Here is a 144,179-nt window from a genome sequence, read left to right as displayed (position 1 = left end):
GTTTGTAACTCACAGCCGTCAGAAGTAATTTGACTTGATAAGAAGACATGTTATTGATCTATGTTTTAAAAACTTGTTTTTACAAATATTGTATTTAGATTGCCGTATAATATAATGGACAGCAGAATATCTTATTATTAGGTATTTCCTCTCTGATACATTTACAAGATATTATCTTCTGTATCTCACTTAACCACTGTAAATGAGATACGACAATTCATTATTTATTTTTAACCCACATTTACATATATTATGTATAGTAGAATGGCGAAAGCCTGTAAAGAAAAATAGTTCGTTCTTCTGAGTGAGAATCGAACCCACAACTATCACATTTACAGTCAGAAGCTGTTCCACTACTCATAGAAAATATAATATATATTTTTTTTATATATTTTTATTTTAGAACCTAGTGTTTTAGCACTAGGATCTTACCGCTACATATACTTACCAATGTGCGGGATGCAGTGTGAAACTGAAAAATATACTAAATCCCACAAAAAGCACAACGTTTCACTTCTAATACCTAAATTCTTTTACAATGCTATAATTCTTCTTAGTACCTACAGGCTCCGTCGTAAACTTGTACATGTGTGGAGAGAGCTCGCAGGGTCGCCGTCGTAAAGTGTTTTAGCATTGTGATGTCTTACTTAGCTGGCGACTTCAAATATTTTATATTCACGAATGTTCTATAAATACTTTTATAGTATTTTTAAATTATAGACAACAATATAAGGGAAAAACATATTATACGCAGGATGCATATTTTGACTTTAATATAAGATGGACTTTAATATAAGATATTACTTTCACAAGGAAGACAGACAACAAAATTATCCTATAAGTATCCCGTTTTTATCCCTAGAGGTACGGAACCCTAAAAATAATGAAATATAACAATAAGTTTTTATTAAAATCGAACCTACTATCATCTCGTGGAATATTTAAGTCATAGGCCACCGTTGAGCCGGATACAACACATTTGGAATGAAAACAAAGCGCGCGCCGGCGGTGGAGAGCACCATCTTATCACGAATGTCTCTTTATCTGTTTATTTCGCGCGTCAAAATGAATCTTTTGAAGCATAAAGACAAATAAGATATAAAATAAAATAAAAAATATTTTTGTTTTTGTTATTACCTTTTTTTTGAGACTTCTGTAGTGCAATGGTTGTTAGTACCATTTTAAATTCGGGGCATAAAGTATTTGAGTTTCGAGTGGATACTAAGTCCCGTATAGTACTAGTTTTATAGTTTGTTTTATTCGTGACGGTAATCTCAAAAACACCTGCTTGAGATTGATTTATTATATAACGTCACGTGATGCCAGGAAACAGAATATCCATTTATATACACAGCTCGCTAGCGAACTGTAAACTATATTAGAAACGGTCCTCTACTGCACTCCATCTTGTGTACAAGTTGCTAACGTACGGTCGTCACTCCTTGATTGAGTCACTCAGATACTGGTCGTTAGCGAGACAGCGGCAATGTGTCTGAGGTGCCCTCCAGGAGGAGGACAGGTTCGTTACATCGCCATTCGATAGTGCCGTTGATTGTTGTTATTTATATGAAAACCAGCAGTTACCTGCAGCCTGCCATATTATAGTTTATAACTATACTGTGTAAATGGATTATCTAATGCTAAAATATTTTTTCAATTTAAACCAATTAATTGTTCCTAAGATAAACGAGATAAACCAAATAAAATGTTGGATGTCACCCATTGTCGAGTTCTTCAGACACTTCAGAGAGTTGTGTCATCACAACTTTTGGTAGTTCGTTTTCTATAAAATCTTAGTGTTTAAGTAATATCAAGAGAATTGGCTTAAATTTAATACTTTTTATACAAGTAAGAGATAAGTCGTGTTCGTAAAGTTATAGAGCTCGGTCTCGTCATATTTTTCAGGATATCTTTTAGTCTCAGAGTTGACAATAATGCTTCCACGAGCGTCGCTCTTTACTGGCTCTGTATTTAGCTCAATATTTAAATATAGTTTAATTTATAATGCTAGTTGATTATTTTTTGTTAAATGCTAGTTTATTATTTCTTAATATTTTAGTTTCTGCGCTTTGGCACAAAGACTAAGCTGGTCTTGAAAAATTGGTCGGAAAGTGGGCAACGGAGTGTCTTAACTCTAGGTTCCCTCTGCCTGCCCTGTTGTACGCGTGAAGCTGATATTTTTTTGTTAATATACACATATAGGTTAGTCACACATCTAAGTGACACGACACTTTGACCCTCACTTTTTCTCGAATTCGAGAAATTATGTGTTTAATTGGTTACTATCGTATTACGTGGCGGATAATATCACAATATGTACTGAAATGATATAAAATTAAAGGAAATTTATTTTCTAAGTGGTAATGCTAAAGGTAGGTTATAAATAAGTACTAATATTATAAAGTAAATGTATTTGAACGCGCCATCAACAGGAACTACTTGTTTAAATTGAATAATTCTCGATCATGACTTATTACACACGTATCTCACTGCAGTTGTTTAGGAGTTGTTTTTCCCTTATCAGTTGTGTGCACTTAACAGTAACATATACTCTATTAGGTTTAACTTCTCTACACTGCATTTGGAAAGAAAAACAAAATTTAAATTAAAACAAATGTCCATTTACAAGGACGGTGGAACATTCGCTTCCAGCGACATCAATCAAAACCAATTTGCAAGTTGAATATAAAACGTCCCATCTAACTTTTTATGCATAATTCTTATAAAATATTTCATACAGTTGTACAAACTTCCTCGTTATGGGATAAGGATAAGCAGAGGGAACCTAGTGTTAAGACACTGCGTTCCTCACTTTCCGCAGAGTTCTGGAGGAACTCAACGCCGCACTTTGATTCACACCAGAGCGTTGCAAATATACATTTAAATAAATATTTCATTTCCTCGAAGGAGATCGAACCCACAACCAGTCGCTATTACAGTTGTGCCCCTGCGCCACGACTGCCCTTATATCTATATTTATGTATGTAAGTTATTCAAATAATATATTACTAAAATACAAAATGTACCTCCTTTTTTAAAATATAGGGTAAAACCGAGATAGTTGGCTTTTTCAATAAAATATTTTTAACAAAAAAACAAACCGACTTCAAACACTAATTACAGAACGTCAGTACGACTGCAACATTTACGAAATCAAAATCACTCAAGAAATTATGGTAAAAATTAAACTGCATTACAATTTACCTTTTTATGCGTAAATTCGTTCTCCCCCCACCTCCCCTAATCGGACGCCGGTCGTGTCGGGTGGCCGCGGTGGGGGATTATGAACACAGAGTCTACCTGTTTGCGACCGCGCTTTGCATTGTAATGTATACTGTGCTATCTAGTGTTCGGAGATTGACCACAGAAATTGTATGTTTTAAGGTGCACATTTAGCAAGGAAGGCGGAGGGAACCTAGCGCGCGCGAGACAATGTGTGTTAAGTGGTAGAACTTATCTATCATACACATATGAATATATATTTTTTTCTGTAAATTTTAATTACATCTAACGTTTCTGTTAAGAGGATTACTCGTTTTACTTGGAGTGATTTTCATTTTGCCTCGTTATCTCTAACCATAAGGTACTTAATAAAAAAATAAGAATTACCTTCAGGAAGAGTTCCCCCTCGAATACAGCGGGGGAATACAGGGCGGTGCGCGGGGGGCGGAGTGTGCAGGATGCAGGTGAAGCTAAAACGAATGTCTTTATAAAGACCATTATGTCTATGTACCTAATAATTGTGTACTAAATTACAGAACCTGCAGTCTTACAAAGAATATTTGAAACTACCCGCAACGGGATTCGAAGTCACAACCAATAATTGCACTAAATGTTACGGCCAAGTCACTATAAACAAAGACAAAAAAGTAAGTATAAAAAAAGGCAAACTTTTTTCCCAAATTTCTTCCAATTTGTCAACTGTCCGAGATGTCAAATCAAATTATTTTTTATTGTATACACTCTGAAAAGCTTTTCTTTCCCATATAACATTTTCTGCTTCACAGCGTATGGCAAGGACATGCAGAAGAAACCACTAAGTGCTGCGGCACTCCGTCCCCCATGCACCGCCCATGTTATATTCTGATAATTTAAGGAACTCAACGCCGCGCTTTGACTTGTTACTAGAGCAATTAAATAAACACCCAGGAAATTGAAACTCTTGATGGAATGGAATCCGCAACTGTTCGTGCTCACAGTCAGTTGCTGGGCTGCGGTGTGACAGCGTTTTAAGGAGAAAGTTTAATTAATGGAAATTTAATATCTTAAAGCCAATAAAATTCTTTTTAATAAATATTCACATGAATTTTCTATGTTCAGGGCCAGCCATGTTCCAGTCTGTGAAAAAATAACAACACATTTATATATTAATAATTAGAAAACGTAATCCCGCGCTCGTTAAAATAAAAGAATGGACTTGAAACAAGAGTAACATTTTAATTAGTTTAGTTCTGTGATACAACTACGCCATAGAACAAGATTTGGAAAAGTTCCCTATTATATTATTATGTTACTGAAAAGAACTTTTTTCTCCATTTTCTACATCATACCTTCTTCCACATATCATCCTGCACATAGAAGGGTAGGCAGAGAGAACCTGGAACCAGTGTTGAGACTACCGATACATATACGGCTGAATATGCTGTTAAGACACATCGGTTTTCCACACTCCGTTGTATTCTGGAGGCATCTGATCAGGACAATGACAATAAGCACCTTCATTGTTATATTTATATTGAGAAAGCGTATAGCGTCAATCATACGAACACGTTTCCAGTTTGTCTGAACTCCCCACTCTGTGGTCAGTTGAGCAAAGAAACAATATTATAACGCACTAAGTTAGACTACGCTAAGTACAGAGCTTGCAGTAGAAACTACTTTTAGAATGCGAATTAAGCTTTTTTTATTTAAATTATTCAAGTATTTATATATTAGTTTAAGCAAGTGTATACATATATTTCACCAAAAACTCTTTAACTAATGTTAAAGAGTTTTAGGTATATTTTTTGGTAATTAATTACGATAATTCGTAATTTGAAAATTGATTTATTTAAACATCATAGTCGTCATAGTCGTAGGTTTGATGTCCGCATCGGGGGAGTGTTCATTTGTTTTTGATCATCACGTAATTTCCAGTCAATTCCACGGAATTATATATAATAAATAGAAAAGAATAATATAGTGTTGTATTTCATTTTTTGGCTGAAGATAAAAGGAAACGCTCGTATTGTCGATGAACGGATGTGAATACGTAACGGGGTCAGTTACTCTATCTGCACTCAGTGTCTGGAAAATTGGGCGGTGCGTGGTTAGTAGAGGTAGTCTTATTACAAACTAGCGGACGCGCGCAGCTTCGCTTGCGTAATTAGGGGTGAATTCTAATAAACCACGAAACATGTGTTCAATGAAATATTTTTAAGAGTCTAAATTTCAAATTTTATAAAAATCGGTGCCGATTTAACTTTTTTTCCATACAAACTTTGAACCCCTATTTCACCCCTTTAGGGTTAAAATTTTTCAAAATCCTTTCTTAGTGGATGTCCAGATTACGAAAGTAAACATCTGTCCAAATTCCACGTTTCTACGCACAGCGGTTACGGCTGTGCGTGCGTCTTACCTCAGTCAGTGAGGACAAGTCCTTTTATATATATAGATATACGGAGGAAGCGTGAAGTACTATTTATTAGGTCTTTATACAGAAAGTTATTGTTAAGACTTATCGTACTGGTAAATACGTAGAGCTCGGCGTTGAATTCCGCCCTCAAAACGGATGAAAACCGTTCGTCAAATAGAAAACAAAAAGAACAAAATTTCCAAATAACAAAGGGAGGAGCATAACAGGAGCAGTGTCGATAAGCGTCTGTAGCGAATGCTGAACTAGCCCCCGCCGCCGGTCACTTGCGACAAACTAGGAGTACGAGCTCGGAATTACAATGACAGGGTAGCCCTGGCCCTGGCGCTGAGGGCTGGTGAGGGTGTCACATAAAGTTTAGATATTCTTTGTAAGGGTTAATTCTGTTTCTTGTTTGTTGACTTATGTTACGGTTCTGAACTAGTTTGAATATTAGTTTGTTTAAAGGAAAATGCAATAGTTAAATTCACAAAAACTTAAAATTTATGTTTATGGCGTGTGCACTCATTTTGTACGACAGCAAAATAGATTCTATAAGGGATCCATTTTTATCTTTTGATGTACGGAACCCTAAAAATAACAAATTAATAAAATTAAATGATATTTTAACAACTCCACCGTCACACAATATACGATTAACTCATTCAAGTAAGCTTTTCTTCTCATTTAGATTTCCCAATCAAAAGGCTGTAAGGCGTCCCTCTCGTGTTTCGCAAGTCGCGTCCAATGTCCCGTGCACCAATTACCCAGAGCTGCCGGCGAAGCTTTATATGGGAATTGTTTATTACATTACTAGTTAAGTCCCGTGACTCCGTCTATCGAGAACCATCAACACTACGTTTGCGTTTGTGTTTTGATTCTGTTTGCTATTAGAGCTATATAATTGTAATCTTGCATTGTATGTTGTGTGTGTTTTATGTCGTAGAGGGCAGTCGTGGCGCAGGGGTACGAGCGTACAGCTGGTGATAGGTTGTGTGTTCGAGTTTTAATTTACTTGCTCTGGTAACGGGGTAGAGCGCGGCGTTGAGTTCCGCCCCGTAACACAACAATAGAATATGGCGATAGAATATAATTAGAATATGGCGGAAAGTGGAGAACGGGAGAGTCTTAATGAGAAAAGTGTATGTTAACATTAGGTTTCCAGGTTCCCTCTGCCTACCTTGCTATAGGCGGTATACATACGTAAAACTTAAAAAAGAGAGAGATGCAAATTAATTACCTTACCTATGCTTTATTTTGTTTTCTTTTTATTTCATGTTTCACTCAATCATATCAGGCCGTCGCGTCGCCGGCATAGCGGCACAACATCAAACTATAAGCACGATGGTTCGACTTCCACTCATATCATGGGAATTAATTATTTTCATTTCCTCCACTACTCACGTAAAGTCTCGAAAAGTCTCTTGCGGGAAGCGGGGAATGGAGTGTATCAGCACTATATTCCCTTTGCTGTATATTTTTTGAAGGCATAAGTATCCCCCATATTTTGTGAAGCTAACAAAAATAACGAGTAGTATTACATTACTTAAAAACCTAACCTCTTAGACTCACTAGGTTTTAAACTGGTGAAGAAGTAGTAAATGAGGCACTTACTAAGTATCGATTCTTAAGTCTTACTTTAAGTGAATTTAAGCTGCTGATGATTTTGCATTTTGTAGGTCCTCATTTGGTTGATGCTGTTGGGTATTATCCCTTAGGTCCCGTAGCCGTGGCCTGTGACGGTGGAGGAGAAGCACCGAAAGGTTTAAGTAGGAAGTGTGGACGGCCTTCACTTGCCGGTTCTTGAGCCCCACATAATTCGCTCGACTGCCTGTTTAAATGGCGTAGATAGATTACGCATAAATAGGTTTCCTCACAATAAAAAAACGTATCTTACTGGGTTTCGAAATGGGACAACCGACTAGTCTATACTTGCTGGCTTGTGTGCAGACTTGGAGAGGAAAGAACATCATGCATACTAATTAGATCAACTCGTTTGACCGGATGTATCTCCTTTGTGAAGAAAATTGCAAATATAAAATACCTCTTTAGTATTCACTGACGACATTATTTAATGAACCATGTTGCTATAATTGTATATTACGCTTCATATTATTTTATTGTTCATATTGAAATTCAATGATGAAATAATAAAAATTGGCGCAGGGGCACGGGGGTGAGACTGTAACGAGGTGGTTGTGGGTTTGATTACGGACGAATTTATTAATTCGCATCTTTTTCTGTGTTACATATTTATTTAAACTAGTCATCGCCCTTAACTTTAGTTCTCTTCTATCCGTAATATTTGAATAAGGATTTTACAATATCCGCGGTGCAACCACTCGGAGTTGTGAAAGTAGTATCAAATTTAGTCTTAACTCGTGTAATTGAGTTGCATCGAAATACGCGAGTTGTTGAGTTCACTTTCAAATCAAAAGTTTGTAGTGGACCAGTTCTAGATATTATATTATAACTTATTTTATATGGAAAAGGAATTATTTTGTTACAGAATTGCACGATAGACGTATCTACTAACTGCATCCACAGTGGGTGAGGGTTTGAATACTACAATAATTTACTTTGGAAATATTATCATATCCATTATATCCCGCACACAGCAAGAAAGCTGGAGGCATTGCTGATGAGTGGCGGAACTGACCGCTGCGCTTTGCCCCAACACCAGAACGAAGATATGAAAATATACGTTTAAATAAATATGTCCGGGTATATAATAGATTAATTCATAATTATACTATAATGTAATAAGCCTACCTTGGAAAAAAACTAATTATTTTTATTTCATAAATATTTTACAAAATTGAATCCCTAAAAGTTCTAAAGAGTTTATTCTTGAGCTTTTTTATGAAGTCCTGAATACTGAAGTACACTCTCCGTTACGCTGTAAGTGACCTTAGCGAAGTGAACACTGTAAGTGCCTACTTTTATTTGAAATTAAAACTTCAATAGAAAATGTTTAAATTATCTACAATATATCAAAGTAAGGTGTTTACGTGTGAGTGTAAGCGCAACAGGTTGTGGGTTCGATTTACATTTTAGGAATCCAATTTTTTTAGTTCGCTCTGCTCCAAGGTAACCTCTCTTATCAGTAACAATGTGCTATCGGGTCTGTTAATAGAAAGTTAATAACGATTTAATGATCCATAACGCATAAACCTCACAGAGTTGCAATAACAACACAAATACAATGTATAGAATGCGAGAAGCGTCCAGTAGTGCACCTACTCGGGGAGTGTGGGAGTGTAGGGCCCTCGGATAAATTACACAACCACTATAAAGCCTCTCCGGCCTCTCCGGCCTCTCCGGCCTCTCCGGCCTCGATAGAGGGAGCGACGCGATTGTTTAGTTGTTGATAGTTGATCGAGCAATGTATGGATGAATGCCATTCAATGGTGGAATGTATTTAGTATTAAGTATCATTCGACGTGAGTGTAAACAGTTTCTAAATAATATTGCATACCCTGAGGTATAATTCCCTCTGTCTACCCTGGTTATTTGTGGGATACAGCTGGAAGCTATCAATTTGATAAGGTGCTTAGAAAAGTAAAGCCTTAAGAACTCAGCGGAATGTGGGGAGTGGAGTGTCTTAACTCTTAACACTGGCCTACTTCTGTCTATCCTGCTGCATGCGTATCACAAAGTGTGAAGCGGAAGTAGTAGAGTGAAGAGAATTTCCGCCGCCAACTCCACTGCTTCCGCGTTACAGGATGAGGAGCTTAGTGGAGGACTGGGAGTTGTGACCCAAGAATAGACCTGTAGTCCTTCGATATGATGTGTATCACTGTGTAGCACTCACTTTTATTGTCCAAGCTCTTCTCCTAGCTGGTAACCAAATAAAATAATAAAAAATCCGAATCCAACATTTTTCAAACAAGAAAGTTTTCAAAGGCAATTTTTCACAATGTTTCCTTTATCTTTATCTGTGAAGTTTGAAAACAGCAAGTTGATGCTTCACTCGGCATTAGAGATACTTAATATTCCGGAAAAACAAGTAACTCAGCGGAATAACGGAACCTTACTTCAAAATATTCGACGGAAGGAACTATTGCATAAATGTATATATTACTGGTATACTAGCTGCGGGTGGAGTAACTCACTTTATTTATGTTTGTTATACTGTCGACCATATTTGGTCATTTTATTATTTTTTTATTACTTTTTAGGGTTCAGTACGACAAAAAGAAAAGAAAATTATTTTTATGTCCATCTTTCAGTACCATTTATCTCAAGATCGTATGGAAGTATCAGTTTTATAATAAATTAAATTAAAATAATTAATACAAAAAAATATTATAATTTATCGCAATATAGTTTGGCAACAATAGAAAACAAATTTGTAAGGAGTACAAATATTTTATACTAAAATGGACATTCAGTGGAGTTGTGTTCCTCGAGCAATGAACTCGAATGATGTGAAGTGAATAATTAAATATTGTACTCTAAGATGGTGGTCACGCTCACATTATATAATGTTTTATATTAAATGTAATCAATAGTTTACCTTTGCATCTGTCTCGCTAATATGAGGGTAGTGAAGTGAAGACATTCCAGCCTCTAATTTCGTCTCAATTTGTAGTGTTCTCTTTGAGAGGCGGAACCCAACGCCACGTTTTGTCTTACTAAATGACCCTCGAAAATTTGACCGAATAAAAAGTTTCGCGGAATGGACCAACATAAAAAATACTTTATTATTAATATTTCATTTTATTTATTTTACTTTCTGAGATAAGTACACTTAACCAAGCAAACATTTTATATTCATAATATTAGTATGGATACACATATTAAGAGTACTTATATAAATGTACCTGTAGCTCCTCTGGTGCTGCACGGGGTCGTGAGCGGCGGTGATCATCATCAGGTGACCCGAACGCTCGTTTGACTTGACCTTTTTCCATAAAAAAAAAAAAAATAACGATGCTTAGACATAACATTTAAACCTTTCAAATCTCGTTACATTCAATTTGATGCGGTATTTCACATTTCTTTTTCCATTTTTTTAAACATTCAATACAAATGACAAAACGCTGATACATCAACAGCCTCTCGTCGGGGGAGTCAGGGGAGTCAGGGGAGTCAGGGGAGTGAAGTGAACGCGAATTATACGAATTTGTGAAACTGCAATCGGATCGCTTCAATACAACGAGATAACGACTTGTGGAGCGGACTTGTATCTGACGATACGATTTCTGCTATAAAAACTGCTACAAAGAAACTTATATATTTTTTTATTGTACGTTACATCACTACTATAGTGTGTTAGTATGATTTATTATTAAAAAATCGTTAAACATATACAAAGCTTATTCGATGTGGTCTCCGTTGACTGCAATCGTTTAAACGTCGAGACCAGTTATCTATAGCAGCACGCACTCTGTCTATGAGAGCATTGTTCACTGCCACTGTGCCACTCGTATGGTTGTTTTAGGGACTCCAAGTTACCACGGCGTGTAGAGCAAGCCTTACTCACTAAAACTGATCATAAATCATAATCCAGTTGATTAAGATCACGACTAGATGAGGGTCACTCTTCAGCTCTGATGGAGTCCGGAATGTTCGCTTCTATCCAAGATTGAATGTATCTACATCTCGAAATAAAAACTTTTACTTACTTCTATCTCTTTGATCGAATTTTTCGTACGAACACTATGTGGACGGACAGACATTTTTCTGTCACAAATTATGGAGATTTCGTTGTACCTACCAACACCCGGGTTCACAAACATTCAACTAGTACCAAGCGTTCGAGGGATTTTAAAAAATGTATTTGACTAAATACACATTTTATGTAAATTTTAACAAACAAATACAACGTGTTTGCCAAAGCTGTAATACAAAATTATTTAAATCAGTTTACAATCCCCATACAAGTAGTTAGAGGTGTCGCGGCCGCCGTGGTCACTGGTCAATATCGTTTTACGAGTTTGTACCGCGCCAAGAGCCATTACATGACCCGAGTACCCTAGTACCATCTAGCTTATACCTCGACGAGAGGTTCCTCATATCGATTGAATAGCCTTGTAGGGGTTACATTGACCCTCCATATCTATTATTTTTAACTTTACTACGCACGGAGTTGAATTCCGCCGATCAACATGCATTGTTTAATAAACTGGCGGAAATCAGATGTTCTGACAGGCTCCTTCTGCCTATCTAATTACATGAAGGATACAACGTGAAGGTACTTGGCAAGCAATGGACACAGTGCAGTTCGCAGAAGTAGCTTGTCTCGAAGTACGCACAGTTGGCACGGAGTCAACATAATCTTCACTGAGATCTTAGCGCTCGTTTGATCTGGAGGTGGATTCCTCACGTGTTGGAGTATTTTTTTAGGACAAAGTGTTTTCGCAAATAATTTATTTGAGCTTAATTAAGGAAGCTTTTCTTAGGTTCGCTTTATATTGTAATTAGACGTATTAGGTTTCTTAATTTTATGTAGGTACATTTCCTTTTTTTCAGCTCCACGCTGTATACCAGGTACCGATCAGGATAGGCAGAGATAACCTAGAAACCTATTATAAAGACACTCCGTTTCCCAGAAGGACACTCCGTTCTCACTTTTCGCTTCGATTCCCACTCGACGAAATTAAATATTTAATATTTTCGTTTCCTCGCTGTGCGTGTGTTAACGGTTACCTTTACACTGGGTTCCCAGATTGCCTCTTCCTACTGTGCTATTTGCAGGATACAGTGCACACACACAGTGCTTCACACACTTGTGTCACAAGTGTGTGCTCCTAACTCCTCGCCTTGGATGGTACATTCACAAAATGCTTAGACATGTCTTCTCATATATTAAATGTTTAAAATAATCGGTCAAGTGTGAATAAAGTTTTACTACATATGAACAAGAACTACAGATTATTAAAAGTTATATCTAAGTTTGCGTATGTATGCACTCATTTTATATGAAATGAACTAAAATAACAAGTTTTTTTATATTCTTCTATAATATTATAATAAATAAATAATAAAATATAATATATTCATAAATTTTAAATTTACGATACATATTCTTTTGATACATACGCTCCAAAAACAATACCACTTTGACGAAATTGGGTAAAAAAGAGTTATAATTTTCATTGAGAAAAACATTATTTTAATAATACGTATTTCAATGGAGCTTTCATAAATACGGAGATAGTCTTATAAACAATTACAACATAATTACATTAATTTAAGGAAAAGGTAATAATTTTAATTAAGTTTTAATTATGTTTAGAGCGCTCGCACGTGAGACGAGTGCCTCCGATACTTTCATTACCTCGTATTTTCTTAGGATAACGCGATCTATTTATATTTTAGAATGCGGGCTTCACGGGCGGGCGCCCGCTCTCGTTGTTGCCGATATTGAAACAGTAATGCCTCAGATAGAGATATCATATCAGAGATATCATATTTTACTATTATTAATGTTTGTTTCATCCGTGTCCGTTCGTTTGTCGGTTATGCTAAAATGCAATAACTACTACACAAATTTGGATGAAACTTTACAGTAAAATACACATAGGTTACATGAAAACAACCCGTAGCCTATAATTTATGTAAATATTGTATAGAAGAAAGTATTATTATAAATAATAATAGGATAAGCAAGTACTTGTCAACAAAAACGTATAAACCTTACGCAGATAATTCATAAACAGGAAAACGAAGAACCCCCACGTTTTACGATCCACAAAATACAAATGACGAAGCAAGCCGCGTTATAATTTGCGAAGTAATCCAAACGTGTCCTTTAAAATGTATTTTCGAACAGCATTTTAATAAACAAGCGAATAAATCAGGAGTGGCTTACGGAGTTATTAAGGTTCTGGCGGTCACCGATTTATATATTGCCACGAAAAATGTACGGACGCGGGGGAGTGGGGGGAGTGGGGGAGGACTGCGGACGGCCTCTCTGATGCGGAATTGCGGAATTATCTTTTGCACAAATAATGAATAATTACCTCCAGAACGAGGGGGAACGGAAAATATTTGTGAAAGTACAAATATGCGATATAAATCTTCTCCGGAGCTTGAGGGTTTGAGGGTTTCTTTCGTATTGTGTATATTTTATTGGATCAGTAATTTTAATTGGTCAAAGAATATTTATTTATATACTACGAGTACATTAAAGCAGTATAAAACAGTTATTAATTTATTTTCTAATACATATTCAAATTAAAATTTATTAAAAACACAAATTATACAACTTCACGTTTTTTCCATATACAGTTCGATGGGCAGAGGAATTAGAATATTAAAGGCTCTGTTTCCAAATTTTTACCTCATTTTCGAGAAACTGCTTGTTAAGTCTAAAGCTCGATGACGCGGAGTTTGCTTGATGACTCGGTCGTCACTTGGTGTCGATCTCCAGACGCGGATCTACCTAATGTTAGTTCAGACAATTTGCTCACGGACGACCCCCGCCCGAATGAAAAATGAATGTAAAATCGTGTCGCAGGAACAAGTAAAAGAAAAATATAAGATGATTGGAGAAGCTTCAAGTACGTCACAGAGTACCGAGAGTACGTCGGTCGTCGGGAAACAAGTTATAGTTTTTCAATTTGAAATCTCGAATCATTAATATAATGTAAATTATCATTATTTAAGGGATAAGCAGAAGGAACCTAGTATCAAGACAGCTGATGAATGGTTAAACAGCCTTTTGTGTTTTTACTACTTGATTCGTTCGGGGAGGAACCGAACCCACACCCGTAGCGTATAGTCACAGTAGCGCAGTAGTATCTAAGCATGTTCTAAATATTGATAAACCTATTTAGTAAGTAACATTATGTTCTGTTACTTCAAAAACTTTCCCAATTTACATAGAGAAAGATACTAAAACAAAATGGTTGTGACCTCTATTGAAGAAAGTTTTCATTGTTTAATGTTACTATTATGACCTAACAAACTATGTATACAGTGAAAGTTTAAATGTAATTAGAAATATATATTTTTAAATTTAATTCTATTGTTATTTACAGTGTTAATCTTAATTGTAATTTTCAAGACTCTTGTCCAACTCTATGAGGCGATATGAGATATCGATTTTATGTTTATTATCTACGAGCGGGCAACGCCAAAGGTAATAGCTAAACTTATTAAAAGAGCTGATATTCCCTTTAAATAAATTGTACTTTTGTTCCATATATTTATACTAATAAATCCAAAGATATATAATTTTTTAAGTAAATTTGCATAGATATCGAACGGAGTCCGTTCGCCTAATATTTAACTTTCGTAACCAAAGTTGGAACTTTACGTTCAAAGTTAATTAAAAATCGAAATAGTTTCTTATTTGCATTCATTGCTTAAGAAAGTTACTTTTGTTCTTGCATCGTCGTCGTCTCCTCGTTGTGTTGCGACCGAGATGATTTGAGTCGCAATTTTCAAACTTCCACCTGAGCTTCTTTATGACTTCTTAAAACTTCTTGTGTATTTTTCACAAAATTATTCTATTTTGTTTATATTGTGCTCCGCCTCTCAACGCACGCAATAATTCACTTTTCGAGTAGTGATGGTAGTCATAAACATCGTTTTAACTATTTATATCAAGCTATTACAACTTATTTGTTGAAAACTTAAACTTATGAAACATAAAACTCATTTTTTTCTCCTTCTTTAACTTTCAGAGTCAAATAATATATTTATTATCCTGCAAATATGAATCTCAGTTTGTGTACGGGAGTGCTAACTGTGATGGTCCATTTAACTAAGTGAAGGGACACTTTGTTAATTGTTTAAGTGTTTCACGTAAAGAGATCGGAGCCGGGGCGAGAGTAACGACTGCAACGGCTATACCTTAGTAAAATACCTGGATTGAAGATTATTATAAAAATATATTATGGGTATAATTCATGGGACAGAGGATGTCTTGTATTGCACTGTTCCTCACACATCAATTTTCGAAACATTGCGGGTTTAGTAATAGAATATATACATAGTACCTATATAGCAAAAATGTAAGCGAAATTGTACGTTATTTTCGAAGTTAAAGGTATTGATTGCTTACAGATCTTAAACATACCGGAAAATGCATAAGAAATGGTTTATTTACATTTTCTTGCGGGAATATTCCAACTCCAAAATTATGATGTGCGACGGTAGTGTACTACGGTAGCTTCAACTTTAATGTCGTTTTGCATTTCACATTAAAGCTTTACACATTGTGAAATTAAAATTTTATACGAATTTATAATAATAAAATTGGAACTGAATTTATATTAATTATCATATATTTTTTATGTGTTTAGGACTAGGTCCATTCATCACTGTCCGTCCAATTATCATTTGTTCCCCGAGCGAGAATCGAATCCAAGACTCGCATTTACAGTCTGATACTACGCCGCTGCGCCAGTGACGTATTTTTGGTACAGTGACGCCGTGTAGAATACTGTTTTGGCGCTGCACTGTGTTTTCATTCATATAAAAATAAAAAAAAAGCATTATATTCCACTTGACAAACTACTAAAAATGTTGTTTGCTTAAAAACGCAAAAATTCAATGTTTCGAGAGCACGGAATTTGCATATTTCGTTAAAATGGTGAAGTTCCCCAGATTTGTGCACTTACTATGTTGGTAGTTTTCTTTACTAGCAGACGGCCGCCGTCGCGTCGCTGAGATCCTATTACGTGGAGCGAGAAGGTCCTCCTCGCTCTCTGAGAAATAGCATCAGAGCTAATTCTGATAAGTTTTTCATAATTTAATTTTCTTTTTCACACCGAAGAGGATATTTTTTTGTTTGTAAATTATACATATAACATTATAGAATTTTCTATTAAAAATACAAAAGAACCCTTAGTAGAACTCTCTCTATCTTCTCAGATATTGACAGAATAAGTTAACACTAATGAATGGCAGAATCCTACAAAACAACTAGACTTAGAAAGTTGACGTTTAGCATGTAGGTAGACCAGAGTACTAAGACAGGAATAATCGAAATTCCAACGGGAACGGAATAAAATTGATTCTTTCCTTTTTCTTTTTATATTCCACGCAAACAAAATAGGTGATTAAATTAAATCAGCTTCACGATGTATCCCGCACACAGCAGGGTAGGCAGAAGGAACCTAGTGTTGGGACACTCCGTTCCCCACTTTCTGCCGGGCGGAAGTCAACGCCGCGTTTTGCCTCGACACCAGAGCGAAGAAATAAAAATATAAACGTAAATAAATATTTTACTTCCTCGAATGGGGATCAACCCCACAACCGTCGCGTTACAGTCACACCCTTGTGCCGCTGCGTCAACGGAGATAACTAATAAATGATGTTAAATTATGCATAAACAAACCATAAACACCTAATATAGCCAAAGTAACTCTACTTAAAAACGATTTCATTTTATTTGAATAATTCTATTTAAATAAAAAAATGTTGTATCTTTAATTCGTACGCAACGTCAGCAATCACACAAAGAGGCACTTCAAAGAGGGCAATGTAATAGAAAAAGCTGAGGATTTCAGCGATTGACCTCTGTAGGGTCATCTTCTATGCGTGTTCACATATTTTTCTGTTTCGAAACAGATAAAATGTTATTGTAGACCTTTTTGAACTCTAACAAATTGTCTGTACGGTGCTCTTAACGGGTATTGTGTGGAGTGAGGAGAGGAGAGGAGGTTTCGTTAAAATAATGAGTTATTTGCGTAATTATCGCTAATAAGAAGATAATGCACGGTGTTAACTTCCTCTTAACGTGTAAGAGCTTGATATTTTGGCGGTATGTGGAGAATGGAGTGTCTTAACACAAGGTTCTCCTGTCTATCCTGCATTAAATATATTCGGGATACAATGTGAAACTGAAAAACTAACTTACGTAAATACTTGGGATATGCGACCCCGCGGGCCCCGGGACCGCGGCTGTAAACACGCCGGGATTGACGAAGCATCGCTGCTTTTGATAATATTTTCTTCGGCGACGTCGAACGCAAATATTTACCACTCGTACTCTTTATTAAATGTTTCGATTCGCCTCAATTTTTCTCTTGAGTGGCTCAGTCGCTTACAGGTAATTGGTAAATATACAGGGTGTCCCAGGAGCCAACGATAAAACGAAACCAGGTGATAGACCAAGTCGTGACAGTTATGAGAAAAATATAAAAAAAAATCTTTGTCATGTATTTTTCATATTATATTGATTTTAAAAAATATCGCAAAAACCGACACCCTGTGATGGTTTTTCACGTCCCTGGACTACAAATATTACTCTTTCTTCATTTTTTTTTCTGTAATGTAATCATGAGTAACCCTTCTGTGAATTACAGTTTAAGATTAAAACATACCTGCATCAGTTTTCAATAAAATGTGGTGTTTTTGCCAAACATTAAATTCAAAATATTTACTACACCCAACTTTAACCGACTGTACTATAAAAAAAATGTACTACACTGTTTTTGCAAGTAACTTTAAAAGTTGGCGCATTTAATCTGGATTCCGAAATGGTACGACACTTGCTGGATTACTTCTTTGTTGAAGAGAGAAAAATCGAAATACACGATAATCGGGATGACGTTCAGCTTTTTGGTATCTTTTCCGATACATTCTAGCTGCAGCATTTGCGTTACATAACCATTCTCCATGAATGAAATGCATATTGGCAATGTGTCAAAGACCGAGTATATCGCCTGCGAGACCCCGGACTCGAGCACTGTCCTTATAAGTCCTGGGTCATCCCCTAAGTTGGAAAAGTTCAAGTACCTTGGATCCGTCATGCACGAGTCTGGAGGCATCGATCACGATCTCTATAAGACGGATAAGAGTTTGGACGGTATCCTGCGATCACAGACCACACCAGTCACCTCCCTAAACTAAACACTTATCCCAGGCAACGCTTATCCGACTTAGGGGATGACCCAGGACTTATAAGGACAGTGCTCGAGTCCGGGGTCTCGCAGGCGATATACTCGGTCTTTGACACATTGCCAATATGCATTTCATTCATGGAGAATGGTTATGTAACGCAAATGCTGCAGCTAGAATGTATCGGAAAAGATACCAAAAAGCTGAACGTCATCCCGATTATCGTGTATTTCGATTTTTCTCTCTTCAACAAAGAAGTAATCCAGCAAGTGTCGTACCATTTTGGAATCCAGATTAAATGCGCCAACTTTTAAAGTTACTTGCAAAAACAGTGTAGTACATTTTTTTTATAGTACAGTCGGTTAAAGTTGGGTGTAGTAAATATTTTGAATTTAATGTTTGGCAAAAACACCACATTTTATTAAAACCTGATGCAGGTATGTTTAAATCTTAAACTGTAATTCACAGAAGGGTTACTCATGGTTACATTACAGAAAAAAAAATGAAGAAAGAGTAATATTTGTAGTCCAGGGACATGAAAAACCATCACAGGTGTCGGTTTTTGCGATATTTTTTAAAATCAATATAATATGTAAAATACATGACAAAGATTTTTTTTTATATTTTTCTCATAACTGTCACGACTTGGTCTATCACCTGGTTTCGTTTTATCGTTGGCTCCTGGGACACCCTGTATATTTATCAAATTTTGTTTATTATTTATATAATAAAGCTGAATAGCTGCAAGCTGAAGCTGAATTTGTTTGAGAGCGTTAATCTCAGAAAGTGCTGATTCGAATTGTAAACAGCATATGATTGTTAACGTGACGGTTGTGGGTTCGATTCCACAAGGCGCGGTGTTGAATTCCATCTCTCAACATGTTTGTGTTAAGGCTCTCTGTTCCGGAGGTTCCCTCTGCTCATCCTGTTATATACATATATACATATATGCGGAATACAATGCGAAGCTACAAAAATATATATAATATCTTAAACATCTTCAGAGATCACAGATATGGATTTCTATAATATAATGAAAATTTTAACAACTACCATCAATTTTGACTGAAGTCCCAAAATTTCATGATTTATTTACACTTTTTCCCTTATATTGTCTAAATTGAACTATTTAAAAATATATTTCATCCCTTTAAGTTCTTGCCTTAACAATATCCACTTGCGTACTCCTCACAGCCGTCAACTTTTTTAATAATCTCCTTTTTGTCGAGTACCAGGGAAAAAAGTTTAAACCATATACGCAGGAAAGGATAAAGGGAACATGTTACAGAGTTAAGTTCAGGAAAATGAAGTAGGTATATGAATTTGTATTGTATGTATAGAATAACGCGACGGTTGTAAGTTCAATTCCTATTCCGATGAATGAGATATTTAACATTTTCATTTCCTCGAGGCCAGTCGTGGCGCAGAGGCAAAAAAATGTGACTGTAAACCAACTGGTTGTGGGTTCCATTCCCATTGAGGAAATGAAATATTTATTTAAATGTATATTTCGATTTCTTCGCTCTGGTGTCCAGGCGAAGGACGGCGTTGAGGTCTGCCACTCAACGCGCAATGCCTCGAGAATTTGGCGGAAAATGGAGAACGGAGTATTTAAGCACAAGGTTCCCAGTTGCCCCCTGCTTACCCGGCTATGGGCGAGATACAATGTGAAAACAATATATTCTCTATATAATTCCTCTAGGAGCATACGCTTAGCATAAACTTAAACACTAAGTTACAAGAACAAAAGAAAAATCTATTAAATTATTTTATAATACATTCACACGTATGTGCTTCCCAAGTCGCCCTCTCACCTGCTCCTCCTCGCTGCCAGCGTGAAGTAGGACGTTTTCCGTTTGACATTTGTAACTGCACTCTAGGGCACTAGTCTGAGCGAGTGCGAGAGTCTCAGTGTTTAGTGCTCTTTTAGTAGATTTCTACACCATTTCTACTGATTTTATTAATTTGAAACGATTTAACGTTAGTGCTTTTTCTTGAGGTTGTGGAGCTCTGACTGTTACGAGGTATTGTGGGTTTGATTCCCACTCGGTAATATAATCATATTTAACATCATTATTTCTTTGCTATTGAAAGACAACGATATTAAGTTACGCCTGTAAACTAGCAATGTCTGAAAATTGGGCGGAAAGTGTATAACGAACAGCCTCGGCCTAGTTTGACAACCAACACCACATGCGAGTTGCCTTGCACACATCGGAGCCCAATGGACGTCGCCTATGCCCTCGCCGGAGTATATAACAGCATTTACTCCGCAAGCCCCATTGTCCACTCCCTAAAGGTTCTCGGATATACCGACGCGCGAATACCACACTGTAACGACGGCACCCTATATCTGGTCCACACGCAGGAGGAGAAGAGGCAGCTGAAAGACCAGGGATATGGAGCTGGAGCAGGTTCGCGAGTCATGACTATCCATGAGGCCCAGGGGCAGACCTTCGCAGACGTCGTCATCGTCCGAACCGGACGCGCACGGATCCGAGTACATGAGAGCGTCTCTCACGCAGTCGTCGCAGTGACGAGACACACCAACACCTGTGTCTATTACTCTGACGATGGCGGTGACGCAATAGGCAACTTCATCAGCCGAGCGGTGGGCGCTTCATTTACGGAGGTGGTGGAGGCGAACCTAAAAGGGGCAATGTCACAAAGAGACGATAGGGTGATAGAGGCACTGATCCCAAAACTTAAGGAAGGCGTTCTGCATAAGCCAGGCCAAATCTAAAATTCCATATACATATATACATAATAATTATACAAAAGACTATAATAATATATGTTTAAAAAAAAAAAAAATTGTCGGTAGGGGTCTCATCCAACCCCTCTAGTATAAGCTCTAGATATAAGTACAGTTTAAATTGTCCCAAAATTAAGTACGCCACATTAAAAGAACTTTCTTAAAATAAAAAAAGGCACGGGCAACTATGCGCCCGTGGATGTAGTTTTTTTAAAATAAAAAAAAAAGGAGCCTCGCCCTTAGGTCCTCTCTATGTATAGTTATGCAGAATAAAAGAGGAAGCTGCTTTTTATTTATTTATTTTTGTAAAATTTGATTTTTCATATATATTTGATATTTTTATATGCTAATTGACACCAAAGCAAAAGCCCAGCGTTGAGTACCGCTACTCACTACGCAATACCTGGAAATATTCGGCTGAAAGTGGGGAACGGAGTGTCTTAACAATAGATTCCCTTTGCCTGCTAGGTGTGGATTCAGCGTGAAACCGAATTAGTTTGTATACCAACTAGTTTTTAGTTGAAAATAAAACAGTTCAATCAAAGGTGTCTCGCAAATGTTTATTGTTAGAAGAAATTGCGATTGCGGCCTCAACGCGACCACAGGCCCACTATTGGAGGTATTATTATAATGAAATATTGTTAACGCCAGTCAAATGCAATATCTGGAAATGGAGTGTCTTGACATTCGATTACTTTTGTCTATCCTGCTATGCAGGAAAAAACGGGAAGCGAAAGCGTATGTACTCGTACATAGGTTCTTTATGGAGTGTAGAATATCATTAGGAAAGAATTTCCGTAAATTTTTCGTGAACAAGTTACTTTACCTTTATTGATATTAACAATGTAATTACTATTAGTATATTTATCGGATACTGGGTTCCCAGGTTCCCGCTGCGTACCCTGCAGGACACAGCGTGAAGCTGTATTCATAGGGATTAGTCAATTTACCGCAACATCATTTAAACATAATACATATACCAGTCACTCCAACAAAGTAGCGGACTACGTGCCGTGACAATATAGCAAACCCGCAACCGCCGCGTCACGCTCGTTCAGGCGCGTGCCGACTGCAGGACAGTAACGCGTACTGAGTGCGCTTGTGGTTCCAGGGCCACGAGGACGTAGCTCGTGGACAAATATATTGTGGTTACACACACAGCAGAGTAGACAGACGGAAGCTAGCGTCAAGACACTCCGTTCCCCACTTTCCGCAGAAGTTTTGAAGTCCTTGCATGCTGAGTGACGGAATTCGCGTCGCCTTTACAGTCACACTTTATTTGAATAGACTAATTATAAGCACTTTTGAATCGTATTCAAAAATATAAACAAAAAGCTACCAACGGTTCGGAAGGCAGTTTTGCTGAGAAGAGCCGGCAAGAAACTCAACAGTTGCTCTTTTCAAAATCAATGGTACAATCTATTACATTAACTGGCAGCTATTGCATTGCTGCATTACATTCAATAGACATTAATTCTTATATATCTTTATCCAAAAAATATTCTTGACTCATGTTTTAATAACTTATATGCGTATTCACTATAAAAAAGTCCGTTCCTTATAGCGTGTCAACGCGACCAGACAGGAGTACTATCAACAATAAAAATATTTTTTAAAGTCGATTCACAATGTAATTTAGTAGTCCGTTAGCGATTTTAGGATATAAAGAGTAAAGTTCAGGCTTAAGAGAAACGACGAATCGATACTAAACTGGGTTAATCTCTAAACGCCCAGATTTACTGGCGACTGCTTCTAGGAACTCATATTCGATATGGGACATATTTAAACTTGGTGTAAAATACTGTGTGACGTATTCGACGGAAAGTGGGGAACAGAAGTGTCTTGATGTGATCGAAGAGCTTTAACGTTAGGTTCCCAGGTTCTCGTAGCCTATTCTGCTATACGAAGGATATTGCGGAACTAAGAAAAAGTCATCTAGCCTCCTAACCTAGACCTATATTGTAAAAAGGGGATATGAGCCAAAGCTGATAAAAATATGAAATATAAACCGATACCTATATTTTTTTCCATTATGAATTAACAATCAAAGTTTGGAATCATTTCAAATTTGAAGGATTTATAACAGGAAGCTCAAGACATTTTAATTTAGTTTCTCTTTGGGATTTTATATTATTCAGATCGCAAATATTGTCGTATTTAATAGAAAAAAAATGTTTAGTTATAGTTATCTACATGCGCATGGCACACCCGGTTTGTGTAAATTCCGAACCCGCGGGAGTTCGGGGATAAAAAGTAACCTATATGATATGATCTACAATTCCCTCTAGGGCTCAGGCTTCAGCTGTAACGTAGACTAGCCCGGATAAACAGAAAGACAAATAGACGGACAGACAAACATGTCAAAAATGTTTGATTACGTTTTAGTATCGTATAAATAACTATATACACTTGAGAAAGCACGGTTTCTTTGAAATTACAAATACTTATTTTTTTTATATGTTAAAGATATATACCATAGAAATATAGCCTAAAACAATTCAATTACAGAGAGATCCCAGATTAAGTTGATCGAGAACTTTTCCTCGCCCTGCGGTTGTGGAACTAGTTCCATTCGAACGTTAAATCGATTAAGACGCCGACAGCCTGAAGGTCCTCATCCTGCACTTACGTTACGTCAGCTATGTCTTGTTAAGTTTCTGTTGTTTTAGTTTCCTTCCTAGGGCCGTCTTGTTGTGCCAGTTTAGAATATTGGTTTAGTCAGTGAACATAAGAGGAAGTCTCTGACTGTAAACGAGATGGTCGTAGGTTAGATCCCCACTTGGTAAATGATTATATTTAAATTATTTCATCTTCTCCTCTCTAATAGACAAATTCCGTTGCCAGAGGTCCCGAGCAGTACAGGCACGGTTCCAGTTTTCAAGAACTATTCCACGCATTTCGAGAATTCTTTTTTAAACACTTTAATGTTTTTAATAAATTACTAAGAACTCCAGAGATAGACTCTGAGTACTTAACTGCCTTGGCTATAGGTTTAACCAAACCGTTATAGTTATAAGTATAGTGATATTTAGTAGCATTAAGTTAATGTCTTGAAAATTGAACGATGCGTAAGGAACGGAATGTCTTAACGCTAGGTTCCTTCTACCGAACCTGATAAAACATAAAAATTAAACTTTTTAAACAAGTAGGTTATACTTTACATAGTAATTGGAAGAAAAAACATAATGTAACCTAACCTAACTCATAATTTCGTGCACCAGTTCCATACGACGTCGTACAACGCTCACATTTAAGCAGCTTTGGTTGCCTCGTGAATGCTTCAAATTTCCAAGTTGCCGTTTGTATGGAGCGAGCGACCGCGGCTAATACAATCGCACAGGGGTCACAGGGGTCACATAGCTCACAAACGTCCCACATTCTATTCTGTTCGATGTAATGAATGAATCGTTCAACCAAATTTGGATTTAAATTGGACAGTTTTTTTTTATTTGCCGATATACATGAGAATACATTTTATTTATTTTTTGTGACCAGTTTTTCACTTTCTGTCAGTGGCAGGAAACTACTACTAATATTTAATATTTCTCTATATGACTTACGAAGCATAAATATTACAGATACTATATAATTTAAGATTTGAATGCACAGAAAGCGCATTTATGTACATTTACATCTATATTAAAGTTCACTTATCATTGTCCAGGACTTTTTTTACTTACGCTTCATCCCCAGTGGGGTAACCTGAGACAACGGAGTGCAAAATGCAATCTTCTCTCCATATCTCTTACGCCTCGTCCATTCCATCATCCTTCTCGTACGTACAATGTACATTGTGTACCCCCCTATAATGTGTTCTCACGTTTATTACGGTACTTCCATCCAACATAAATACTTTGTTTTCAAAGGTCAACCGAGGTCTCCCTCTGCCAGTCGCATTCTTCTTCCAACACACCTGAGCACGTTCTTTTTCATTCTCACCATGATATCCTCGCTGGTCAGCTTGATGGAGCAAAATACAATGTATAAGGGTCTAGCCGCGTTTTTAACTTTTGATTTTGTTGTATGAAGTTCTTTATCGAAATATTAACATAATGTCATAGTCACTTTATAGATTTAAAAACAACATTTGTATTTAAACCACGTTAAAGCGACGCGATACATTTCGAAAGTAATACAGTAAGTACTAGTAACAAATGATGTGCGTACATAACGTAATATAAACTCGTAATAAGTTCCTGATAGTTTGTTGTTGCGATAAGAACTAAAGTTTCCACGTTCCTCGTGTATAGGATATACATTATTGTAGACGTAGAACAATACGGAACTTTGTTTCATAGAGATACTGCGCGAATCATTTGTATGCAGAAGTGAAGAGAAGAAGAAGTTTCCTGCTTTCCGCCGATTTTTAGAAATAGTGTATTGAGTGGCGGTGCTTAACGCCGCTCTTTGCTTTGTTACCTAAGTGAGAAATGAAAATATTACATATTCCATGTGGTCGAACCTACAACCGCCGCTTACCAGCGGCGCCGCGACCAGATACTTAAAATTAACACCTCTTTGATTAACAATTTTTCCAGTAACATCGTACCGCACGTACTGACCAATTCACTCAAGTATAGACGGACCCCGCTGTCCTATTTCCGGTTGAAACTCCAATCACGAACCCCACTCCCCCCCCCCCCACCACTCATTAATATCAGCAGTCGCCTGCAAATTGCGTTACAACCTATTTGTACACATCGCCCTCGATCCGTCCTAATAGACCAAAACTGTGCTTCTATGGTGCAGTCCCTCATCAAACTGTGAGGTATTTTATATGTTTAACCTTTGGGTGTCGTATCGTACACATAAAATTGGAATTGGGCGTTAATTGTTATAATGTTATAAAGCAACAAGTACCATATTGATTGTGGTCTAACTTCGAGTTATTATACAATTTCGAAAAATAAAATTTAATTTTTAAAGTTTAATTTTTATGTAATTTTTTTTTATTAAAAATATTACATTACTTGTAGAAAGATTGATTGTTCTGAAGAAGAAAGATTGTTTTGAAGCAAAATCATTAATACGAATACACATAGCTTTTAATTTTAGTTAATCTTTCATTTAAACTTTCATTTTTAATTTTTCTATAGATCTTAAGATTAAATAAAACAAATAGTACTTAAAAAATGTTAAGTTTATTATTAAGTAACAAATGTCCGAACCAACAAACCTACGACACCGCAGTGTCACATGAATACATCATCAGCGAAGGCTCTCTCGGCGGACACTCCGGCGCCCTCGTCCTCGAAGGTCACCATCTTGTCCCGTCGCGCCCTCGCACGGTCCCCCAGCGCGTTGATGCCGACCGCCACCAGCTCGCTCACGTCCACTCCTGCGCCGCTCAGGTTGAACTCGCTCAGGCTGCGAGGCACGAAGTACTCCACGCACCTCTCCGCGTGTCCCGCAGAGCGACGCGCCGGCGTGTTCCTCTGGAAACTCTCCTCTCCGTACGCGGTAGACTTTCTCCGTGGCAAGCTGTTAAATTTGGTTGGGTTCGAGCTATCTATCTTGAAGCTCACTTGCGCTCGCTTTTCATGACAGCTGACAGACGGCCCTTCAGCTGTCTCCCTATGTCAGGAGACTACTGCCATCGAGATTTTCTCGTCGCACTTCTCTACACTGTGCACAGCGCGCGTCTTCGAGCTCCCGGTGCAGAGTGCGGTGAAGCCACGTAACGCGCAACTCAAGTCCTCCTGGATCAGATTAAAACACATGGCTACTACAACTATTCCCACTAAAATATATATACAGCACACGCCCACGGCGATGTCCTCCGTCTTCGCCGACACCGTGCTCGCGTATAAACCTGGCTTCAGATTCCCAAAACCTATAGTCGCGAGACTTGAAAAGGAAAAATAACACCCGTCCACAAAGTTCCACCTCTCCGTCGTATGAAACACGAAGGTACCTAAAGCTATATACAGAATGATTAATAGTAAACTAAGTACGATCGGCACTCGCGTGTGGTCCCGGCACGTCCAATGGTAACCGCCACTAAAACTGTCTAAATTTAACGCAGCTTGGAACGGTGTCCGTTTTTGCCGATCACAAAACTCTTTTCTATCACAATCCACGAACTGCTTGCACTCGACGCCCGGCATGTTGTAGCGGCTCAGGCAGTCTTCCTTCGAGTGAAAGTTCCCACTCTTGAGGCGCGCCGGGCACAGCTTCGCGTAGAGAGCGCGGAAGTTCCTTGAGAGCGCCTCCCCGATAGTGGACAGATAGAGCATTATGAGCGGGATGCCGACGCACGCGTACGCTATGGCCACTAGCTTGCCCGTAGACGACTTCGGAGTTACACTTCCATGGCCTGGAATAGAATGTCAATTATACAAATAAATGTTTACAAATGTAAATTAATATTAATTAATATTTTAAATATTAAGGCCAGTCGTGGCACAGGGGCACAGGTGACGAGGTAAACCGCGGCGTTGAGTTCCACCACTCAATGCCTTACGATTTCGGCAGAAAATAGGGAACAGAATATCTTAATACTAAGTTCTCTTTGCCTATCCTGCTGTGTGCGGGATACATCGTGAAGCTGATTTTCATATTTTTAATATAAATTATAATTTTAGATATTCATAAAAAAATATATTTTCTTTTTCTTACTCTGGTAACGAGACAAAGCGCTGCATTGATTTCTGTATCTCAAACACGCAATATCTCTTCCTCTGCCTACCCTGCCAGGGTATGAGTGTGCGAGATATAGAGTGAAGCTAAAAAAAAATTACATTAATATCGAACTAGCTATTCATTTATTCGTCGTTAGTATTTTCTTGCTCTTGTGACGTATAAAACGAAAATTGAAGTACCAATCATTTTAACAGATTTTCTATTTTACATTTACTCTACCGAAAGATTATTTAATTATAAAGGTTGTTGTTTTTTTCTTCTCTGGAAGCACGAACCAGTGTCGTGCGGAAACATTAATATCATAACATTAATTGGGTATTGTAACTACAGAGAAAAAAAATATTCTGAAATGTTGTGTACATTTCATATCATTATAATTTTGGCTCAATTTAAATTTTTTCTTAATTTATTTTTTAATTTTGTTGTGTTTGTGATTATAGTTTAAGAATACATGGTGTTTTCATAAATCAGCATTATTGCTCAGAGGTGGAGGATGTTATTATTCCTCAGGGCAATATATGAATACGTTATTGCGATAAAATGGTAAGTTTGGCAGAAAGTCAAGTAATATTTCACTCTTGGAAGCAAGTCACGTTTTAGAAAACAAGTGTGAATTACTTAACTTTTTGCCGCTACATTGTCACATCAAATATTCAAAACCTCACCGATCGTGGTGATGAGGGTGAGCGCGTACAGGAAGCTGCCAGCGAACGTCCACCGGTAGTCCAGAGCGTCGTACTGTGTGGATATGCTCGGCGCGTCTCCAGACTTCATAGATTTCATCAGAACTTTTTGAAAGTCCATCAGTTCTTTAGCAGCTAATTTAGTCCAGTTTTCTTTGTAAAGTATATTTAGATCCTCAGTTATAGACCAAAGCCGTTCAACCGTTCTAGAACGAAGATCGCCGCTTTGCGTCTGACTCAAGTTCGGCTTTGATGCTGCTACGGACGTTTCTTCCGGTACAGAGTTGCCTTCTATTGCGAGAAACAGGAACCCTCCAATAAGATTGTAGGTAAGAACCAGAAAGCATATCGCCAGGCAAGTGAGAGGGGAGGCGCGTCGCTTGTGAGCGCACCTGCAGCAGAATAGCCTGGTGTCGTCTCGTCGAGATACGAAGCAACAGCTGGACTCTTCAATCAGAGGCGGTTCAGTTTTCCTAAGAGCTCGCTTGGACGGGTCTCTAGCGCCGTCCTCTATCATGTTGATCATTGCCACATACTTTACCGCACCTTGTACTTCTTGTGGTGTCTTTTTTTCTTTGTTCTTTTCAACATTCTAGATTACAGCTCAGGTTCTCGTAAAAGTAGATTTGGGACAATCTGAAACAAAAGATTTTTTTATTAATTTCTTCAATTATTACTTTATTACACATCAATAAGGCCAATTGTTCGACTGTAAACGCGACATGCTGTGAATTCAATTCCCACTCGAGGAAATGAAATATTTAATATTGTAATATCTTCACTCTGATAAATAGACAAACCGCGGTAGTGAGTTCCGCCACTCAACTCTTCCTCCTTTGCCTCCAGAATTCCGAGGAAACTGAGGGACGAGAGCATTTTAAGAGGAACGGAATTTGTTCTATCCATTACTAGGTTGTGAGGTTCCTTCTTCCTATCCTGCTATACTATTAATCATTATTTATTATCATCCTAATTATAGTTATAGGGAGAGATTTTATTAAAATGGACAATATTTGTAATGAACATTGACAAATATGATCGTGGACAAGAACCCCCCTTTGCAACTAGCTTGCTAATAACTTTTTGTCAGCAAGAAGCTTTGTGGTATAACGTAATTAGTTGTAAACTATTTATGCTTATGCTCGTACTAGCGGAGATGTGAAGGTGGGTTCCATTCCCAGTCGTAGAATGAATTACTTTCATTTCCTTTCTTTGGTAACGAAACAAAGGGTTGCGTTTATTTCGCCACGCACGCAGTATCTAGAAAATTAAATGATACGTGGGGAACGGAGTATCTTAACATTAGGTTCCCTCTGCCTCCTCTACTATATACGGGATACAACGTAAAGTCAGATAAATACGGTCACAGAGAAAACATAATAGATATTTAAAAATGTAATGCAATAAAGTAAAAAAAATATTTTGTAAATCAATATATTTATAATAAATATACAGCGGAAACTCAAATTGGAAACCATTGATGCGGAAAGTGATGTCCCCGAGGCCGGCCCCGACTTCAGTACGTACGAGAGTGAATCAAAAGTTACATATAACATGTTATTGTTCTGCATGGATACACCGCTGGCATAAGCGGGAACGAATTATTGCTTTTTTTTCCAGCTTCACGCTTTATTCCGCACGTAGCAGGGTAGGCAGAGGGAGCCTAGTGTTAAGACACTCCGCTCACCGCTTACCGACGAATTCCGCAAATCTGCGCGCATATTTGCATTGTCAAAACATTTGGTGTCGAGTGGTGGAACTCAATGCTGCAGTTTGTTTTTTTTGCGGTTGCTAGCGTTAAAAAATGCTAATCATTTTTGCTTGAGCGGAAATCGAACACAACTATTGCATTTAAATAGTTTGCCGTTGCGCAGCAACTACCTTATATGAGTAATGATAATATCTTTTATTAATAATCTGTCCCGAATATAATAAAGACTGGACTCTCTATATAAAGACAAATCGATGGAACCCTTTTGCACTTCTCAACCGGCTACGGTTTTGATCGTCGTCTAAATAAATGAGTGACGGCGGAGATCCTCAATCAAAGACACTCAAAGTGAATACACAATGAGAGGCGAATGAAGATTTTAATAAGCAGACCGACTGCTGTAAGGTTGTTTAGTATTTATTAAATATTTGATACAATTATTGGGGAGATTTAATATTAAAATGTTGTTTGCGAAGATTTCTTCAATCCTTATTTTATTAGAAGGGTCTTAATAAAGGTGCTTATTACTTAGTGATTCAATCGTGTTTCGTGATTTATATTTTTATTGAATCGAAAATCACTTAATAAGTTACTGAGGCAATAAACATATCTCAAAAATAAATTGCTGTTAAATCACAACTCGTAATTTAACTTCTAGAAAGGCAAAGTTTGCTCTATGAGTATACATATATCTTAACTCATCCCTTTTCCCCGCTCAGGAGGGTAAGCAGAAGAAATCTAGTGTAAAGACACTCAGTTCTCCATGCATCGCTGAATTTTCCCGATATTTCGTGTTGAGTAGTTACCAAAATGAGGAAATTTAAAAAAATACTTCCACGAGTGTTCTCTCTCTGAGCTGTACGCACACCGTTAAGTAACATGTACAACTATGATCAATAAGAGCTTCCAAGTACTTCCCAACGACTCAATCCGATAGCAATGGTTATTGAACCGGGAAAGCAATTAACGCAAACCTGTGGTCACCCCACTGTGAGGGATAGCTGGTAACGAACTTGCGGCGGTGGGGGTTGGTGGTACCTACTGTTGAATTGTTAATTATATTATTATTTAGAATATTGACTTTTCAAACACATTTTTGATGTTTAGTGACAAATCACTCTTTTCTCAGGTGTTTAATTCCCGACGCAAACATGAGGTGTTATAAGTTTGACGTGTCTGTACCATCGTATGTCCCAAACAGACGAAGCTGTTTCGATTAAATATTTTTTGTTTGAAAAATAGCTTGATGATCTAGTGTTTTTAATCATCGTTCAAGAATATCTTATGTTCAGTCATTTGAAGATGATATTAAGCTATTTTATAGTTGATGACGGGATGTAAGTAACTTTCATAGGCTTAGTTTGACTTGTGTATCTGCCTACGGCATGGTAGCTCACAAATGGATAAACCTATTTTCATTTAGTTTTGTTTGTCTAAAAGGTGACTTAATCGAGAGTATTCATAGTTATGATTCAAGAATATATGTTTAGGCATTTAGAGACAAAACCGGGATAATAATATGAACCGGGGAAAAGTCCATATTTTAAATACTATAACGCTTCCCCGAGTAACATTTAAGCGCACAGTACAAATATTTGAATATTGAACGATTTAACTGTATAACATTAAATATTGTTCTCCATTAAGTCCCCGCACACCCGCACACCCGCGCAGCTGTCGCCGGCGGTCGGGTTCGCGAGTGATTCCTTTCTGTTTTTTAAAAAAGTATCGTTTTAATTGACATAAAGAATAAGGCTTAATTACTTTTTTATGTTAATCTGTATTTATACTTATATACTACTATTCTATACTTATAAAGTAGTAGAGTTTGTTTGTTCGAGTTCGGTTTGTTATTAAAAGTTATTTTTTGATGGATAGCTATTTATCGTGAAGGGCCCTTCACGTTAATCGATGTCGACGTAACCCACGGGATTAGGAAGAGTATGTCTTGTGTCATAGGCGACTCGTGACTATTTCCATTTGACCACGCAATACAAGTAGCAGGTAAAAGCTAGTCTAGTTTTATATTTAATGAGATGAGGACCGAATGCTAAGACATCGTGTGTTGATTGGTAGAACCTAAATTTAACTCTAACCTAACCTAAGCTTTGTAATTTTGTAAAAATGTAAGAAGTAGCATAGAGGCGATTTGGAATGTACGGGCACAAGCGTGTAAGCGCTACAGACTGCGGGTTCGATTCCCAGTCGAAGACATGAAATATTTTATGTTTTCATTTCTTCTCTCTGGTGTCGACGCAAAACGCGGCTTTGAGTTTCGCCACTTAAACAGAATCTCTTAACACTGGGCTCCCTTTGCCTATCCTGTTGCATACGGGATTTTGTGTAAATCTGAAAAAAAGCAAGCTTAAAACACTTAAAATCTAAGTTTAGCATATTTAAAAATAGGTCAACTTTTTAAGCTCAGTTGCCGGTCCGAGCGTGTGGACGCGTCATATAATATTGATGAAGTCTTCAAGCAATGTGGGCTACAGAATGCTAATGTACACTCTGGAAACAGAGAGAGAGAGAGATGTAGGCTTGTTCCGGCTTTCAGCGCTTCTATTCAGTAAGGTAGTAGAGGCAGCGCCGTCGGCCAAACAATCAAAGATGAAAAGGTTCCTCGACAGCCAACTCACGATGCTGCTGATTTTTGACTATAAACTTAATGCTACGGTGACGTTGGTATTTTAGTATTAGGTATACTAATTACTACAGGTAATTAGCGGCGTTAAGTTCTGTTCCAATGCCATTTAAAGTAGGGAACAGAGAGTCTATTATTATTAAGGTTAGAGAAGAGACAATATTATTATTAAGGTTTAAATTTCCATTTTTGATTATTTATTAAGATCTCTTCTTCATAAAACAAGTTAAAATGTTATAAAATTCACTTCGAATATACTGAAGCTATAAAGAAAGAGTAATGTAGCAGGACTGAGCCTTGACCAAATAAAAGTAACTCGGAAAATTTAGTAAATGACACATTACCGGAGCTGACTTTGCAAATTATATTACTTTTTGTAGAGGAACGTCTTGTGTACTATTCAAGCACACTCACCACTGAGCATACGCACACATCAAGTTCTTATATGCTTGTTACTACTTATTTTGATGTCAGTAGTCAGTATGTTGTTTTTTAAATATGGAAAAACATTTTAAAAAATATAACTAGTTCCCAGACAGGCAGGTTGATCCGGATGCGAGACAGGGCGAGACGCACAAAGCGAGGTCGCCGCTGTGTGCCTTACTTACCTAACCTAACTAACCTAACCTAACTCATATCAGGATATGAGTTTATTCCCCCATAAAACGCTCCAAAAGAATAACCCACATCTATATATTTACCAATATTAAGAAGCGAAAGAGTTTGTTTGCTGGAACACACTAATCTTAGGAACTATGATTTAAAAAAGGAAACAATTGTTTCGTTGGGAGTTGGGTTCGGTCCCACTTTAGACATTAATGTATGTATTGTTTACAATTCCTAGATTTTTTTTCTGAGTAGTTCTGAGTGTCGATTTATAAGTGTACGGAAATTGTGTCTGTCGCTGTACGCGTTCACACGCGAACTGATGGGACCGTGCGGTGTACACTAGACACTTGGACACTACTTACTCGTATAGTCTCATAACAATATTTTGCAATTACAGACACTCGCGTTCATACTGAGACACTCGATGTGTACGTATGGACACTCGATGTGTAGTGTCGTCGTCTATACAGCCATACGGACGAAGCCGTAGCGAAAGCTAGTAAATCATAACAAACATTTTCTTCACAAGTTTTCGCTGAAAAAGCTGTATTTTTTGTCGAATATTTGAGAATTAGGGCGCAACGATGTCCCCTTTTATTTACTGTCAATCGGTTTCCGGAAGGCGGCCTCCTGTTCTCTTTATAGGCGATTCGCGATTATTACAATTTGAAATTTCTTTGAGGAAAACTTTGTGAAATTTTGTTCGCGAGCGACGGTTTGAGTACTTTTTATTGTACTGCGATAAATCGATGTTGCTTAGCTAAACTCTTAATGGCCATTAATTATGTTTATGTCCATAAATAATAATAATGTTAGTTAGATATTACTGTAATTATAGCTTAATATGTAAGGGAGCAACAAAACAAGGCCGAGTCGGTGACACAACTGATTTTATTAATATACCAAACTACCTACATACAACACGCCCCCCCTTAAAAAAAACAAAATGTAAACAAAACAAAAAAAAAAAATTATAATAAATACAAACTATTTTAAATAAAACTAAAAAAAAACTTCTAACAAAATATTAATAACAATAAAATAACCTTTCTTCCATAAACAATTTTAAATTATTAGAACTGTAAGGAGAGAGTGTTTAACAATTTATATAATAATAATAATAAAAAAAAACAAATAATATGAAAACTATTTCCCGTATTTGCCTTTACGCAAAACGCACGCACGCTTAGGGCGTGTTGGCAATATTGGTTCCTCGGGATTAGGGTTACAAATCGGTGTACTAACTAAGTCAATAGGCTCTGATGTTTTAGAATCAATTAATTGATCTGATAAAGTTTTAGAGGAACTATTAGAGTCACCCACAGTTTCACCGTCCATACTCGTCTGTAACTCAACATCTTCTTGCACTTGGGGCCCTGCAGAATATCGTAAATTCTTTTTAACTGGAAGCAACTGATCAATGTGGCGTTGCCATTCACGACCGTCAGTTGTTTTTACACTGTAAGTACATGGAGTTTTGCGATCAATTACCTTTGCTTGTACCCATTTATCCTGGCGAGGGCTATAATTACGTGCTAAAACAGTGCTTCCAATCTCAGCGTTTCTAATATAACCAGGGCGATGGTGACCAGATCTTTCCTGTAATGATTCTACTCGATCAGCTGGATTAGGCATGAGCACGTCTAATCGTCCACGTAAGCGCCGGCCAATCAGAGCCACTGCCGGAGCAACCCCAGTACTAGCATGTTCAGTATTACGATATTGGAATAAAAATTTATTAATAGCTGTACTTATCTCTTCCCCTTCATGAATCGCCTTTTTCATTGTTCGTTTAACCGATTTAACTGCGTTTTCCGCCGCGCCGTTTCCAGCTGGTCTATAAGGACTTGTGATAGTATGAAAAATTACATTCTTTTTCATGTAATCTGCAAATTGACTAGAGGTAAACGGTGGACCTCCATCGCTGACTATCTGAGACGGTAAGCCAAATCTGGCAAACAACTCCCGTAATTTACATATCGTTGCCTCAGCAGAAGTACTCTTGACCTGTTGAACTTCGATCCATTTACTATGAGCATCAATTGTTACTAAATAATATTTACCTTGAAATTCAGCAAAATCAAGGTGAAGACGCTTCCAAGGTTGTGTGGGAAAAATCCACGGATGTAGTTGACCACGCGGTGGTGCATCTCTCTGCTGACGGCACGCCGAACATTGTCGGGCTATGTTTTCTATTTCATTGTCCAATTGAGGCCAGTAAACATACCCTCTGGCGATTGACTTCATTTTGACTACCCCGAGGTGCCCCTCGTGTAATTCTTTTAAAACCCGCCCCCGGAATTTTTCTGGTATCACAACCCTATGGTTATATAATATGCACCCCATCTCCAGTGCCAAATTGTCTTTACGATGTAAATAAGGTTTCTCTGCGTCCTCAACTTTACCAGGCCAACCCCTGATGAGATAATTAAAAATATTTTTCAAAATAGCATCATGTTGTGTTTCATATGCAACATCCTTAACACTAATAGGAAATGATTCTTCCACATAATTAAGATAGTAAAATGAATCTCCGATTGGTTCCCTGTGCACGTGCGGCAACGGTAATCGTGACAAAGCATCAGCATTACTGTTCTCCTTAGATTTAACAAATTCCATTTCAAAATCGTAAGCTGCTAATTTTACCGCGTATCGTTGTAATCTACTGGCTACTGTTTGAGGAAGACCAGATTTCGAACCAAAAATAAATAAAAGTGGTTTATGATCCGTTTTAATAATAAAATGACGCCCGTACAGATAATGGTGATGCTTCAACACCCCGCTAATGATTGCCAACGCCTCTTTGTCCAACTGGCTGTAGGCGCGCTCCGCTTTATTAAGCGTGCGAGATGCAAAACAAATCGGACGCTCCCCACCGTCTGGGAAACGATGCGCCAATACACTACCGATGCCGTACGAGCTACTATCAACTGATAAAACCAATGGTAACTTAGGATCATAATGTACAAGTACACGGTCACTTAAAATATTTTTCTTAACAGTAAGAAATGCCTCTTGACAATGCTTAGACCAGTTCCAAGCGACATTTTTATTCAGTAACATATATAAAGGTGAAAGAATATCACTACAATTAGCAATAAACTTAGAATAATAATTTACTAGGCCTAAAAAGGAACGTAATTGAGTTATGTCACTTGGAGCTGATGCATCCACAATAGCTTTAACTTTGTCTGGATCGGGATGTAACCCGTGCTTATCGATAACAAATCCAACATAAGTAATGCGATCTTGCATAAATGAACATTTTTCCAATTTAATTCTCAGACCGACATCACGTAGGCGCTCAAATAGCCGTTTTAAATTATTAAGATGATCAGATCTGTTACGGCCGGTCACGGCAATATCATCAAGGTATACCACTACCCCCTTCAAGCCCCTTAGAGTTTCTTCCATAAACTTTTGAAACTTTTCTGGAATACAACTTAAACCAAAAGGTGTGCGCCTGTAAACAAATGTTCCTAAGTGCGTAGTTATCGCCGTACATGCTTGTGAGTCATCGTCAAGTAATAATTGCTGGTAAGCGTTCGTGAGGTCGATCTTAGAAAATTGCTCTCCACCGCTCAACGCTGAAAATAACTCCTCAATTCGTGGCAGTGGGTACGGTTCTTGAAATAATTTTGGATTAATTGTTACCTTGTAATCACCGCAAATACGAATATCACCCGATTTTTTAATAACGGGCACTATGGGTGTCCCGTACTCAGAATAATCAACCTTATATAACGTACCCTCTGCCACCAAGCGGTTCAGCTCTTGTTCCACAGGCTCGCGTAACGCTAAAGGTAAAGATCGAGCTTTAAGGAAAACCGGAGTTTTATCTTTTAATTTTAACGAAATTTGTTTAATACATGTACCTAATCCAGAACTAAACACAGAAGGAAATTCTCGACGTAAATTATCAACCAAAGAAGATTCCCTTAAACTATAAATAATGTCATCAATCTGCACTGTGTTAATATTTAAATGTCTTAACCAAGAACGACCGAGAAGCGGTGGCCCCCCATTTTTAATTACAAATAATTTTAATTTAATAGCTTTATATTTGCCTAATACAACATCAACTAACAGGTAACCTAACGGTTCAATTAAATTTCCAGTGTACGTACGTAGACGAATATTATTTTTATACAAGGTAATATTTTTGAAATGCTTCTCATAACAATCATAATTAATCGTAGATAACTTGCTGCCAGTGTCCAGTTCAAACATTAAAACCTGAGCATTTACTTGCACGCGTACACAATATGGCCGATCATTATGCCCGCACACATTGAGACTGTACAGATCACCGTCGGAACTATTATCGCCATCCAAATAGTTGTGTACTTTAAACTGCGTGCGACCTTTGAATTTATTTCCACTTTGGTTAACACGACACATCGATTTTAAATGCCCTTTTTGCCCGCACTCATCACAAGTATAATTTTTAAAACGACACCAATTAGCGCGATGCGATCGTCCACAACGCCAGCAACCAGGATTCGAAGCCGCTTCAACCGGCCCAGGTGAGCGCGCCGCGCGTGTCCCCGCGTCGCCGCCACGCGACCGCAGGTGCGCGCGCGCCTCCGCCGCTACTCGATGCAATGACTCAGCGCAAATCTGTCCGCTATCGCTCCCGCTCGCGAAGCTAACCTGCGCATGCTTCTCCGCCGCTTCTAACGCCAACGCCAGCTCGACAGCCCTTTTATAAGTAAGGTCCGACTCAGCAAACAGACGAGACCGCATCTCTTCACTTTTCAAGCCAGATACAAATTGATCCCTTAGATTCTCTTCCAGATTAAATCTAAAATTACACGTGCTCGCTAAATGCTTAAGCGCTTGAAGGTAATCGCTGAGTGACTCTGCCTCCCCCTGCCGACGCAAGCGGAACACGTGTCGCTCTGCAATGTCGGACCGCTTCGGCTCGAGATGTTCACCGACTAACCTCACTAACTCCTCGAATGATTTTGCCTCCGGGTTATGAGGTGCACACAAATCACACATTAAGTCATAAGTAGGCTCGCCGACCAATGTTATTAATGTAGCCACTTTTAAACTGTCCTCAATTTTGTTTAATGCCACAAATTGTTCCACGCGTCTTATATATGCCGACCATTTTTTGCTCGATAAATCAAAAGATTCGATTTTTCCGATAGGCATATTTATACACAATAATTATACTCAATAATTATAACTTTTACACTCGTCGCCAGTTAGATATTACTGTAATTATAGCTTAATATGTAAGGGAGCAACAAAACAAGGCCGAGTCGGTGACACAACTGATTTTATTAATATACCAAACTACCTACATACAACAATGTTATATGCCTAAAAGAGAGTATACTCTCTTTACATCTGTTGTTGTAAAACGGATAAGGAACAAGTGTCTATATTAAAATATCTCTTAAAAATAATAAATAACTAAGAAAATATATCTTTAATACTTAATAGTAAGAGCTCGAAACGGAAGCAGACGTGCAGAAGCAGGTAAAAGCATATATTCCTTCCTCGTTAAATAAAGCTTGTCTCAGAAGTCGGAAGCGCGCTGTGAACTGATGGCGTCGCACTTCCCTCTCCTACTACTCTATACTATGTACGAGTATATAAGGAACACAGCTATCAGCTACAGCTACGCTGACACTACGCGATTACACTCCCGACACTCCCCAGACACTGCGTAGACACTTGCCAACCATCGCCCCGACACCGCGCCCGTTATGTTTAAGAACTCTCCGCTTCCACAAAGGTATGCAAATAAAAGTGCGACAGAGCAGTTTCCACAACGTATTTTTAACGTACGAGTAGAATAACAAACATCGAGTTACGAATTCTATGAATATTTTCGCTTTCTGTCGCTGCAAATATATGTAGAGTATGATATTTGTATAAAACATGAAGATTCCTGTGAAAACCTTAAAGTTTGCGTTTACAGAGAATAAATATTACTATCGAAGAGGAATGTGAAATGCGGAGAGAAGAATCATAGCTGCATGTTGTTGTAGTGATGGTAATAAAACATTGTTTAACACTTGATTCTGATTAAATATTAGATGAAACATTTGATAATGTACTACTTACTTAATTTACATACTTTATTATGTATTAATGTAACATGAACAAGAGGAGGCCAGTCGTGGCGCAGAGACACTAGTGTGTGTCTGTAATCGCGACTGGTTGTGGGTTCGATGCTCACTCAAAGAAATGAAATACTTATTTAAATTTATATTTTCATTTCTTCGCTCTGGTGTCTACGCAATGCCGCCCGAATCCGGCGGAAAGTAGGGAACGGAGTGTCTTAACACAAGGGTTTCACTCTATACATTCAATGTGCGGGATACAGCTTGAAGTTGTTTTTTTTTAACATGACATGAAAATATATGACATATTGGTTTATCCGTGAATATGCAAAAATTCTAGTTTTTTTATTAAGGAAACATTTTAGTATATTTTGAATCATAAAAAAAACAAAAAATATTTCAATACCATGACATGAGAGCCACATGCCCAGTTTGATACACCTACCCTTACCCCCCCCCCCCCACCCCACCGCGCGCGACTGTAGCGCCGCGCCGAGAAGTAAAATATATTTATTTTTATTTTATTTTATATATTAATTGGAAAACAGCGTGGAGTGCAGCGGCGGTAGAATATCGAAACAAAAACATTTTCCTTTAAAATGTTATATAATATATTATAAATTGCTATTAATTGGTAGTTTCATTCGCTTGTAAATATTTTATTAACACGTTGCGTAAATAACAAGCTTTCGTTTTAACTTTCCGCCAATTTAATTGTTTCAATAATATTATATGAAGGTCTTCGTGTCCAGTGAGGCAGTGCCTGGTTGTAAACATAGTAATTGTTGGTTCGATCCCCACTCGAGGGAATTATTATAATAAATTATTTTAGCTCTGGATTTCAACGAGGAAAGTGAGCAAAGTACCTTAATACCATGTTTACTAACTTCACGCTCTATCCTGCCCATACAAGAGCATTGTCCGACCGGTTCTTTTATACGGCAGCGAATGTTGGCCAGCACTATCTCGGCACACTCAGGAGCTTCACGTCACGGAAATGTAGATGCTGAGGTGGATGTGCGGCGTAACGCGGTCTGACCGCATACGCAACACATTCATTCGAGGTAGTCTTGGGGTCCGTGACGTAGCGGATAAGCTCCAAGAGCGTCGCTTGAGATGGTTTGGCCACGTTACGCGCCGGCCTAAGAACTATGTCGGACGCAAGTGCCTTGCTATACAAGTTCCTGGGGCGCGACCTCCCGGACGCCCAAGGAAGCGCTGGTTGGATGTCGTGATGCAGGACATGAGAGCCAATGATCTAACCACCGAGGACGCAAAAGATCGTGCAAAGTGGAGTAGGTTAAGTAGGAAGGCAGACCCCGGTAATAGCCGGGATTAATGCCAGGAAGAAGAAGAAGAAGAAGCTCTATCCTGCCCATAGTAGTGTGGACAGAGGGGAGCACGTTCCCCCAAATCCTATACACGTTGCGTGTTGTGTGGCGGAACTCAACCCCGCGCTCGGTCTCGCCACCAAAGTGAAAAATGACAAATTAAATATTTCATGTCCTCGAGTGGGAATCGAAGCCACAACCTGTCGTTTACTGTCAGACGTTTGTGCCCTGCGCCACGGGTATTACAAATTATTTATTGCATATTGTAGTTTACTGCAGTTGTATTTATTATAAGGCTAATATCACACATTATATTAAAAGCCCTCTGGAAATATAACTGTACCTATAGTTTGTTATCAGAAGTAGAAACTACCTCAGAGTTATTATACGTGCATACACGGTATGTCTCACGAGATAACTCACAAAGGCAATAACGGCGACTACTTTAATTCAATACAGCTAAGCGCGTTACGTGCTACAATATCTGTAGAAATAAGGAGAAATAGAAATAGTGACTTGAACTTACACTTAAACGATGAATTTGATTTGAGTTAAATCAAAAGGTAATATTTTGAGTTACTCTGAAATATAATTCTGGGGACTAACTTTTCTTTTTTTTATATGAAAATGTAACTGTAAATATATTTTAATATCTCTATTACTTTAACCTCCGATATGAACAGAGGGATCAATAATTTGACGTGTCTATGTATGTGCCATAGCTTCCAAGCGAATGAAACAACTTAAATAATTATAATGTTTGAAATATAATATAAAGTTTTTGGAACTGTTTAAAAATCATCACTGATTGTATGGCATTCTTGTGGTCGAAAAGGATGTGAGCGACTTCCACTGACCTGATTTATTCCATATTTTGTATACTGGCACTGTAAAAATATTGCGTCTAGTTAAATTACTCAGGCGAGAAAAAGGCTTTTTTAAAAATTATTTATTTAATTTTATAAACAACCTTTCTGTTTTAAAGCAAGTTGAAGACAGAGAATCTTTATTAAAATTTTATATAATTCAAAACAGTTAAATCAGCAAAATACTAAAACACTATTGTTCGGTTCCGCGAGGTGCAAGTGCGGCGTCATCGGAATGTATCCTTATGCTTATGTAACTCCTCCCTCCTTAAGATGGAAGCTGGTCCTGCAGGTTCCTGAAGCGTCCTCGCTGCTGGTTTTCCGGGACTCCGGGAAAATGCTCGTAGATTTTCCAAAAATAACATTTATTATAGTAGTATATAATAATCATAGATAAGCTTGAAACAGCCAGGATAATAGACCAATTTATTTTCTCCTCTTCTTCTAGGGTTTGAATATTATATGCAAGTTGATGTATATAATCGAGAGGTATATATTCTAAATCCTTCTTTTAGGTAAGAGTACCCTTTGTTACCAAGTATAAGGGTTGGAATAAGGAATAACTAGGTTATATTTATCATTAGAAATGGAAGGAATTTCTAGGATGGAAATTAGGAAATGTTCTGTACTATATGCTTTCATCATAATAGACACTTTGATTTATTTATTTGAATAGGTTTAATGTTTACAAAATTAAAACTACATATATTTTTATGAATTAATAAATTTCCTTATAATAATTAGTAGTATCTAACTACTATCGAAACTAAACCATATATAATACCATGATTAACTCTAGAAATAGTAAAAATATTTTTTTTTTTTGTTTTTTTATAAGTAAATCTAACTTATATTCTATTTTATTTCTATAAACCTTATATATCCTTTAAGATGAAGTATTCTCGCATACAACAAAATAAGTTCTTTAAAATAATTATATATTATTATATATAGTATTTATTTGTATGTAAAATTATTATATATAATATTTTTCTATATATAGAACTATTATATATAATATTTATTCGTTATTAAGTAAGTAAAAGCAAGGTTAAACATATCATTTTGTATAATAGTTTTTCTTTAATTAATAAAATGTAAATAATAATAATATAATAAAATTCCATTATGTATGGGATCTAGGGTTATTTTGGCTCTTGTGTGGAACACGAGGGACCTGATGAGGCCTTCGTAGCAATTTATAACGAACTCTATTAGAGTTAGAGTTAGGATGATTTTTTATAATCTCCGTTCTATTGTAAGGGTGCAAATTAATTATTTTATACGGACCTTTGAAATCTGGTATGGCTTCATCTCTGAGCGTCGTCTTAGCTACTTGCTCATAGACTGTTTCACCTACCTTATGTGGTCTTCTTATGTATTTCCTTAAAGATGATACTATTTTCTTCTCAGTAGTATTTACTTTGGTACATACGTCCTTTATCAATGATCTAGTTACTCTATTATCAACTCTGTACTTCGAACTGGGTGTTATTTTAGGGTTATATTTCGAACTGGGCGTTATTTTAGGGTTAAACTGCCTAACTTGTCTGTCATTATCGTTATATTTAATTAGTAAGCCTTTATTTTTGTTATCTGTTTGGGAATGGTTAGTGGACACTAAGTTATTAGGAACAATAGTACTGATACTCGTACTGTCAGTCTCTGATGTGAGAATCTTATGTCTGTCGTTGTCAGGCTCTATGTTGTTATCGTTATTATTACTAGATACAAGGGGTACCTGCGCTATGTTTTCACTAGTTTGTGCACCTACGTCTTGGGATATACTGTCATTTATAATGTCGTCTCTATTATTATTAGAATTTACGGTTGATAATGATTCTACATTTTTGTGAGATATTTTATTCATAGGAAAGGCGTCGGCTTTTATATTTTGTTTGCCTTTTTTATATATAACATTATATGGTCGTAACTTAAATGTACCTATGTTACATATGGTTCGTCCTTCTGAATTGGTATTAATGACTTTGGTTATAAATTTTCCATTTTTAACATTAATAATAGCAGCAGGGGATGTTAATCCCTTAGACCAAATATAGTCGTCGTAGATATAAAATCCGTCAGTATAGTTTGTTTTTAACGTGATAAGTTTTTCACACTTTGGTTCTATTTTTATAAGTTTCTTATTATAGTCGAAATAAATAGGTATGTCGGCTGTCGCTGTATGTAGTATTTTATTTTTCAAATTAATATTGCTAGATAATGATTTTAATAAATCTAGACCTATAAGTCCTTTGTATTTAGGGTCGAAATCAAAAATAAGGAATTTATGAAGAGTATTACTATTAAAGATTGGGGGTAAGGGTAAATTCGCTACATGACTATGCTGTGTTGTCGCATGAGCTGTTTTTATTTCAAATGGTTCATATTCTACACAATTTTGAAAAATAGAATTAAGTATAACTTCTGGTGAGATAAGGGATCTCGAAGCTCCTGTGTCAATTAAAAACTTACCTTTAAATTCGGGAATTACTATGTAGGGTAAATGATCTTTATCCTGATTATTTATTTTTACTATCTCTTTACGTCTGGGTCTATGCCTAACGTAAAATCCTGCTGGTTACTTATTTCGTCATTAACTGGTTCATAAGTATCCTGCTCGTCTGGTATATGTATATTATCATAATAATACTCACCTGGGGTGTAGTGTTGGGAATACTCATTGAGTTGTTGCTCCTGTGGCTCGTCTGTGTAGAAGAGTTCCTCCACTGCGAACTGCGGCTTCTCTGGTTTATTTGTTGACCTCATAGTCACATCTGATATTTTTTGGGGTGGATTTATTTGCTGGTGAGGGATGTTACCTCTATGATTAATTAACGGTCTATAATTACCTGGGGGTTGTCGGTTGGTTAATCTAAATTGTGAATTTGGAAATGGAATAAAGTTTCTATGATTTTCTTTAACCTTACTTTGGGGGTTTGACATATTAAAATTATTATCAAATCTATTGTATGTGAGCTTAGCTTCTTCTTGCCTAGCTTGTACAATTGCTAGTTCTAATGTGGTAGGCCTGGCTAGACGCACACCTATTGAAATTTGAAAGTCTAACTGGTTCGTATATTGCTCTATAACCATGTTTTCATAATATTCTTTGTTACTATGTTTACCTACGGACAAAAGGGTGTCAAGTATGTCTCGAAGGCGTTTCCCAAAAGTTTCCGCGTCTTCATTTTTATTACGTCGCGTTCGAGTTAGCTCTTGCATTAGTTGGATTTCGTTCCTAGGTTCACCTAATCTTCTAATCAAAGCGCGTTTAATCGCGTCCCACGAGTCTAGAGACTCTTCGTATGCTATTGCATCTATTGCGGCTCCACTGAGTCTACTTTTGATTAAACACACAATAGCGGGGTGGTGTTTCGCTGCGCCCTCTATTAAGCTTAATATATTATCTACTCTTCTAATATAAAAATTCAAAATTTTTGAATTACCATCGTAACGTGGCATAAAATCTGAAATTAACTTAAAACTAGAATTCTCGCAATTTTCAAAAGACATTTTATCTTTTAATCACGACTAACCTATTTAACAAAATAATTCAAACAAATAAAATATTTCAATTCAATATAATATTTATTAAAATAACATTTTATTATTTCATTTAATTATTTATTCATTATTTCATTTCATTTATTTATTATTTCATTTCATTTATTTATTATTTCATTTCATTTATTATTTCATTTATTTATTATTTCATTTATTTCTCATAAACTTATTCAATAATAGTAAATGCCTATCGCGATTTGAGCTATATAGACAGATACAAAAATACGGAAGGAAATATAGCATAGGAACTTGGATAACAAAAGTACTCACCAAAGAAACCTCTGCATCTCCAACCGGGACTCAACTGCTTGGCAGAACCTCCGATGCTTAGGTGCTCCGCCGGTCTCGCCGTCGTAGATTCTTCTTAATAGATCGCGGTAATAACGATAGAAACCGTTCGCGGGCTTTAAGAGTTTGATTAAAGCCAAACACGCCGCGATCCTACCGACTGCGCCAGTTAAATTACTCAGGCGAGAAAAAGGCTTTTTTAAAAATTATTTATTTAATTTTATAAACAACCTTTCTGTTTTAAAGCAAGTTGAAGACAGAGAATCTTTATTAAAATTTTATATAATTCAAAACAGTTAAATCAGCAAAATACTAAAACACTATTGTTCGGTTCCGCGAGGTGCAAGTGCGGCGTCATCGGAATGTATCCTTATGCTTATGTAACTGTCTTTATACATTTTTTTTTTTGTGTATTTTTTTATTTTACTTATCAGTAAATAATAATATTTATTATGTATCGGTACAAATATCTAAAGAAGCCTAACTTAAATTTGGAGATAATCCCAGTTACTTAGAATAATTAATCATCAAAGCTACGGTAAGCTAAGGTACAGGTATCGCAATACAAGCTGCAGAGCTAACATCGGCCGACAGCGCCCGGAGCGGGTCGGTGGTAATGTAATCAGTTACTGGCTCATATCGGAAATCAGTAGACCAGACGTACCATGTATCACACGCGGCAATAAACTGTTTATTGATGAATAAATTGACATGTCGACAGAATTTTGGGATGCCTGTATCCCGTAATTAGTTGGGTGGGCAGAAGGAATGTAGTTTTAAGACAGTAGACCCCAGTCCTCACTTTTACAAAAACAAACATTCAAATATATATGTAAAGATGTCCGTACAAGTATCACTAAAATATTAATATTCTTACTTCCAATATTTTACACAAATTTAATTACTGAAAATACGAAATGCGTCTTTACAGTACCTACTACCTGTAGAACAAGTCAACGGGGCGTTACAATCGTATCAAAATCAGTCAGGTCCACAAATTACTTAGACTCACAATACACTGAAATGTAAATTAAATTCCATACTCGGTGCTCGGGAACCTGACTTCAAATACTATATAATATGTATATGGCAGTCCTAATTGACAGTCGACTAGCAGTCTGATATGCGATAGCTCAGCTTATTGAGAAATCAATTTCTATGATAACTCACCGCTACGTCGCGTCGGTACATACCGACTGTGAGAGGTTATTTCCATATTACGTAACTTATATTGGTCCTATGGTTTGTTATACAGAGAGTCTAAAAGAGAGGAATAAATCTTCTTATTTTCTCTCTGTATACATATATGGATATTTTATTAGCTTCACTCTGTTGGACCTAGAGTTAAGACACTCCGTTTCGCCCGTTCCGCCTTAAACCCACTCAAACCCTCGACCGTGGTGTTTACCGGCAACAATGAGCCGCTGCGCCATATAGCAATATACGCCCTATATATATATATATATATATATATATATATATATATATATATATATATTAGTTTATTTCGTTAGCTTGTGGCAGGGTATATTCGTAGCTTGTTATTTCTTTGTACCTACAAAGAAAATTCTACACGAAATTGCATGCAGTTTTCACAATAATATTGCAGGAAACCTGACCTAAAATCTGAGGCACGATTCTATGAAATACACCACCTCGGAGCTGAACAGAGTAATTGTGTTTATACAAGCGAAGTCACTTTGAAACGCTAGTTTGACTCAATTTAAATACAATCGCATGTCAGTGGAAATACCTACTATATTATATAAAATACTAGCGACCTGCTCGCGGATTCGCCTGCTGAACTACATAAACATCTATTTTCTCATATGAGTTGCTTTCGTGTTTATTATAAGAAATAATATTAGCATTTTAAAGACGATATTGAAAAATAATGATTCAATCAATTCAATAGAATTATTTTGTAGCAATTTTGTTGAAGAAAATATTTTATATTGACAATTTTTTTATAAATAAAATTGACAACAATTTATAATATAATTTTGAAAATATTATTAGAGATCAGGCGCAGCGCTGGTGTACAAGCGTCACTGTGCGACAAAGTGTGTGTGGTTCGATTCCCGTTTGAGGAAATTAAATATTGAATATTTTCGTTTCATTTCTCTAGTGTCGAGCCAAAGCGCGGCGTTGATGCCACTCAACATGCAATGGCTTCAAACCTCAACGGAAAATGGAAGTGGAAGCGGAGTGTTTTGATACTACGCTCCCTCTGCCTACCCGCTACATACTCCATGTACAAACAGCAATGAGTTCTCAGATCCACTCATGCAAAGTGTTTGGTTTCATAAGTCAATGCATAGGTACATATACTTGTACTGTCGTCTGAGATGAAAAGGACCAAATGAAATGGCCAAGACATTCCACTTTCGAGACAATGCAAATTGAGTGGCGAAACTTAACGCTGCGCTTTAATAAATAATAAATGTATAATGTCAAAAGGTGTAAATAAATTGTTAGCTAATTAATTATATCGATATCTTAGTGTTAGTTCTGAAGCGAATTTAATTAGTTTACAACGTAATCACGACACATTTCTAACCCATTAATAACTCGTCAATGTAACGACGCAGATTACTTCGATTAGACCGCAGGCTGCGTGAGGGCTGACGACTGAGGGACTGAGGAACAGGTCTAATTGCCTATCACCTCTGGGACTCCTCGCCCCCCACCCCGGTGATACATATACTTATCATATTGAATTATAATATTTTGTTTAATAGACATATAAACTGAGGGTTGTAGGTTCAATTCATACGAGTATACGGTTAAAGATAAACTATTTATAAAGGTTAAAGTGTTTTTAACTGTAAAATTGTAAGTCCTTGTTCCGTTATTTGGCCTGTAGAAAATAATTGCAAAGCAAGGAAAAAAATATTGATATAAACTAAAGATGTCAATGTGACAGCGTAAAAATTGTCATACGAATGTTATGCCCCAAGAGCCAGATGAAGCCAGATTTTCATAATTTTATATAATAATTGCCAAAGTAACCACCATCCAAACTTCCCTGATAGTGTTCACCGATTTTGAGTATATGCGCAGATAATAGAAAATAGAAAGTAAACAACAGAATAATGAAATATTTTTATAAGTATACTAGAGGACGCGCGCAACTTCGCCTGCTTATTTGCACCCTTAGCGGTGAATCCTAATAACCATGAAACACGTGTTCAATGATATATTTTTAAGAGTCTCAATTTCAAATTTTATAAAAATTAGTGGTGATACAAAGATTTTTCCCAACAAACTTTCAACCCTTTATTTACACCCCTAAGGGATGAATTAAAATAAACCACGAAACATGCCTTCAATGATATATTTTTAAGAGTCTAAGTTTTTAAATTTTATAAAAATCGGTGGCGATTTAAAGATTTTCCCATGTACACTCCACAATGAGGAGAATGTTGTTGCAACATCAAATTGCTCAAATCGTTTTTGCTTATCCTTCCTGAGCTGTGTTGTAAACAGCTTCAGAATTTTATGAGTGAAATGAAAAACATGTTCCTAAGATTAACCTTTACAGCCAAATAAAATATTTAATAAAATTTTTGGACATAGTACTAAATTTATAAAATAAATGATAAAGTATATTATTTTCCTTTGTAGGGTTGCGTATCTCAAAAGGTAAAAACAGAACCCGTATAGTTAATCTAGTATAAGTAATCACTTTTTTGTTTTTGTTGTCCGCCTCTCAGCACCATTTACTCGAGACCGCGTGGAGGTGTCGAGCTGAAATGAATATCAAAAGACAGAAAAAATCAAGTTTTTAAGTCAACGTAATCAAAACGTATCATGTCTGGATGGGTTCCTGCGGAGTAACAGTTGTGAAACTATGCATCAAGTGAGGACGCGACACAGGTTTGCGCGTTAACCACTAAAAAAACCCCATTTATCGTATCGCCAGTCTTTCAGAATACTCCCCTTTTAGCCGCGCCCAATATCAGCATATTGGGCTTTAATGTTTCGAGTGAGTGCCAGTATCGCGATCATCTGGAAAGCAAGGCCAAGTTGGCCTCGAAGAAACTGGGGGTCATCAATAGAGCGAGACGGTACTTCACGCCAAAACACCGATTGGCCCTATATAGGGCCCAGGTTCGGCCACACATGGAGTACTGTTCTCATCTCTGGGCTGGTGCACCCCAGTATCAGCTTGACCCATTTGATCGCATACAACGTAGAGCTGTTCGAATCATTAAGGACCCAGTAAGCTGTGAAAGGCTTGACACTTTGGCTCTGCGTGGAAACGTCTCCTCGCTGTGCGTTCTCTATCACATTTTTCATGGTGAGTGTTCTGAAGAACTGTTCGAATTTTCCAACCGCACAGTACGTCACAAACTTAAATACCATCCACACCACCTGGATACGTGGCACTCCACTACTGTGCGGTTTCGTAGAAATTTCCTTCCACGCGCCACCGAACTGTGGAATGGCCTACCCGCGGCAGTGTTTCCAGGTCGGTACGATATGGGTACCTTCAAAAAGCGCGTCTATCTCCACCTTAAAGGCCGGCAACGCACCTGTAGCTCCTCCGGTGCTGCACGGGGTCGTGGGTGGCGGTGATCATCATATAGGTAAGAAAAGTGACAATTTATAGACGTATTGTTGAAGAAAATCATTACAAATGTATTAGTGCAAAGTTAAGTTAATTTTTATAAACTTTACTTCATATTGTAGGACAGGTGTCCTTCCATATTGATACGTACGGAAGCCTCGGTGGCCGAGTTCGACTCGCACTTAACCTGGGTTTTTTTTTTCTTTTAATTAAAATAATAATAAGCGGATGCTTTTGGCTCAGAATCTTTATATCGTATTTTTTTATATAACTTTTATATAATCATTTTTAACTTGCTTATATATTATATGTAAATGTAAATTCGAGTTTCTCGGCCCCTCATTACAAACTTCTCTCTCATTTCCATAAATATCGTCCGACCGTCAGCGCGGGCGTACACGCGGCGAATTTCATGTGTAGTACTTAGTAAAGTTTTTACTAGAAAGCTGCTTCACGCTGTATCCCGCATACCGCAGGGTAGGCAGAGAGAACCTAGTGTTAAAACACTCCGTTCTTCTCTTTCAGAATAACGTTCAAGATTATTATATAGATATAGATATTAGTATTAAATGGCGGAACTCAATGTTTTACTTTGTCTTGTTACCACAGCATGGGAATCGAATCTATGACCATCGCATTAACAGTCAAATACTGCGCCGCTACAATAATAATAAAACTCAATTTCCCTTCGAAAAAAGAATCGTTTGAAAACATAACACGCTGCAGTAGTTCCCAAACAATACGAGCAATTTGCTGATGATATCGTTATCGTTTCGGAGACGGACGTAAAAATAGAAAATAAAACGTCAGCACCTTCCTGTACCGTTTGAAAGGAATGACCTACTTCGTTTTTTTTTGTCGTTCGCACGTACTTTTTCCTTATCGTATCTTATCTAATCTAGGAGCCTGGCGTCCCTGACCCTGGCACGGCGCCTCGCTGTAACCGCGGCGGTTGTCAGTTCGATGTGGAGGAGTCCACTCGGAGTGGATCTTAGGATCCTGGTATTATGACACTTCGTCGCCATGAAGACATTTCCGTTCCACAATTTCCGCCGAATTCTGGAGGCATTGTGTGTTTAGTTGCAACACTCCGCGCCGTGCTTTGCCTGGAGACCAGAGACAGAGAGAATGGGGAATATTATGTATTTTAGGTAAAAATCGGAGCCGCACTCTCGTACCCCTGCGCCACTGCGAACAACGACACGTACTTACAAGCCTATTACTCCAACTAAAGCCGATGACCTCCTTTTTTGAAATTAGTAAAGTTGAAAAACCGAAGATTATGTTAAATTAAAAAAATCCCAGCTCATAACTAAAATCGTCCGCAAAATATTAGTTTACACAGAACTCGGCGGCACTTCACGACTAATGGAAGTATGACGGCGGAGTTCAGAACTCGGTTACTGCGAGCGGCGCTCGTAATGGGGACCATTAGAGGGGGACGGACAGACTTAAAGTGATGTTACGATGTGTGGTGGGGGGTACCCGGCTGTGTGCGGGATGCAGCGTGAAACTGAATATTGTTGCACAGACGGGTTCGCCCGCTTGCTCAAAAATAACTATTTCTGAATTGTTACTTCGCTTTTGTTGGTCGTAGCGTGATTTAATATAGTTTATATAGTTCCTTAATAAATGGATTATATATATTTTTTTTCAATTAGAATCAGTACTTAATGAGATTAGCGCGGTCAACCAAGTAAACTTTTCAACTTCATAATATCTGTGTAGATATGGATTTGATAAACTTTAACAAATTATTTTTTAATTAAAAAATAATAACTACATTTGAATTTGACCATAAGATTTGAACCTGTGTTTTTTTTTTGGTAAATATATCTCACCGCACCATCAATATTAATTTATGGAATGAGTTAGTTGGGTCTAAAGCCCTCGCGAGTGTGATCTGCCGCGCCACGTGGTCACGTCACTGTCGATTTAACTTGATACTATTTTAATGTAATCCAATAACAAATAAGAAGTAGGACATCATGTCTGTGAGTGTAAACGCACCGCGTTCTGGATTCGATTCTCACTCGGGGACATTTCTTGTTTCTAGTAAAAAAACAATGCTGGAGTATCGCCATTCAAGTAAGTGTTTGTTACATTTAGTCTTAGTTCCATGTACTATGTATCTTTTTTGTATGTATTGATGTAAACAAATGTTGGTGGATCAATAAATAAATAAATAAATAAATAATAAATAAACGCACGAAGTTTCAAAATTTGGGCGGAAAGTTGAGAACAGCGTTTTAATTTCCTCCCTCTTGTTAAGATATACAGAGCAGCGTTAAGTTCCGCCATTCAACATGGAGTATCTCCAAAACTAGGCGGAGTCAGGTGAGGTTTTTTCAGAGGTAGGCAAGATTTTCTAAAACCTGGCTTACCTTAGTATGTGTCTACATAGAAGTAGTATATATTGTGATCAATATCTCGCCTGATGAGAGCGTCTGTGCGTCAATACTCGCTCACGACTCACGAGGACCTGGCACAGAACGTTGCTACAATTTTATAATTATTTATTTCTGGAAAACTTTAAAAAAGATTCCACTTGGGGGAATTAATTATTATTTGTTAATAATTTTATTTCTTCGCTCTGATGTCAAGGTAAGAAGCGCGGCGTTCCGCCAATCAACACTTTATGCCCCGAAAAGTCAGCGGAAAGTGGAGAAAACAAAACTAGGCTTCCTGTGCCTACCCTGATAAAGACGTGTGAAACCGAACAAAATAAATTGAAAATATAAATATTTTTCAGTATCACCTTTACGCTGTATCTCGCATATAAGCAGGATAAGCAGTAGAGGATGTTACGTAAAGACGCTAGTTTCCCCATTTTCCAACATTTTTTTTTCAGAACAGAAGAACTCAACGCTGCGCTCTGTCTTGTTACCAGAAGAAGGAAATGAAAGTAAATCAGTTGCCTCAGTGGTCATCAACGACGACGGCTGTATAAATTTGTTCGGCTTAATTAAAATGTAATTCCTTTTCTACTAAAACAAAGAAAAAAAGAGTTTTTAATAGATTTATAGTCCGAACTATTAAGTTTTTCTACCGATTTGTGTCTGACATTTCAATTACTTTACAGTACGCGGCGGTGACGGCCGGGACGGGGGAGGGGAAGGGGGGGGGGGGGGGTGCGGTGCTGGTCGCTGGTCTAGGCCTCGTAGCGGAAAATACGACAAAAGTAGCTTTATGCAATGTTCATTTAATAAAGTTACGTGAATCCGAACGAGTTAGATCCTGTTTTGTTTTTACGTAAAATAGAAGGACGCGGGAGGCGTACGTGTGACTCGTCACATCGTTGCCAGTTGACTTTTGGTGTGTAAGCGAACCGCACGTCGGTTTTACTGCCAGTTGATCTAATATTTTACGATCTTCAAAGTCAAATTGTAAGTATTAAAATTATTGTATTGTAAGTTTTGTCTGTTTTAACTTGTAGATTAATAATTATAAAACTAGATAAAAATATGAATTTATGTAAATAACTAATTGTATTTTGTGAATTGTATGAAAATTAAAAAATGAGTATTTGGGGTAATTAGAGTCACATGGCTTTCATTACCCCATTTCATTATTTTTGTTTATTTTCCAGATGCCTCGAAAACGGGACAGAATTACGGAGAAGTGTCAATGGAGTTTAGACGTACTAAATCGTGCTATCAAGAGAGTCAATGATGATGGAATTTCTCTGCATAAAGCATCCCAAGAGTTTAGCATTCCGTATAGTACTTTACAAAAGAGGTATTGCAGATCAGAACAAACAAATCCTCGTCTCGGAAGAAAACCAGTATTTTCTCCTGCTCAAGAACAAATTCTGGCTGATCATCTAATACACATGACGAATCTTTTTTATGGATTAGACTCTATGAAATTCAGAAAAATAGCATACGAGTGTGCCGAACAATTAAAGATACCTCATAATTTTAACAAGGAGAGCAAGTGTGCAGGACCAGATTGGCTTGAAGGATTTTTGAGAAGAAATACTAATATTAGTGTTCGCAAACCTGAGTCGACAAGTATTAATAGAATTAAGGGATTTAACAAAGAAGAAGTAGAACTATTTTACAAAAATCTTGAAGATCTAATGCTAAAAAATAAATATGAAGCACATCAAATATTTAATATGGATGAGACAGGAGTCTCAACAGTTCAAGAACCAAAAAAAGTTTTGGCAAAAACAGGTCAGAAACGAGTTGGTACTGTAACTTCCTGGGAGAGAGGAAAAACCGTCACTACTGTCTGTGCAATGAGTGCTGCTGGCGTCTATGTGCCACCCATGTTCATATATCCTAGACAACGTCATTCTCCTCTTCTAGAAAAAAATGGTCCTCCAGGCGCAATTTATGACTGTTCAAAAAATGGATGGACTAATGAAAGTCTATTTTTTAAATGGTTACAACATTTCAAGACATTCGTAAAACTATGTGGGGATAACAAAATATTACTTATTCTAGACAACCATAACAGCCACTCCACTTTAGAAGCATATGAGTTTTGCAAAGCCAACAACATTACAATGTTGTCTATACCGCCACACACCTCCCATCGTTTGCAGCCCTTGGATGTGACATTTTTCGGTCCCCTAAAAAAAGCATACAATCGTGAATGTGATTTATATCTTAAATCTAAAAATTTTATTAAAATCACTCCGTATGATATTGCCAGTTTGTTTCAAAAAGCATACAGTAAAATAGCTTCAATGGATAAGGCCATAAGTGGTTTCCGCGCAACTGGCATCAGCCCAATTAATACTAACATATTCAGCAACGAGGACTATTATGTCGTTAATACTGCTTCCACTAATGTAGTGGATGACACTGTAGATCCTCATGAAACCAATCAACGTAATCAAACTCAAACTCAAATCCACGAAATTCAATCGCCTGAAAAGGATAATATTGAAAATATCCAAGATAATATTGTATGCGTCCAAGAAGATATTCCATTTTTAAATGAAAATCTGAATTCCGTTCTCGCAGTTATATCTCCTAAACCATCAACTTCTCGAGAGACCCGAAAACGAACACATAAACAACATTCGCAAATAATCACAGCGACTCCAAATAAAACTGTACTGGAAGATAAGAAAAAGAAACGTCTAATGAAAGAAAATAAAGCGCCGAAAGGAAAGGGTAAAAATATTAAAGAAGTTAAGAAAAAATATACTAACAAAGCAAATGAAAAAGGTAAAAAATTCTTATTTAAAGATGATACTAGCTCATCAGATGAATCTGTAAATTACCAGAATATCTGCGATGACAATAGTAGTAACTACGTTGATGAAGATTCCAACATGTGTATGATTTGTTGTGAATCTGGAAAATCTAACGAAATGTGGTACAGATGCAGGTCCTGTGGTGAATGGGCTCACGCGCAATGTTCAGGAAGCGATTCCGCCAAAGATTATGTTTGTGATTTTTGTACTAGACAATAAGTAATTGTTTTTAATTTTATAAGACTGATTTTGAACGTTTCTAAAGATAATATAATTACTTTTCACATAAGAATAAGTTTAAGTTATAAGCATATACTTAAAATATTATAAGAATATATTTTTTATTACATATTCTCACTCTGGTTACCATTGCCCCAGTGGATCTCATTACCCCTTTCTCTGGTTCTAATTACCCCGTACTCTTGGGCAATGGGAGCCAATGTTATTTTGATCAAAAATGAGTATAAATGTCTTCGTTTGGTTTATTTTTTAATTTATGTGTTGATAAGATAAACCTGATTAGTTACGCTGTAAAAAAAACCAAAAACTATATTAAAAAGTGATGTTTGTCCAAAATTATAGGAGTTTTTTCTTAAGTGGTGCCAATTCCCCCGTGTTCCTCTATATGTGGGAACAGATGGAAGTTTATACATACTAAAAAAACACTGCGTTCCCCACTTTGTGCCCAATTTTCGAGAAATTGAGAGTTGAGTGTTCTCAACTTCTACCCAATGCGATAAAATGAGAATAGTTAATTCTCCGTAGTAGGAATCGAATCCACAGCTTGATGACAGCGGCTCTGACAGTCAGATGCTGTGCCGCGTCATGATAGCACCCACCCGCACAAAATATTTCCATAATATTTGTATAAATAACAATACTATCCATATACTTGCGTAAAATTACAGCAATAGTTGACTCAATGTACATGCCTAGTCAACGCTTGTACGGAACACTTCGAAGCGGAAGTCGACTCGCACTTGACCACTTTTTGTCACAGTTTTTCAAAACGAGAACACACCATAAAATCTTGCCCAATTTGTATTTACTTGACTTATGTATGTACTCGTATATAGCGGTTAGTATTTTGTTTGGCAGCTGATCTGAGTCGTCTGCCAAGACCCTCGTCCTCTGTTATCTCGTAACGTCGCAAGTCCTACCATTTACCTCGAAGTGGAATGTAGTCAGTAAAATTGTTGAAAACATAAGAACTATGTATGAATTAAATGATGCAGTCGTGACACTAGGCTGTCGTAGGTTCGATGTCCGTGTCATTAATTATTATTTTCATTACCTCGCTTTATTAGCAATAACGCGCTAACTCCGCGCGCAACGCGCGGAGTCACTCACAGAAATATCTCGAAACTTATTTGAAAAATGGAGAGCAGAATGTCTTGACATTGGGTTCCCTCTGCCTCCTATAGCTTATATTTATTAGGAATTACTTAATAACATTAACTACAAATTTAAATATTTATCGTATGAGTAGGCTTAACTCTGAGATTGAACTTAAGATGAAAAGAATCTATGAAAGAAACATGGATTATCTCAAGACCGATCTCTAAGTTGAGAGCGCCTTATGTTTATAAGTCAGTCCCTAAAGTAAAAACCCTTAATAAGTATTTAATACTCATTGTAAATAATTCCTTCCGCTACGTTGTTACGGAATGAACATTAAACATTACGTTTATTATAAAGCAAAGTTCGTCCAATATTGTTGCGCCAAAATATTTGTATTGAAATACAGAGAGACCTCCGCGGTACTTGACGGAGAAGCCACAATCGGCCTTTATTTGTGTTCACAACCGCCCCAGCTGGATGTCAAAAGATATTTCAGATGAAGCGCGTCACTAACTTAAATATAACGACGCTTTTTTCTTTGTTTTCAACTTTTTTTCTCTTTAATGAGTGAGATAATTTTGAATTTATGTATTTTGTATTTGGTTTTATATTGATTTTCAGTTTAGAATTAAAAATACTAATATTACGATTTTCGCTTTGAACACTAGGAACATGTTCAACACAAGCCTCATCTTTCTGGTATACAATCTGAAAATAAAGTACATATAAAATATATAAATATAAAAAAAAATATAATATTCTTTCCTTCGTTCCCTCCGCTTCCCGCGGCATTCCGCACGTAATAGTTTTTTTTTTTTTTTTTTTTCGGACTTGAATTTAATGCTGTTAGCCCTATTGGCCTTTACAGCGACACCGGGGGGGTAGGGCAGAGGGTACTCTGGCCCAGAAAATATGCAGGCACTGAGTGGCTGCCTGTGGGGAGTGCCGACGACGCAAGGGCGCCCCCTGCGGGACTCGAACCTCGGCTTGCGGTCGTCGAGCGGACTGGGAGTTTCCCTATTCTAAGCAAAGCCGGCCGCGACACAGAAGCCGCGACCGGGGGATAAAATTAGACTAATCTAAGGGAGCTAACGGTCCCTAACCGCTGGACCCGACGGCGCCGAGGCGCCGCCGGGCCGTGAGATAAGCTTGACTACGTCGTCGGTTCCGGCGACGACGGTGTGTCTGTCGTGCGTGTGTAGTGTGTTTCCTACCTACGTACGGGCCGTTTGCTACGGTAATGGCGTCATCGGGGTCTAAGAGGACGCTACGCGGGCGTCTACGAATCGCGTGAGGCGTGTAATTACACGCCTCGGCGACGAGGGGGTTCGCGTGCGAGCCTGCGCGCTCAAAGTAGCGCTTCGCTAAGCGTTTGCAGTGCTCGTGAATCGATTCCAGTTCAAAATCTCTATGTAGGTCGACATTACGCACGTACCAGGGGGAACCTGATGCGATACGCAGGAATTTATTTTGCACTTTTTGCAAGGGAGCAAGCTTGGTGTGCGCGAACGCAACGCAAGCGTAAGTAAGGACAGGTCTAATACAAGCTTTGTATAGTGTCAGCTTATTTCTAAGTGACATTTTACTTTTCTTGTTTATGAGATAATATAATCTATTGAGAATGTACTTTGCTTTATTGCAGACTTTTGTAATGTGGGGTTTGAAAGTTAATCTAGAGTCTAGAGTGACACCTAGATATTTGACCTGTTTTTCCCAGGGAATGGGTTTGTCTAAGAGATGGATGGTAGAGACTCTAATATTTTTATTGAGAGGGAAGAGTATTGCTTTACTCTTCTCGGGATTGACTTCGATTCTCCATTGGCGGAACCACTCACCGAGTGCGCGGGCCGCTTTCTGGAGTCGATCTTTTAATAAGATAGTACAACGCGAGGTTGTGAAGAGGGCTGTATCGTCGGCGTACATAGCCAGGTGAACACCCGGAGTGAGCGGGATATCACTGGAGTACAACGAGTACAGGATAGGACTAAGCGTAGAGCCTTGTGGCACGCCTGCGCGGAGGAGGCGGGGGAAGAGAGAGTGCCTTCGACTTTATAGCGAAAGTATCTATTCGAGAGAAAGTCCCGCAGGATGTGTACGAGACAGTCTGGCAAGCCGTAAACGGCGCGCAGCTTGTAAATCAAGCCGTTATGCCAGACTTTATCGAAAGCTTTCGCTATATCGAGAAAAATAGCAGCTGTATTGCTGTGAAAAGGATCCCTAAGGTTGTGTCGAGCTATATGCTCTACGACACGGTGGACTTGATGTATGGCGGAATGTTTCTTTCTGAAACCGAATTGCTCATTGCAGAGCAGAGAGTCGGCCTCTACCACCTCTGAGAGTCTAACGAGAATGATTCTCTCGTAAATTTTACCTAAACAGCTGAGAAGGCTGATAGGTCGATAACTGGACGGGATATTCCGCGGCTTATTAGGCTTGGGAATGCCTATGACTATGGCCTCCTTCCATTCGTCGGGGAATGAGCACGACTTAAGAAGGGAATTGAAAATAATGACCAATAGAGATATGAACTGAGCCGGTAGGGACTTGAACATTCTATTAGACAATTTATCGGGCCCCGGGGCCTTCCTATCTTTGAGGTTTTTGATAATGACTTTGACCTCGTCTTCGGAGGTCGGGCGGAGCGGTTCCCCTTGCGGGGGCGTCAGCGCCCATTCTGCGACCGCGGAATCCACACGCGCAATGTGGCTCGGATCGCAGGGCTGACTACTCGGGGTACTTTGAGCCTCTAAACTGTCAGCGAGACATTCCGCTTTTTCGGTGTCATCGGCGGCAATTGATAAATCTGACCTAACGAGAGGAGGCATAGTCGAGAGACAATCGACTCTGAAAGCTCGCGACAGCGCCCAGAATGCCTGGTGCGATGGAGCGAGCCCCTCGAGCTTCTTATCCCACGACTCACCGCGCAGAAGTTCGAATTCGAATCGAACTCTCCTCTTTAATCTTTAAAATTCCCTACGATTGTTGTCAGTCGGGTAGGTATCGTGTCGTCGCATAGCTACATTCTTGCGTCTAATCAATCGCCTGAGCTTTTCTGAGATATCAAACCTGCCGTCGGGCAGGTTTGATACCTCTTTCGAACAACTCTGGATTGTATTTAAAATATAATCGGTGAATTTATTCGCCGCGTCTATCGCTAGCGCCGCGGAGTCGGCGATGCCAGGTATTAATTCCTTAAGAGGGGATTCATTTGAACGGAGGAGCTTTGCAAATCTCCTCCAGTCGACCACTGTTTTGGTGGGAGGGCCTGAGGGGCGCTCGTCACCTAACTTGAGAATGACAGGACGATGGTCCGAATCTAGGTCGAGAATGGTATCTATTGAACGTTGCGACAATGCAACGTTCGAAAGTATGGCAATATCGAGTACATCGCCTGTGCCGAGGACACTAAAGCGAGTGGGAGAAGGCGGGCCTATAACACAAGCGTTATATTTCTCTGTGAAGGCTAGAAGCCTCTTGCCGCTGACATTAGTCACCGACGAATTCCAAAGTCTATGTTTGCAATTGAGATCCCCGATCAGAAGGAACGAGTCACCCATACTAAGTAGCGCCAAAATGTCGCTTTCTAAAATTTGCCTATTAGGCGAACGATAAACTGAAGCTATAATTAAAGGCTGATGGCCTGTGAGGAATACCTGACACATCGACGCCTCGGCTGCTTCGAGAGACGGAGGGTCGAGTGGTATACAGTGTAAATTCTTTTTGTAATAAATCATAGTGCCTCCACCTTTGGTGGCTCTATCATTTCTCACAATCCTGTAGTTCGCAATGCCAGGACTCACGTAATAGGGGAGGCGACGACCTTTTATAGTTTACAGTCTCATGCTTATGCCCCTGCGACCCCTCAAATATAATAACATATAACAATTAATCGTCATAAGCCTAGAACTAGTACAAATAGAAGATGAAATTGTTTTCGACACAAGACCCTCGAGGCGCTGTCTCGGCAGCCAGCACTAAGCCCTAGATCAGTTATTTAATACAAAATCCAATTACTCTGTATTATATTATACGAAGGTTTTCAGAAATTTCTTACTAACTTCATTATTACGAAGGTATCTCCGAAGGGAGAGCTCTCGTGTAATTGAGCAAACTTTTAGATTTAGTAGTCAATTAGACGTAAACGAAAGTGAGTATTGAGTTTAATTAAAGTTTTGTTACGCAGAGTGATTACCGTTACTAACACCCCCACACTCCCCACCCCTCCTCGGTAACTGCTACGTTTACTTTTAGTTAGCGGACCCGTAAACCAAAAATCAACCCCAACATTGTGTAATAATTACCGGACCGTTCGAAAAGGTCAAACAATTAAACTGTATAAAATAGAACAAATAATAGAAAGATTCGTCCTTTATTTCACCCACTTTGGAATCGAATTCGGCGAATCTTTTACAAGTACGTCCACAGAGGGATGAAGGGAGACCTTTTAGCAACTCTACACCTATCCCTATAACTCTATCGTTTATTCGTTGTTTCATTGATTTATTTTGTTTGATATATAAAACACGTCTAAAAAATTGTTTTCAACATTATTATTGGAAAATACAAATTTGATTAGTCTCTTCAGGAGTCAATTTTCCAAGTTGATCTTCTTGTAAGCTTTGCAGGTAGAAAGAGGAGGTGGAGAAGAATGTTCATAGAAGATTATAGATACTCAAATATATATATATATATATGTATATATATATATAATAACCTTCCAAAGGTTCTCTGAAATAAAAGCAAAGTAAGGAATGAACCTACACCTGTCGCGTACAGACAGCTATCGTTATTTACTCACTTGAGAGGAAAATGTCCACTCGATCATTCTCTCAGTAAGGAGTCAATCACTCTAATATGAGCCGTACCGTACTGAGGATGAAGTGGCCTCTCCGCCCTCCAAGAACGACTACTATATAAGAAGTAAAGCGATTAATAACTCGTTAATCTGTCCAAGTTATCGGTAGTCGTGCCCGCGGCGGGACCTGCCCGTACCCTGGGCACCCCTTATGTCATTATTTAGGGAAATCATACAATAAGAGCGAAGTTGTGTAACTACTTATTAAAGTTATAGCTGTTTGTAATCATTTAGAATTTTATTAACTCTTACTATTAATTAGAATGTTGTCCTCGCTCTGTTGAGAAGACCAAGCGTGACGTGAAGTTCTGTCACTCAACACGCAATATCTCGTTTGGACGGAAAGTGGAGAGAGTCTCTTAACACTAAATTTCCTTATAAACCAAAAAAATATATTATGTTCGTAAATACAAAAGTATATTATGTAAAGTACACTATGCAAGAAACTTTCAAGTCATATTTCCCAATGTGAAGGCGCCGTCGCCGCCCTACCGCCCTCGCCAGCAAGAACTGGTCACAAGAAGTACGCCGGTGCTTGCCAACTTACTGCAGAGCGCAGCACCGGGACGAAGTGGCGTTAGAGTCATCATACACTTGCGTTGCTCTTCCAAATTTTATGTTTATAATTTGACTAAAGCTAAAATAAGGTTAAAATTATTTTTATACACCTTTTAAAAATCTAAATTATTGTTTCTGATTTTAAAGTAATGGAGAATCGTCGTGGCGGATAGTGATTGTGTACTCAAAGCGTTCAATTTAGCCTCTCAACACGCAATGTTCCGTCTTGAGACTTGGTGCTTGGGCTACCGGCTACCGGCTACCGGCTGCTATGCGAGTAGAGCGTAAGATTGCTTATTTAACATAAACAAACGTAACATTTTATGAAGAATGAATGTAATACTAAAACATAAATAAATATGCAATTTAAAGGTTATGCAAGTCAAAGCAAGTAATACACGAACAACCAGCCGTCTCAAGGTATAATAGGCATCATTAGGTCAGTTTCTAACAAAATATGGTAATGAGGAGAGTGGGCGACGCGAGTCTAAGAGTCTAAGAGCTACGTAACGAGGCCTGCTAGTAGTCCTAGCATTGTCCTGTTCCACGAGCATTCACAGATTGAATACGTACACTTGTGACTGACCGCCAAGTGGCGAATTAAATACTTGTGGGCGCACTGTACTTGAATTATATCATATTTTTGTTTAACGTTATAAATCTCTCTAAAAATTATAGATATTTTGAGATGTTGTTGTGTTTTACACATCATTTTATTGAATTGTAGAGCTTCATATCAATGACTTAGTTACACCTACGAGTATGTACATATCTACTATTCAGTCGTCGGCAGTGTGTGCCCAGATACGCCGCCGAGCACTTGGCCCCGCATTGCTGCAGATTGGAGAGTCGGTCACTGAGGTCCGTTGTTATTGCGTACGTGTGTGTAGGTTCGAATCCCGTTAGAACATATTTTTGTAAATACATTTTTGAGTTTAAATTAGTCGATTTTTTCTTGAATTAAATTATTTTTAGTTGATAGGATTTCTGTTTTTTTTAAATTTAAAAATGGTTTAATTAAAATTGCAATAATATATAACTACCTGTATTTTTTATTGCAAAGTTAATTATTAAGGTAGAAAAACTAACTGATAGTACCGACTGGTAGGGCCTCCAATATACTATATATTAGAACCACTACATTAGAAATGCAACACAAATACACTCACCGCACCAATTATACCATGTTCATACGAATTACGTTTTTTACAGTCACGTTCCCACATACAACACCTGACAACTTGTACTGTAGCGCGGTCGTAGTCCCGGTATACACACGACAACATGTCAAATAAACATTTGAGCATGAAGAATGTTTAATTGGCTAAAGGGTGGTACCTGAGGGTCGTGGATACCAGTGTCTTCCTTGCTTTTCTCGCAGCCAGGAGAGGCAGGCAGGGTCAAGATCAGGGTCTATTTGCCCAATTTTTAAGGCATTACGAGTAGAGTCGTGATACAAATACTTTTAATATATTAAATTCCACAGATAGTGATTGAACACACAACCCCTTGTCTTTACAGTCAAACACTGCTGTCAATAATATATCAATAAATATGTTTACCCAATAACATTGCTTTTTAACTAATTAATCAGTTACTCGACCGCAAGTGATACCAAAAGGTATCATCGAATGAAACGCTACAAACAAAATATATTGAACTGTTATTAATAAACCGCATTGCACGATGTATAATGTAAAATATTATTATATTAAAGTAAGTACATATATTATGTAAATGATTAAAAAACGTAGCGACCCGCCTGCGGCTTCGCCCGGTTGAATTGCACGATTATTTATTGAAGACACTGAATTGCGTTGGGGCTTATATTATATATGAAGTTTTACGTAATCGTAATTTCTTTATGTATATTTAAATTATTGCATAAAGAAATAATACAAGTTATACAGGGCGTAACTCGATCGACGGGTCGAGGGCCGCTGTACCTTTCTATTTCACCCCCATATTGCAACAAATATTTTCAGTTATTTCGCACATATTTGAAAACTTGTGATTTTTGGGGAAACATCGGATTCTCGAAGAAAATTGCAAATACATTCCGACCGTTGAGTCTGCAGAACTTAAAATCGTTTTTTTATGAATTTATCTTCTTTTTTTTGCATTTTCAGCAGAGTTCAGAGTTGAGTCTTCTGCTTTGGTTCCAGAGCGAAGAAATAAAAATATTATTAAATAATAACTCATAGCTTCCAGTGGAGAATCCACAACTATATATATGCGCGATACAGTCTAACCCTTGTGCCCCTCTGACACGATAGCCTCCTTTTATCACATCATCATGCATCAATATACCACAAAAACTCTCTCGAATTGAGCCGAAAATTCCCGCAAAATAAGAAAACAAAACATATAGCTGCAAAACAAACGCTGTATCAGCTTCATACTCTACAAGGGTATGTCGTGACTTCAAGAGGTTACATTACGTACAAGAGGTCAGAGGTCGGACAGTGGAATGACGACGCCCGCCATCTACAACAGTGCGGTAGTTTAGGACATTACGTATAGACACGAAACACACATTTTGACACAAATGATCTATTTTGTTTCATGACTCCTCACGCATCACTCGGGTCTCAACAGAGTAGTATTTTCTATATAAAGTGATGACTGGACGCGTCGGCTGAACGTTAAGAGTTACGGCCTACCGTAATAAAACGCAGTATTGTTTACGATACAACGATAAACACTGATTTTTTTAGTTTCACGCTGTATCCCGCACATAGCGGGCTAAGCAAGCTACTTTCGTTCACCACCGGCCGGAACTCAACGCCGCGTTTTGCCTCGTTACGAGAGAAAATAAAAATAATAAATATGTCATACCCCCGAGTGGGAATCGAGCCCACAACCGTCGCGCTTACTGGCGCACGAGTCGCAGGTCGAGGGGCTCAAGAACCACAATAATATCCAATTATTTCATAACCACGAGTTTACATTATAAAGTCTCAAGTAACATTATATTATAATTAAGATCTCATTTAATTCCTTCAAAATATTACACAAAAGCCGCCCGCTTCCAACATTTTGCAATATTTTGTTCATTTATCGGGAGTCCGGAGTCAGGAGTCGAGAGTCAGAAGCCGGGAGTCATCAAAACAAATACTAAAAAATGCTATCTCATTCAATATCCAAAATTATTCTTTATTAAACTACTGCAATGAATAAAGCCCTAAGAAGTTTATTATTTCATATTGATATCGACACCACTCTCCAGATTCGCTGGTGCCTCCGACACACCGGCGCGACTCGCCGTACTGTATTGTATTGTATTGTATTCGTCGATATTCTTGTGAATGTGCGAACAGACGCTGTTACAAACAAGAAGTCTAGATATGAAAACAAACTTTAGCAATACAAGCATGTTTGAATTACTGTATCCTGCATGAGTGGTGTTACTTATCATCGCGCTTTGTCTTCTACTCCCTTGAGGAAATTACTTATAATTTAATTCCCTCCGAGAGGGAAATCGAACCTTTTGAGTTCGATTTTTGTTATCAAATCTATGGATGATGCCTCAATGGAATTCGCCCCCCTACCACTACCACCACCACCACATCTTAAATATCCTATTTACAAAAATAAACATTGGGAATGTGTTTCTTAAGTCCTTTCACAAATAAAGCAATTAATAATTCAACACAAGATTCAAAAATATTATTCATATAATAACCATATTGTTGAAACTAAGATATTTTTTCGACTATCCCGGTGTTACCCTGAAAAATATAGTTGTGGCGTTTGTGTGTACACGTAATGGGTCCATTCTTATTGAGGGAGTGTTTATATTGTGTAAAACCAGTTTCGTCTTTCCCTATGAGAAGTGTATTGTCGCGCGTTCCTTCCATCAAATTTATGTTAGAGATGATATCGGACTAAATATTTTTCGATAAAAAGAAGCAGACTGTTATTCTTCGCAATCCCGCTACTCACTGCGCCGACTCGTGCGTTCTATATTTGTTACCCGCATTTGAGATATTTCGTGTTGAGGATGTGGATCTTCATCATACCGCCACAACGCCCAAGTCCATATATAATTATATGGACTTTTTATGTAAATAATAATCTGAACAGATCACTATGACAGGCGACGTCGCGTGTCGCTCACAGAAGGCTGTCTCATTACGTATTTCAGCCTAAATATTTGAGCTAAATCTCGTTTAATGAGCCGCGTGTGTTTGGGAAACCGACATTAATCGTTTCTATAGAACTGTTCCCACTCCGGAGTCGCGTCCACTACTGCGGTCTACTTGTATGGAAGAGAACTTTATTTACAACACAGTTTGATTTAATATGGACTTTCTTACGTTAAATTGGTGTTTTGTGTAAAATTGTGGAAAAGTTGTGGACTAGACTCCCACTCGAGGAAATTAAATTTTAATATTTTACGCTAAAAAATAATACCTAATAATATTACTTAAAATTTAGGGTAGTACTTGAAAAATGCTTAAAAATTCAATAAACACATTATTATTAATCTTAAGATTCTATTTTCACACATGATACGTGTGAATGCGAGTTTAAAATTACATTTCTTTAAAATTTGCTCAACAACTCATAACATAAAAGCTTATAAAAATACAAGCATTGGTATCTCTATCTAGCCAGTATTGTCGCGAGTGCCCAGTGTGCTGGTGTCTGCTGAACGAGAACGGGAATGTCAGGGGTGTCGATTGCGGGCAGAGGGGCAGGAGGGGGAGGGGGAGGGGCTCAAACGCGAGTGGAATTGCAAAGTAGATATTTGCAAGCTGCCGTGTTACGCGTTATTTGCTCTTTAAATCTGTCGATTTAATTTGTAACAAGTCGACATTTGTTTAACGTTAGCGATGTTTTTATAGCGCTTTGGTGAATTGTAAAAGATTTGTTAAGACCGTCATGGTAGCCTATATGAGCCTGCGTGAGTGGTGGGTTATATTATACAATTGATATTTTTATTGTAATTATTTTTCATCATCATTTCAATCTGCAATATTTCTTTTCACTCTATTTTAAAAAATCAACTTCACGCTGTATCCCTTATATAGCAGAGCAGGCAGAGGGAAGCTAGTGTTAAGACACTCCGTTCCCCACTTCCCGCCGTATTCTGGAGGCATTACCTCGACCTCGACACCAGAGCGAAAAAATTAAAATATAAATTTAAGTAAATATTTCCTCTACTATATATCCTTATAAAATCTGCTTTGCCCCGCTTACCGTTACATTTGAGTATTGTAGACATATCTACAAATTAGGGAAAATGAATGTGAAGTATTTTCAACGGAACCCATAACCATCACATTATTATTTATTATGATTATTATATTATATTATTATCACATTCGACCTTGAAGCTTGAAGAATCTTCGGTAAGGTCTCAGTTAATTGAATCTTAAACAATCTTTCTTTTAATATTGTAGTAATCTGAAATAAATACAATGTAGAGGTAAATTATGTAAAAAAGATTGAAATAGAATTGAAACATAAATAGTGTGCTCATAACATTAACGAAGTGGCAGACGGAGCAGGGAAACCTCCACAACAACAATTAAAACGAGTCCTCCCCACGGAGCTCTCAGTGGAGCAGCGAAAGAGGCCCCGCTACGAGGCCCCACTACGAGGCCCCACTACGAGGCGCCGCGCCGACTCATAGAAATATTTTATTATTATGAACAAACAGGTATTTTCCTCTCCATTAAAGACCGTAGCGTTCCTGAACAGCCGGCTAATTAGTGCGGTTATTTAAATTCTAATTGAAACGTATGCTCTCAGACCAGAACTAAACTTTTATAAGTTATTCTTAATTAAAAGCTCGTGAGCTTAATTAGTGACATTTTTTATATTATGTTCGTATGTGTGAGTGGGTATTGAAGGAATTCCCCGAGTGGGCTAGTGTTATAGAGTCGAGTCCGTTAAGTATTATTAGGTATGTTCATTATTATATTTATTTTAATTTTCTACATCGCTTTTATTCCAAAGTAAACGAGGAGCTTAAGTTCTACAGTTCATGCTCATCTATACAAAAATTATAAAGTTTAACTTTAGTTTAGTTTGTTTTGTTGGGACTATTTTGTATTTCTATTATAAAATGAGGTTACACCGTGAGTAAAAGATGGTTTAAGAATAATAAGCCTAATCAGACTCCGATAACAAATTATTTTAGTCAAAAAAAAAATCTCTGGATTGTATTGAAATTAACCCTCGTCTCGTATCGCCAAGCCTGTCCAATAGCCAGAGAGTCATCTAACCAATTAATTTATCGTGATGTGCCTAAAATTAAAATAATAAACAATTTTAATTTTATTTCGAACATTCCCTCGTTAACTTCTGCTACAAAATTTTATATAAACATATAAAATTTTTTTTTAAAAATATACATCATTTATAACCAGCTTTTCTATACGTTAAAATATAAAATGTAAAAATATCCTCCATATGACTATAAACACAAGTATTACAAGCGCAGTGCTCCCTTTGGGCGCGAGGAAATGTGTAAAGATTTATGAATATATCGGATCTTTCCCTGTCCTTCATTAGACCCTGTCCGCCCGAGCTCGAGGGTTTATCCTGATTATATAAATATATTAATATACTATATAACTTTAGTAAGTCTTTTATTTTACAAATGTTCTACTTTCACTTCAAGTTTTATTTGTTTTGTGCTATAATATTTTTATTTATTTATTAGAGTACGGAGTGTCCTAACACTAGGTTCCCTCTGCCTCCCCTGCCACAAGCGGGACACAGCGCGAACTTGAAAAGAATCAATTTAAAAAATATTTAATTACACTTACAATCTATTCTCATAACACAGAATTAAATCAGAATATTTCACATTTCCAAGTAAAGTTTCACAGTTAAGAGGAGAGCGCACGTAATATTTTCAAAAAGTTAATTACATTCCGTGCATAATTAATTTCATGTTAAAACGTTCTCTTGTACTCGCAGTGCGGCCGTTTGTACGAAATGGAGATTCCGTGGCCGCGGAGCAGCCGGGAAGTAGAATTAATGATTGTCTACGAAGCATTTCCAAGGCATTGCTGTACTCCGCAGTAAGTGCACGAGCTCGAGATGACCAAACCACAGAACAGATTATGTACGTACTGTACACTAGGTCGTATAAAATTTTAAATAATAAAAATTTGGCATTACTTTGTGGTTTATATACGATAATAAAATATATTTTAAACAATTATAAAATATATAGAAGAAAATCTACGTATATTTTCCAATCATTGTAAATGCTGTCCTTATTTTTTCATTTGACAGAAAGATGTCGACTATGGAAATCTTCTATTATCTTTTAGTTTCCTCGGAAAATTGTATACAGTTTATTGTATTTTCATCCATTTTCTCAGGTTAAGTCAGGTTTGATTCTCAGTTGAGGTATTGGTAGAGAGGTTTCCGCTCCGCAGGGTGTTAGTGGGTAGTACCATCCTCGTGCGGATGGTCTGCGTGAAAGAATTTCCCACCCACCGTGAAAATAGATAAAACAAAGTTTGACTGTCAGAATGACTGCAGTCGTAATATTATATTAAAATTAAATTAAATCAACTTAACGCTATATCGAGCACACAGCAGGGTACGCAGAGGGAACCTAGTGTTAAGGCACTCCGTTTTCCCCTTTCCGCCGAGTTTTTCGAGGCAACGGGTAAAAATAATACAATCCCCCGAGTGGCAATTGAACCCACAACCGTTGCGTTACAGTCATGTCAAGACCCCTGCGCCACGACGACGCGACGGCTTAAATTTAATACAATATTACACGCATAATTTTAGATTACAACCGCATTGCCTCCAAAACTGCGCAGAAAGTGGGTAAAGAAAACGATCTCCGGGTTCCCTCTGCCTATCCATCCATCCATCAGCCTTTTAAGGTCCACTGCTGAACATAGGCCTCCCCCAATGCTCGCCACTCCGTCCGGTCCTGCGCCCTTTGAATCCAGTGGGTTCCCGCTGCCTATACTGCTATGTAAATAAATATGTATGCAAATAAAAACAACTAGTCCAAATAATTTAACAAAGAAAACAAATAACAAAAGATAATAGGAATACACGTGAACCATACGTAAACCGGCGTACGACCGTTTAGGTGCGAATGGTACAATATTTCTCTTTTGTTATCATTCGAGGTCGCGACGGCACCGACTCGCATTATACCAGCTTTATGGAGGGGAAGCGATTAACTCAGGTAGAGTCAGTTACACCCCCCCCCCACTCCTACCAGTCCCACCACCCCGCACTATCGCCTTGAGTTATAGCCCTTCCACCCAATTGTTATACTTCTTACTAATAAATAACTATTATAAATCGTTTTGTATAGTTTTCTTTTCAGACGTTATCTTTATTGTGTTATTAAAAACTATGAAAGAAAGTCGTCTTAATATTCATTTCAATGTGTATTAAAGTATTAAAAAAATATTCGATTAATATTAGTCATTGTTTGAGTTCGCTACATTCAGTTGACGCATTCACAACATAAATATTTGATTTGTTCTGAAAACAAATTGACAATATCGAGTCGTTGCGGATTTTATCGGACTCGTTGAAAAAAACAATAATATGTCCTCGAAGTAACTCACGTACTGTTGCAGCGCACCGCAGCGGGGAGACCTGGGACACTCGCACAACAGAGAGAGAGGGCCGGTACAATAGTTGATTGGTAAAAAAATTACGAATAAATATTTTCATGAAACGCTAATGGACTGAAAATAAAAAATAAAACGAATGAACGAACATTTTATATGTATTGTATTTTCCTTGTTTTACTTTGTATGAACAGGATTGTGACTCTCGTTCATGTTGTATTATTACTTCTAATATTCAAGAGCCTCACTTGTAGAATAACTGTTCCCCGTGAGAAAAGATAAAGATTAATTAGACTTTTCTAATATCTGTAATATTAAAAGGACACTAAAAATATTTTCTTTGTAATATGAATTACATTTTCAGATTACAATAGAGCGGTCGCTGTGCGTTGTACAAAGTGCAAAGTTTTGCTTTAAAATAATTGAATAAAACACAAAGTGAGCCGCGCGGGCCTCGCCGCCCTCGCCGGGCCTCGCCGCCTGTATGTACAGTGCAATAAGTCGTTACATGTAACGCGTCCTCGACTCTCGTAACATTTAATATGAGTTAAAATTGGCAATTTCGAGATCATACATTTTTCGCCGCTTCAGATGCAGCCATTATTGAAGAGGAGAGTTCATCTGCCGTCGACGGCGGCCATTTTAGTTTATTCAGTTCAGATTACAGCGGAAAGTGGGACAGCGCGGAGAGGCGAGAGCGACGAGACGTGTGCGGGTGCTGTCATTCACACTACTGTATTTCAGGCTTTAACTTAAACACGGATTAAGTACAAACAAACTAAGGTTTGGGTGTTCCCAATTTTTAACTGTATTCCTTTCTCTTCTTATGGAATATTAAAATTTTTACTAATTTATAATGTTAAACCACTAATTAATGATGTAATTAGGACACACGCCGCAAGTAGGCCGGGACACTAGGCGAGGAGTGTACGTGTTTGTAAATGTAAACAGAAACGTAAAAGAAATGAAATAAAACACATTTACGTTAACGTGTTCGGAAAAGTTCTAAGAGAGTTGTATAAAGCCGACTGCAACGCTCGTGAATAGCTCCGGATAGAAATCAAAAATATAGAACTTTTGTAAGAGTATTTTGTATAGGTCTTACAAATATTCTCAATAGTTATATTTAGTAGTTTAATATGCATTAGCGGGATCACCGCCATGTTGGCCGTGCCCCCATTGTTGGCGGCCCTCGGGGCTCCGCTCTGTTGATAAATATTTTAAAACGCAGCATTTGGATAAGATATTTCATCAGATTAATGTCTTCATTTAATGTATATTCTGTTGTGGTTTCTATTTCAATAAACACAATACTTACATAGTAAATGATGTACAAATCAACAGTATATATTACGATGGCCCCTACAAAAAGTATCAAAAGTGAAAAATGTAAAATATTTATTGCTCTTTTGAATTACTATTGTAGAGTGAAGTTACTGAAGTATAGTTACTGTATTTTATTTCAAAATTAAAATAAAACAGTTATTTGTGCCTTATTTAGACGTTTACATAATCTAAAATTACTCTTGTCAATACCCTTTTTCACTTTCTTTACTTTATCTAAGGACCGTCGTTGGATTTGTCTATGAATGACCTAAACGAAGTACATTTTGATTTTCTAATTTTTTATGCCCTTTACTCATCTGTTTATACGGTGCTGACTAATCCTAGAGAATTTGTTTCTTAAACTTTACGCTTCTCTCGCAGGATAGACAAGGGTAACCTAGTGGTAAGAGACTCCATCCCCCAATTTTCGACCAAATGCGAGACATTGCATGGCTGTATGTCGAGTGATGTATAAAAAGCTACATATAAAAATTTATATTGGCTAATAAATAGAATAAATGCTTTTATTATTTGGAGTTTGAATGTTATTTGTTAGACACGCCCGCTCTCTGCCAACAGATACGAGCCTCACGTACAACTTGACAACGTCGTGTTTTATCGCGTGAACTATTCCTATAGCCGTAGCTCCGTAGCTCTCGTAGCTCCGCGCTACGGCACTTGCTACGCCCGTAGACGTGCTACGTGCTACGACAATAAATACAGCGGTCGAAAAATGTAACCTACATTCTATTTTAATGCTTGTATATTTGTTATAAATGATTGGTACATTTGGTGCTCTCTTGTTGCTCTATTTCGATACAATTTCCAAATTATAAACCATCATTACTTATCTTTGCATATAGATAAAATTGAAGTGTCTCTCTGCAGTTAGCAAAACAATCAAAATAACATTTTTTTTAGGTCTTATACAGTTACTAGCGGCCCGCCCGCGGCTTCGCCTGCGTGAACTACGTTATTATTAATTTCTGTCTCCGTGAGTACCAACATCCTATAAGTAACGTCCATGCAAAATTTGAGACTCCTAGCATTTGTAGTAACGAAGTTTCATACAAACTTTCAACCCCAAAAACAACCCCTTAGAAGTCGAATATTGCAAATCCCGTCTTAGCGAGCACCTACGTCCTATAAATAACTCCTATGCAAAATTTGAGATTCCTAGCACTTGTAGTTCCTGAGATTTCGTGATGAGTGAGTGACCTTTCGATTTTATATACATATATATATATAGATATAGATTAAGACGATACTAAAACATAAACAAGTAAGAATTGTCTCTCTGTCTGACTTTCTATTTGTCCGGCCTTTTTGTGAGACTAACATTGACAGATAGAACAGGTATATATACTTATATACATATATGGTCGTCAGATGTCTGTAATTAATTGACAGCCACATCGAAGGTATAAAACAGGGAATATGTGTGAAGATAAAAGCTAAGATAAAAGATAAATGTGAGAAAAGAATATTTAATTGCTATAAACCAAAGCAGAATGGATAAAAATAATAGATAGAAGAGAGAGACGAATAATTAAATGTAATTGTCGTTCCTCTTATTTACAGGTAACGTTTGTACATAATGTTGTAATTGTATTAATAATATTTATTAAAATATAAACTCAAAAGACAAACAAATTGAATTAATAAACCCCCACCCCTGATATAATATATATATATGTAGCAGCATCAGAAGGGGCCTCAAAGCGGTCTTGGCTCTCACTATTCATTTGTGGGCGTTGTAGCAACAGAGATGTTTAAATAAAAGTCACATTATATTCTACAATGTCTTATTTCTCGTTTACATAACAGTTTTACAATAAATTTCACAAGATTAACAAATTTACAATAGATTAGGAGCCAATAGGTTAATTGGTGAACATCTCACGCCATAGCTGTCAACCAATGACGTCTGCTATAACTCGTGGCTACACCTACTATCCTATTCGGGGTTACCCGCTCCATTTTAAATATTCTTCTAATATAATCCATTACATAAATCAATTAATATCGAAATGTAATAATTGCGAAATTATAATTAAAACTAATACATAGCAGCGCGCCGTCATATACAGGGTGTCCCAGGAGCCAACGATAAAACGAAACCAGGTGATAGACCAAGTCGTGACAGTTATGAGAAAAATATAAAAAAAAATCTTTGTCATGTATTTTTCATATTATATTGATTTTAAAAAATATCACAAAAACCGACACCCTGTGATGGTTTTTCACGTCCCTGGACTACAAATATTACTCTTTCTTCATTTTTTTTCTGTAATGTAATTATGATTAACCCTTCTGTGAATTACAGTTTAAGATTTAAACATACTTGCATCAGTTTTCAATAAAACGTGGTGTTTTTGCCAAACATTAAATTCAAAATATTTACTACACCCAACTTTAACCGACTGTACTATAAAAAAAATGTACTACACTGTTTTTGCAAGTAACTTTAAAAGTTGGCGCATTTAATCTGGATTCCGAAATAGTACGACACTTGCTGGATTACTTCTTTGTTGAAGAGAGAAAAATCGAAATACACGATAATCGGGATGACGTTCAGCTTTTTGGTATCTTTTCCGATACATTCTAGCTGCAGCATTTGCGTTACATAACCATTCTCCATGAATGAAATGCATATTGGCAATGTGTCAAAGACCGAGTATATCGCCTGCGAGACCCCGGACTCGAGCACTGTCCTTATAAGTCCTGGGTCATCCCCTAAGTTGGAAAAGTTCAGGTACCTTGGATCCGTCATGCACGAGATCACGATCTCTATAAGACGGATAAGAGTTTGGACGGTATCCTGCGATCACAGACCACACCAGTCACCTCCCTAAACTAAACACTTAGCCCAGGCAACGCTTATCCGACTTAGGGGCTGGCCCAGGACTTATAAGAACAGTGCTCGAGTGCTCGACTTGGTCTATCACCTGGTTTCGTTTTATCGTTGGCTCCTGGGACACCCTGTATAATTTGTCTCCAAGAAAAGTAAAAGCAAAAAAAACCATCACATTATTTTGTTCTTGTACAGCGATGTATTTAAGTATAAAGCGAAGTAATTATCGCGCGTAACGTACACGTAACACGTAACACGTAACACGCAAGTACGATACGTCGCTACCACTCTCGTGCGTTTGACGTGAACCTAATGTACGCTTCAGTTTTCCTTAAATTATCATTACATATATAAATATAATACTAACACTTTAAACTAACACTTTTTTTCAGCTTCACGCTGTATCCCGCAGACAGTAGAGCAAGCAAAGGGAGGCAATCTAATATTAAGTCTAATATTATTTAATATTAAGAAAATCCGTCCCCCTTTTTCCAAAGTTTTCTGGGGCCATTGCGTGTTGAGTGGCGGGACTAATCGCCGCACTTTGCCTGAACATCAGCGCGAGATAATGAAAATATTAAATATGTATTTAATTTCACGAGTGGGAGTCGAACCCACAACCTGTCACGTTTACAGTCACGCTTTTATATACCCCTACGACACGACTGGAGTCACCTAGTGTTAAAACACTTCGTTCCCTACTTAATCATTTATATAATACTTGTATTTATGTATGTTCGTACAAATAACTTACAGAATACGAGATTAGGCCCACCCGTTGTATCAGACGTCGATATGTCAATGTCAATAGAATGTTACAATTTCTTTTATACCTACAAGTTGACTTTATAAATGACAAAAGAAAATGTATACATCGAAATATATATTTTAATGTTCTTCTCGCAAAGTTTTAATATAAATAGTCAGTACTTAGAAAGCTTAATCCAAAACTAAAATATTAACTACATGTCCCTGTTCAGTATACTCTAGACTCTATAGTATCTGCAGCAGGTGGACAGACAAATCGAGGTGAGCAAGCACTCTGCTCACAAAGGCCGCGGCGTGTAATGACATTAATTAACTCTGGCTGCGGTCGACTCCCCTCGTGCGTCGTACTCTGTACGCTGTACTCTATGTACGACCAACTATTGAAAACCGCAGCGGATCAATTGTTACCTAAATGACTAAATGTTTCCCAAATTTTTTATTCCTTTGTTCTAAAATAGATAACAAGCAGAATTGTAGTATAGAGCTACTCAAATTGTACTTATTATTTTTTATCACTTGTTATATGTACTAGCAGCGTCTGTCGATGTGATATTTATTGCTATATTTTAAATTTTTCTTATTTCTCCGCACTAGGAGACACCGTGTGGGGTTGAGTTGCGCCATTCAACGTGCAATATCTCAGAACTAGACGTCTGGATTTTCTTTCTTGTTATGTGCGAAAAGCGCGAAGCTGCTTCTCTTATATGGCGCAGACTGTATTTTTATTTCAACAGATGACAAAGATGATAATTGAACATTTCTCGCTTCACTGAATGAATTCTGAAAATTACTTTCTTTTCACAAATAAAGCAGTAGCGGTTATTAAGGTGATGGACTAAGTGATGTATGGGTCATTATGTACAATGTCACAAATAAATAACGCATATAAATACTATAGTACTTAATGAGAAATAACAGTTATATATAATATTTTAGGCGTATTCAAGATTAGCCTCCGTTATAGAAATAAGCGAGTAAGAGCTTTGAAATATTAATATTACTGATGATATACAGTATTTTCATATTTTTAGTGCGAGAAAAATGAGCTCACGAGTATGTGAGTACGTACTAATATAATTACGTCATTACTACAGTAATACTGTTGCCTAATGTTGTTATAGAGCTCGTTACGAACATTTCAAAGTAATTAAATGCTCGTGAAAACTTAGAGATAACAAGTCGGAGGTGTCGCGCCGGCTCTACGAGAGCAGCGACATCGACACCATCACGTGACACTTACTTCAAAGTAATTTAACTTACCGCGCGATAATTTTATCTCCCACTCACTAATTACGCACAAATGTTGTGAATCATATAAGTTCCAACGCGTCGCGACGTCGAGAGACGAAGTTGTAAAACAGGTTGCTTTAACGAATGAGGACTTTTCAAAGGAAAAACAAACTTATTCCTGAGAAAACGAGGCGCAAGTTACTTTAATGTGTTGATTTGCGTTAGTTGTCCTCGAGCTCTCTGTAACCGCTTGTCAGAGGCGTCACCCGTCACCCGTCACCCGTCACCCGTCAGCCGTCAGCCGTCGGGCGACAGATTTAATACGTTATGTAAAGGATACGCCGTTATACAAGTATATTACGTCAACGGTTCGCCGCTAAAGTTCAACAGCCATCCTCACTATTATATTACGAGCAGGTAAGCTCTTACAAAACTGATATAATTCCTTGTCAGTACATTTTTGAAAGAGAGGGTTAATATGTGGTTCCGACGCGACGGTCCCGAGGTGAAGTATCGATAGTCAACAATTCTCACATATTTTAACGTTCAACCAATCAAATTCTTCAAAAATCTAATTAAACAATTAAATCAACTTCACGTTGTATATATTGTATATTAACATAAATATTTTATCTTCTCGAGCGGGGATCGAACCCACAGCCAGTCAGTTTTACAGTCACATCTTGTGCCCCTGCGCCACGGCTGGCCTCAACAAACTCTCCACATTTATTAAATTAAACATAGACTTGAGTTTATTACAATAAGAAGCTCTATTTACAGAATAATTGAATTCTCGTCAGTATTGCATCTTCATAAGGCAAGTGCAGCGCAAAATGTACTACGTGTCCTTATAATGGGATCCTTGTTAAACGATTTAAACTGGAAAAGTTAAAAGCTTCAATACTGTTACAATTGTATGTCGCATTAACGCGAGTGGTTGCGGGTTCTTTTGAATAGACGTTTAAATAACGAGCGCGAGAGCTCGGCGAGGACTCCCCCTGTGTTCTGTATTGATTCAACCTCAGCTGGAGCTACATTTGGATGTGGCTGTTTAAGCCTCACTGGGTGTTCTGATTGTAGATTTGTAGAATCATAAACCGTATTTAGCTGCTTACAGTGCGGCACTCCTCCGACTCCTGTATTCTCTAACTTCTCTAGATCGCTACAAGGTGAACATAATATTATGCTTTCTTGGTGTTACTGCGTTTATCTTAATGTGAATTAGACTCTTTACTCTAATTTCTGTTCATTTTAGAGATATTGTATTTTATTGCCAAAATCTTGTATTTTACAAAAAATATAAATATTTCTTATGAATTCTTTATATACGAAACTAAGCCTTAACGCACTGTTATAAGGTTGGATTTGATTGAAATGATCTTTTGTCATAAGTCTGTGTGTAATAATATTTTGATTTCTGGTGCCATATTTTAAAGCCGTATTTGTATGCAATCTGTTATCTAGTGTATAATTGATTGAAGCCTAAAACAAATTATAATCATATGAACTAGAAATCAGTTCGCAGCATATTACGCCGTATACTCGTACATGAGACCGAGCCACGTATGCCTCGTGGGGGGGGGGCCGTGTCATGTTCACGCACGAGTAGACGCGGCCGGGGCCTCTATCAGATAGGAGGCACTTACATATATGTAATAAATCTAAATATTTCTTCAGCCCTTATTGCGTACATACATAGTCATTGAAATTGAAATAATAAACTTTGTAATGAGTCTGCCTTTAAAATATGACTTTTAAACCAAATAAATCGGGTATATTTAGTTTTACCAATTTTTGGGAACCCGACGTTTGAACCAGTTTGCAGTAGTAGACAGCCATTAATATACACGATAAATCAGATTTAAGAATTTCATGTAATATGTAAAAACCTTCATATAACATTGCGTACGTTACATGATCACACAAGCGAGGAGAGGAGATACTTCCCGCGGGGGACGTCAGCCTACGCATCATCTCCTCGCGACAACATTTGGCTTCACGCTCGGATTGCCAACAAAGTGCTCTCGGGAACAAAAGATAGTCAATACAAAAAGTGTATTTGTGGTCCCACGGACACTCAGGCACAGAGACACTCGCGGCGCAGGAAGCAGCTAACGATAACGCACTCACTCGTTAGCGGTAATGAAGCGGCCGTGTATGGTAACCCACATTCGTGGGTAGCGCAACGCAAATATCAACTCTGTTTCCACATGTATAAGGATTATTATGGACAAATATGTAAAACCAAGAGTATATTTTACGCATTTTGAAAAATTCTTTCATTAGGCCAAAATGAACCTACTTTAAATGATTATGTCAAAATGGCACTGAATAGGAGCGCGAGCGAGCTCTTACAGAAGAGGGTAAAGTGGTTTATGAGAGTATGAAAATAGAAAAAAATTAGAACATACTCGTACTAGTCAGAGCGAGGTTCTTATTTCAATTAGAATACCTTTTTGGAAGAGATGTCGACCTTGTGATCGCCATAATGAACAGCACATATACTAAATACGCAACAATATACATATATTACTATGTTAATGTTGTAAAGAATTAGTCATTTTATTTTACTCTTCTTTGATCGTCAAACATTTTTCATGTTCTCAATATATTTAAAAGATTATGAACATAAATTTCCCCTAAACTACAAGTCATATATTATTATTTTTGATTGAAATAATCAGATTATAATTCAGACTCTATTTGTAGGTTGAGACGAGCAACTGTCTAAATAAAAAGACATTTGAATCAACAATTTGGCTTAAGCCTGCTACGCCGCAAGGTACTTCAGAATACCTATAAATAAAGAGAGGCAGTTATGATACATCACTTTCTTTTACAATTGTAACCTATTTACAGCCAATGACCTTGCGGACAGAGTCGCATACAGATATCCTCAAACTATGCCATGACAGCAATAATAGTATCAGAGCTCGTTATAGCACAGTTTGAGAAGCTGAGGTTCATCTGTAGTTAACAAAGTAGAACTAAGACACGAGTAAAGTAATTACAGGTACGAGTTAATGAGTACGTTCACACACTTGCAACTTATGAAACATCTATACTGATATACTGTAAAGTGGGAGAGTTTGTTGTTTGTTCGTTGAACGTGCTAACCTCAGGAACAACGAGGGGAGTAAGGGAGCACTGTAAGCTCTTATGATAATTTACTTGGAATGGGTAAAAAATATTCTATTTTTTACCTAACAAAAATATCTCATTACTAATGATTAAGAGAAAATAAATGAAACCCACAATATTTTTAAATAACTTATATCTAAATTATCACAATTATATTCAAATTTAAGTACAATTTATATAATGAAGAATAAATATCATGGAATATCAAAGTTTTTGCGTAACGTCGAGTGACGTGACAAAGTAAGACAAAGAGTCTACAAACAGTCCTAGTGAAATATTTAAAGGTAAAGTTGCTACGACAATATGCGCTTTAAGATTAAAAACTAGAGACGACAATTCAACCGCGACTAAACTGTCGTCTTAATGTATTTTGCACTAAATTATTATGGAGAATTTTGAAAACGGTAGACATTCGAGAGAGTATCTTATATTTATTGTTGAGAACAAAGACAGGTAGCGCGGGTAGATGCGTGGAGGAGTGGAGGGGCGCGCGTCACGTCACATCATTACACGAACTCCACAAGTGGCTACAAAAGATAACGTCCACGTTCCCGGAATGTGTCATTTACCGCCTCCGCGCGCGCCCCGCGCCTAGTACCGCGCGAGACACGTACGTCGCGTTTCACATCATATGCGCTGCAATTTTCTCTTTAATACGTATTTTAGTAAACACACCGGAATAATTTACTGGAGAGTAATTTGACAACATTGTATTTAAAGAGCAGCGCTCGCCTCTCTGATGTAACAAAGTGGCGCTGTTCAGGGCGTCCATTGAGCGCTGGTGCTGTGGAGGGACACCTGTTGATACGCGTCTAATACACACGAGATAAGAATTGGTCGGAAATCTCTCTTAGATATACTAGATGCGTTTAATTATTCCTTAATACACTTCAAGCGGAAGAAGGAGCGTTGGCCGCTAGTTGTTAATAAAGGTACTATACTAAATTTGCACACAGTTTACTAGTTAGTTTCTATATTCTAACAACCAACCAACTGGCATAAATAAAATATTTTACATTGAGAATTTTTAACTATTTTATAACACAACTCGAGTTTCTATGAATAGAATGCTCACTAGCAGCGGCGGCACTAGACGCGGGCGCGGTCCGCGGCGCTACGAGAGCACGACTGTGCAACATGCAGGCAGACTGCAGTGCTGCTCAGGTTTATTAAAATGCTAACAAACGACCAAATGAATAAAGGTTTCAAAAGGAATATTCATATTCTGGTTGTAAATTCAATAGCATATGACTAAAAAAGGAAAGAATCCGTCAACATTTGGCTCTATATGCGATTGACGACGATCAATGACATCGTAAATTATTGTAATCGTCTTTTTATACTAACAAAGCACTATTTTGACTTTGTCAATCTAGATTAAATGTATATAAATTAAAAAACAAAGTGACTTCACACTAATATTGTTTTGCTTGAGATGCTAATGCTCTCTCAGTAGAAAAATTACTACGAAGAAAATTGTAGAGCACATAAAGCTAAAAATAATAAAATGTTGTAACAAAGAAATAATCAACATTTGTATAGAATTTATATATTTACTAGGAGTTGAAAGTATCTAGTACTTGTGTAGAACAGTTTCCAAAGGCGCTAAAGCTCTCGGTCTCTCAAAGGCGGCGTATGATAACATTAATTACGAGCTGCGGTCTGTCCTCCTCCTCCTGGACTACACCACTACTGTTGACAGTTGACGACCGACCTGTCTATTTTTATAAAAATAAATTTCTTCTTGTAATTAAATGTATTCAGGTATTTTGTATTCATTTAGATATTTTTTAAAACAAAAGATAAATTTAAAAAGATATTATATGAATCATTTTGGAGATAGTGAGGTTGAGGTGATAGGAGGAGAGGAGAATTTCCGGAGCAAAAGAAAGTCTTAAATCAGAGACGTAAACCGGTTACCCTATATAGACCAAGTGAACCTGTAAAAAATGTTCTACTGTATGCCGTCATAAATTTTAAGCGTCACCCAGAACTTGCTGTATACTTTAAGGAGTCCCATGAATGCTGGCTGTGCCCTACAAGAGTTATACCCCGGTATATACTGTTCCAAGAGGGGAGTGTATTATTTTTTTAATAAAAATATCAAAGTGACTTTTTAGCTCACTTTCAGAGACGGGAAAGAGAAACGAGCTCCTAGGGACTAATGGTCCACGAGGTACAGGGCCAGACCAACGCGACCATCATAGTGGTAAAAAGCAACTCGGTTAAGTTACAGTTGTACGGTTTTCTTGTCAGAGTCGCGTTGAACAAAATTCTTACTTTTTATACATTTAGCACAGGGACAAAGCTGCAGGTAAAATTTAGTAAAAAATATAATAATTTTATTATTCTCGCCTTCTTCTAATCTATTCATATCAATTTCATTTACAGTATAGTGCGTCTCAACTACGTTTGCAATTGAAGCGACTCCTCCCTCTGTCTCCACAACATTTGTAAATGTATTCGTACATTAATTACAAGAGCGCAAACAGAACGTAAAACAAAAGTAACGTTTATTCGACGTCGCCTCGAGACGCCATCAACCGCGGATTTAATTTCGTTTAAATGAGTGAAACACAACAAGCGCGAGATGAAGTTCTTTAGCTTCTGCTTTCTACACGCTATTATATTACATGTACCCTTGTACCCCTGTACTTGCTTTGTGGGTAAGAGATAGAGGTCTGGCAGTACTGGGGTGTCGCCTCTGCGTACTTCTGTGTGAATAACTGAGAGTAACAATTTATTTCATTATTAGCTAAGAGCTTTCTAAGCTAATTGAAGTATATTCCTTCAGCCTGATCTGCTTATAGCAGAGGTTAAGATACTCCGTTCCCTCTTTCTTCCGTTCAGGCACTGGATCTGATTGGCGGAACTCAACGCTGCGGTTTGCCTTATTATCAGAGAGAGAAAATGGAAAGAACTCATTCCACTAAGTTAAAATTAAAATCTCCAGGGATAATGTAGTGGGTTACATGTTCCCTTCATATCCTTTGGGAAATACGTGAAGATGAAATATTATAAATACATAGTTAATAAGAGCAAAGACAAAGAGAACATAACCTGGTTGTTCAAACACGCGCGTCTCCGCTCACCCGCGAGGCCCGACGGTGGCTCGTCATTATTAATTAACGCTCCAAGTGTACTCTGCATACAAGCCTCACGAGGCCTTCCGGAGGCCTCCCGGAGGCCTCGAATAGTTCCCTCTGTAACGTATTATTTAGCAATAACTTATGTTAAAGGCGAAATTTCAATTATATGTAGACGATGAGAGGCGGAGGAGGCACTTTGTGGACGCTCAAAGGCCGCCTCATATAATAGCATTAATTAAGTTCCGGCGATCACCTGCCCTCCCACTTCCCAGTGCCTCGAGACAAGCTCGCGATGTTACTCTAATATGTCACAAGCACATACTCACACGGTGACGGTGGCGGTGTACAGAGAGAGAGAGAGGAGAGAGCACAGCGGCCGGATATCGCTGCGAGTAATTACATTTCAGTCTCTGACATTCTTAATAACTAATATTCTGTCCCACAGTCACACGTACTTGTTGAGGTCATTGTAGCGCAGTGTAACAGCAGCTGTAAGCGCGAAGGATGTGATTTCGAATCCCGCTCGGTAAGCAGACGTGACGTTGACTTGATTAGAATTATTTTCTTTTTCTATTCAATATTTTCAATTCCTCGCTCTGGTAACGAGGCAAAGTTCAACATTGAGTTCTTTCACTTAACACACAACTCCTCCAAAATTCGAAAGTGGGAAACGCAAGTGTGTTGATGGGTCTCAGGTTACCTTTACCGACCCTGCTATGTGTGGGGTACAACATGATAGTTTCATGAGAAAAAAGTTAAATAACAATTATTTAAATTCTTCATATCACTTAGAACAAGTGGCTTCATATTTTCGTTTCAAACTAAACATTCATCAAAATTCAATACATATTCCTCTGGAAGTAAATACACAAATATTCCAGAGTTGGATATAAGTTATGAAATGAAACAGGAAACCAACTCAAAATGTATTTACTAAGGGTTCAGCTCGTTGGGCGTCTGCGTGTTTATTTGAGAGCGCTCTACTTGTATGGACTCAGTTTTGACCTCTCCAATAGAAGTTAATATTTTTATTGTAATTGAGGTTATATTTCTTTAGCTTCACCTGTCTCCTGCATGTAGCGGAGTAGACAGAGGGTCCTCTAAGTGTGGAACAAATCTACAATCTTCGTATTTGCAGTGAGATACTCTACTACTGTGCCACGATAACCTCTGTAAATAGATGAACTAGATGATAAAATCACTTTGTTAATACATGATAATCCATATTTAAATAATAATAAAACGAAAAAGCAAAAACAGAGTATTTTATAAAAAAAATCTGAAATATGATATACGAGTAAGTTTATTATAACCCACAATTGGCTTCTTTATTTGTGCTAAGCCCGTGGCAAAGGCATTCCTGCGGCCAGAGCGAGGCCCCTCGCGCTACGCGGGGGGGGGGGGGGGAATCATACCCACAAAGGATGTACCCTCACCCCCCGAGTGTCATCTGAATGTGTTTTATTATAATTGTCACTGTCTCATTATTTAAATAAAAATGTATATTTCTTTTGTTATAGGCTCGTTTAAATGAATGTGAAGTAAGCCCGTATATTTGATTTGATAAAGACCTATGTCACGTTCCAGTGTTGATAGATACATTATGTTTATGGCGATTGATAATTTTACTCTAAAAGAAATGTGTTCATTGATTTTTGTTTCTATTAAGATAATCAAATTAAGTTTATAAAACATAAAGTTCGTAATCAAATAGATACTATTGAGTATATAAAACAAAAAATAATATTAATATTATTGTCTGTTTGAACGCTATAATCTAAGGAGCTACTTGTTGGAATAACTGTTTAATGAAGATTACACATGAAGTAATGAGCCAAACAGCGTAATTCGAAACTCATCGACTGTACATGCGATAGTTCAAAATCCAATGCCTAGTCAGAACAATGTTTAATTTTTGCAATATTTTTAATACAGAAATCAGAACTTTCAATTATTATTATATTTTAATAACGAACGAGAGAAGTAATTCAAACAACAGTTTTCTCGTCTCCATTACAAAGACCTATAATCATACTTGAGAGTCGTAGTTAACTGTCATCAGGCATACTTAACATTACGGCGCAATTATATATTTAACCATGAATACCTTAAATCAGTTTCACGCTGTATCCCGCACCCGCTGTGTCCCGTTCTCATGCCCCTGCCCGACATTTTTTTTTAAATTTTATAATTCAATGGTATATTATTTTGATCTACGTATATCTTCAGACGTAACCAACTTACATCGTTACGAAGTGACATATAGCCTCTAAACTCCCTTTTTCGCGATATAAGGTAGTGTATATCCTTTCTTAAGATCAACTCTATATCTGCCATTTAAATCAGTTTAATGGCTTCGGCGTATAAACGTGACAGACAGGCGTAGTTAGTTTCCCATATATAAGTATTAGGTACTATAGATTTTACAATATAATGCTTCAACGAGCGGAAAATACAATAAGCTTAAAGTATTTGAAAAGTTTGTAATCTCATCGACGAAGACGCGCCGACGAGAGATTATATTGAAAAATGGAGCTTCGGGGATGGATGCTCTCATCTCAACATACTTTACTACTATGGAAGAGTCGGCGAGTGTCGGCGAGTGTCGGCGAGTGTCGAGCGACGCGACGGGTGTGGGGCCATTTCATCACAAGCCATTCATTTAATAATTTCCTTTAGTTGATTTTAAAGCAAGAAGATTATCAGTTTGAAATGTATGTACGAGTATGTGATATTATTGGAATAAGATACTACTTGAGTTAGATGATTTATTTACACTTCCAAATAAGAGTTTTAAATGTTGTCAATATAGGTCCGCTTGTGTGTTTATATGTTTGTCTACAAATTCCTCCGAAACTAAAACTTATATCCATATGATCCAGTTTATTTCCTTTTATCTTAAAGGCAATTGAAATTTACTCGTAACTCACTATCACTTAAATAAAGGATATTTCTTAAGATGAGAAAGTAGCTTCGAGCTCTTAATGTTTTGAGCGAGAGGTGGTCTTCGTGAATGGAGATTGTGAGACTCGCTTTGTGAGAGACGAGCGACGTTGTTAACGTATTTGTAATATTACATCCGCCTGCAAGCGCGACAACCGTGGGCTCGTTATGTAAAAGCTTACATTAACTTGTTTATACAAATGTAAAGTACTAAAAAAACGATTACTTTTCCATAAAAAAAAAAAAGAAACATTGTAAAAATTTTGAGATTATCATTTTAGTAACCCCTGACTTTAATAAATCACTTTCGCTTGGCCACTAAAAATAAAGCATTAGTTTTGACAAAAATTCTACGTAAACTATATATTATAATAAAAATATTCTACGCCATAATAGAGGCCGTTGTGATGCTTTAGGAACTACGTATGGCTAAAAGAGACCGCCTCTAAGTCTAACTAACCGCCTAAATAATTTTTTTCAGGTATCAACACGCAATGCCTCGAGGAAATGAAGTGTCTTTACTAAGTTCCCCATGCCCCCCTGCCCCCCCCCCCGCCTCCCCGCCCCCCTGCTATACAAAAAACTGTGCTATGTCCATGATATTTAAAGGTTTTAAGAGATAACCTCAGTGTGAAGTTATTAGCTCCACATACATATCCACCTTACCCAGTCCGCCTTCGATGTAACAAGCTGACACATTAACCGACTGAAGTACACGCAGTTTGTGCGAATTACAATAATGTGCGCTTACCTGTGTGTGTGACACTGTATGTGTGTGAGTGTGTGTGTGTGTGTGTATTGAACGCTCGACGAGAGGCAGCAGTTTGTATAGTGTCGTTAGCAAAGTTTAGCTGTTAGCGAGTTTACACGATATTTGTGTTCTGTTCTTGCTATTATAGAGATGATAAGTGTATTTATTTTTTTTTTTTTTTTCGGACTTGACTTTAATGCTGTTAGCCTTACTGGCCTTTACAGCGACACCGGGTGGGTAGGGAAGAGGGTACTCTGTCCCTGAAAATATGCAGGCACTGTGTGGCTGCCTGTGGGGAGTGCCGACGACGCAAGGGCGCCCCCTGCGGGGCTCGAACCTCGGCTTGCGGTCGTCGAGCGGGCTGGGAGTTTCCCTATTCTAAGCAAAAGCCGGCCGCGACACAGAAGCCGCGACCGGGGGATAAAATTAGACTAATCTAAGGGAGCTAACGGTCCCTAACCGCTGGACCCGACGGCGCCGAGGCGCCGCCGGGCCGTGAGATAAGCTAGACTACGTCGTCGATTCCGGCGACGACGGTGTGTGTGTCGTGCGTGTGTAGTGTGTTTCCTACCTACGTACGGGCCGTTTGCTACGGTAATGGCGTCATCGGGGTCTAAGAGGACGCTACGCGGGCGTCTACGAATCGCGTGAGGCGTGTAATTACACGCCTCAGCGACGAGGGGGTTCGCGTGCGAGCCTGCGCGCTCAAAGTAGCGCTTCGCTAAGCGTTTGCAGTGCTCGTGAATCGATTCCAGTTCAAAATCTCTATGTAGGTCGACATTACGCACGTACCAGGGGGAACCTGATGCGATGCGCAGGAATTTATTTTGCACTTTTTGCAAGGGAGCAAGCTTGGTGTGCGCGAACGCAACGCAAGCGTAAGTAAGGACAGGTCTAATACAAGCTTTGTATAGTGTCAGCTTATTTCTAAGTGACATTTTACTATTCTTGTTTATGAGATAATATAATCTATTGAGAATGTACTTTGCTTTATTGCAGACTTTTGTAATGTGGGGTTTGAAAGTTAATCTAGAGTCTAGAGTGACACCTAGATATTTGACCTGTTTTTCCCAGGGAATGGGTTTGTCTAAGAGATGGATGGTAGAGACTCTTATATTTTTATTGAGAGGGAAGAGTATTGCTTTACTCTTCTCGGGATTGACTTCGATTCTCCATTGGCGGAACCACTCACCGAGTGCGCGGGCCGCTTTCTGGAGTCGATCTTTTAATAGGATAGTACAACGCGAGGTTGTGAAGAGGGCTGTATCGTCGGCGTACATAGCCAGGTGAACACCCGGAGTGAGCGGGATATCACTGGAGTACAACGAGTACAGGATAGGACTAAGCGTAGAGCCTTGTGGCACGCCTGCGCGGAGGAGGCGGGGGGAAGAGAGAGTGCCTTCGACTTTATAGCGAAAGTATCTATTCGAGAGAAAGTCCCGCAGGATGTGTACGAGACAGTCTGGCAAGCCGTAAACGGCGCGCAGCTTGTAAATCAAGCCGTTATGCCAGACTTTATCGAAAGCTTTCGCTATATCGAGAAAAATAGCAGCTGTATTGCTGTGAGAAGGATCCCTAAGGTTGTATCGAGCTATATGCTCTACAACACGGTGGACTTGATGTATGGCGGAATGTTTCTTTCTGAAACCGAATTGCTCATTGCAGAGCAGAGAGTCGGCCTCTACCACCTCTGAGAGTCTAACGAGAATGATTCTCTCGTAAATTTTACCTAAACAGCTGAGAAGGCTGATAGGTCGATAACTGGACGGGATATTCCGCGGCTTATTAGGCTTGGGAATGCCTATGACTATGGCCTCCTTCCATTCGTCGGGGAATGCGCACGACTTAAGAAGGGAATTGAAAATAATGACCAATAGAGATATGAACTGAGCCGGTAGGGACTTGAACATTCTATTAGACAATTTGTCGGGCCCCGGGGCCTTCCTATCTTTGAGGTTTTTGATGATGACTTTGACCTCGTCTTCAGAGGTCGGGCGGAGCGGTTCCCCTTGCGGGGGCGTCAGCGCCCATTCTGCGACCGCGGAATCCACACGCGCAATGTGGCTCGGATCGCAGGGCTGACTACTCGGGGTACATTGAGCCTCTAAACTGTCAGCGAGACATTCCGCTTTTTCGGTGTCATCGGCGGCAATTGAACAATCTGACCTAACTAGAGGAGGCATAGTCGAGAGACAATCGACTCTAAAAGCTCGCGACAGCGCCCAGAATGCCTGGTGCGATGGAGCGAGCCCCTCGAGCTTCTTATCCCACGACTCACCGCGCAGAAGTTCGAATTCGAATCGAACTCTCCTCTTTAATCTGTAAAATTCCCTACGATTTTTGTCAGTCGGGTAGGTATCGTGTCGTCGCATAGCTACGTTCCTGCGTCTAATCAATCGCCTGAGCTTTTCTGAGATATCAAACCTACCGTCGGGTAAGTTTGTTACCTCTTTCGAACAACTCTGGATTGTATTTAAAATATAATCGGTAAATTTATTCGCCGCGTCTATCGCTAGCGCCGCGGAGTCGGCGATGCCAGGTATTAATTCCTTAAGAGGGGATTCATTCGAGCGGAGGAGCTTTGCGAATCTCCTCCAGTCGACCACAGTTTTGGTGGGAGGGCCAGAGGGGCGCTCGTCACCTAACTTGAGAATGACAGGACGATGGTCCGAATCTAGGTCGAGAATGGTATCTATTGAACGTTGCGACAGTGCAACGTTCGAAAGTATGGCAATATCGAGTACATCGCCTGTGCCGAGGACACTAAAGCGAGTGGGAGAAGGCGGGCCTATAACACAAGCGTTATATTTCTCTGTGAAGGCTAGAAGCCTCTTGCCGCTGACATTAGTCACCGACGAATTCCAAAGTCTATGTTTGCAATTGAAATCCCCGATCAGAAGGACCGAGTCTCCCATACTAAGTAGCGCCAAAATGTCGCTTTCTAATAATTGCCTAGACGGCGAACGATAAACTGAAGCTATAATTAAAGGCTGATGGCCTGTGAGGAATACCTGACACACCGACGCCTCGGCTGCTTCGAGAGACGGAGGGTCGAGTGGTATACAGTGTAAATTCTTCTTGTAATAAATCATAGTGCCACCACCGTGGGTGGCTCTATCATTTCTCACAATCCTGTAGTTCGCAATGCCAGGACTACGAACAGCAGGTTTAAGAAAAGTCTCCTGTATACATAAGATATCTATTTGATGGGCGTGCGCGAAGGCGCTCACAGCCTCTTTTTGGCGTTTGACACCGTTTGCGTTAAAGGTCGCTATTGACAGGGCTCTAGGTTTAATACGCGCGAGTTGCGAGTCAGCGGGCCGTGGGGTAAATCTATTTATGACCGCCATTGGAAAAATTTAAACCGCGACGAAGCCTTGAATGGCTTCGATGAGATCTATATGATCTATAATAACTTGAGCGCGATCGTCGGAACCGTTCGTGTTCCTAAGTTTCGCCGCGAGGACTTTGATTTCTTTGAAATCAAAACATCTAGCGAATCTTAGCACAAGTGCTAAGTCGCTAGCGTTAGAAGAGGGGGCGGGCGCGGCGCGGGAATGCGCGGGTGCGGGCGCGGGCGCGGCGCGGGAAGGCGCCGGGCGCAAGGGCGCGGTCGCGGTCGCGCCGGAAGGCGCGAGCGCGGGGCGGGGAGCCGCTACCTGAGGGGTAGGCGGCTGTACCGGTGCCGCGGCGAGGGCGACGACCGGTGTAGGTGCGGGTTTAAACCACGCATTCTCTTTAGGGAGAGGGGCGGGCTCGTATTGAGTAGGAGCCGGCTCCTTTTTATTGGAGGTGCGCTTTTTGCCTCCGCGCCTAGTGCGTCTGCGCGGCGCGCGGGAACATCCGCGATAGTTCGCGGGATGGCCCTGCGTCTCGCATAGCACGCAGCTTGGGGGCACAGCGGGATCGGGGACTTTGCGGGGACAATCCGCAGTCGCGTGATCGTCTAGGCACTTAACGCACCTAGGCCGCGCGAAACAATTGCGGGCAGAGTGCCCGTATAATTGGCAGCGATGACACTGCCCAATGAGACCCCTCGTATGTGGGGGTTCGACTCTGATGCCGGTGAGAGAACACACCGACCTCAGATTGAATATTTCCTTTCCCTCCTTAGTGAGGTCAAGGATGACTAACACGATATCGAATTTCGCTTTGGTACGCGAATTATAGAGACGGTGCGCCTGGCGCACGGGGTAGCCTTTGCTACGAAGGTCATCTAACACGAGATCGACTTCGATCTCTTTGGGAATGCCCTTGAGAACGACGCGCAATTGGCGCTCGTCCTCCAGGGCGTAAGAGTGGTACCCTATCTGGTACTCACGAAGGAAAGAGGTAAATTGTCGGTGTTCCGACGAAGACCTAACTTGGATTTTGATTCCAACCTGCGTTAAGCGCGCGGTGGAATATTGGACATTGTGGCTATTGAGCCACTGCGACACCTTGCCCCATTTGTGCTTATCTTGCACATAAATGGGCGGCGGGGGTTTAACGCGGGGCGCGCGGGGGGGTACATCCTCTTCCCGCTCAACCGCAGAGGCGGGGGCAGGGGAGGGGAAAACCGTTAAGTCGTTCGCGCGGGAACGCCGGCCGTCGGGTTTGTTCGCCTTTTTGGGCGGGGGGGGGGCCTTAGGGGCCCTGGCCTTACGCTTGGCCGAGCGCGATCCGACGGTCTCGAAACCGTCATCGTCCGAATCGGAGGACAGGCAAGTGCCCTCCTCCATCTCTACCTCAGTCTGGATCGGCGTAGGGGCACGAGAATGCTCCCTCGGCGGGGCGACTCCGAGGTCGCAAGGCCCACCGGAGAACAACGGCTCATCTACGGCACTCGGGCCGGCAGCTGAAGGCTGCATATCGGCATCCGGGCCGACCTCTGGCGCGCTAGGCGAGCTAGGCGCATCGTGTCGCGTTTGCGCGAACTTCATCACGGCGTTGAATGCCTCCCCGTGGAAGGTCTCTAAGTACCTCAGCAGCTCGGAGCTACTGAGGCCGGCCATGCTTTGTCTCTCCCCTCACCTTGCGGCGAGGGACGGGGTGTGTGCTTTAAAACTAACACTATATATAACAAGCAAAATCTACCGTCGGTGAACAGTAGGTGAGTACCTATCTAATAACAACTGTGTATTCACTTACTGAACAAACAATCCGGACGCTGGAAACGAGCGATGCGGGACTCGGCAACCACAGGGCAACGCAGCGCAGCAGGACGCCACGCAGCTCAGCAGTCGCAGGAATCCGCAGCACAACACTAATATAAATACAGTATCACTTCGACAAGGGATCGAAATAAATATAATAGCCCAATTGTGCGACCTCACCGAAGCAAGGCCGAATCGGATCTGAAGTGTATTTATTCTCCATTCAACGAATGTACTTAACGGAAAGTGGAGTATCTTAACACGAGGTTCCCTCTGCCCCGCCCTACCCTGGCTTATGCGGCTTGTACAGCGTGATAGACACTGCACTGATGAGTGTAGATAAGCTCTAAGAGAGGAATCCTTGAAATACCTTCGTTACCGGGAAAAACAGAATTTTCCATTTCACGCCCAACTGTCCACACGTAGACAACGTTGTGAGCGATGAATGATGATATATAAAAATAGTTATAATATAAATATCGTCTTGTTTCAAATTACTCTAACCTTTACGATTCCTAACTCAGGTATACTACACAAAAACAATACAATATGCTCGTTGGACACCAAAGGAACATTCGTCGAGCGGAAATTGAACAAGTAGGGGGGAGGACCAGAACTTAATAACGTTCCTTAGAGAAGCTTTTATAAGAACAAATATAAGCGAAGACAAACATAAAGCAGAGCTCGAGAGCTCGACGTCACGGTGCCGGGTCGCCGGGCGCGCCGCTAACGAGGATTTCTCCTACATCTAATTATTTCGGCCACGTGGAGACGCTTCCCTCAAAAACAACATTTTCCTTAACAAATGAAATTTCAATTTTTCGCATGATGCTATCTTTTTAATTATATCCTTTGATGTTAGACGCAGGAAGGCTTCGGGAGCTCCTGTAGGTGCCTATAGGTGCCTGTAGGTGTACGGGAGCTACGGACAGGTAAAGCGCTTCTGTTTTGTTATGTTTTCCTGTTCTAAGTGTATAAATAGCTTAAAAGCTTTGCCTTGTTGGAAAACAAAAATAATGAAAAAATAAAAACGGATACTTTTAATTCTGAAAAGGTTAAATACGATTTCAAAATAAATTAATCCCGGATTTAATACACTCAGGGCGCAAATTTATTTGATTTATTCAAAACCTGATGTTGAAATTTTTTTCGGTTGCACGCTGTATCCCGCACATAGCACGCTAGACGCGGGCCGCGGCGGGGAAAGACGGCGAGCGCGGGCGGTGCGCGTTGTACGGTATATACCGCACTCATATGAATACATTTAAATCACGTCTACTTTGTTAGGTACTCATATTAAAATAGTAAATTAATGTGAGACATATCGTCATTTTCTATATATTTGTATCTTCACGCAGTATCTCGTAAATAGAGATAGATTACATATTCATTTAATAATCCACATAATGTTGTCTAACAAAAATAAATAAAATAAATTATATAATCAACTAATAAGAATATTATTACATTAAAGATGAGTATAATATGTCAATTAACGAGCTCCTCGTTACAACGAATATGAGAATATAGAACAATATTAGTGAGTTTACGAATTGTAGGTTCGTGAATAAATATATATCTATGAAAAAGTCTAATGCAAATCTGATGAACACAAAAACGAAACATTACAACGTGGCTAGGTAACTACTTGTTGCAAAGGCAAAACTATGAAAAGTCGAGATATGGAAGTTATAGGGCGGGCGGCTCAGGGCGGCGGCCGCTGTCGCGCTTTTGTTCCATTTGCAAGACGTTTTTTTAAACCGTATGTCAAGTTGCAAGCTGAACTAACGAACTCTACTGTTTTCTTTGCTTGTATTTGTGGCTCGTGCTAGCTACTACTACTGCTACTACTAGTGGGACAATACTGCCTGTGGTTGTTACGTTAGTTGTCTATATTTGGTTTCATTGTACAAAACAAGAGTCTATATCATTATAATAGTAATGGATAAATAACCGCGTACTAACTTAGCAACAGTGTATCGAATGTTTAATATTAGGTACATTTTGAACAAAGGACATGGCCTCACCAATATTTTTGTATTACTTATAATTACTTGAATCAAATATACCGATCAAATCGTAAAACAAAATGTACTTTGTCCTCAGGGAGCCGAAGCCCAATAAAACAATGGGGCAATCAAGAAAAGACGTATTTCTCTTGCAAAAGAACAACAGAAGAAAATCACAAAAGTTTCGCTGAAAAGGAAAAATAAGCAGTTATAATGTAGTCGAGGAAAGTGGACGAACCCTTGAATGAATATTGAGGAGCTCGGAGTGTGCTCGTGCTGGCCGAATGAAAGTGATATCATTTACAATTCTATTACAATATTTAATGGCAGGTATCCTATAAGTTCTTATAACCAGCCCAGTAACATTCAGTGCATTTTAATGAAAATATATGCATAATTCAATTAAAAACATGTCCCCTTTATTTTTTATATTTTTAATTGGGCTTTTTACTTAAACTGTATTCAAAATATAATTAAATCTCAACATAGCTTCGACTAACCTAATATATAGCTAAAGTATAGTATTACCGCCGTACGTAGTACACATCGGCCGCTATCGCCGGTCACCTAGCTCCTGCGTCTCCACACGTCTGCCGCGAGCCCACAGCAGGTTTCGCTTTCATAAAAGCTGCCCCTGCTTGCTTCGGTCACCAACCCCCGACTTTCAATGAATAAAAAATAACATAATTTCATAAACTTATTATAGTTTATTTATAGATCAGGAACTATTGGATCGGAAAAGGCTAAAGGTTGATCAAGATTCAAATTAAAATTTAAAACACTTATGTTACATTACATTGAACCTAAAACTTATACTTTTGTTGATGAGCTTCAACGGCGGACGGATTTTGACCAGACATTTCATTAAATTTTCGTTACTAATTCTAAGATTATATACAAAAGGCCCATTTAAAAATGGTTCTGAAATCAATTACAATTACTGTAAAATAACAGCGTTAATCTCTGATAACGTTACATTGGCTCAGTCGCTTAGAGAGGAACTTCCATTAGCTAAATAGATTTCTCAAAGAAAGACACGTAAAACGTTCAATAGAGGCATTTGGCTTGAATGATTAGTTGTCGCCGGGCATTGTTCCCGTCATTAATTACCCGGGAACAATCGCAGCGGCCTAATTGATACATCTCCCGTACGCACTCCTGGCTGAAGAGCATTCATCATACTCCAGTTAAGTCCTTTGAACTTTTGAACGAAGGATCTGAAAGGTAGGATTTCTACCAAGATCAGCACTCTAATGCTCTGTATGTTAATTTGTATTATTTGAAAATATGTATTAGTTTTGTATGACAAAAATTAAAATATTTTTAAATTGAACTTATTGTGCACAGCAGGGAAGGTAGGGGAGCCCCGTGTTAAGACACTCCGTTCCCCACTTTCAGGAGTTCGAATTCTGGAGTCGGAGGAGGATTCTTTCGTGTTGAGTGGAATTTGTCGCGTTTTGCCTTGACACTAGAGCAAAGAAATGGAAATATAAGTTTAAATAAATATTTAATTTTTTCGAGTGAGGAGCGAACCCCCAAGCAGTCGCACTGTACTCCTCCGCCACGACGCGACGGTCTCACTCTCTAGACGTTCAAGGTTATCTAAAAATGGAATTGCTTTACAGCCATTAAGCTAGTAACGAACATTAAAATTTGACGTCATTATACTAATGGGTATTAGTTTTAACAACAGTTTTCTGGCTTTATAATGAAATATTCAAATAATTTTGTAACAGCTAATGAGTACCTACTCGTAGGAACTTTTTTAGCTTCACGCTGTATCACGCATATTATAGTAGGTAGGGAAACATGTTAATTGATAAAAACAAAACTTGATATCAGAGTGAAGACATGAATGTAATCTAGTAACTCGAGTAAGAATCGAACCCACGAACATCTCTTTATCATCCAGACGATGACCTCTAAAATATATGTGTGTTTATTATTATATATTTTTTTTATCATGTAATTTTAATTTAGGAAAGCACAGTATTAACAATTTAACTCAGTCAGTGTAAAAGTCACAATGAATAATATAACGTAATAATAGCTCGTCGCTCGTCGCTCGTCGCTCGTCGCTCGTCGCATGGCGCTCGCTTGTGGAAGAATTCCTTCCGATATTTGTTAAACGAGTAAAGGAAAACTGTCTCGGAATGCATTATTCATGCGCCCGCCGCCACCCGACACGTGCTGGCGCGACACTGAGACACTGCGACACTGACACTGGACATTGTGACACTGTGCAGGAGGGGTCAGCTACGCCGTCCATATAGGCTCGGTAAAAACTTTTCTTTTCCATACAAGTGTATTTTTAACCAAATTTTGTAAGAAAAGGAGGTTATCAATTCGACTGTATTTTTTTTTAATATACAAAATAAAACATAACTTCCTGTCAGACAAAATAGCTTGACGTCGATTTATATGCGGGTGGTTTGATTGTAAGTGCCTTCCGAGTATGTAATGATATGCCTAGTTGGCAACGATTATGTAAATATCACATATTCCGCGTATATGCGGAACCGCGGCCGACTCCGACTCCGACTCCGACTCCGACTCCGACTCCGACTCCGACTCCGACTCCGACTCCGACTCCGACTCCGACTCACACCGCGCTAATTTGATTACCGCGCGTCATAGTGACGCGATGTTGTTTCACAAACAATGACTATGGTGTTTTGTCGGACGTTCCCTGTTTTTGTGGAGGCCAATTAATTTATCAACATTTTGCATATTAGATACATTAGAGGCACATTCTATGTATATGTATTCCATTTGACAGCTATTGGCCGAATATATGTAAGAGAGACCATCAGACAGAGACAAGAGTGCGACTGTAAACACAGTGCTTATGGGTTCCATTCTTGAATTCATTGAATCCGATGAATTATTATTTATTAAACAGAATGGAGTGTTTTAACACTAGGTTAAACCTTCCCTGCTTTATGCAGAATACAGCGTGAAGCTGACGAAAAAATATACAAATATGTAAGTAATATAAGGATTCGCGGCCGGCCGTCGCTCGTAGTCGTTATTGAGTGACACCATTCGAAATTACTTGAAAAGGCCTCTCCCTCTCGTAATATGTCACAGTGCAAGTGTCGGTCGGCGACTCTCCTCGCCATATTAAATTCCAAAAGATGTGTCGGCATTGAGGTGACGAGGCAGCTATCAATCAGAGGCCGGCGGAGGGAGGTCCTGTGAGAATGGTCCGTGAGAAAGTGGTAATGACGTCAGTATAACGCCGAACTATGTATATAATATTAGCGTATTTCTAGTGTACATTAGTTATATACTACAATTTGCGTGTATGAAAATTTAATGTTATTCGCTGATGTAAAATATGTATAGGTTCGTTCAGATCCACTCAGCTCAGACCAGGGGCTGCAGTTGGGTTAGTTCTATTTAGTTATTTAATGTGGAATGAGTAAGCAATAACAAAAATAATAATACCACTTGACTAGTGTCTGGTAACACCACACCTGACACTTCACGACACTGTCGAGTGTCAACATGCAAACAACAGCGACACTCCCCCGACATCGTGTTTATACACTACTACTATATCGCCCTACTCGTACAATAGTATATTCAGAAGTATTCAAATACTCGTTACTGGATTAGTTTCATCGTTTTATTAAAAGTCTCACTTTTATTCGTGACGTCGCTCTCCTGGTGTTGTGCAATGAAGTCATCTCTGAAAGACATCGAAACGATTGACGTCACGCTTAATAGGTTTTTTTTATGGAAAAGACAAAGCGGACGAGCCCGTGTAATGCCACATGAACTATAGATGCGTTTTGAAGGTTCCCCAGTCGTATCGCGTGGAAGAAGGAAACCGCATTGTAGTGGAGTGCCACGTATTCAAGTAGTGTGGATGGTACCTGAGTTTATGAAGTACTGTGCGGCTATGATAAGTTCGGTTGAGAACGTGAGTGAGTGAGGAGACATCTCTACGCAAAGCCAATGTATCAAGCTTATCACAAATCATTGGTTCACCAACGATTGGAACGGCTCTACGTTATATGCGGAGTTGAGAATACTGTTCCATGTGAGGCCCAATCTTGGCGTGAAGTACTGTCTCGCTCTGCCCCAATTTCTTCGAGGCCAATTGGGTCTTGCTTTCCAGATGATCGCGATGATGTCAGTCGCTCGCAACGCTAAGGCCTAATGTGCTGATACTGGGCGCGGCTGTAAGGGGGAATTTTGGAAGAAATTAAGAGCGGTCTTCCACAAGTATGAGACTACGCCGATTGAGTAAAAGTGCCGAAATAAACGCGTTAGTACAAGTGTCCGCTAAGTCCGCAAGAGCTCATGTACTAAGCAGCTAAGGAGAGGTGCCATCTGGCCCGCTCTACTTGTGGATGCCCAAAGAGTATATATTTTATCTATAAATGGACTAAAAAATTAAAATTTGTCACATTAGATCCCACTACTACTACTACTACTACTAGTAGTAGTAACCACATACTTTTTAGTTTCATATTATCAAGACAACAAACACTTTTTTACTCTAATTCATTCATCCATAATTACCTTAGTGTTTAGCTGCAGTCGTTGACGGACAATATTTTCAAATAAAATATTTTTTTATTCATAGTTAATATTAAATCTCGTTGACATTTATGAAGGTTCATTCAAGCAACTTGTGTTATTTAATAAAAAGTAGGACATTTATAGAAACCACATAAAATATAAAAGCATTTTGGATATAAAACATGTTTTCGCACAAATGATAAAAAGACCGCCGCGAGGGTCTCGGGGAGTCCGTCCATTCAATATTACCAGATTTTATTTGTACTTCTACTTAGATTGATTTGCATTGACTTAATTTACTCCAAATAAAATTCAAGAGGAAAAGAGTCCGAGATCGTCCCTTTAAGCAGAAGTCGTTTAGGAAACGATTTTTATCGACGAACGAAGCCACCGGACTGTTTGCCGAATAAATGAGTTCGATTCATTCTCTACCGCCGGCCCCGGCCGGTGCGGGGCTGTGCGGGGCGGTCCGGGGCTGTCCGGGGCGGTCCGGGGCTGTCCGGGGCGCGGTGCTCCGGGACAAGGTAATAAAATGTGAGAGCGACAACGACAATAAAGAAAATATGAGGGACGACAAACAAGGTGAAGTCGAGATCTATTGTTACAAATGGTTACGGCGGCAATAACGCGCGCAGGTATTCAAGACCGCCTTTATACGCGGCGATAAATCCACGTAAGTACCTCCGGGACGCCTCGTCCTCCTCCTCGCTCCTCCTTCCCGCATTCCTACCTCACCTACTTGACAAGTGTGTGACTCGCACAAAACGCATATGTCCTCGATGACAAGCCGCCCCATGAAAGTAAGTTACATAGAAATCATTTCCGTACTTTTGTACTGTTTAAATATATAAATACTAATAAATACATAATATATAAACAAAAATATTCATATAATTTTTTTATTTAGACTATAATTCAGATTTCATAATTTAATTTAATAAATAAAATACAGAGGGTAATACCTTACACAGGTTTACTATCCAATAAGCAACGTGGTACATTGTTATTGAGGATAAAATACACAATGGAACAACTGTGTGTACGAGAGATATAAACATTTAGTTTTGGGGTTTAGAGTAAGTCACTTATGCTATACAATATGAAGAATACATCGAACATATTATAAAGAAATATATTTTTTTTTATTGTAGCATCACGCTGTATCCCGCAGAAGGCACTCGGCGGGATAGGCAGAGGGAACATATTAAGAGAATGTAAAATATTTCATTTCTTCGAGTGAAAATCGAACCCACTACCTGTCGCATTATGTGTGCCGCGGCAGCCTCGACGTGCTAGTGGTGTTACTGTTACATTGTAATGTCTTTAATTATATGTACATCTATTAATGTAAAAAGTTCCCTTAAAAATATTCGCTAATAGAACGGCAATATTTAGTACCGACCCAAAAAAGCCTCCCGGGAACCTATCTGAGACCACACGTGAGACGTGGCTCAATTACAAACAAATATTTGATGGAACTAGTACCTACTCGTATGTGCGTTCAATACGATGCTATAGTAAAACTTATTATGATTTATTTAGTACAATATATCTCTTTACAGTTGAAGTGCCCGTGTGTGTGTAGAAATATTTACTTGCATGTATATATTGTTTGTATACTAATGTTATACATACAGTTGAAGAGTTTGTTTGACTGTTCGCGCCGATCTCCGGAACAACCGGCTCGTTACTAAAATGTATTAAGTAAGGAGGAAAGCAATGGGACATATCATATCGCGTTATTCATTTCGATATAGCTCACTGATCCTGTCATAGTTGGCGCAGGTACGAAGCTGCAGGTCCTCCTCCTACCGTCCCTCCTACTTATTCATATACTTAGTAACATACAACATGAAGGATGGCGTACCGACAATAAAATTCAGTAAACCGATGAGTTTAATTTGCCGAAGAGGATAATCCTCTCTCGCGAGTTTGTTCACAGTTTATTGAACACGCTTGTATTACAATATCGATGTATATTATTTACATTATATGTGATATTTGACTTCAATTACTCTTCAATTAATATAATAATATTTATTTATTGCAAAAAAATGTTTAGTTCATAACAAATACAATTTAAGACAATAATAACTACAGTAGAATGTCGGAGTTATCTACAAATAATATTAATAAACAAGAATATACGTTTGTATAGTTAGTTAGTGTTTACGGTAACGTATTCTTAGTTACTAATTTTAAAAAAGTGTATAAAAAATATATTTGTACGAAAAGTATATTTGGTAACGAAGCAAGCAGCTGAGCGTTAGGTCCGACATTACAAATCTAGCTCGGAATTAAATTAAATTCTCAATAGAAATTTCCGAATAGCCTCGCTGTGCACGGCGTTGTTCTCATTCCGCACTCCCATTACAAAACAAATTTGTTTTCAACTCTGCATACACAAAGATCTCGCTAAAATTACTTCCAAAACAACAATGCCAACAAACCGCGACGGAGGCCGGAGAGCCCGGAGAGCGCGGAGAGCCGCGCCGCGCTCCCTCTCGCCGACCCACATATATGCTCATTCAAAAACTACACAATAAAAACCATATAATGTGAAACAATACGTACTTGTTTCAAAAGGAAACTGCAATTAAGCGTCCGTCGTAGAATGTGTGAGACGCGGCGTGACGGACTGGCATTGCAGCACTGGCGGGGAGGAGAGACTCCTCTTGATGGCCTTAGATATGGACTCAAAAATGTATTCCAAGAAATATCTCATTTCATTTACGTTGTTAGTCGTTATTTATTAAATTTGACGTAAATTATTACTTTCTATTTAAAGGTTCTCCTTTCTCCGTTAATCAGTGAATTCACAGACAAACAACTTGAGATAGATGGGATTTGTTCTTTGATAATTAACGAAGGTCTCCAAAAATGTAGTCTCTTCCTCCTGTATTGTGAATATTAGAAGAACTATACGACGATGATTGAACTGACCAAACTACTCGAGTTGGACCCTCATAACAATAGCAATTCTACGTGGCCTCTGGCCTCGTAGCACGCGGTCGTAGCCGGCACGAGGCCACGAGGCTAAGAGCCCAGCTACCTGGCGCACTCTAGTACGGTCTGATAACGTATTTATTGGCACTCGAGCGTCGCAACTGTCTTCAAATACCAGATCCGTTCCGAGCACTCGACGTTCATAAATATTATTCCCGAAGAGAAATATGCTCTTGTGAGTTGCCACTAGCCACATGAGAGTGCTTCAATGTGAACGATGTCATGTTGCTCACATTATGAATATTACTTATGTAATACTTTAGAATGGATTCATTTTTAGGAAATTTCTTTTTATTTTTTAACCGACTGCCGTAAGAAAGAGGTTATCAATTTGACTATATTTTTGTATGTATGTTGCCTGAGAGGTTTTGACTGGGTGAACTGATTATGATTCTTTTTTTTATTTAAACGCTGGTACTTCCCGTGTAGTCCGTTTTAATTTGACCAGACATTCACATTATGAAAACAATCTTAAATTTACATTAAATATTTGCGCGATAAATGGACGAATAACTCTATATCACGGAAGGAAGGAACACTTCAAGGACAGTTTGGTCAGGTTCAGATAAGGGATCCGATGGAAATCGGTTTCTTGTTAGGTTAAACATTATAATTATTATAAATTATGCAGATTTATTTGTGAGCTTATATTGAGATAAAGTACAGGACAATTGTTATTTGAAATTATCCGATTTCAGTTACATTTCCCTTCTAAAGTAAAGGTGCGATAAACAAATCGATGAATATTGAATAGATAAATGTAACTTGTAAAATGCTTATTACAATTTTTAAAAACACACTAAAACTACACAATAAAAACTTTAATAGCGATACGTACTCACGGACACACGAGCTGCGGCGGTCGGCACTTCAATGTTCACTAAACTACCACGACTGTGTAAAAGTTACTCATATTTATGTACAAATGTAAAACTACTTTCTCGTGTATATCATAATAAAAGTAAGTATTTGTCGTCACTACAGTAGCGTAATGCCGGCGCGGCACCGCGACCCAGCACGCGACCTCACGCGGCGGCGGTCGGCGCACACTGCCGGCCGGCCGCCGCGCGGACCACGCTGTGCGCGCGCACCGTGCCAGCACTACGCGGACACTACGCGAACACTACGCAGACACTACGCCGACGCCGGGACACTACGGCAGGCAGTGAGTTTGTACCGTCGTAATCAATTGGATGTCAAACTGATAAGTCATCTCGCAGATGCGAAGTGTACTAGTGTAAAATAATAAAACATATCAATGTTAGTAACGTACCTCCGACTCTTTCGAAACTTAATCTTGACTTAAAATTAATTTTTAACAAAAAAAAACCGACTTCTAACAACGAACTAAAAGTGAAAAATAATTTCACAAAGATTTTATAATTTTGAAGTCGGAAGTTCACTTCACTTCACTGACCTGGTCAAATATTTTATGATGGAAAAATACATTTTGTGCCAAGTTAGGCACTTCATTTGTGGCCTAAAGCGGAATAGGAGCATTGTATGCGCGTCGCGGGGTCGCGGCGCGGCGCGGCGGGGGGTGTCGGCGACTTATAAAACAAACAAACTGTGGGTACATACATATGCGAGTCGCCGCGAGTCATTTGGGAGAACACCCCTCGTGTGCAGTAGCGCCCAAACCGCAAGTGTACAGGCGGCCGCGGGTTGTACAGATAACGATGTTTTTATAACTTTATCCTGTAGCGAGATATACGAGTATGTGAAGAACCCAGTTTTAACACATACTCGTACTTTCCATCCCGTTTTGGAGATCTCGCGTGTTGAGTGGTGAAATTCAGCGACACGCTTTGTCGAATAAGATAGGATTGGACTCACCTGCCTGAGAGTTCCGTATCAATTTTGTGATTAGTTTATTGGTCAACAAGTTCACAAACCTAAGATTGCCGGTGTGTGCATTCATTTTGTATTATAACATGAAAGTAAGCTTGTCATAGTTTTCGTCTGTAATATAAGTAGGTACAAATTTCAAATTTGTGCTGCAAGTTCTGACTTCTTACCAAATTTCGTTATTATAGGTCTACGGGAAATACCTTATAGGTTTTGATATTAAGTTAACAAATTTATGTTTGCGGCTGTTTGCATACATTTTGTATGGAATCAACTACGAATAAGTTTGTAATGATTTTTATAGTGTAAAATATAACTATGTACCTAATTACCTATAAATGTTCACTTCTCGGTTTCGTTTTGTTTGTATCATAATTTTTCACTTCGTCCCCAATTTCGTACCTGTAGGTTGTGAACCTAAGTTACTCCAGTTCTAAGGTTTGATTGTGTAGCGTATTTTCTAAAAAATGAATCCCAATATAAGTGGTCTTGACAGGCGGACAGACGGAAAACAAATTGGTCCTCTTTTTTTGAGATACGAAACCCTAAAAAGACAAAATGTTGCTGTTTTTATTGAAAACGTTATCAAGTGCGGTGATAGCTCCCCCTCTCGCCCCTCTCGCTGCCGCAGTCGGGGCGCGGGTATCTTGCGAACAAACAAACGTACAACAATTAACTAAGATAAATAAGGGCAATTTGTTTGCTTAAAATTTTACCAGTTCAGTGGTTTTTTGTTGAATCTTATCTTGAGACCGCCGACGCCACCGTGCGGGGGCTTATGTTTACAAGCACAAAAGGCTTGAAAGTTATTTTTTTTACTTATCGAGTTAAATATTATAAGAGGCCTGTCGTAGCGCACGCGGAACAGGATGTGGGTTTGCTTCCCGCTCGAGATAATTTATTATTTTTATTTCTTCGCTCTGGAGCACGGCGTTTATTTCCGCCACGGAAAATCGGGGGAAAGTGAGGGACGGAAGTATCTGAATAGGAACGGTGTGTAGTATCTTAAAAAAGTTATATACATCGTCCTAGCGTTGAGGTTAAAAGTGAAAAAATAATCTTAAAGCATACTTGTAGTCCCTGCGCGGCTTCACTCGTTTCTTTTTTATTTAATGTTACTTAAGTATATTAAGGAAAATGGGTGGTTATTTTAGTATGGCTGTCTATACTAGTGTTATACACTTAACGAATTGTAATTTTAATCTTTTGGGATTTTATTTGATATTGCTCGCAAAATTATTGTATTAGTGTTAGAAATAGAAAGCGGTTAGCGTTTTTTTAAAAAAAACACGTTAAAAGCAGTCGTCTATATATTTCCAAAGTACTTGGATTTACACAACTGTGGTACTAAGGTTCGACGTAATTACAACAAGTGACATGTATCACTCAATAACAACACTATACACTAGATACCTTCCAATCAGGGCTTCCGCCTACAAGCAACTGTTCCCGTTTGACACAATTCCACTGCTTTCAATGTCCTTTTCACCTAAATCTACCCACTTTTACACGAGTACGCTTACATTATGAGTTATTCCATCCCTATCTAAGTACGCACAGTAAACTCACTTCCAGGTAAATCCCCACACTGTGGGAATCCCGGAAGAAACAGCCTGTAGCTATCAGATAGATATATTGTTATTTGTCCCAAATGCACTTGATAAAAAAAACAATGATTGTTATTTAATATAAAATATATTATGATATTTATTTGTTTAACGTCCTTCATTAAAATGATATTTTTTGTACCTTTAAGTAGCCACCAATGGGAGGGAGCAATGAAACTTTGTTGTCAATCAAAGAGGTCTTCATATCATATCTTCATAAAAAAAAATAAACAAATGCTAAATGTTACAACGGAAGGGGCGCCACTGTGCCACGGTTCGCATCGTTCTCTGTAGTATTTTACGTTTTAAAAATTGAATACGAGTTTATAGTCATTAAAAAGAAGACAACTGTTGGAAGATACCAAGATAGACGACATATGTTGTGGATACGGACAAATAACCAGTGAAAGACGTTTTATAGTGAAATAAAAAAAACGGACCGTTAGTTGTGTTGTCTTTTAAAAAAATTTTTTTTTTTCAAAAATACAACATTTAAAGTGACCAAACTCGTGAAACTGTGACTTGTACGAGCTAAACATAAGTGTTGTGAGCGAAAAAAGGAAATATATAAATATTTAAAGAAACTTTACGAAAAATTTGCAAATAAATAACTTATTTACGCAAATACCGCCATCTCTTGAAGTAACGAGAACTAAGTAAACGATAAACTTTGTTATTGGAATACCAGTTCGAAATCGAGCCACAAGAGTTCGCTACTAGACTGAAGACATTACACATTATTACATTATATGGTATTTTATTATTCTTAAGTAAATCTCCAATTAAGAATTAATAAATAAATAAACATGGAGGAAGTCTTATGTGTTTTACGGAAAATTCAGAAGGAACTAGACGAACAGAAAACAATGATTTTAAAAAATGGAGAAAAAGTAACACAGAATATTGATAGTATACTTGAAGAGAAATTTAAATCCTTAGAAGAAAAGTACGAGAACCTCAAAGTTAAACTGGATAATCAAGAAAAAAGATTATATTTCTTGGAAAAACAATCTAGAGAGAGAAATATAATCTTATTCGGGCTGGAAGAAACTGAATCATCATACTCAAATTAAAAAAATACCTTAACTAGTTTTATTAATAAGTACTTTAATATAAGAGTTGATCAGAGGGACATACAGGAAGCTAGAAGAATAGGAAAAAAAGGAGATAGACCTAGACCAATAAAAATCACACTTTTAACACTTGGGACTAAAATAAATATACTAAAACAGAAGAAAGAACTTAACAATACTACGTACTATATAAAAGAAGACTACCCACAGCATATTCTGAAGAAACGGAAAGAACTACAAGAGCAAGCAAAGATTGAAAAAGAAAAAGGAAACTCAGTGATCATGGTATACGATAAATTAAAGATTCTCAACAAAAATCTGAGCTCTCCAACCAAAAACCAAAAAAAAATTACCAGCTCACCACAAAGTGGCCACAACAAGGAACCGAACACACGGTTCCCTAAAAAGAACAAGACTAGGAGCAACTTACACAGATCGTCCAGCCGTGCTGAGGGGCCAGTAAAACCAGCTTTAGTGAACTTCTTTAGCGGAAGAAACTCAAACTACCCCCCAAAGAACCCTGAAAATACAAACAACGTCTTGTAGCAATTAACACCCCTCTCTCACATAGAAAAACCAGAAAAAATAACAAAAAACAAAATAATTCTTCCAATCCGGCCGGTCACCGTGGAAGATCAAGACCAAAACCCTTCAAAGTAATCAAAAATACCTAACAAAATAAAACCCAACAATAAGATATACATAATAACATACAATGTTAGATCTCTCTCATCTTACGAACGCCTTCTCGAACTAAATGAGGCACTAAAAGAAATAAAATATGATGTTATTGGCTTATGCGAGATGAGACGCGCTGGTAATAAAATAGAAGAGTATGAAAATTTCATTTTGTTCCATACCGGACTTAACCCTGGCATATATGGTATTGGATTTTTAGTAAAGAAAAATCTCAAAAATAATATTGAAAGCTATATTGGACTTACAGAAAGAGTAGCACTACTTAACATGAAATTTGAAGATGTGCAAATGTCCATTATACAAGTCTATGCACCTACAGAAAAAGCAAGCGAGGACGAAATTGAAAAGTTTTACGTGACAATTAACAATGCATTAAAGTTAGCACATAAGTTTTACATTGTAATGGGAGACCTAAATGCAAAAATAGGACATCCCAAACAAGAAGAATATCTTATCACGAAACCAAATGGGTACGGAATAAGAAACACAAGAGGACAGAGATTAATTGATTTCGCCATAGAAAACAAGCTCGCAATCTTAAACACTTATTTTAAGAAAAAAACTAAAAATAAATGGACCTGGCAGTCACCAGGCGGCAACTACAAAAACGAAATAGACTTCATACTATCAAACAGACCACACATTTTTCAAAATATAGAAGTTTTAAATATTAATTACCCATCTGACCACAGACCAGTTAGAGCAACAATAATGCCACATTACTTAAAGAAGAATAGAAGTCAATATAAAAATCAATGTGCATCCTTAAAAAACGAAGAAGAAATAATAAAATATAAAGAGTGTCTCTTGTGTTATAAATCTCATTATCCTCTAGATTTACAAAAAGATCCGTGTATACAAACATATTATGACAACTTAGTGAAAATCATCACTAAAAGCTTACATGCCGCGCGAAGCACTCACAAAATAGTCGGTATCAAATCAAAAGTTATGTCGAAACAAACGTTATCCTTACTGAAAAGAAGACAAGAGCTTCAAAAAACAAAGTATAAAACCCGAGCAATGAAAAACAAACTCGCAGCTCTTTACAAATTAGCGAGCAAATATATAAAAAACGATTATATCAACCATAGATATAACACTATCCACAAACATCTAAAGCAAACAGGAAGCACAAAAAAAGCTTACAAAGAGCTTAGGACGAATAAAACCTGGATTGATGGTTTAAATCGTAACGGTATAAGATCATACAATCGAAGAGACATAATCTCAATTGCAACTGATTTTTATAAGAGCCTCTACCGTCAACGAGCGCCCTCAAATGATAGTGTCTATAATAATAATAACCCCGTAATGACCAACACAAATGATATACCTAGAATCGAAGTGAGCGAAGTCGAAAGCACATTGCAAAGTTTAAAAACTGACAAAAGCCCCGGCCCGGATCATATAACTAATGAAGCATTAAAAATTGGCTCTGTAACGCTAGCCTTGCCACTGACAGAGCTGTTCAATGGAATTATAAAAACTGGTGTAACTCCCACTCAGTGGTCAGAATCACACATTATCCTATTATACAAAAAAGGCGATCCAAAAGACATAGGAAATTATAGACCAATTAGCATGTTATCCAGTATTTACAAGCTGTTCTCCTCATTAATAAATCAGAGAATCAGCAAAACACTTGATGCAAGTCAATCGGTAGAGCAGGCAGGCTTCAGAAAAAGCTATTCGACAATAGACCATATTCACACTCTAGAGCTACTAATACAGAAGTATCAAGAAATGAGGAAACCACTCTATATTGCCTTTATCGACTACCAAAAGGCTTTCGATACAGTATCGCATGACAGCATATGGCATTCACTGACAACACAGATGGTGGAAGATAAATATATAAAAATTATAAAGAGCATATATGGAAACAGCAAAAGCAGGATAAAAATTGGAAACAACCGGACCTTGGTTTCCAATACAAAGAGGAGTAAGGCAGGGAGACCCACTGTCTCCAAAGCTATTTATAGCAATTTTAGAGTCAATTATAAATCAACTTGACTGGGAAAAACGTGGCTTAAAAATTAAAAACGAATATTTAAGCCACTTAAGATTTGCAGATGACCTAGTATTGCTATCCGAGTCAACCTCAGAATTACAAAGCATGATAGAATCACTCAACGAAGTAAGTAAAAAAATTGGTCTGGAAATGAACAAAACCAAAACCATGTTAATGACAAACAGCATCAAAAGAGATATTACAGTAGAAGGTATACCGCTTGAATATACAGAACAATATATATATCTTGGTAAACAAATTTGTTTTGAGCGAATAAGTAACGATTTAGAAGTGGAAAGACGAGTGCAGCTTACGTGGAACAAATATTGGGGCTTAAAAGAAATATTTAAGAGCAAAATGTCAGTTGAAGTTAAAACACATGTCCTGAACACCTGTCTGTTGCCATGCTTATTATATGCTTGCCAGACCTGGAAATTTAATACAAAAACAAAAAGAAAAATATTAACTTGCCAGAGAGGTATCGAACGCAGTATGCTAAATATCAAGAAAATGCAAAAGATAAGACATACAAAAATTAGAAATTTAACAAAATCCACAGATGGGCTAGTTAAAGCACTAACATAAAAATGGAAATGGGCCGGCCATGTCGCGCGTCTACAAGACCAAAGGTGGACGAAAAAAGTAACAGCTTGGCCGGGACCACACGGACAACGTAGAAAAGGGAGACCCCACGCTAGGTGGGAAGATGACTTAATCAAGATAGCTGGAACAAACTGGACACAAAAAGCCCAGTCAAGGGAAGACTGGGCATCTTTGGAGGAGGCCTTCACCTGCACAGGGGTTCTTGCTTAATACATATACATCAATAGATATAGTTATATAAATAAATGAAAAAGCAATTTTAAAAACAATAATAATAAAAGCTAAATGGAAGAAATAATAAATAAATAAATAAATAAATAGATAATAAATATATGATTAGATATAATAAACGCACTAACAAATTTACTAACTACAATATGCTAGAAAACAACTAAAACTAAAACTAACAGAAAAAATTGTATTTATATTCTACGAAATGTAACTACCAACTAAGAATGCAAGAAATAAAAGACTTTTTATTTTTATTTTTTTATTTTATTTTTATTTTTTTATTTTTATTTTTTTTATTATTTTATTTTATTTAAATGTTACAACATCACCATATTTTTAAATTTTAACACTATATATATAGTTTATATGGACATACCTTACTTACATATGATATATAGGTAATCAAGTATAGTATCATTATTACATGCGCGGTGCACCTCCAGGTAGGAGCAGCTGAAGAAACTGAAATAGAAACGTTTTAGGTACCAAATTTAAAAAAATAAACTGATTTTTAAAAAACACATTCTCTTTATAAAACAAGTGCAAATATCTTATTTTTTGAAATAAAACATCTCTCTTTTCAGCAAACCGCTGTCCACTTGGTTGTGAGCTCACAGCACTCTGTCACGCTGATGGACGTGGAGGGCGCTCGCCGTGCCGGCGTGACGGCGTGGCGGTGACGCTCTCGGGTACATTCCTGCTCACTTCGGTCACGGCCAAGTTCACTTTACGTTGATTTTATAACTTTACCTGACCCCTAAACTCAGTTCGCTTTCAATTTTTCACCGCTGATAATAAAACAGTTTTAAAGTTTGCTCAGAAATTGGCGCAGTTGAAAGTCTCGAAGTCCCCCTCTATACAGGGTCGGCGGCAGTTTTTGCAATTTGAGTACGAGAAAGTTGGTCTGGTGTCAGCGCCCCGCGCCCCGCCGTAGGTACTACATCGCACTCATTCAACAAATACTCAAGTAATACATTAATATAATCATTTTCAAGTAAACAGATTGCTGTAATAGTACTTTTTTAGAAAACATATAAAACGTAGCAAGATTCGAACCTGCGCCTATTGAATACATATTTAGTAGAGATAGAAGATACCAAATGGATATGGGAAGGCGTATTGCTGCCGATGAAGGAGTTAACGCATTGATGAGCATATCTGCAGTGCTGGCACGGCGCGCGGCGTGCCTCCCGAGCGAGACAGACGTGGGCCCGCTTTTCGTGATATTTTTAATAAGTAACAATTCCATAGATAATAATGCCATTTTTTCACGAGACACAATTTGAAACGTGGGTATTACAAAAGAAGAATGAAAGAAAGATGAATTCCATGGAGATGCGATCTCTTCGTAGGATATGCGAAGTTAGTTAATCTGAACGAACTCGCAATGAAGAGATACACAGAATGGCAGGTACTAGCGAGGATGTCACGGTCAGAATGAAGAAGTGAGTGAGGGGTAAGAGAGGTAGGACAAGAAGCAACAGAAATTTGTTGTAATATATTTTTACGCTTATAAATTTTTCATTGTAGCTTGAAGAGAACGTATGGCTTAGTGGTCAGAGCGCTTAGGTGGTTTCCAAAAAGCACAGACACAAATCCCGCCACGTATTTACGAAAAAAACTACACCCAGCTCGGTTGAAACTGGCGAAAAGCGAAAGAAGTATGTCTTAATTCAATTAGGCTAGACTCTTATAAAGAAAAATAAGTAAATAAAATGAACTAAGATTTAAAAAAGGACATACTCTACAAAGTGCGTCACCCCCGCACCCCGCAGCGTTGGGGGCGCCCCTCTTTACGACTCATATGAGCTCTTTAATTAATTGCCAATGGATTTTATAAAATGATGGCAATTGTTTTTATATTAGCTAAGTACTCGTATAAAATTTTCAAATAATTAAATGCATTTCATTTTATTACAATCTTTTTTTGCTGTCCGTTTAGAATGCACTAAGCGGCCGGTGGTTGCAGGTGAAATGCAATAAAGCAGCGTGCGCTTCACTGCCTACTCTCGGACAAGACGCTAAACAAAAAAAACAGTCCAGTGCTTGTTTCACGGAAACCTCACCGCCCGTCGAAGCCAATCGCGTACCAAAGCCCCTCACCCCCTCCCACAGCCCCCGGCCCCCGGCCCCCGTAGACCCCCCACCTCCTGGTAGACGGAGCGCCCATCTGCTCCCGCTTGCCGCTTCCTTCTAGAGAAATGAAAAATTGACTTATATCCGATTTGATTATAGGATTTTTAAACATAAATATCTGTTTTATAACTCGGCCCCAACGATCTTATCTGAAACAACCACAAATAAGGAAGTTAAAAGTTACGTTCTATTTCCAAGATGTTTTTATTGCGTAGATGTATGTTGTCGTACAACATATACTACATTAAAATAGTTAATTAACGTTTTAATATTACGCAAGGCGCGTCTGTAAATAGTCAAGTCATGTAAAATTTCATAATTATTTAAATATATTTACATGACCTTACTATGCATATTAAATGAATTATAAAACAAATTCTACATTAATTTATTTGTTAGGTATAGTGTAAAGTACTTACGTTAGTAAGTGGTTGTGCACATCGTCACGGTTGGTACCTATACCTATATAGTATACGAGTATTGTCGGCGAGCGTCAGATGTGTGAGAGCTATGAATGCCGGCGTCGATGGAGCGAGGCAAAGTTAAGAGAAGCAATGAAAGCAAATAAAGAGAAACATTGCCCGCACCGTACCTGCCGTGTACCCTGTACCCTGTACCCTGTAGCCTGCACGACGTACGCGCCTGCTGCAGGCAGATTGAACTATAACTAACTGCACTGACATCCGGTAGATTCTCGTACAGCAAAAGAGAAATGCTCATTATTAAAATTGTTTGGTTGAACTTCGATATGAAAATACATAATATAATTGCATAGTCTCAAAATTAAATATTGCATATTCATAAAAATTGTCTGTCTTAATGTAACTTTTTATTGTTTTTTTTTTAAATAAAATAAAAAAAAATAATAGCCTACGTACAAATATAATGTGGTAGACGGTCAGATGAGAGCCGGACTCGCCTATCGAAGGTTCCGTACAATTACCAGGATTATAGATCAACTGAAAGGACAATTTATAAAAATTGCCAAACCTAAGTTTGCGAGCATATAGGTACACTCGGTTTGTATGAAATGAACTATAAATATAAATTTATATGTGAAATACTTTCATATTATTTGAGACCGTCGGGGCGCAGTGGCACAAGGGTGTGACTGAAAACCGAAGTGGAATATTTATTTACATTTATATTTCTATTTCTACGTTCAGATGTCGAGGCAGTGCTATGTTGAGTTGAGTTGAGTGGCACTCAAAACGCAATACCTCCATAATTTGGCAGAAAGTGGCGAACGCAGTATCTTAACACTAGGTTCCCTCTGCCTTCCCTGCGGAATACAACGTAAAACTGATAAACAGATGGAGAGACTGACAACAAAGTGATCCTATAAGGGTCCTGTTTTTTTTTCAAGTACGGAACCCTGAAAATTGTTCAAAAGTGAAGCTTAAATCAAACCGAACAAAATCTAATAAATGCAAGAAAGTACTGACACGGCGTAGTCTATGGATGTGTGCGGGCGAGGCGCCACGCCGGAGGTAAGAGGTAAGTAAAAGAGTGAGCAAGAAATCGAGTGAGCAGTAATTGACTCGGAACAAAGAGACGCTCGCGTCGCCAATAAAAGCTTTTAGCGCGAGACGCGACGCGGAGAGACCTCCGATAGAGACTTGCTTTATTTGCTTCACGTGTGTGCTCGCCCGCCGCGCTAACTAATGATAGGTAGATGATTAGTTTTTAGGGTTTCGTATTTCAAAACGAAATAACGGAACCCTTATAGAATCAGAGATTGGGTGGTGGCATGGATCAAGCCAATGTTACAATGTGCCTTGAATCACACGAATAATCCAGCTGCTACGTGAACACCAGCAGATACGAACATTAATGCATCGTTTTTGCTGCATTTTGTATGAAATTTGCTGCGTAATATAAACTTATAGGGCTCTTCTAGTTTACCAATACTTACGACATTGAGCACGAAACGAGAAATTACAATACAGATAAAGGAATAGAAATCGAAGAAAAGAAATATACCTATAGGCATTTCATACAAAAAAACTTAGGGATACAGTGTGAAGTGAAAATTGCATACAAGACTGCGTTGGCCCCTAAAGTTATTTGTCAACTTTTATAAGTTGTACCCACAATCCTGAAATTGGTACGGAACCTAAGGTGGGCAAACTCGACTCGCATTTGACTGTTTTTTTAAATGTACATCAACAATGCCGTACGTTGTACATGCATGTACAAGCTCGCCGGGCGACTGACTCCGTACCGGCCGGCACTCTCTGTCAGTAAACGCTGTCGCTACAACAATTTACGATCTTTCAAACAGAAATAGATTTGTCTTCAATGTAAAGTCGCAATTAGTCCTATCTCTGTAGATACTTTATTGATAAAGGAATTCTTAGTAAATACTTCACATGATTGTATGCTATTTATAAAATTCCTGTTTTTAGGTGTTTTTGTGAAGTAATTATTCAATTTATTTCCCAAAAATAAATAAATTATAAATAAAAATTGAATACCTTCTAATAACAAAACAGGTGCAACGACATTACAATAACAACAGTGATATATTAGGTACACGCTCGCCGCCCGCGTGACAGGTCGCGGCGTGCTATACGAGTATAGTGCATCCGAGACGCAGCATACTAATCAACTCGTTATGAAGCACAGCTTCGTCTGCAGGAACCGCTCCTACAAACTACGGTGGTGGCCTAGTGAGTACTTGAACACTATTTATGTTTCATAGTGGCTTATGTGTTGCAAATGATTTTAAATTTGTTATAGACTTAAAATATGAATTAAGGACCAATCTTTATTAAAGAGTATTTAATATAATATATAATATTTAATATAGTAGTTAAGTAAGTAGTTATATATATTATTTAATATAATAATTATTTAAACAAGAAGTGTTCACTATTCAGTATATCGTCGGTGCGCCTGCCAAAACCGTTATGTGTATTTTTTTGATTTTTTTTTTATTCGATAAATAGCATTAAAATAATACTCTGCATAGCCTACAAAAACAAATATATTGTTAGCGACATTTCGCGTTAGCAATATGCGAGCGGTATCGATACCCATCACTACGATTCCCACGCGTATAAAACAAGTGCTGAGTCATGCATAACCTAATTTGCGGGTCGGTCGTCGTCTGGGAAGGTGGTTGGTGTCGATACTGTGAGTCCGTTCTATTTTATTACATTAGTTATGTCATTTTATGTTTGAAAAGGTAACGATTGTTAAATTGTTAGTAATTTAGTATTTCTAATTCATTAGAGTGAATTATCAAGGTAGTTTTGAATTATATCAACCCGAGGCCATCCTAACCCTAAATAAATTGTATCATTGGCTTTGAAAAGAGCAACTGTTGAGTTTCTTGCCGGCTCTTCTCAGCAGAACTGCCTTCCGAACCGGTGGTAGCTTCTTGCTTACATATTCATTCGACTAGTCTATTTGAATAAATAATATTTTGAGTTTGAATCATTGTATTTTTTAATATTTACCGCTTCTGATTTCTAATATCAGAAGTGGGATTGAATCTGCCTCACAATTCTTATTTTTGTATAGAAACATTCGTTACTTTTCACTAAAATAACATATGTGTTGCGGCTGTACCTAGTGGTAGTCCTTTGGAATTTTCGAGAAAAAGTAGGCGTCGTGTGTTGTTGTATGTACGTCGAAGTGTGCGCGTAGTGATTCACATTCACGTAGTTCGTAAATACATAGTCGATTATTATTTGAGTACGTATTTGTATATGCCGTAGTCAAGTAGCGCATCCGTGGCATATGTTCCGTACAGCTTACGCACGCCGTCGCAAGAGTAGGTGGCGATCCTACCCTCATTATTATGATATGAAGAACGTGTTAAGTTCGTATAACGTAAGTGCGACATGATCGTACATGTTGTAATTGATCGATATTAAGAAAAATAACATTTACTTTGTAGTGGGTAGGTAGAAGATATGGTCGTTGCGCTTGCCAAAACCGTTATGTGTTTTTAGTCAAGTTTTCAGGAGAGACAAAAAACTATCTTATTTATTAAATAATAACTTTATCAAAAAATTATAAATGCAATATTTGATGCACATATCAGAATTGTCTTGTAACCACCATTTCTTACAAGTGAAAAATATGCACATATCAGTTTTGTAAAAGAACATAATCGGATTTATTTAGTGTTATTATGAGGATAACAAAAATGTATTAAACTTAAAACAAATATGTATACTAATGATTAGTAATGATAAACGTAAGGAATTGTGGTTTGGCGCTTTTTTACATGAAAATGGTTAATCTGATAACGATAAAACAGTACGGTACGTTATATTAGTCCTATGGTTATTAATACTAATAATAATTAACAAAAAAATGTTGAAACTCGAAGGGTTGTTAGAAAGTGGTTAGAAAAGGTTTATAGATAGACTAAGCCTTTAATGTTTATCCCTTAAATAACTAGGTAAATTTGAAGTAAATAAAAAGCGAATTCAATAAGTATTGCAATGAACTTTATCAAGATAACTAAAACTAAATTTAAGTAACACATTCGCTTTCGTGCCGCACATATAAATGGACGTATTTATCGTTACTACAGTACATCTCTTTGCCTCGAACTCGAACTGGATGATCACGTTCAGCTGTCTGAAATTAAGTTCAGCTAAAAAGCTGTTAGGCGAGCTCTGTCTTCTTTGGTCATCCACAAGTCGAGTGGGTCAGATGACATCTCTCCTTTAGTGCTGTCACCTGTGCTAATGGGTCTGTTTTGGCACTCTTATTCAATCGGTATAGTTTCAGACTTGTGGAAGAGCGCTCTTATCCACCCGATCTCCAAGAAAGGCGATGGTTCCGATCCATCTAACTACAGGCCTATTGCCACCCTGGATCTTGAATGTTATGGAGAGCATTATCAATGGCCAGCTTTTGATTTAACTGGAGAATCACTGATTGATTAACGACAGTCAATATGGCTTCCGCCATGGTCGCTCAACCAGTGACCTTCTGGTTTACCTAATCCACCGGTAGGCTACGGCTATTAAAAGCAAGGAATAGGGTCTGGCAGTTAGTTTGGACATGGCGAAGGTCTTCGATCGCGTGTGGCATGAGGCGCTCCTTGCAATACGGCTTTCCGAGGCTTTCCTATGGCTTTCCGAGTGTTTATGCAAGTGGATCGCTAGCTGTCTCACTGGGTGCAGCCTCAAGTTAACTGTTGACGGTTTTTGCTTGGAGTACATGCCCGTGAACGCTGTTCCCCAAGGCTGTGTGCTGTCCCCTACGCTGTTTCTTCAGATTATCAATGACATGTTAGAGGATTCTAAAATGTGCGTTCTTCTTGTTTTGGTATGCTTTTTCTTTCTTTGTGTACCTCATATTCTTCTAGTGACAAATTTTCTCTAAATACGGTGCACATGTCAAATTAAAACTTTATCAGCTTCCAATTTAATGTAAATAGTTCTCTTTATTGTATCCTCCTCATTTTTCTGGCTTCACTTTTTAATCGACTTCAGTGAAGAGGACGTTATCAAGTCGAGTGTATTTTTTTTATATTTGTTACCTCAGAACTTTTGACTGGTCTTTACTTTGATTTGGTCTATTTCTGACAATTTTATCCATGACAAAATCATATAAGTCTTAAATTTGCATTAAGTATGTGCGCAGCAAATGGAAGAATAACTCAATATCATGCTAACCGATTTCAATGATTCTTTTTTTATTGGAAAGGATACACTTCAAGGATAGTTTGATGAGAGTTTGGTTATGTTCTAATTATGGGATCCAGTGGAAGTCGGTTTTTTTAAATTGTTATACTTATTGTGTACTTCAAACATGTGTGTCGTGCACTTGCTCTGCAGTAATGATTAAACTTGAAAACCATTCTCACAGGCTTCTTACAGAAGCTGACATACAAGAAGGATTTCTTGGTTTACTTTCAGAAGATGATTCTGGTTTGGTGGCATACAATTTCTTAACCCATGTATTAAAAGTATCGTTAGTTAAGTGTCTTCTACAATTGTATTAAATACGTCTTTCCTATAACTCTCTCGTATTAAAGTCGCGCTTTTTTTATTGTTGTATATTTCATCAATATCCATCTCCTTTAAATTTTCTCCAGCTTGTTTATCTAGTATGAAGTGACCAGTTCCGAGTTCGGCTGACTTCCGGCTTACAAATTCTCCAGTAGCTTTATCTAGGTACAAATGAGTCGTATTTTCAACCAATACTTTACCTGCTCGCTCTGAATCTGCTATTTCCATCGGCAGTCGCTGAGATTTGAGCTCTGTCTCATTATATACCGATAAGGTAGAAGTGGAAGGGACATACTCAACCTGATCCTCCAAAAGTTCTGTACCAAAAAAATCTGTAGCACAAGGCTCGAGTGACGATTCCCCTTAATGTATTACATTACATTATGAATTTATTAAATTTATGAAATTACATTATGAATGTAATAACATTTCGCATCGGATCATTGCTGCTGGGTCATAACTGCACATAACGAATTTGTCATTGCCAAAAATAAAAATGAAGTGCACATATCGATTTTGTTAAATCGACTTCCAGGCGGAAATACTATATATTTGTTTTTGTAGGCTATGCAGAGTACTATTTTAATGCTATTTATCGAATACACATAACGGATTTGGCAGGCGCACCGATATTCAGTATCGCGCGATAGTCACCAACCAGCAATAGGATGATTTTATTTTATATTGCATTCTTATTTTAAAATAAACCGACTTGCAAATGTACTCATAATTATCGTCACTTAGATAGACTTGTTTTGTTTAGTTACGTTTGCTTAAGTAATTTGATTCAGGTATGGTCAGGTTAGGCCGAGTCAAAATAAAATAGAACCATTGATTAAGTAGCCAGTACAAAATTGATAAATAGGTGCATAGGTTTCTCAGTCTAATAGGATGTTTCTGCCGGATATTTATTCCTAATTATGTAATTAAAACATACAAATTATAACTTGACAAGTGACAACAAGTTTATGAGTGTTGTAAATATGGGCAAGAATAGTTTGATTCTTGCATACATCATAAAGTCGCGTAAATAATTCTCAATCTGCGAAGTTCGTCGTCACCTTGTGTCATAGATAACAAACTGGCGAATTAAATGACAATTAACGTCGAGCTCAACTGTACTTAAATCTTGTGATGGAGCTCGCGGGGTGTCATTGTAGGTACATATCTAAAATACACAATCTGCGCAGGAGTCAACGCGTACTTGTCGGTGTCATAGACACCGATTCGATTGACTGAGAAGAAATCTGTTATAAAAGCCTACTGTTTGAACTTGTTCTTTATTTTTGTGTTATTGTTTAATGCAATGGTTGAAGGGCTACATGTTAAATGACAGATTGCAGAAATATACTGATAATTACTTTCTTTACTTATGCATTTTCAGTTTAGTTCTTCATTTGTGGCATTTCTAGCGTGTCAGTTGAACATAATTCACTTCAACTATGTCACGTTGTATGGAAAACCCAAAAGGAAAATTGACCGACAGAACAAGAGATAGCTGTACACAATTAAAGAATACATGTAATAAGAGATGGAATAAAAATGTACTCTACACCTATAACGAAACAAACAAATATTTAGAGTTTTTACAGAAAAAATATTTTATATGAGTGTTAATTTATATTTTCAGATTAATAATTTAATTTTGTTATGTTGTAGTGAATACAAAAAATATCTAAAGTACTAAATACAAACATCAACTGAGACTGAACGTTTACGAACGTCTCTATGTTTAGAGGCTAAGGGGACCTTACGAGGAAGGGCATCATATAAGAGACGAGCTATTGTAAGACAGGATTAATGAATTTTATTGAAATATCAAAATCAATTTTGTATTACATGTTACTGCTGAATGACAATGTGATATTTAGTAAAGCGATGTTGGTCCTCTTGCTAATTACCTGGATGTCACGTTATTAGACTAGCTAATATGAGTATGCTGTACTTGCAGCTCAGATGGAGATACTTACTCTAGCAGCAGGGCATGCGTTACTTGACGCTTGTCTTGTCTTAAGGACGCATAGGGTGTCCAGGCTATACGTGGCTAAAAGAGATTGACCAGCCGTAGTAATTTGATGACTACGATCTACATGATTTGCCTCACTATTTCACATCTATGATACTGTATGCCTCAATACGTGTGACTACGGTCATCGTATTGGGAAGCTTCACACGTTTGAATATGTTCTGCGTGTGGAATGAGCTCGTACGTTGGAAGACGTTCTGCGTACGAGTGGGTCAAATAAGAGACCATGTTTCACATCCACGATACATCTCTACGTGTATCTGCTCGCCTTGCGCGACGCTTCTCTACGTGTCTGCTCGCCTTGCGCGATGCGTCTCGACTTGTCTCTGCTCGTCTTGCGTGTTGCGTCTCTACGTATCTCTGCTCGCCTTGCGCGATGCGTCTCTACGTGTCTCTGCTCGCCTTGCGCGACACTTCTCTACGTGTCTGCTCGCCTTGCGCGACGCGTCTCTAGGTGTCTCTGCTCGTCTTGCGCGACGCGTCTCTACGTGTATCTGCTCGCCTTGCGCGACGCTTCTCTACGTGTCTGCTCGTCTTGCGCGACGCGTCTCTACGTGTATCTGCTCGCCTTGCGCGACGCTTCTCTACGTGTATCTGCTCGTCTTGCGCGACGCGTCTCTACGTGTATCTGCTCGCCTTGCGCGACGCTTCTCTACGTGTCTGCTCGCCTTGCGCGATGCGTCTCGACTTGTCTCTGCTCGTCTTGCGTGTTGCGTCTCTACGTATCTCTGCTCGCCTTGCGCGATGCGTCTCTACGTGTCTCTGCTCGCCTTGCGCGACACTTCTCTACGTGTCTGCTCGCCTTGCGCGACGCGTCTCTAGGTGTCTCTGCTCGTCTTGCGCGACGCGTCTCTACGTGTATCTGCTCGCCTTGCGCGACGCTTCTCTACGTGTCTGCTCGTCTTGCGCGACGCGTCTCTACGTGTATCTGCTCGCCTTGCGCGACGCTTCTCTACGTGTATCTGCTCGTCTTGCGCGACGCGTCTCTACGTGTATCTGCTCGCCTTGCGCGACGCTTCTCTACGTGTCTGCTCGCCTTGCGCGATGCGTCTCGACTTGTCTCTGCTCGTCTTGCGTGTTGCGTCTCTACGTATCTCTGCTCGCCTTGCGCGATGCGTCTCTACGTGTCTCTGCTCGCCTTGTGCGACACTTCTCTACGTGTCTGCTCGCCTTGCGCGACGCGTCTCTAGGTGTCTCTGCTCGTCTTGCGCGACGCGTCTCTACGTGTATCTGCTCGCCTTGCGCGACGCTTCTCTACGTGTCTGCTCGTCTTGCGCGACGCGTCTTTACGTATCTCTGCTCGACTTGCGCGACGCGGCTCTACACATCTCTGCTCGCCTCATGCGACGCATCTCTGCATGGATCCCGATAGGCGTATCCTCAAAATATTTCTTTACTATTTATCTTTTTAATATTGGAATTTAAAAATTCAAGTAAAAGTTTGAGTGACATTTTTGTTACGACGATGTATGATCGTTTTTCAAAGCGAAGTAATTTTATCTCTATTGCAAAAGATTTTGTGTCGTGGCCCCTATTTTATATGAGGAATGACAGAATATGCAACGACGGGGGTACATTGATGTGATTAATTAAGAGCTTGTTTCTCGTACAGATCATAACGACCACAACCCTGACGATACCGCTGAACCCTCAGGTGCATCTAGTAGCTGCGTCTGAAGACAGCGATCAAAGTTCCTTACTGAGGAACTCCCAACGAGAGTTTTCAATGACGCCGAGGACGACGTCCCGTCAGGAGAGGCCGTGTTAGCGACATTTCGCGTTAGCGATATGCGAGCGGTATCGATACCCATCACTACGATTCCCACGCGTATAAAACAAGTGCTGAGTCATGCATAACCTAATTTGCGGGTCGGTCGTCGTCTGGGAAGGTGGTTGGAGTCGATACTGTGAGTCCGTTCTATTTTATTACATTAGTTATGTCATTTTATGTTTGAAAAGGTAACGATTGTTAAATTGTTAGTAATTTAGTATTTCTAATTCATTAGAGTGAATTATCAAGGTAGTTTTGAATTATATCAACCCGAGGCCATCCTAACCCTAAATAAATTGTATCATTGGCTTTGAAAAGAGCAACTGTTGAGTTTCTTGCCGGCTCTTCTCAGCAGAACTGCCTTCCGAACCGGTGGTAGCTTCTTGCTTACATATTCATTCGACTAGTCTATTTGAATAAATAATATTTTGAGTTTGAATCATTGTATTTTTTAATATTTACCGCTTCTGATTTCTAATAATATAGTATTTCCGCCTGGAAGTCGATTTAACAAAATCGATATGTGCACTTCATTTTTATTTTTGGCAATGACAAATTCGTTATGTGCAGTTATGACCCAGCAGCAATGATCCGATGCGGAATGTTATTACATTATGTAATGTAATACATTAAGGGGAACCGTCACTCGAGCCTTGTGCTACAGATTTTTTTGGTACAGAACTTTTGGAGTATCAGGTTGAGTATGTCCCTTCCACTTCTACCTTATCGGTATACCTATAATGAGACAGAGCTCAAATCTCAGCGACTGCCGATGGAAATAGCAGATTCAGAGCGAGCAGGTAAAGTATTGGTTGAAAATGCGATCAACTCATTTGTACCTAGATAAAGCTACTGGAGAATTTGTAAGCCGGAAGTCAGCCGAACTCGAAACTGGTCACTTCATACTAGATAAACAAGCTGGAGAAAATTTAAAGGAGATGGATATTGATGAAATATACAACAATAAAAAAAGCGCGACTTTAATACGAGAGAGTTATAGGAAAGGCGAAATACTAGTTATCTCTCTTTTATTACTTTGTAGGGAACATTACTTATTCTAAATTAATATTATTACATTTACTAAAATCATCCGCACGCAGCGCATTGGAACAACTCAAACCTGTTCCGAGTTTTTTGTTATGCGTGCCGTAGGCTGCTAGCCAGCATCGCCACGTTTAAAGAGTCGGCTAGAATCGCTTGCGATATTCACTTGTGTATCCATTGCTCTCTTAGCTTGCATTCAATTCTCAACCTTAACTTCTTGCTATTACGTGCTAGTTTAGCTTGTATTTTCTATTGGTATTTATTTAAATTTCTTTATTTCCTTCTGTGATTATTTTCTCTTCACGTATCTGTGAGTTAAATAAATTTGGACAATTTCTCCACAAAATTTGGATTTTTAATTTTACTCATTTAGTGTAAAATAAATAAGATCATATTAAATAGTGGTATCACATCTCAACCGCTATATTGGTGACCCCTAAATTGGTGAGCACTACAATAAATACCTACGTTTACTGCTGGCAAGAAGATTTAAAACGGCAGGAGGCCATTTTAACGACCTTGGCAAGTGACCTCTGATACAAGATGGAGGACGCGACTACATCCAACGTGTGCAGAATTGGCGTGCGTATTCCACCATTCTGGCCGGAAGAACCAGCCCTTTGGTTTTCACAAATTGAAGGTCAGTTTGCTTTATCTAATATAACAAGTGATACTACAAAATTTTATTACGTTGCCGCTCAGTTAGATAATCAATTTGCTGTCGAGGTGAAGGATATTATCATTTCTCCTCCCGAGACGGATAAATACATCACTCTTAAAACGCAACTGATTAAAAGATTGTCTGCGTCTCAAGAAAAGAAAGTGATGCTGTTGCTGAGGCACGAGCAGCTAGGTGATCGCAAGCCATCACAGTTTCTGCGATACATGCAAGATCTTGCGGGTTCATCTGTCCCCAAGGATTTTTTAAAAACATTATGGTCGAGTAGGTTACCACAAAACATTCAAACGGTTATAGCTTCACAGCCTGATCTGCCTATCGAAAAATTAGCTGACCTGGCAGACAAAGTGCATGAGATAGCACCCTCATCACCACAGGTCGCAAGCACATCTGCGATGGCCACACCCCCTGCATCCTCCATGTTGGAAGAAATGGCCAAGCAGATCCAACTCCTGACCAAGCAGGTATCGGAACTCTCGACCCAGGTACGTCACAACTCGGTCTCATCAAAATTTAAAGAGCGTTCCCGGAGCCATTCCAGACATCGCAGGAAGTCGACTACCCGGCAAAAATGTTGGTACCATTTTAAATTTGGTTCAAATGCTAAAAAATGTGTGCAGCCATGTAATTACGGAGAGTCGGAAAACTCTCTGGGCAGCCGGAAGTAGCGGCCAACGTCTGCCCTTTACCTACAGGCCGTCTTTTCATTACCGACCGTATTTCAAAAATGCTTTTCCTCATTGATACTGGCTCGGATCTCTGCGTTTTTCCACGGTTGGCTACCAAGGCGCCCTGTACCAAGACAAAGTATGAACTTATGGCGGCGAACGGTACAGTCATTCATACTTACGGTCCTACATTGTTACACTTAGACCTAGGACTAAAGCGTACTTTCACCTGGAAATTTACCATCGCTGATGTTTCAAAGCCCATTATCGGCGTAGATTTTTTGATATTTTACAATCTTCTTGTAGATTGCAGATGTCAGCGACTCGTCGATGGAAATACCACTCTGTCAGTGCAAGCAATAAAAGAAAATATCTCCGATGACCTTGCGTCAGTCAAAGCCATTTCGGGAGAATCAAAATACCATCAGCTGCTTCATGAGTTTCCAGAGGTAACGAGACCATCAGGTACGTCTTCCTTACCTAAGCATAATACCGTGCATTACATCAAAACCATTCCCGGACCACCGGTTACCAGTAGACCTCGTCGTTTAGACCCAGTTAGACTGAAAGCAGCCAAAAAAGAATTTGACGATATGCTGTCACAGGGAACTGCCCGCTCCTCTAACAGTTCGTGGTCGTCCGCTCTGCACTTAGTTAAGAAGAAGGACGACGGATGGAGACCATGTGGTGATTATAGAGCACTCAATGCTCGCACAGTACCTGACAGGTATCCGATACGCCATATCCAGGATTTTTCTTACCAACTCTCTGGTTGTTCAGTATTTTCAACTATCGATCTAGTCAAGGCGTACAATCAAATACCAGTACACGTCAATGATATCCACAAAACAGCCATTACAACTCCTTTTGGACTTTTCGAGTTCCCGTACATGACCTTCGGACTGCGCAATGCAGCACAAACCTTTCAGAGGTTCATGGACGAAGTGCTACGTGATTTTGATGATTTTTGTTTTGGTTACTTAGACGACATTTTGGTATTTTCCAGTTCTGAAGAACAACATCAGCGCCACATCAGACTACTCTTCACCAGGCTCAAAGAGTATGGTGTTTTGATAAACACATCCAAGTGTGTCTTCGGGCAGCGACAGGTAAAATTTCTTGGTTACCTAGTGTCAGATTCTGGGACTCAACCTTTAGAGACGAACGTAAAGAGCATACAGGAGTGCAATGTGCCGAAAACTGCTAAGGAATTACGACGTTTCCTCGGTATGTTCAATTTTTATCGGCGTTTTATTCCCGACGCCGCAAATATCCAAGCACCATTAGATGCTGCGCTTCTAGGACCTAAGATGAAAGGAGCTAAGCCGATCACTATGACACCGGAGATGATGGAAGCCTTTCAAAAATGTAAGACTTGTTTATCTCAAGCCACATTACTGGCTCACCCAGATCCTTCTGCAGAGCTAGCTATTGCCACTGATGCTTCTGATGTCGGAATTGGAGCAGTTCTTCAACAACGTGTTAATAACGTATGGCAACCTCTTGGTTTCTTTTCTAAAAAATTAACATCTGCGCAGAAGAAGTATAGTCCTTACGACAGAGAACTGTTAGCCATTTATGAAGCCATTAAATATTTTCGACACATGGTTGAGGCTCGAAACTTCGTGATTCACACGGATCATAAACCTCTCACATATGCATTCAACATTAACAGGGAGAAATGCTCACCGCGCCAATATCGGTACTTTGATTATATTTCTCAGTTCACAACTATTATTCAATACTTACCAGGACGTTTGAATGTAGTGGCTGATACTCTGTCACGACTGGAAGAGGTGAGTCGATCTATCGATTACCAGGCTCTAGCACTTGCTCAAGATACTGATCCTGAACTGCTAGGTCTGCTTCAAAAAGGCTCATCGTTAAAACTGGCTAAGGTAGATTTGCCAGACTCTAACCATAAGTTATACTGTGACGTATCAATGTCTTCTCCGCGCCCGTTCATTACTGAGAAGTTTCGCCGACAAGTTTTTGAAACTTTACACAGCTTGAGCCATCCTGGTAGGACAGCTACAGTGCGGCTGGTTACACAGAGATTCGTATGGCCAGGGATTCGCAAAGACTGTAGAGAGTGGACACGAGAGTGTGTACTTTGTCAAAAGGGCAAAGTTCACCGTCATACCCTTGCTCCCTTATCCTCAATTCCAACTCCTACATCGAGGTTTGCACACATCCACCTCGACATCGTCGGACCTTTAACTATTTCGTCTGATTTCAGATATTGCCTTACTGTCATCGACCGTTTCACACGATGGCCTGAGGCATTCCCACTTAAGGACATCACAGCTGATTCCTGTGCTGCCGCTCTTCTCTCTGGTTGGATAGCAAGATTTGGTTGCCCTCTTCGAATTACAACCGATAGGGGTCGGCAATTCGAGTCGCATCTCTTCAAGGCACTATCAGCCATGGTTGGTGCACATCACTTTACGACTACTTCGTATCATCCAGCTTCCAACGGCTTGATCGAGAGACTCCATCGGCAGCTGAAGGCAGCTATCATGTGCCAACCCTCTTCGACCTGGACAGAAGCACTTCCGTTAGTGCTGCTGGGCATCCGTAGCGCTTGGAAGGATGACATTCAGGCTTCAGCGGCTGAGCTGGTCTACGGGGAGCCCCTTCGACTTCCAGGGCAATTTCTTGCACCCTCGGAGGATTACAGGACAGCAGATATCACAAATCTGGTCACTCGTCTTCGTGCTGGTATGGCACGACTCTCACCGAAGCCCACGTCATGGCATAGGACAGGTCCTTTTTATATGCCAGCTGACCTTGCAGAGACAACACATGTTTTTTTACGGCAGGACCACGTCCGCAAGCCACTGGAACCACCTTATGCAGGCCCATACAAGGTTCTCAAGAGGACTCCTAAATATTTCAAAATAGACATATGTGGTAAGCCTAATAACGTTAGTGTGGACAGGATCAAGCCCGCATATGTTACGCGAGAGGCCGTTCCTGCATCAAAGAGGATAATAACAGCACCAAAGGCTATCTCTCAATCTGACGTGGAGCAGACACTTGAGAGGCGGACAAGAAGCGGAAGAAGAGTCAAGTTTCCAGACTACTATCGCCCTTAACCAGGTCTCTGGGGGGGAGTACTGTAGGGAACATTACTTATTCTAAATTAATATTATTACATTTACTAAAATCATCCGCACGCAGCGCATTGGAACAACTCAAACCTGTTCCGAGTTTTTTGTTATGCGTGCCGTAGGCTGCTAGCCAGCATCGCCACGTTTAAAGAGTCGGCTAGAATCGCTTGCGACATTCACTTGTGTATCCATTGCTCTCTTAGCTTGCATTCAATTCTCAACCTTAACTTCTTGCTATTACGTGCTAGTTTAGCTTGTATTTTCTATTGGTATTTATTTAAATTTCTTTATTTCCTTCTGTGATTATTTTCTCTTCACGTATCTGTGAGTTAAATAAATTTGGACAATTTCTCCACAAAATTTGGATTTTTAATTTTACTCATTTAGTGTAAAATAAATAAGATCATATTAAATAGTGGTATCACATCTCAACCGCTATAACTTAATACAATTGTAGAAGACACTTAACTAACGATACTTTTAATACATGGGTTAAGCAATTATATGCCACCAAACCAGAATCATCTTCTGAAAGTAAACCAAGAAATCCTTCTTGTAAGTCAGCTTCTGTAAGAAGCCTGTGAGAATGGTTTTAGGCTTATTGCCAAGAGTTCAAGTTTAATCATTACTGCAGAGCCAGTGCACGACACACGTTTGAAGTACACAATAAGTATAACAATTTAAAAAAAACCGACTGCCACTGGATCCCATAATTAGAACATAACCAAACTCTCATCAAACTATCCTTGAAGTGTATCCTTTCCAATAAAAAAAGTAAAATAAATTTTTAAGTTAAACGGTTTTATATTGCAGATAAATGTACTAAAAGCTAAAAAATAATTTCATAGAAATTATGATTACTAAAATTTAATCGTGGGGCACGTCCAATATCTACAATTGAAAGACATAACGTGAGACTTCACCCACCTAGTGGTAAGTAGCAAGTGTCCCCACGATTTTATTTTAGTAATCATAATTTCTATGAAATTATTTTTTAGCTTTTAGTACATTTATCTGCAATATAAAACCGTTTAACTTAAATTTTTTTTTTTACTTTTTTATTTTTAAGTTTTTAGTTTTTATTTCTCATGCTATTCAATTCGTTGAAATGAGGCTCGATGTCTCATTATTGCAAGGTTAATGGAGAATGTTACGAACGACCCCCCCAGAGGTCCAATAGAGGGACAAGGCTATGTACAACAAGATGTGCCTGAATCTTGAGGGGAAAACGCTAACGACCTATCATTTTTATCCACCTAGTGCCATACAGTTCTCGGCGCGCTTTTACCTTTTACCTTGGGTGGTACCCCTAGCGACGTATCATTTTTAGGCACCCTATAGCCACACAGTCCTCGACAGGATACCAGATCTTGACTTAGGTGGGAGATTCATATTGTAATTGTGTATAGTATACTGTATTATACTTACCAAGCCCTTTATTTTGATACCCATATTGATGGGATTGAAAACTACATTATCCGCCATTTTGTAGCAGTGGCCATCTTTGATTTTGATTTTGTATAGTGCACTGAATTCTACTTAACAAGCCCTTTCATTTGATACCCATATTGATGGGATCGAAAAAACTAACTTGTCCGCCATCTTGTAGCGGCGGCCATCTTGGATTTTGATTTTGTATAGTCCACTGAATTCTGCTTGACAAGCCCTTTCATTTGATACCCGTATTGATAGGATTGAAAAAAACTAACTTGTCCGCCATCTTATAGTGGCGGCCATCTTGGATTTTGATTTTGTATAGTCCACTGAATTCTACTTGACAAGCCCTTTCATTTGATATCCATATTGATGGGATTGAAAAAAACTAAGTTGTCCGCCATCTTGTAGCGGCGGCCATCTTGGATTCACAATAATATTGAACATGGATAATTGTATTGTCACCAGAATCAAAGGCGTATACCAAATTTCAGATCAATCGGTTAACGGGAAGAGGGTTAAATTTCAATTACTAAATTTGACCCAAACAAACAAACGGGGTGAGCTAAATAAAACCGTTTAATAAAAGAATCATCGAAATCGGTTATCATGATATTGAGTTATTCTTCCATTTGCTGCGCACATACTTAATGCAAATTTAAGACTTACTTATATGATTTTGTCATGGATAAAATTGTCAGAAATAGACCAAATCAAAGTAAAAACCAGTCAAAAGTTCTGAGGTAACAAATATAAAAAAAATACACTCGACTTGATAACGTCTTCACTGAAGTCGATTAAAAAGTGAAGCCAGAAAAATGAGGAGGATACAATAAAGAGAACTATTTACATTAAATTGGAAGCTGATAAAGTTTTAATTTGACATGTGTACCGTATTTAAAGAAAATTTGTCACTAGAAGAATATGAGGTACACAAAGAAAGAAAAAGCATACCAAAACAAGAAGAACGCACATTCTAGAATCCTCTAACATGTCATTGATAATCTGAAGAAACAGCGTAGGGGACAGCACACAGCCTTGGGGGACAGCGTTCACGGGCATGTACTCCAAGCAAAAACCGTCAACAGTTACCTTGAGGCTGCACCCAGTGAATAAGCTAGCGATCCACTTGCATAAACTCTCGGAAAGTTATAGGATGGAAGTATTGCAAGGAGCGCCTCATGCCACACGCGATCAAAGACCTTCGCCATGTCCAAACTAACTGCCAGACCCTATTCCTTGCTTTCAATAGCCGTAGCCTACCGGTGTATTAGGTAAACCAGAAGGGCACTGGTTGAGCGACCATGGCGGAAGCCATATTGACTGTCGTTAATCAATCAGTGATTCTCCAGTTAAATCAAAAGCTGGCCATTGATAATGCGGAGAGCATTATCAATGGCCAGCTTATAACTTATTTATAACTTTCAAGAGTAAGGGTGGCAATAGGCCTGTAGTTAGATGGATCGGAACCATCGCCTTTCTTGGAGATCGGGTGGATAAGAGCGCCCTTCCACAAGTCTGGGACTATACCGATTGAATAAGAGTGCCAAAACAGACCCATAAGTACAGGTGACAGCACTAAAGGAGAGATGTCATCTGACCCACTCGGCTTGTGGATGACCAAAGAAGACAGAGCTCGCCTAACAGCTTTTTAGCTGAACTTAATTTCTTAATTAAAGAAATGGTGGTTACAAGACAATTCTGATATGTGCATCAAAATGGTTAAAAAAAAATATTACAGGTGAAGGGTACATTTTATCATTTTCGCTTGTATCTCAGTTCAAACATAATATATTTTGTCACCATATTGCATTTATATTTTTTTGATAAAGCTATTATTTAATAAATAAGATAGTTTTTTGTCTCTCCTGAAAACTTGACTAAAAACACATAATAACGGTTTTGGCAAGCGCAACGACCATATATTATTTATATCTTAAAGACTAAACATAACATCTGCTTACACATTTTATGAACATATTTATGTTGGACGAACCAACGAGTCAGACACAAAATCAAACTTTTACAATGACTTTATTTACACTTGTTCTACACAATTCAATTCTATATACACTCATAGTTACAATATTTAAACACTAATTCTAACAACAAGTTGTCTTGACAAAACCTTAGAACGTAATGGCCCCGGGTGCCTTTTTTTTCGGTCTTGAGGACCGCAGGTCAGCAGACGCCGCATCCTGGGCGCAGGGGGCGCTGACGCGTATTTGTGACGCGTCAATGCCCCGTTCCGGGCGCCGCCCTCAACGGCGGCAGGTGTACTGGTGGTCGTGGGAGATCGCGCAACTGCGTACCATCTGCGTTGCGGCGAGACGCCAGTACAGCCACTATCGCAGGCGGGTACAGAAGGTGCAGGAGGAGGAAGACCGACTGTACCAATTGTATGTCGAGGCGAGAACGCGGTTGCAGGTGGAGATCGGTCGTGTGAAAGGCGAGTCACACGACCAGATGCTCGCGGGAATAGACCAAGACCCGTTTGGCACGCCTTACCGTATGGTACTTGGCAAGCTACGGGCTTGGGCTCCGCCACTGACGCAGACACTCCGACCGGACATTCTCCGAGGGGTTCTGTCGTCACTGTTCCCGCAGCGGGCCAATTTTTCACCACCTTCAATGGCCCGCCCTGCACCGCAAGAGGAGGAGGACAGCGTCGCACCACAGGTGGAGGAGGAGGAGCTGGAGGAAGCAGTTCGCCGATCTCGCGGCAAGAGCACTGCACCCGGCCTCGATGGCGTTCCCGGGAGGGCTTTAACTCTGGCCCTTAACACCCTCGGGCCCAGAGTGAGAGGACTATTCTCTGCCTGTCTGGCTCAAGCCATAATTCCACAGCGGTGGAAGACAGGCAGGTTAGTCCTCCTTAAGAAGGAGGGACGCCCGGCGGACTCGGCCTCGGCCTACAGGCCAATTGTGCTCTTGAGCGAGATCGCCAAGCTCTTCGAGCGGGTTGTGACGAGGAGGTTGCAGCGTCACTTGGAGCGGACAGGTCCGGACCTCTCGGACCACCAGTATGGCTTCCGCAGTGGGCGCTCGACGGTGGATGCCATACTGAGGGTGAAGTCTCATGCGCAGAATGCGGTGGCCTTGGGCGATGGAGTCTTGGCGGTGTCTTTAGACATCGCCAACGCCTTTAACTCCCTGCCCTGGCCCTGCATTGAGGAGGCACTCATCTATCACCGAGTGCCTCCATACCTGCGCCGCGTCATCGGGGCTTACCTGTCCGGGAGGTCGGTGACCTTTCCGGCTCCTGGAGGAGGGTGGGAAGAGTACGAAGTGTCGTGCGGTGTTCCACAGGGCTCGGTTCTCGGGCCGCTCCTGTGGAACATCGGGTACGACTGGGTGTTGAGAGGCGACACCCTACGAGGAGTTGGAGTCCTCTGCTACGCCGATGACACGCTGGTCTTAGCGCAGCAGAGGACTTATCGCGAGGCAGCAGTGCTCGCGACGGCCGGAGTGGCCGACGTCGTCGGCCGAATTAGAAGGCTGGGCCTGGAGGTTGCCCTGAACAAGTCCGAGGCATTATACTTCCATGCTCCTCGAAAGGGCCCACCGGCAGATGCCCACATCGTCGTCGGTGGCGTCCGAATCGACGTCAAGAGGAGTATGAAGTACCTCGGACTTGTTCTAGACGGTCGGTGGAGTTTCCGGGGCCATTTTACATCCTTGGCCCCGAAACTGTTGAAGACAGCGGCGGCATTGGCGCGCCTTTTGCCCAACGTCGATGGGCCGAGCGCCTCTAGCCGTCGGCTGTACACCGGAGTGGTCCGATCGATGGCGCTCTATGGTGCTCCCGTATGGGCGGACGCCCTGGATCGGCACAACATCACTCTGCTGCGACGTGCGCAGAGGGTGATGGCCATCCGGGCGATACGGGGGTACCGGACCATCTCCGGTGAGGTGGCGTGCGTGCTGGCTGGAGTCATGCCGTGGGATCTGGATGCTCTGTCTCTGGCGTCGGTCTATTGCCGGCGTCGAGGCCTAGCGTCCGGGGAACCGGCTAGCCCAGCACGCGCCGAGGAGGAGCGGGAAGCCGCATAAGAAGTGTGGGAATCCCGGCTGGCGACACCATCTGCCGGCCGGTTGACGATCGAGGCGGTTCGTCCAGTATTCCGCCAGTGGTTAGCGCGGCGTCACGGCGTCCTAACCTTCCGCACCACACAGGTGCTCACGGGGCATGGTTGCTTCGGGGGTTACCTGTGTCGGATCGCCGGGAGGGAGCCCGACGCTCGCTGCCACCACTGCGACGACTGCCTCGACGAGACGGCCCAGCACACGTTGGAGGTGTGCTCAGCCTGGGCGTCTCAACGTCGCGCTTTGCGAGACGTCATAGGGGACGGCCTTTCCCTGCCGGCCGTGGTCAAGGCCATGGCCGGCAGCGAGACGTCGTGGGATGCGGTCTCATCCTTCTGCGAGGCAGTGGTGCTCGAGAAGGAGTCGGCGGAACGGGCGAGGGAGGCTTTTGCCGAAGTCGCCATCCGCCGTAAGAGACCGGGTCGCCGGAGGGCGGCACGCACATCGCCGCCTTCCGCCCTAATGTGCCAGAGGGCGGTCAGCTTGGGGAAGTTGATCGCCTACTAACCTGGCCCGAGTAGGCGCGCGCAGGTTGCTCCCGCGCGCTACTCAGAGCAGGCCGTCGAGGGTGCCCACACACCCTTGACTCCGCGACGTGCCTTGCAGGCTCCCGCCGCCGCGTTTCGCGGACGACTCACGTCCCCGTGTCTCGCGGCCAGTGGCGTTCGAGGAGGAGCACCGTGAGGTTTTAGTGGGTATTGGGATTGGCCCTCAGCCGGTCCACGAGTCCCACATAACCCGCTCGAGTCCCCACTCGGGCCGGTATCCGTAAAAGGATTTCCTCACGATAAAAAAAAAAAAAAAAAAAGGTTCCCAACAACAACCCAAGGGAGTTGCTGGTCTCCTTCTGGGCGCGTCCCCAGGTGGCGGATAGGGGAAACCACTCGCACTTGCGGGCGAGTGGACCGGGAATTTATTCCCGGCGCGGACCAAAACCAGCTAGGCATGGGCGTGTCTTTAGTCCATTGTTATGGACACGGCCTAGGGGAGCACACCCCGACAGAAAAGCCCCACTGTGGAACAGTAACAAACATGTCGGACAAGCAGAATAGCAATTCATTACCCCAGGAGGGTTCCGGTCTCCACGAGGCCGGGGAATCCCTCCGTGCTACGGCACGCAAGCCCCGCGAATCTGGGGGGGGCCAGTCTTGCCGATATGTTGCTGGGGAAGGGCCCGAGATGGGCGGAGTAGAGGGAGTGCCTAGGAAGGGCGGAGAAGGAGAAGGAGAAGTTGGGCCCGGAGAGGGCGAAGGTGTTAGAAGTGCATTGGCAGTGGTTGTGGAGACACGGGAAGGTGAACAGCGGAGACTGTCTGTGTCGAGTAGTGTGGCGTTTGGGCCAGATTGTGGTGGCCTATTCGGAGAGAAAGAGCCGCGAGTGGTCTTGACCAGAGTGGATCTTGACGATGGAGCGTCATTTACAGGTGGTGGTGGGGTTAGATCGAGGCGAGGATCTGGTTCCTCGTGTGGGCGGCTGTGGGCAGCCTCGGAGTCGAAGAAGTCTGATTCCGAAAGCCTTATGTCGGTTGGGTCGCAGATGGCAAACGTCCGGTCGCAATATTTGAAGGAGAGGAGGAAGAGACCTCGGAAACCGAGTGGCCAATCAGGGTCCTCCGGTGAAGGGGAGAGTGACAGACCGGCGTCGAAAGTGGCGGCCAAGAAAGGAGGGAAACGACGGGCCATTACAGAGGCCGAAAAAGCCCTTAAGGCGGCTAAAAAGGAGGAGTTGATACGTAGGATTGAAAGCGAAGTGGAAGACAGTACTTCGAATCTACGGTCTAACTCTAGGCTATCAGGCATGTCTCTGGAGTCCAACAAAGAACAGGACGAAACCAGACTTGCATCCGACCTTCATCACAGGGTAGCTGATAGCTTAGAGATTATAAGGAAGGTTGCCGCTAAATCCGGCAACCTAAAGGGTACCTTCACCAGGGCCCTAAAGGAGGCGGCAAAATCCATAGGAATGGCGGTGGATGAGCTGGCACAGCGTACGGCGACGGAGGAGGTGGCACAGTTGCGCGCCCACAATAAAAAGCTGCGCTACGAGATGTCAGAGTTGAGAAACGAGGTCGGTCTTTTACGGGCTGACCTCCAAAAGCAAAAGGGCCAAGGAGCGGTACCTGAGAAGGTTATGCCTGGGCGTTCCGACGAGCTGATGCGCTCCATTATGATGGAGGTCGGAACCATGGTCAGTGCAAGGATTGAGGGACTTGAGAGTCGACTTCTTCCGGAGAAGAGCTTGCGCCCTCCGCTGGCGGCGTCAAAGGGTGCCAATAAAGCGACTGCCACAACATCGGCAAGGGCAGAGACTGTGACAACAACCACGCTCATGGCTCCCGCGAACCCTGCTCCCAAAAGAGGCCCAATGCCGGAGAGTGGCAAGGGTAAGGGCAAGGGAAAAGGCAAGGGTAAGGGGAAGAGCACTGTGGCGAAAGCTCCCGAGCCGCGGCCTCTACCACCTGCTCCGGCAGACCTGAATGAGGGGTGGAACGTCGTCGCCAGGAAGTGCAAGAAGAAGAAGGAGAAGGCTGTCCAGCAGCAGCCGAAGGGTAGGAAGGCGCGTCCAAAATCTGCGCCAAAAGCACCTAGACGACGACCTCCTAGGTCGTCTGTAGTTGCGCTAAAGCTGCAGCCGGGTGCTAATAAGGAAGTCACCTACAAAGACGTCCTGACCCAGATAAAGGAGAAGGTGGTACTGGAAGATCTGGGCATCACGGACGTCAGGTTCAGAGTTGCCTCAACGGGAGCGAGGCTACTCGAACTGCCGGGTTTGAATACCGGGGAGAAGGCGGACGTTCTCGCGCAACATCTGCGGAACGTCCTTAACGCTGGCGATGTGCCGGTCTCGAGGCCCACCAGGTGTGCAGAGCTGAGAGTTTGTGGGCTCGATGACTCTGTGACATCGGAGGAGGTGGCGGCGGCTGTGAGTCGAGCAGGCGGTTGCGACGCTAGCGCCGTTAAAGTGGGGGAGATCCGCCAAGATCGAAATGGGCTCGGTACTGCCTGGCTCCGCTGTCCAGTGGCAGCGGCGAAGAAGGTCAGCGGCGGAAGGCTGTTGGTCGGCTTTGTGTCGGCACCCGTGCAGTTACTGCAGCCTCGCGTGCTGCGCTGCTTCCGCTGCCACAAAGTAGGGCATGTCGCGGCTAATTGCACGAGTGACAAAGACCGGAGTGCACACTGTTACAGGTGCGGGAAGCCAGGGCACAAACAAAGTAGTTGCTCTCCTTCGGCGCATTGTCCTATTTGCGAGGACGCAAAAAGGCCCGCGGATCATCTGGCAGTGGCAAAGCAGCGTGCGCCAAGATGTGCGCTCAATCGAAGAAGCGGAGAGGTGTGGCGAGGCGAACAAGCCGAAGCCGACCTGAAGCCCCGACGCAGGGCGAGGAGCTGCAGCACATGGAGCATCAATAATGGCGCTCCACGTGCTCCAGGCGAACATCAACCACTGTGCCAGAGCCCAAGACTTATTGGTCCAAAGCCTGGTGCAGTGGTCGATTCAGGTGGCGGTCGTTGCGGAGCCCTATAGCATTCCTGCGCGTGACAACTGGGTCGCAGACAACACCGGAGTGGTAGCTCTGGTCACCCAGACCGCTGCGGGCTCTCCGCCCTTTTCACGAGTAGAGAAGGGTGCGGGATGCGTCGCGGCACATGTCGGCGATCTAGTTGTCATAGGCGTCTACTTTTCCCCCAATCGAACTCTGGCAGAGTTTGAGGAATACCTAATCCGCTTGTGGTGTGCGTGTGGGGCTCCGCAAGGACGGACTTACGTGGTGAGACACTGGAGGAGTGGATTGTTGCCACCGGATTGTCCGTTCTCAACCGAGGGACTACAAACACGTGTGTGCGAAGGCAGGGCGGGTCCGTCGTAGACATAACGTTTGCGAGCCCTGCCCTAGCGCGCCGTGTTCAGGGCTGGCGAGTGCTGAATGATGTGGAGACTCTCTCGGACCATCTCTACATCCAATATGAGATCTCCACACATTCAGCGGCGCAGTCAGCCCCCAGTCCAACTTCGGGAGAGTTCGGACCGCGGTGGCGACTTGGGTGTCTCGACAGAGAACTCCTGGAGGAGGCTGCGATAGTGCAGGCCTGGCTGCCCCAGAGCTTGGCGTCTGTGGAAGACGCTGCCACCTGGGCGCAGAGGGCTATGACGCGTATCTGCGACGCGTCTATGCCCCGTTCCAGGCACCGCCCTCAGCGGCGACAAGTGTACTGGTGGTCGGGAGAGATCGCTCAATTGCGTGTCACCTGCATTGAGGCGAGACGCCAGTACACGCACTATCGCAGGCGGGTACGCCGAGAGGAAGAGGAGGAGGAACGGCGGTACCGCACGTACGTCGAGGCGCGGAAAGCGCTACAGGAAGAAATCGGTCATTCGAAAGCAGAATCTAACGACCGATTGATCGCGGGGATAGACGGGGATCCGTTCGGAACGCCGTATCGCATGGTGTGCGGCAAACTCCGGACGTGGGCTCCGCCCTTGACGCAGTCGCTCCAACCGGACGTTCTCCGAGGAGTGCTGACGTCGTTGTTCCCGCAGCGGGCCAATTTTACACCACCAACCATGGCCCGCCCTGTAGCGCAGGAGGAGGAAGTGGATAGTGTCGCACCACCGGTGGATGAGACGGAGCTCGAAGGAGCTTTACGCCGATCTCGGCTCAAGAGCACCGCCCCAGGCTTGGATGGCGTTCCCGGCCGGGCGCTGACTCTGACCCTTACCATCCTTGGGCCCAGAGTGCGAGGGCTATTCTCTGCCTGTCTGGCTCAAGCCATAATTCCACAGCGGTGGAAGACAGGCAGGCTAGTCCTCATCAAGAAGGAGGGTCGCCCGGCGGATTCAGCCACCGCCTACAGGCCCATCGTGCTCTTGAGTGAGATCGCCAAGCTCTTTGAGCGTGTTGTAGCCAGGAGGCTACAACACCACTTGGAGGGGACAGGTCCGGACCTCTCGGACCACCAGTATGGCTTCCGCAGGGGGCGTTCGACGGTGGATGCCATACTAGAGGTGAAGTCCCATGCGCAAGATGCGGTGGCCCTGGGCGATGGAGTCTTGGCGGTGTCTTTAGACATCGTCAACGCCTTTAACTCCCTGCCCTGGCCCTGCATTAAGGAGGCACTTTTATACCATCGTGTGCCTCCATACCTGCGCCGCGTCATCGGGGCTTACCTGTCCGGGAGGTCTGTGACCTTTCCGGCTCCTGGAGGAGGTTGGGAGGACTATGAGGTGTCGGCCGGTGTTCCACAAGGATCGGTGCTGGGTCCGATCCTCTGGAACATCGGATACGACTGGGTGCTGCGAGGTGGTACCCTGAAGGGGATAAAGGTCCTCTGTTACGCCGATGACACGCTGGTCTTGGCGCAGCAGAGGACCTATCGGGAGGCGGCGGTCCTCGCGACCGCTGGAGTAGCGGAGATTGTCGGCCGCATAAAGCGGCTTGGTTTGGAGGTCGCCTTGAACAAGTCCGAGGCGTTATACTTCCATGCTCCTCGAAAGGGCCCACCACCTGATGCCCACATCGTCGTCGGTGGCGTCAACATAGACGTCAAAAGGAGCATGAAGTACCTCGGACTTGTTCTGGACGGTCGGTGGAGTTTCCGGGGCCACTTTACATCCTTGGCCCCGAAACTGATGAAGACAGCGGCGGCACTGGCGCGCCTTTTGCCCAATGTGGATGGGCCGAGCGCCACTAGCCGTCGGCTGTACACCGGAGTGGTCAGGTCGATGGCCCTCTACGGTGCTCCCGTCTGGGCGGACGCCCTGGATCGGCACAACATCACCCTGCTGCGACGTGCGCAGAGGGTGATGGCCATCCGGGCGATACGGGGGTACCGGACCATCTCCGGTGAGGTGGCGTGCGTGCTGGCTGGAGTCATGCCGTGGGATCTGGATGCTCTGTCTCTGGCGTCGGTCTATTGCCGGCGTCGAGGCCTAGTGTCCGGGGAACCGGCAAGCCAGGCACGCACTGAGGAGATGCGGGTAGCCGCAATGGAGTTGTGGGAAACTCTGCTGGCAACACCAACTGCCGGCCTGAGGACGATCGAGGCTGTTCGTCCAGTGTTCCGCCAGTGGTTAGCGCGGCGTCACGGCGTCCTAACCTTCCGCATGACACAGGTGCTCACGGGGCATGGCTGCTTCGGGGGTTACCTGTGTCGGATCGCCGGGAGGGAGCCCGACGCTCGCTGCCACCACTGCGACGACTGCCTCGATGAGACGGCTCAGCACACGTTGGAGGTGTGCTCAGCCTGGGCGTCTCAACGTCGCGCTTTGCGCGACGTCATAGGGGACGACCTTTCCCTGCCGGCCGTGGTCAAGGCCATGGCCGGTAGCGAGACGTCGTGGGACGCGGTCTCATCCTTCTGCGAGGCAGTGGTGCTCGAGAAGGAGTCGGCGGAACGGGCGAGGGCTCACGTCCCCGTGTCTCGGGGAAAAAAAACCTAACCTAACCTAAAAAAAAGGTTAGGTTAGGTTTTTTTTTTTTTTTGGGTGTTGAAGCCCTAGACTTGCATTTATATAACTAATGTCCAGTCAACTCTCACGACCGCAGTCCTCGCTAGTGGATACGGGCGGCCGGGGTCGATCGAGCTGACCTGATGGACTTACGACAATTTTTAATAACTTTACTGATTTTTATTTAACTTTATCTTAGGACTTCAAAGTAATTTTGAGACACGATTTATTGATTTAATATAAACATTTAAAAATTAAGACCTTCTTATACAAAGAAAATTTGATAGGAACATACCTTTTATATTAAAATTAAATATTTACAACTATTTGGTAACTTAACATACTTAATTAGATGAACATGTATTTAAAAATGGTTTTTTTTTTTTTTTTTTTTCCCTTTTTTCCCTTTCTTCTTTCTTTTAATGATATATAAGTATATATATATTTGTATGGTTTTTTTTTTTTTGTTTTTTTTTTTTTTTTTTTTTAATATGTTTAATAAACTATGCACTATAACTGTAAACTAAGAACTATAAACAATGACTGACAGATAGCCTAGAACGATTTCTAGCAGATAGACTTAGAACAGATAGCCATTATATCAGATTGTATGTCAGCGCTACAGGAGATTGGTAACCCAAACTCCACTAATAGCTTTGTTAACAGAATTCACAGACACATACATTCCTCGCATAGTAGGTTCAATTTCGTATGGGTTAAATCGCACATAGGTATAGTAGGTAATGAGGAGGCTGACATGGCTGCCAAGTCCACTGGCAAGTTACACAAGCTTCCGGACTACTGTAAATTCCCAATTAGCTTTATCAAAACCAAGATCAGAGAACAAAACCATATCGAACACAATAGCATCTACATAAATTCACCACAGGGAGAAAGAACTCGGAAGTGGTTTCCGGACTTGGCTGCCATGTCAGTCTACTTACGCAGAACCAAACCATCATTCCACAGTACACAAATTTTCACTGGTCATTCCTTTTCAAAATATTATTTATACAGGTTCAAAATAACAGACAATAACAAGTGCCCTTGCGATCCAGGTAGAACTCAAAACATTGACCATCTTATTAAAGAATGCCCTTTATACAGTACCAGTAGATTTACCCACGAACAAACATGCAATTATTTTAACGTAAACCCATACGAAATAGCCGAACTTTTACTACATGACGAAACCTTAGAATCTTTCGACACCTACACAAATAAAGTAATCAACTCACTTAAAGGAATAAATAAAACCTGACACATCACACACCACACAATAATGGTAATGTTTAGTATTTTTATTAGACAATTTTATGTATATATATATTATTTTATTTTATACTTATATAAATTAGCAATAAGTAATTTAACTAGAGTCTAAGATACATAAAATATGTGTAAATACAATTATTATCATATCAATAAGTTATCTGTAACAATATGTCCCTAACAATATGTGACAGTTTTGTATTTGACAGTAGTGCCCCAAATACCAGCCGCATACGTGATTATAGGCTGGACAACCTGCCTGTAGATTATTGATATATTTTCGCTGTGTATTCCCCAAGTTGGAGCGGTGAAAATGCAGAGCTTTTTGTATATATTATGGGCTTTATTTATTATATAATTAACGTGTTTAATAAAATTTAATTTTTTATCTATTGTAACTCCTAAAATTTTTACCTCTGTTTGGTGTTTAATTAAAGTATTGTTAAATTTGATTACTGCCTTACTAGCCCTGTTAGAAAAAGAGATTAGTTGTGTCTTTTCAGGACCGAAACACAGCTTTACACTATCCCCCCAGTCCGTAATTATTTTTATGGCATTATTTGTAGCTGTTTGTAAAGTATCTACATTTTTGGCTTCAACTATGAGAAGAACGTCATCCGCAAATGCCTGTATGTAGCAGCCCTCTGGAAGATCACATTCCAGAAGCTCGTCCAATATGATGTTCCAGAAGACTGGGCCACACACCGAGCCCTGTATGCATCCTCGCGTCATAGCTTTCGAAGCAGAAGAATCTGCGAAGTTAATGGTAACCAATCTATTGTGTAAATAATTTTTTATGAGTTTGTATATGTTTTTAGGGCAATGTGTATTAATCTTTTAAGTAACGCTGGCCACCAAGCGTTGTCGAAAGCTGCTTTTATATCTAGAGAGACAGCAAGGACCGGGTTTTTATTTTTAAGTGCAAGTTTGATTTTGTCCACAGCCGAATGCAGGGCATCAACTGTGGATTTTTGTGCCTTAAAGCCGAATTGACGCAGGTTATCTAAGTTGTTTGTGTATATATGATGGTTTATTCTGTTTACCATCAACTTCTCGAATATTTTGCCGAAGATGTTTAGCAGTCCGATTGGCCTGTAAGAGGCAACATCTTCGTATCTAGTTTTATTGGCCTTAGGTATTGCAATTACGTGAGCTAATTTCCAGATGTCAGGAAAATAAGAGATCTCAAGACATCTGTTATATAATTTAGTAACTAAAGCAGGGCAAGTGTTAAAAGCGGCATGACAAATATCAGATGTTAGGTGATCAGGACCAGGAGCTTTTTTAGGACACATAGATTTAAATGCAGAGTTGATTTCTTCTATTGTAAATTGTAAATCATTGGGAGTGTCAGGTAAGTTGTTTGTAATTTTCCTAGTCAAAGAGTGTTCAGGGAGTGTATCGGCAGTATCGTCCGGGAAGAAAGTGCTTAATAGAAGATTAGCTGTTTCTTTGCTAGATTTTGTGCCACTTACCGCCCGCACCTTCCCGCGGGTTGTATACCACCTTGAAGGCCTCTCGGAGCCCGAACGATCGACACCAGATTCAACTGAATCCGAGCGGGGAAAACTGAAAAAATCGGTTTTCGCCACTTACAGCCCGCACCTTCCCGCGCATTCCCGCGGGTTGTATACCACCTTGAAGGCCTCTCGGAGCCCGAACGATCGACACCAGTTTCAACTGAATCCGAGCGGGGAAAACTGAAAAAATCGGTTTTCGCCACTTACCGCCCGCACCTTCCCGCGCATTCCCGCGGGTTGTATACCACCTTGAAGGCCCCTCGGAGCTTGAACGATCGACACCAGTTTCAACTGAATCCGAGCGGGGAAAACTGAAAAAATCGGTTTTCGCCACTTACCGCCCGCACCTTCCCGCGCATTCCCGCGGGTTGTATACCACCTTGAAGGCCTCTCGGAGCCCGAACGATCGACACCAGATTCAACTGAATCCGAGCGGGGAAAACTGAAAAAATCGGTTTTCGCCACTTACAGCCCGCACCTTCCCGCGCATTCCCGCGGGTTGTATAACACGTTGAAGGCCCTACGGAGCCCGAACGATCGACACCAGTTTCAACCGAATCCGAGCAGGGAAAACTGAAAAAATCGGTTTTCGCCACTTACCGCCCGCACCTTCCCGCGCATTCCCGCAGGTTGTATACCACCTTGAGGGACCCTCGGAGCCCGAACGATCGACACCAGTTTCAACTGAATCCGAGCGGGGAAAACTGAAAAAATCGGTTTTCGCCACTTACCGGCCGCACCTTCCCGCGCATTCCCGCGGGTTGTATACCATTTTGAAGGCCCCTCGGAGCCCGAACGATCGACACCAGTTTCAACCGAATCCGAGCGGGGAAAACTGAAAAAATCGGTTTTCGCCACTTACCGCCCGCACCTTCCCGCGCATTTCCGCGGGTTGTATACCACGACACCAGTTTCAACCGAATCCGAGCGGGGAAAACTGAAAAGTTTTCAATAAACAAAAGATTATTATTCTTAGGTTAGGTTAGGTTGAAAATTTTTTTACATTTTTATTCTCTCATTTCGATTTCTTTTTGTTAGATTTCATAAAAATATATATATTAAATGAGAAGTTTTCAATAAACAAAAGATTTTTATTCTTAGGATAGGTTAGGTTGAACATTTTTTTACATTTTTATTCTCTCATTTCGATTTCTTTTTGTTCGATTTCATAAAAATATATATATTAAATGAGAAGTTTTCAATAAACAAAAGATTTTTATTCTAAGGTTAGGTTAGGTTGAACATTTTTTTACATTTTTATTCTCTCATTTCGATTTTTTTTTTGTTAGATTTCATAAAAATATATATATTAAATGAGAAGTTTTCAATAAACAAAGATTTTTATTCTTAGGTTAGGTTAGGTTGAACATTTTTTTACATTTTTATTCTCTCATTTCGATTCCTTTTTGTTAGATTTCATAAAAATATATATATTAAATGAGAAGTTTTCAATTAACAAAAGATTTTTATTCTTAGGTTAGGTTGAACATTTTTTTACATTTTTATTCTCTCATTTCGATTTCTTTTTGTTAGATTTCATAAAAATATATATATTAAATGAGAAGTTTTCAATAAACAAAAGATTTTTATTCTAAGGTTAGGTTAGGTTGAACTTATTTTTACATTTTTATTCTCTCATTTCGATTTCTTTTTGTTAGATTTCATAAAAATATATATATTAAATGAGAAGTTTTCAATAAACAAAAGATTTTTATTCTTAGGATAGGTTAGGTTGAACATTTTTTTACATTTTTATTCTCTCATTTCGATTTCTTTTTGTTCGATTTCATAAAAATATATATATTAAATGAGAAGTTTTCAATAAACAAAAGATTTTTATTCTAAGGTTAGGTTAGGTTGAACATTTTTTTACATTTTTATTCTCTCATTTCGATTTTTTTTTTGTTAGATTTCATAAAAATATATATATTAAATGAGAAGTTTTCAATAAACAAAGATTTTTATTCTTAGGTTAGGTTAGGTTGAACATTTTTTTACATTTTTATTCTCTCATTTCGATTCCTTTTTGTTAGATTTCATAAAAATATATATATTAAATGAGAAGTTTTCAATTAACAAAAGATTTTTATTCTTAGGTTAGGTTGAACATTTTTTTACATTTTTATTCTCTCATTTCGATTTCTTTTTGTTAGATTTCATAAAAATATATATATTAAATGAGAAGTTTTCAATAAACAAAAGATTTTTATTCTAAGGTTAGGTTAGGTTGAACTTATTTTTACATTTTTATTCTCTCATTTCGATTTCTTTTTGTTAGATTTCATAAAAATATATATATTAAATGAGAAGTTTTCAATAAACAAAAGATTTTTATTCTTAGGTTAGGTTAGGTTGAACATTTTTTTACATTTTTATTCTCTCATTTCGATTTATTTTTGTAAGATTTCATAAAAATATATATATATTAAATGAGAAGTTTTT

At 39.7% G+C, this 144,179-nt stretch overlaps 4 protein-coding genes across 4 annotated transcripts; 3 read left to right on the top strand and 1 right to left on the bottom strand.

The window, feature by feature from the left end:
* Positions 1–26,289: 26,289 nt before the first annotated feature.
* LOC146540224 (TWiK family of potassium channels protein 7-like) lies at positions 26,290–102,547 on the bottom strand. The gene is made up of 3 exons (XM_085197715.1): positions 102,324–102,547; positions 28,475–29,128; positions 26,290–27,483 (listed from the first exon to the last, which is right to left on the bottom strand). The coding sequence occupies exons 2-3, from the start codon at positions 29,016–29,018 to the stop codon at positions 26,747–26,749; spliced, it is 1,281 nt and encodes a 426-aa protein (XP_085053841.1). The 5' UTR covers positions 29,019–29,128; positions 102,324–102,547; the 3' UTR covers positions 26,290–26,746.
* LOC146540225 (uncharacterized) lies at positions 53,898–55,949 on the top strand. The gene has a single exon (XM_085204759.1). The coding sequence runs from the start codon at positions 53,991–53,993 to the stop codon at positions 55,587–55,589; it is 1,599 nt and encodes a 532-aa protein (XP_085060885.1). The 5' UTR covers positions 53,898–53,990; the 3' UTR covers positions 55,590–55,949.
* LOC146540223 (uncharacterized) lies at positions 102,477–111,757 on the top strand. The gene is made up of 6 exons (XM_085204726.1): positions 102,477–102,650; positions 106,173–106,468; positions 106,736–108,657; positions 110,145–110,249; positions 110,605–110,765; positions 111,503–111,757. Exons 1-6 carry the CDS (start codon positions 102,477–102,479, stop codon positions 111,755–111,757), a joined length of 2,913 nt encoding a protein of 970 aa, XP_085060852.1.
* Positions 111,758–123,061: 11,304 nt separating this feature from the next.
* Positions 123,062–123,865, top strand: LOC146540222 (uncharacterized). Its single transcript, XM_085204714.1, has one exon. It carries the CDS (start codon positions 123,062–123,064, stop codon positions 123,863–123,865), a length of 804 nt encoding a protein of 267 aa, XP_085060840.1.
* Positions 123,866–144,179: the final 20,314 nt, after the last annotated feature.

This window comes from Heliconius melpomene, chromosome 2, assembly GCF_056956725.1.
Source record: "Heliconius melpomene rosina isolate 202511_hmr_F chromosome 2, ASM5695672v1, whole genome shotgun sequence".
Lineage (NCBI taxonomy): Eukaryota > Metazoa > Arthropoda > Insecta > Lepidoptera > Nymphalidae > Heliconius > Heliconius melpomene.
This window is presented reverse-complemented; position numbering and strand designations above follow the sequence as displayed.

Bases quoted from the DNA above. Each gene is read 5' to 3' on its own strand.
- LOC146540224 (XM_085197715.1), bottom strand. From the start codon at position 29,018: ATGATCAACATGATAGAGGACGGCGCTAGAGACCCGTCCAAGCGAGCT. The intron at 27,484-28,474 runs GTGAGGTTTTGA...ATTCTATTCCAG, and splicing joins CACCCTCATCACCACGATCG to GCCATGGAAGTGTAACTCCG.
- LOC146540225 (XM_085204759.1), top strand. From the start codon at position 53,991: ATGACGAATCTTTTTTATGGATTAGACTCTATGAAATTCAGAAAAATA.
- LOC146540223 (XM_085204726.1), top strand. From the start codon at position 102,477: ATGCCGGCGCGGCACCGCGACCCAGCACGCGACCTCACGCGGCGGCGG. The intron at 108,658-110,144 runs GTAAGGCAGGGA...CTCTCTTTTCAG, and splicing joins GGTTTCCAATACAAAGAGGA to CAAACCGCTGTCCACTTGGT. The intron at 110,250-110,604 runs GTACATTCCTGC...TATAAAACGTAG, and splicing joins CGTGGCGGTGACGCTCTCGG to CAAGATTCGAACCTGCGCCT.
- LOC146540222 (XM_085204714.1), top strand. From the start codon at position 123,062: ATGGAGGACGCGACTACATCCAACGTGTGCAGAATTGGCGTGCGTATT.